The sequence below is a fragment of the Perognathus longimembris genome, chromosome 12 (assembly GCF_023159225.1).
Source record: "Perognathus longimembris pacificus isolate PPM17 chromosome 12, ASM2315922v1, whole genome shotgun sequence".
NCBI classification, from domain to species: Eukaryota; Metazoa; Chordata; class Mammalia; order Rodentia; family Heteromyidae; genus Perognathus; species Perognathus longimembris.
Genome location: NC_063172.1, coordinates 54,324,099 through 54,468,277, shown reverse-complemented (window position 1 = coordinate 54,468,277; position 144,179 = coordinate 54,324,099). Strand labels below are relative to the sequence as shown.

Sequence of the window (144,179 nt, the reverse complement as noted above, 5' to 3'; positions counted from 1 at the left end):
AGTTACTATTATAATACTCACATAGTTTCCTTAAATTATCATAGAAGATTAACCTGAGGGCAGTTTGTAATCTTTTGCAAATACCATGTTGAAAGTAGAATAGGTAAAATGAGTCAATTTAATGAGATTTGACAAAAATCCTTTACAAGAGAAAGACTGTTTAAAATCTTTTCTTTCAGTACATTGCCGAGAAATTTTGAACATAATTGAGAAACATTTGTGTTTCTTAAGAAATGAAAGAATTTAATAATTAAGAGTGTCAAACACACTATTATACCTCCTCCTTGGTGGGTCCACATTGAGTTCACAAGAGGCTAAAATATTTCATTTTAGATGAATATTATTTAAAACATTCCTGCTTTATGTACTACAATTTCTAAGGGGAGTGAAGTAAAAAATATAAACATTGCAACTAGAATGTTTCAAACAGATCACTTAGATTCCATAGAATCAGTTGAATTAAGCAATATTTTTGTGCCTGGGAGGTTTCCAAAGGGTAAAGAATACACCTAAGCCACAGCAACGTCCCTCAAGGACCTTATGAGTCAGTGTAGGCAGAGATAACGCTTTTGTTTAAGTCACTGTTGTTACTGCAGATGGTTCATACAAAAGTGTCCCGGTGAAGTTTAAACAGGCTGTGGCCACTTGCAGTTTGACTTTGCTTCTCAGCCTGGATGGATGAGCCCAGAGCGTCTCACTAGACATAGCCAATTCAATTTTTCCTCAAAAAATGTGGCCTAAAGAGTAGAATGGTTTTGAGCAGAGTTAGTATCAAGGAGGATATTACTGATTTCTAGGCACTTGAATCTTTCATTCAACAAAGTCCCTGACAATTTACAGTGACCTGTCAGTTGTATAAGTGTAAATATAAGACATCAGTACTTAAATAGCACACACTATATAGCAAGTGGCACAAACAGATGTAGCCATGATATAGGGGGACCTATGCTATTCAAGAGGCAAGCCTAGGACATAGACCAGCACAGGGTCACAAATGAGGCCTTGGAATGTAGTTCAGTGGTGGAAAGCATACCCAGCTTGTGTAAGAGTTCAGTCCTCAAAACTCTAAATGATAGACATTTGGTTTTGATAACCATGTGACCAAGGTTGACCAATAGGACATTCAGAATTAAGAGTTTGTTAGGAGAAAAAGATGTTAAGCCCTTTTGTATATGTTAAATATTAGACAACTTGGTGATGATGTTGATCCGGAATGGAGAGATGAATATTGAATGTGATTCCCAAGGAAAGTATATGCAGTGACCATAGTTGGATACAGTGGCATGTGCCTGTTATCACAAGCTACATGGGAAGATCACAGTCCCAGGTCTTCCGTGGCAAAAACGTTCTTAGATTCTCCCTCCACGGGAGGGAAGCTAAATGTGGTGGCATGTGCCTGTGATTCTAGCAATGATGGAAAGCCTATGTAGTAGATGGTGGCTCAGGTGTGATCATTCTGGAACTGTGACTTTATCCTGAAAGGTACCCATGAAAAACAGGGGTGGAGATATAGTGATGTCTACTGTGTGCAGTCTTGAGTTAAAACCCCCAAGTACTACCAAAAACAAATTCAGAGTCAAGAACTGGAAATCAGATGTCTACTAGTTGTTTAGGGAAAGAAAAATCAAAATAAACATCTTTGGAAATTTTAAGAACTTTGACTCTGAGGAACAGAGAAAACATTTGTATATGCTGAGAAGAAAGAGCTAGACAAGATGAGAGTTTGAAAAATCCAATTATATGGGGGAAAAGTAGAAGAAGCAGGAAGCAAGTGTAATGAGAGCAATATGGAGAATCTACATGTAGAAATAAGGAGACCTCTTCTACACCAGAGAAACAGAGAAGTGGAAGTTTAGAAGGCTGTGTTTATAAGTGTAAGGATGAACTCTTAAGACCATTGAGTTGATGGCCTCAAAATATTATGCAAAATTAGATAGCACAGTCCCGTACTGACCTGGTGTGAAATGGTTTTAAACTGAAATTCCCTTTAACATGGTAATTTTGTTAATTATTATACTTACATTATTAAAAAGTAAAGTTTCTATATTACTCCCACATTTCATTTACAGTTGGTATTGGCAAAGAAAATCAAAAGACTGCATGAGAGACCAAGAAAATGTAGATTGTTTTTCTGGTTATGAGCTATATTGAAAGATACAAGCAGGCTAAGGGTTGTGGCTCATTCCTATAATCACAGGAACTTGGGAGCTGGAGATAAGAGGATCACAGTTGAAGATTAACCCAAGTTAAAAAAACCAACAACAAAGGAAATCAACCAGATCCTGTCTCAAAGAGTAAGCCAGATATGTGGCACATGCTTGTAACTCTACCTATACAGAAGGCATAAGTTCAAGAGCCATAGTCCCAGACCAGATCCAAGCAAAAATTGTGTGACCCTGTCTGAACAATAAAAGAAGTGAAAAGGACTTGAGTAGAGGGCATGATTCAAGTGGAAGAGGAAGGTTCTGAGTTCAAACCCTAGTACTTTTCTTCCTACCCCTCCTATCCACACCTGCCCCCAGGAAAAAAAAACCCACAAAAACACAGATTCAGGTAAAGAGAAAGGCCAAAGTGGAAATAGAGACTCTTCTTCCATCAAGAGGGAAGATTTTGTTTTATCTCCACAGAGGACTAATGTCAGAGTAGGGAGTAATTAACTGGTATCGTTTATATTTAAGATGGAACTTCATCTCCTAGCTTTGTCTTCTCCTTTGCATCGGCAGCCCAGTCTAGGCCCATCTTGTCGTGTTCTTTTTATGTTTTGTGGAGTTTGTTTGTTTGTCAGTCGTGGGCCTTGAACTCAGGGTTTGGGCGCTGAGAGCTTTTGCACTCAAGGTTAGCACTCTACTACTTTGAGCCCAAGCTCTACTGCTGGCTTTTTTTTTTTTTTTTTTTTGTAATTTCTTGGAGATAAGACCATGAACCATAAGCTTCAGGTCTCAACCTCCTAAGTAGCTAGGATTACAGGTGTGAGCCCCCAGCACCTGGCTTGTCATGCTCTTTTGACTTCTAGAGATGGGTTTCCCTGTTTCACAACTCTGTGTTCCTGTCACAATTCAAATAAAAGCTTCTTACTGTGGTCTGTGCATTTCCAGCTATTGTTTAAGCAACCTTATTGAGATGTAATTCACACGCTGTACAACTTACTTAAGTTTTAGTGATCATTGGTGCATATACAGACTTGTTTATTCACACCAACAGTACTTTATAGGGTTTCCCCCTTTCCTCCCAATCTGTCCAGACCTTTTAATCATCATTCTTCCAGCTCTGGGTGGTAACTCATCCACACATTGACTATGGGCATGCCTGTTCTGAAGTTTTGTACAATTGAAAGCACACAGGTAACAAACAGTACAAGAAATGTATCCAATGCCTAACGTATGAAACTGTAACCTCTCTGTACATCAGTTTGATAATAAAAATTTGGAAAAAAAAAAGAAAGCACACAGTATGTTGTCTTTTCATAGGCTTTCAAGGCTTTTTCTGTGTGTGTTGTGAGAAGCATCAGTACTTCATTTCTGTAGCTGAATAGTATCCCACTGAAGTTATACAGTATCTTTTTTCGATTCATTTGTGGATATTTGCATTTTTCTACTTTTTAGTTGTTGTAAATAATGCTGCTGCTATCATCTCTTTATAATTTCTTGTGCAGACTATCTTTTCATTTCTCCTAGGTCTGTACTCAGTAGCCAAATTGCTTTATTAGATTGTAACTCTGTTATCATATGAGAAATGCTGACTGCCTTCTTTTTAAAAATATTTTTTAATTTAAACTTTATTGTAAGGGTGATGAACAGAGGGGTTACAGTTACATAAGTAAGGTAATGGGTATATTTCATTTCGAACAGTTTTATTCCTTCCCTCATTTTCTCCCACTTTTTTCCCTCCCAACTCTCCTCCCCCACAATTACATTGGACATGATAAATTTAACTACTTAAAGCATTTGCACAGTGAGAACAAAGGGGGATATTCTTAGGAGAGAATCACAATGGCTTAATAGCTATTTGCATATGACCATATAAAATGATGTTTATCAAAATGAACTCCAAGAAATAGAAACAAGAGGTTTTTTATTGTACTGTTTTCAGTTATTTCTTTTTCTTTCTTTTTATCCTTTGGTTTATGCCCTTTTGTCACTGGTTTTGATTTCTGTACCCCATCTTGTACATAAGTTTATCTTATTTGTGGAGAAGAAGGGAAACCACAGAAAAGGTGAGACAAAGGGTGAACCAATTCAGCAGTGATACTCACTGAACATTATGTGGAAATGAGCTGACTGCCTTCTGATATGGCTGAACTATTTTACATTCCTACCAGCAACGTATGGAAGTCTGAATTCTTCACATCCTTGTCAACACGTATTAGGATGTGGATTTGGTTATTTCCATTCTAATGGCTATAGATGCTATCTGATTGTGGCTTTCATTTGCATTTCCCTAGTGACCCATATGATGTTGAACATAAGTTTCTATTTCTTGAATATTTGTATATCTTCTTTGGAAAAATATCTTCAATCTCTTTATCAATTTTAAGTAAATTTGTGGATGTATTTATTTTGAAATTATAAATCTGAACTCATTAATGGTGCAAACAATGGGTTCCACTGTAACTTTTCCATACATGTATGTATTGTGTTTTGATCATTACCACTCTCCACTTTACCTGCTCATACTCTCATTTTCCTATTTCTAATTGGGATGGTTTTGTTACTAGGTTACAATCACTTATTGTTTGTTTTAGATTATGGGCTTAAGTGTTATACTCTGTACATTGTTCTTGGACTCTCTTAAATCAACAAAAGTTGTTTCTTCCTCAGTCTGCTTCCCTCTTGTAGTGTACATTACTTTATTGATTCTTTAAACTGCACTGTATGTTCGTTGACTCATTGGCTTTTGGTGTGGATTCCAACAGGAACACAATTTCTTTGACATCCATTTCTATACCTCTATCACACTTCTCATGATTGTGACTGATTTCTTCAATGGAACACCTGAGCCTTGGAGTTTGAGTCCAGTACTCAGTATCTGTGGGAATCTGTGTAAGGACCTGAATAGTCTGTGTATCAAACTTCTCATTTTAGAAGTAGGAATAATGAACAATCTCTGATTCATATAGTTATGCATACTGAGTTAATATATTTATATTAGACCAGGCTTTAGCAAAAACAGAATAAATCAAACCAGTCAATAAATACTATCAGTGATTATCAGGTAATTCTCCTACTACCCTTCATGTTGTCCTCAAGAACAGCTCCAAGAACTCAAGCACTCTTCTCAACATACTCTGTGGAATACATGTTTTGGGCTTGTATAAGAACTTACATCTGTTTGATCTGTTGATTGTAGGATTTTACTGAGCATCTGCTGTGTGTGTGTGTGTGTGTGTGTGTGTGTGTGTGTGCCTTGTATTTTATGTACTACATACTCCATGCATCCTTACAGCTCCTGAGAACAGTTCTTTTATTGTCCCTTTTACCAGCTTAGGAAGCTGTGAATTAGAGATGTTAAATGCAGTTCTGAGATCACCAGGCAATAAATGCCAGAGTTAGGATTCAAACTTAGGCTTGCATTAGACACAAAAAGTGTACCTATCCTGACTTTGCCTCTTGGACCCATGGCTCAGTGGTCTCCAGTCAGCCACAAAACATTCCTCGAGTCATTTATCATTGCTTTTCCCAACATATCACTTCCTACTGGTTTCCCATGTCCTGTCCACTCTATATCTAGTCACCGCACTGCACAGAAGTTCAACTTTCCTGAGTTGTGGGTTTTTCTGTTACTGGCTCAAGATACATGCAGAGGTCTTGCTTCTCAGGGTCCTTGCAGCCAGAGCTACACAGCAGGACAAGCACTGGTACCAGACGTGTTTGGATATAAACTCTTACTAACAATGTGACTCAAGCCCCCACACCTAAAACTGGAAATAATAATGTAATCTTAGATCACTGTGAGACCTGAGTAAGTTAACATAAGATTCTTAGCCTGGTATCTGAGTCATTACAAGTGGACAGTTACGGCATGTCTGATGAGAAATTATTATTTCCCTAGTACATTCATTTATGCTTAGTAAATACTACTGTATTGCCTACTTTTAAATTAACAGTACAAATAATGTATCCAATGCCTAACGTATGAAACTGTAACCTCTCTGTACATCAGTTTGATAATAAAAATTTGAAAAATAAAATAAAATTGGTAAAAAAAAAGAAATAAAGGTGATGGCCCTTAAAAAATAAAAAAAATTTTACTTTCTATAGTTCTGCAGAAATGTCCAATTAGATTTTTTTTAGATATTCTTCATACTCCAATCCTGACTGAGACAGTCCTTGAACATGAGCATCCCTTCCTTCAGTGATCATGTACGATAAAGACACACTAGTATTATGTACACTTTTATTTATTTGCTTTTTCTGGATTTGTAAATTTAATGTCCTTTCCATAAGTAAACTTTTCATAATATTCATTCCTACTTCACTAGTATTCATTAATACAGTATCACCTGCTTTAAGCATTGAATTTATTAAGGCTTATGACCTAATCCAAACTTTATTTTAAATAGCACCCATTTGTGCTGTGTGCTGTAGATATGTACATTTTGTATCTAAATATTTGATCCATGGTTTTTCTAAAATGTGTGTCATTGAGGGCAGAGTCTTATCCTGGATCCTGATTTACTTAATAAGAAATGGGTTGCTCCTTATTCAGATGGGAGCACTTGGTTTGATGCCTGCTCAGGGAAGAAAGCCAAAAGGATATTTGTGCCCACAGGAGCTTTCTGTCCTCAGGGATGCTGAACACAGGAAGAAGATCCTTGGGATAAGATAGCAGGCAGGGTTTCTCATAAGAACACAGAGACTGGACTGAGCCAGGAGGAGTTAACAGATGAAAGCAAGCCCAGTTTACTCTGGAGCAAGGTCTTCTTTTCATGACTGTTGTCATTCATGTTGGAAAATACATAGTATAAATTAGGTCTTTGGAGGCAGGGATTCCTTCCTCATTTTCAAATACTGTATTCCTGGGTTTTCGGTAATATGTAACCTTGTTAAAAATGTGTAATCTAACAAGAAGCTTAGAACACAGAGAAACAGAGGACACAGTGGTGGTTACTGGATGGGGAAGAGAAATGGGTAAAAGCTGGTCCATGTGTCACTTAGACAAGACGGATATAAGTGATTTGTTTAGAAGTGATAGGTATATGAAGTAACATGATTCAATAAATCCATATTGTGTTTATCATGGAATTTAAATTTTAATGTAATTTAACCTTTTTAAAAAAAGAAAACCAAGATCAGATTTAAAAAATTAATCTACCAGTGCTGAGATACTGTCTGTGGTAAGGGGCCAGTTTCATTGGCTGATGAAAGCCAATAAAAATAATAAACTGCAAGGGTGGGAATGTGTCCTAGTGGTAGAGTGCTTGCCTTGCATACGTGAAGCCTTGGGTTTGATTCCTCAGCACCACATAAACAGAAGAGGCTGGAAATGGCCCTTTGTCTCAAGAGGTAGAGTGCTAGCTAGCCTTGAGCAAAAAGAAGCCAGGGACAGTGCTCAGGCCCTGAGTCTAAGCCCTAGGACTGGCAAAAATAAATAAGTAAATAAATAAATAAATTTTAAAAAAGAAACTAGTAAACTGCAATTGCATATGTAGAAACCAAATACTGAAATGAACTATACTGACATCTGATTGGTCATCTGAGAAAACAATCTAGATGTTCAACTAAATGGATCTATATAGGTGGATTTACTATAACTCTTAAAAGTCATCCAAGCTGGGTACTGGTATCTCATGCCTGTTATTTTAGCTACCCAGGAGGCTGAAATCTGAGGATCCCAGTTCAAATTCGGCTTGGGCTACCATGTCAGAAAGCCCATGAGACTCTTAACTCCAATTAACCACCAAAAGTCTGGAACAAGAGCTGTGGCTTAAATAGTAGAACACCAGCCGTGAGTGAAAAAGCTAAGGGACAGCACCCAAGCCCTGAGTTCAAGTTGCAGATCCACTCCCACCCCACCCCACACATACACGGACAAAATCATACAAAAGCAGGTATTAGGTAGGGGCCTCTCATTCACGTGTAGACTTGGCCCGTGTGGTGCCTCCAATCTGAATTTGCAAGGTCACCCATTCATCATCATTGTACTCACAGGACCACCACCAAATTATTCTAAATCACCAAGAAGTAAGTCCCAGTGCTCACATTTTCCTCAGGACTTTTGGTTTATCACATCTTTTTTTTTTTTTGCTAGTCCTGGGGCTTTAACTCAGTGCCTAGATTCTGGCCCTGAGCTTCTTTTTCTCAAGATTAGCCCTCTATGACTAAGCCACAACTCCACTTTTAGTTTTGTTAGGGTTTTTTTTGTTGTTTGTTTGTTTGTTTTTGTAGTTTATTGGAGTTAAGAGTCTCACAGACCTTCTTGCCTGGGCTGGCTTTGAACCACTATCCTCAGATCTTAGTCTTCTGAGTAGCTAGGATTACAGGCACAAACCCACATCTTGGTGGGGTTACATTAAATTTTAAATTCCATGACAAATACATTATGGATTTATTGAATCATGTTACTTCACGTACCTATCACTTCTAAACAAATTACTTCTTATCCCTCTTGTCTAAGTGACACAAGGACCAACTTTTCCCAACCCCTTCCCCATCCAGTAACCACCACTGTGTCCTCTGTTTCTCTGTGTTCTAAGCTTCTTGTTAGATTACACATTTTAAACCAGGTGACATATTACCCACCAGTACCTGGCTGTTATTATACCTTTTCATTAATTTTTTTCGTACAGTAGAAATATCTTTTCCTATTAAGAGTAGTATACCCCTCTATACTTACTTCATACAACTAGTTTGCAGAGTGCCCCTTATTCCCCAGGGGAATAAGTGCTAAAAGAAATTCTAGTACATAAGTTCATGAATTAACTAAATAACATTGTTATATACCAAAAATGTTGGTTACTCTGATATTAACTGAATTCCTTTTTAAAATATTATTTTCCTCTTGAATTCAAATGATACTTTAAAAATAGCCTTGCAGACCAACTAAACTAAATCATTCAGAGAGGGGATTGATTCTTTTAAAATCTGTCTTGTATACTTACTTAGATTGTGAGCATGGAGCCCTATTCTTCCAGCTTTGCTGGAGTCCAAGTAAATAAGATAGTGTTAGTGTTCCAAGACACAGAATAGTCTTTCCTGACTGAGCACCTAACTTCTGCAAAGAGCGTTAGTTGCTGTTTGAGAATCAATCTCCGTTTCTTTACTAAACCACATTCAGGGGCGGGGAATATGGCCTAGAGGGTAGAGCGCTTGCCTCGGACACATGAAGCCCTGGGTTCAATTCCACAGCATCACCTATATAGAAAAGACCAGAAGTGATGCTGTGGCTCAAGTGGTAGAGTGCTAGCCTTGAGCAAAAAGAAGCCAGGGACAGTCCAAGCCCCATGACTGGCAAAAACCAAAAAACCAAACTAAACCACATTCAGCAGATGTGCATGCTGTAATATATTCCTCTTATTACTCATCTCTTTCTAAAATGTTTTCCAGCTGAGGAACAATGTTGTAAAATTCCTAGGGGAACACTGAGATATTTATATTTCTAGTATTAGATTGAAAAGTTTTTCATCCTCCAGCAACTTTAGAATAATGTGCCCTACAAAATAACTACAATCAATACAGAAAACTTTTTGTATGAGTGTGTACAAGAAACATGCTGCACCATTTGAAAAATAAGTCAGAAGACTGGGTTTGGTAAACATTGAATATCTCAAGAAAATTTGTATCATCGTTTGACATTTAAATTTGTTTTATGATATAATTTGTAATTAATTTATCCTCATATTTTATTTGCGTTTGGCAAGTTTAAATGTAGAAGCTCTAGGCTTATAATTTGTGAGCTTATGTGTGATAGCGACACCTGTAATGAAGTACATAATTGCTGTTTCTTTCTTGACACAAATAGCTTCATCTGAAGGGAAGATCAAGTTCAATAAGCTGTAAAGTGCTTCTCAGAATCTACTTCAGTGATGAGCCAGAACGTTCACTTTTTATCTCTTCCTTTCTATCGTCAAGTGTTAAAGCCAGAGCAAATAAATGACTCTAGAATAAAGTGGGAGTACTTCTCTTCTGTGTGCTTCTACATAGTCACCTCTGGGATTTGGGGGTTCTCCAGTGTATTTAATACTAAATTGTTAAGACAGTGGTTCTCAATGGTCCCCAAACCATCAGCTCCAGCATCTTCTGCACTTGTTAGAAATACAGATTCTCAGACTTACTCTGGAACTATGGAATCGGGCTCTTATGCTGGGACAAGCCCACCAAATAATTAGTTCTAAGGCAGCTAATACCTGAGAGCCACAATCTGTCATTCAGTGTCACTCAAGGACCAATCTTCTGGACCCTATGAGAAATGCATGATATTGAGCCATATCTGCCCATTAATACAACATTCATGTGATTCCCATGGGCATTAAAATCTGTCTACATCATGCGATGGAATGGCACCATCATCTGAGTAAAAATAGTTATTCTTTAAGAAATAATCTATAAGCATATGAGTACTTACCACACAAATGTAAAGTTATATATGTATGTGTGTGTGTTGCTGAGAGCAAATATAGATAATATATATAATCCAGAAATGGATTGGATTAAGTAAAGGCATAACTTTAAGTCAATTTTCATTTTTGAGCTTGAACTTAAGGAACCTGGCATTCTTGCTGGGCTTTTCTTGCTCATGGCTGGAGCTCTACCAGTTGAACCACACCTTCACCTCCAATCTGGCAATTTGCTGGTGAACTGGAGATGGAGTCTCAGAGACTTTTTTGCCCAGACTGGCTTTAAGCCAAGATATCCCAGGTCTTTGCCTCCTGAGTAGCTAGGATTCCAGGTATGAGCCATTGGCACCCAGCAAGTGAAATTTTTTTCCAACTCTCCATTTTCAAATTTACTTTTCATGTACCAACAGGGTTGAGATACTTTGGCGGTCCTTTTGTCTTTGGTTGTTTTCTGCCTTTGGCTTTAGTCTTCTGTCCTATGCATACTTTGAGAAAGTCTTTTTATCATTGAAGGAATCTGCACAGTTCTCAGTTTATCTGTCTTTCATCTCCATGGGGTGGCTGTCACTCACACAGTGAGGATCAGTGAGACAAAGCCTCCTGTGGGGGTGATGGAGATCACCTCTTTCCAAAGCTTCAGCGTTGTTTCACATCTCCTAGGGGTGAATGCTGTGATCCTGCAGAAAAACAGTAGTTGACTAAGTAAAAGCTTATTTATCAAAAATATTTTAGCATATGCATTATAGGATTTAAAAAAGATCTGCTTGAAATCACTGCCTCCTCCCTGTATGTAAATAGGACTGTCACTCTTGTGTTTGTCCACAGCTAGAGCTCCAGATGAACCAGTGTAGTGTGTGGTGACAGGAACAGCTGACTCATTAGTAGAGAGCAGTGAAAGGTAATTAACCCTGGGAAAAGTACAGCTGCCGTGCGGGCTGTTCCTTTCTGTAGGATCTGATTAGAAATTAGTGTTAAACCACTGATTCTTTTTTTTTTAAAGACCATCATTGATAATTCACTTTCAGGTGTGTCCCTAGAAAAGGTTCTCAAATGTACTTCTACACAAAAAGGCTCATATCTAAAAAGCATTTTTAATACTAGTAGACACCTGTTTTTCTTGTTGAACAAGAGTTCTTTCAAAGAATAATTTGTCTGACTACTGAAGATGCTAGTACTCCAACCCATATTCTGATAGTTGGCAAATTATTTGAAAGAACTGTGTTATATAATTAATAGGTTGTAGATAATTGTCATTTAATGAAGTTTTCTGTTTTTTTTTTTCTATGTTTTCTCTGATGATACCTCCTTTCTGCAGCAATGGAAACTCTCCAGTTCAAATTCAATTGCTGTTAGGGAAGGTAAGTGAAGCCTATTTAAATTCAGATCTCCCTGAAAGAAATATCATGCTCAGCTTTCTTTCCTCTCTTTCTCTCTTTCCCCAACTTTTCACTTCCCCTCAAAACTCCAAAATATTGAGGAACGTGATTTTAGAGAACTAGCAAAGATGTTTTAATTCGAGACTGATGGTTTCATGGTTCTTTGGGCCATATTCATATATTGGTTTATTCATTACCCTCTTCATTTTGGTTCATGACTTCACATGTCTGATATGAGTAGCAGTGATACTTAAATACCATTCAGAATTCACTTAGGCAACTAAAGAATGCGGTAGATAGACTAATGCCCCTTCCCTGATATGTAGAACGTAGTCTTTGGCATCTGTGAATATGTTATCTTGAATGGACAATAGTATGCAGCTAAGTTAAGAACTTTGAGGTAGAAAAAATATCCTAAATTATTCAGATGAAGACTTGACTAATCTAGTGTTTCTTAAAAAAAAAAAAAAAAAGGAAGAATGAGTCAGGAAGATGTCATATATTAAGGATTCAACTCAGGCCAACATTGCCAGCCTTGAAGATGGAGGAACAGGCCATACCCAAGGAGTACATCTAAAGTTTGGAATGGCTGTCAGTTTTCAGCCAGCAAGAGGATGGGGAGTTCAGTTCTAAGTCATCAATAACTGGATTCTATTAACTTAGTGAGGAAGGAAGCAAATTCTCCCTTGGAGCATCCAGGAAGAAATGCAGCCTCTCCTGCTTTTCCACTAGGGAAGTCCTACCAGATCGTGGGTCTTCAGAGTTGGAAGACAACATGTTTGGCCATTTTAAGTGACTACATTTGTGAAGAATTGCTTCAGTAGCAATAGAAAACAATTAAAAAGAACGAGTCAATAGATGAGGTACATACAAATGACAGTATAAATTCTTTTTATTTTTTAAGTATTTGTACAAAGGGCTTTCAATTCAGCATATTAATTTATGAGTACAATGCCTCTTCCATCATTCTCCCACATCTCCCTTAACCTCTGTCATCCCCTCCAGTTACGCTCCATTTTTACATATGTACATTGAGTATTATGACTATATTTCCCCATATTTTCTCTCTCTAGTTGTGTACCTTCTCTCCTTTCCTTGACCTCCCCTCTTCCTCACACACATGCTTCAGCTTCCTGGTATTCATTTCTTGAAAGGCCAAAGTTGATAGTCTATAGGACCTGAAGCATTTATTTTGTGAATTGGAATGGTAATAATCACTCTTCAGAGATTTCTGTCTCCTACCTTGATACCTATTACCACTAGAAATTCTTCATAGATCTGTGTAATCCCAGTGCCAATCTCACCAGAGCTAAAAATGTGTTTTGCTGAACGCTGCAGAGTCTGTGTGTCAATGAGCAGTGCAATCCAGTTCTCTGCTGCAGAGATGGAGCTTAGTACTTGAAAGTGGACAGCTGCCCCATGAACTATAGTACCCCTTCTTCCCACCTCTGTAACACATGATAAGGCAGTGCTCTCAGCTGCTGTTGCTTCTGCTACTTCTCCTCCTCCTCCTCCTCCTCCTCCTCCTCCTCCTCCTCCTCCTCCTCCTCCTCCTCCTCCTCCTCCTCCCCCTCCTCCTTTTTCTTCTTCTTCCCCCTCTTCCTCTTCCTCCTCCTCTTCCTCTACTTCTCCCTCTTCTTCCTCCTCCTCCTCTTCTTCTTCCTCCTCTTCTTCTTTCTCTTCTTTCTTCTTCTCTTCCTCCTTTACCTTCTTCTCCTTATCCTCCTCTTCTGCCACTTCCTGCTCCTCCTCTGCCTCCTCCTCGTCTCCTTATCCTCATCCTGCTCCTCTTCCTCTTCTACTTTTTCTTCTCTTCCTCCTCTTTTTTGCTTCTTCCTCCTTCTCTTCTTCTTCCCATCCTTCTCCTCTTCTTGCTCTTTTTCTTCTCTACTTCCTCTCCTCCCCCTTTTCTTCTCCTCCTTCTCCTCTTGCTCCCCCTCCTCTTCTTCTTCTACTTCCTCTCCTCCTCTTCTTCTCCTCCTTCTCCTCTTCTTTTTCTTCTTCTCCTCTTTTCTTCCTCCTCCTCTCTTCCTCTTTTTTCTTTCTTACTCTCCTCCTCTTTTCTCTCTCCTCTTCTTCCTCCTCCTCCTTTTCAGTTTAGTTAGTCCTGGTGATTGCGTTAGGCCCTACTCCTTTACTTGAAGTGTTTTCTTATAGCGTCTTAAGCTTTTACCCAGGCTGATGTCAGGCCTTGGTTGCCTAGACTCTGTAGTAAAGAAAAGCAGTACTTATTTTAAAATAGTCCATTGCTTTATGGTTAATAAAAAATAAAATAATGGGTTAGCACCACTTTTCAAACTAAAGTCGTCAGTTTAGAGTACATAGCTATAGGTTGTAGGAGGTATAAGAATGATGGATAGCATGGAGTTCAAATGAACCAGAGATCTTCCTAGGTAGTCTCCTTTCCAAATCTGGAAATAAAAGGTTAACTGTATTTCTATTAACATTTGACTTTTGATCCCACAAAAGAACCAATATGAATTGCTGTATTTTTTCATATAAATGATGTTTTAAGAAAAACGTGCAGCAAGGAAAATCTGACCTATGCTATATTACAACATCTACTTGCTTCCCTTGTCATTTTGGAAACTAATAGGTAAAGAAAAACTTGCTATGTGTGGGGGTGCATGCCTAGAATCCGAGTCTCTTCGGATGCCAACACATGTGAGCTTTTAAGTCTGCCTACTCTCAAAAATGAATAAAGGAAAACCAATAGGTAAAAAAAGGGAGAAAAAAAATGTAACTTCCTCATAGCTGGCATTGTAACCAAACTGACAAAACCTATAGGTCTTGTCTGAGATGTTTTATATTAAAATCCAATTAGTTGTTATTGGAGGTGTGGCTACAGTGGTAGAGTGCTGACTTGAACAAAAAAGACAAGCAAGATCACAAGGTCCTGAGTTCAAATCTCAGTCCTAGAGAAAAAGTCCAACTAGCACATGTAATTTCTAGCATCTAGAAATGATTGTTTTTAGTTTCTTTTGATTCAATTTAACAGTAATATAGTAATCACTTAACCATAATTATAAAATTATGTTGCATCTAAATGTCTACATTACAGAGCCTCACTTCCATGGGCCTATATCAATCTAGTAAAATAAAGCTTAACTGACTGAATAGACTTTCATACAGAACCCAGTGATCAAGAAAGACATACTATCTACATGCTTCTGGAATGGATTCTAGAAGAGCCACAGCAGGAGTAACAAATCATATTTCAACCAGTAGATTATGCCTTCTAACCCATGAGAAGTTAGATATGAACTTTAAAACAATTCAAAGAAGTTAATTTTAGCTCTCTAATTTGGTCATTTAGTGTCTTTGACCCTCATGTAACATAAAAAACATGGCTTTAATGCATTGTTTAACAAAGCTAATTTGACTACTAGTATCCTTTCAATTGGTCTTTGCAGACATGTTTTTAAATCAAAGTTCTCAGAATATCTCTAGGGCTTAATTTTTCAGGAGTCATCTTCTAGAAGCTTTTCTAGGCTGATCTTAAGTCTGTTCCTATTTTTCTTCTGCCTCTTTTTAATACCTACTACTTCACACCACAGTCTTTTATCTTGCTGATTTGTATTTTGAGGGCAAGCGTTGTGAAAGATACACACACACACACACACACAAACACATACATACATATGTATATATATACATTCATAGATATTTTTATACCCTTTGACTAAACATGAGGCAATATAGATTGCTTCTCAATAATTGAATATTGAACACTAGTATTAAACATTCTGGTCTATTAAGGATAAAACTCCAAAATTATTCTGCCCAAACCCAATATCCCACTGGCCTAAACAATTGAGAAGCATGTCATTTTCTTTGTAATCTTCAGTAAATTCTCTCATTCTGTATTCTATAGTCACATAATGAAAGTAAATGACTATATTCTTTCACTTTAATTCATTTTTATATAATATGATGATGTTAATAAAAAACTAAACAGGTTTTGTTAAGAAAAGCAGTTGACTTGAAAAAATACTGAAGAACCTCTTAAAAAATAGATAAGTAAAATGGAAAATGTCCAAGGATACCAATGATATTGTGTGACAATCTGTATAATAAAGTAGTTTAAATAGAGAAAATTCCCTTTACATAATGAAAAGCGTTGTTTTTGAATCAACAAGTGCTCTTTGAACTCTGTTAAAAGTGTTTTGACATTTTAGGGTTGTTTAGTATAGATTTACTCAAAATAGCACATTTAGTTGCAACACAAGCCTTGAAGTTAAGTGGTTAGTTTAATAAAACAGAGTTTCCATAGTTACAGCAGGAGAAAAGAGAATAACTTCCCCCTTCTTTGGAAGCTAGGAAGAGGCTTTAAAGAAAAGATTAAGTAAACAGACCTAGGCAGATTCATTAAAGGTAGGTTCACACCTGATTGTCTTTTAAAAGCGAAAACTCTGAGTTTTACAGGAAATTAAAGTGTTTCAAACAAAATCTACAGTAGCACATTAAGCAGTCTAAACATTCCCATTTGAATCAGATGAAAAACTAGTTTAACAAGACATCTCTGTAAGGGATGTGTGTGTGTGTGTGTGTGTGTGTGTGTGTGTGTGTGTGTTGACCACCAAGGTGTTGTGTTAATAAACCATACTGTAAACAAGTGGTTATAGATACCATATTAAAGAAGGCAATGCAGAGCTCTACAAGGGAGCTTGGGTCTAACTTCATTTTGACATGCTTGGTAGAAGGGAAACCAAGATCCATCCTAGTGGAGATGTCTTCCTGAGCCAGCTCCATTGTTTTTTTGGTTTAGCATTGAGATGTGCTCCCTCTCAGAGTTAATGGAGGTCACAATTTCACTGTCCTCTCTTGCATCAAACCCAAGGAGTTCTTTACAGTTGCCTGTTGGGAAACAAAATGATATGGTTTCTACAATCTCACCTTCAGCTCACTGGCCTTTAAAGCAGCAGTGATTAACAGGACTTTTGCAAAGTTTCTGTGTAGTTACAAGGACAGTTTCAATCTTCTGTCATTTTTTTGCATTAGCTATGATTATGCTTTTACCACAAAAATGCATTTGTTTTAAAGGTAACAATACAGACTGGGAGAATAGCTTATGTTTCATCTATATTTATCAGCACTCACTGTACATTTGTGTCTTCATTACCAGGAAATATTAAGGGACATTGTGCCATCTATTCCTGTTTACAGTTTATTATGCAGAGATAGGAAACACTTAGCATGTAAAATGAATGTAGAAATTATTCCTGGATAGAAACACGGACATTTCCCACTCGTTGGCTCTTTCTCCTCCATCACCGGATCAGAGTGTAATTGTCAGTAATCAGGCCTGCTTGCTGCTGATAAAACCACTCTGAATGCTAGCAGCCTTCTTTGTGTGATGACTCAATTATTCCAGAAGTGCCTCATCAAATCTGCCCCATCAGCTGGGCTAATAAATAAGGAGAAGAAACTGGCCCCCCAAAGCAAATTATAAATCCATTTGCATTAACCATTTCGCTGGTCCATGATCTAGGCAGAAATAAGCATGGCAGATTGTGTTAAGCTTATTTGAATATGTTTATAATGTTTACAGCATGCAACTTTTTTCCCACAAGGTGTTGGAATTATCAGTCATGAATGGCATCTAAATGCAGATATGTTAATTACAGCAAGGATTTAACTATCTTTGAAGGCTATTTTGTGACTTAAATCAGGTGAAAGTTAAATCATCTTGCAAGGAGAAATATAGGTCTTGCATAAGTTATTGGAATTGCTTCAGAGTTTAAGGAGAAGAGATCTGTATTTTATTTCCACAGCAGCTGGAAGGATAAATACAAATATGTTAATGTATACTTGTGAAAATTATTTTTTTCAATTATTTTATGCCTGTCACAGTAGAAACCAGTTATTTTGATGTTCTGTTTTACTTCAGCATTTTGCAAACCAAAGATTTCTTATTCTGGAAAAAGGTCAGAGATTCTTTATCACTCGTTTTACTTAAAATTCTTTGAAAGATTCTATAGGGCAGAGATTAGAAAGAGCTGGGCAAGCCAATAAAATCAAATTCATTGATTGAAATTTGATACATTGCTTAACAAATCCTATTCTTCTTTAAAAGTGACCAATTGTTCAGAATCACAAGTTTTGTTTATATTATGACTTCAGCAATCACTGAGGGAATCAGAAAAATGTTGAAAGTGGGTGATGAAAAGCAATTTGAATGCTAATATAAGAGAATTCGCCTTATTGAATATGTAATGATTTAAAGACTGCAGCAACCTTCTTGGGATGAAGTAATCTCAACTGACCCACTTTGCAATGATAGCTAGTTTTCCTGCATAGTATCGCCAGCTCTGCAGAAGTGCGCTCTCTCTCTGTCTGTCTGTCTCTCTCTCTCTCTCTGTCTCTCTCCTTCCCCCCCACTAGGCTTGTAGTAAAATCAAAGCTTTTGATCAACGAACAGTCTTTTTCTTTCCCTAAAACATCTTAAATGGAACTGAGTACTTCTCTCCATTTGTTCCAGCCAACAAAGCATATTCTCTAATATCAACTAGGAGAGCTAAGCAGAAGAAAGCCATTTCCCCAAACATAAGTATTATATGGAAATTGGGTCACAAAAACTTGATGCATCAAACTTCTAAAAATAGAATCTCCTGTTATCATGGAAAACTCAACCTATAACTTGATTAGAAACTTCATACTAAGACATTTAAATTGTTGGTATAAATTTTGAAGAGCATGATGGCAAATGGAAAACTGAAGAATTCCATTGTGTTCCATTAAGATTCAATCATTATGATAAAGTGCTGAGTGTGGGTGATTTATTTTTGTAATCAAGATGCTGAGATCTGAACTGAAATCCTCAGATTTCAGTTGAAAGCCAGCCCAGGCAGGAAAGTCTGTGAGACTTTTATCTCCAATTAACTAAAAAAAAAAAAACTGGAAGTAGAGGTGTAGCTCAAGTGGTAGAGAGCCAGCCTTGACTGGAAAAACCTAAGGAACAGTGCTCAGGCCCTGAGTTAAAGCCCCAGTCCTGGCACACACTCACATAAAAGATGATAAGTGAACATATCAGGATGTATGTAAAATATAGATAATAGTCTCTTAGATAGTATACTATGTATGTAGCAATATGTGTTGATAATAGTAGAGTATGATATATGTAATAGTGTATTATTACATGAAAATTTGGTTACAACTTAAAGGATCATACTGATGAATATAAAAATAAATCTGGGAATGAAAACTATTAGAAACTTGCTTTACCATTAAAAAAAGCAGACAGGAATAATCTTTTTAGCCTTCTAGCCAATGAACTATTGGTGAAGATACTAAAGTTAGAACCATGATTACAAGAATTCAACTCTTGAAAGTTGTAGAGACAGACACAAGGGACAAGTATACTGACAGTCTTCTTATGTGTTAAGGATCCAAATCTAAGAGTAGTCTTTGGAGATGATATTAACATTCCTAGCTTCAAAGAGGCTCTTCCTGACTGAGATGTGATGGGCTAGTTTCATTAACAGGCAAATCCGCAAAGTACAGTGGTAGTAGAAGTACCTCAGGGATTAAACTACAGGTTATAAGTGTTCTGTATATTTCATATTAAATTTATTTACCCTTTCACTAAAATTTTCACTTTGAGTTTAATTTGGAAACTGTAAGTAAATCCACATTTCTCTATTTTAGGGATTCAGCTAACATATTGATCATATCAATTTAGGCCATTAATCTCACAACAGTATATTTCAGGCTTTCATTAAAATAGGACACTGGTGGCTCATACCTATAATCTTAGCTACTCAGAAGGCTGAGATATGAGATCTGGTTTGGAATCATCTTTGGCAGACAGATCCTATACTTTTATCTCCAGTTAATTAGCAAAAAGCCAGAAGTGAAGGTGTGGCTCAAGTGGTAGAGTGCCAACTGTGAGAGAAAAAGCTAAGCGAGAGCATGAGATGGGCGAAAATAATTAATTAAATAAAATGGCACAGCAGATTTATTAGATTGTTACATGGGTTTGGGAAACTGGCTTTTTCAGAGGCAGGTACTCATCCTTGAGCATCTATAAATTATAATCCCTACTATCCCTAATTACTTCCAGACAAGAAGGCAGGCAAATGGAGTCCGTGGTAATGACATCATAGAGCCAGCGAGGCCAAGTCATAACTAAGAACTGTGTAACCTGTTAGCTTACTGACATCTTGGTTGCCATATGGTTTCATGTTTTAAGAGGACTTCCCAAAAAGTGAAGGTTCCAGTGCAAGCATGCACATCCCAGCAGGTGGAAATAAAACTAGCACTATTGCAAGTTTTGGGAGCTTGGTCAATTTCCCAACACGTATTTCCCATAAATATCTTTTTGAGCCCTTAAGTTTTACAAAATGGCACTAGATTATTAGCAAAAATTGCCTGACCAATGGCAATTAATAAAAGTGGGGTTTAAAGTTGTCTCCTTGCTCTAATAACGGGAATGGATTTTAGCGGAAGATTCCTTTTGGTATCTGCCAAGGTTGGGCTTCTGAAGAGCAAGTGGGTGGGGTCATTAACAACAGGCACGTGGAATGAGCATGCCTGAAGGGCTCCCAGTGCCTACTTGTATTTTGGTGAGCTTCCACACCGTGAACCCTGTTGTGTCAAATTCTGTTCCTAAACTTATATTTTCTCAGTGTTTTCTACGCATTTCTCCAAGCCGATCTCAGCTGTGCTGCCTCCACTCCGTCCCCAGGGAGGGGGGCCACAGCAGATGGGGTTAGGGCAGAGGGCTGGTGCATCTGACAGCAAACGGCCTGCTGTTGAGTGGAAGCCGTGAGCATCAGGAAGCTTCTTTTCCCAGGAGACCCAACTCACCACTGAAGAAAGTTGAAAATGAGCCCTTTGAGAAACACTATTAAAAGTAGTAAAAAATTGCAATTGTGCAGATGATGTGCTGCTGTGTGTTATTCGGATGCTAATGAGTCTGACATTAGGGAACTCGGAGGCTTTACAGCTACTCCCTTATGTGATTCAGTTCTTTATTGGCAATCTTTGAGAAAATAAATGGAAAATGTATTGCTAATAAATACATAACACGATAGGGTATTAGACAAAAAGCCATTACTTTCAGGATTTAGAAAGAGCTTTGTTCACCAGTGTGACTGCTTTCCAGGATCTTTTGTTTTAGGTTTGTACGTGGCTAACAAAGAGGAATAGGCAGGTGGAAAGCTCCACAACTCTTTTCTAAACCAAGGGTGCAGCAGAATGGGCCAAAAACATTTGTAGAAAAAGCCTTTTCCTTTCTTTCTAAGTTGCAATCAAACACAAACTCAGAATTCCTCAGCCTCTTTGCTGCCTTTCACTTCTTCCACCCTTGGTAGCAATCTGCTGTGAGTGGGAGTTTCCCCCTGTCTCTCCCCAGGAACTACAGTTACTGACTGGAGTTGAGGAAGCATCTGCTTCATGTTTGCTCAAAGCCCCCAAGTAACACAGACATCTGTGGTCCAGAGACCCATGTTTCAATACACTGCAGAGGGTGAATGGCAGGCAACAGAAATCTGCAAGGAAGGTTAGGGCTTGTGGTCTGAAATGCCACAACTGCCAGCTATTAACGTTTTATGTGCGCAATATCTGTATGTCTGGCATTGAAATAAATTGGCCCTCTCTGGTTTGTTGGGTGCACTACACTGATTTTCCAAGTTTCCTCATGAAAACAGATTCTGGTTCCATTCATTGGGCCAAAGAGAGGAACTATTGGTTTTGTAATGTAACATAGCAAAAGAAACCAAGGGTAGAAGGAAATTTGTTTCTTTGAAAACAAGTTAAAACACTGGCTGAAGGATTAGTAATCTTTTTTTAACTCAAGCCAAGGCCTTGGTTCCATTCCCAGCACTATAAAAACTAGTAACAGTATTCATAGGTATGGGGGTAAAGTTCAGTGGTAGAGCCTTGCTTAGCATGCGTAGAACAGAATTCTGGGTCCAGCAGCAGCAACACACACACACACACACACACACACACACACACACACACACACACTCACTCACTGGCATATATACATTAATAATAGTAATAATAAATGAGTCCTTCATTCACATTTTCCAAAAAATGGAAGATATGTACTTCCAGTAAAATGAAGACTGTGTATTTTTATATTATATTCAATATATACTATGGTATATAATATATATACACATAGTATATTATGTATACTATTTAGAGTATATACGGTCTATATAGTATATATAGCATATATACAGTATGTAGTATATATGTGCATTGTATATAGTATAAGGTATATACAGAGTACATAGTATATACTATATATGGTATATAGCATATAGTATGTGCATGCTATAAATATATATACACTATGTAGTATATATACAATATACTATACATGTATACTAACTATATGCTATATGTATACTATATATTATATACATATAGTTTGTTAAGGACAAAATTAAATTGGCTTACTATTACAATGTAAAACTATTTTGTCAATGATACACAACATCAGAGTTTTAAAAATAAATTTTGTATATAGTATACACTGTGTACAGCATATTTTTTGTTCTTGCCAGCAGTATTTATTGCTACTCCTCTGTTTATTGTCCAGCCTAATATGCTATCCATCTTTTCTTTTTCTCTCAACAGAATGACTTTCAGGCTTTCTCACTAAATTGCACAAAGACGTTTAGTCGCTCTAACGGAGCAGGCAATCTGAGTTGGCATACAAGTCACCTGGAGAAAGCAAGTGGTATGGCTACTTTTTTATTTATTTATATATTTAATAAAGTTGATTATACTGACAGGAAATGGAGCCTTTTATAAAGGCTCTCCTCAGCAACAGTGCTCCATCTCTGGGAATTTCCTTTGAAATTTATTATTAATGACAAATTTAGAATTATAATTTTTCTCAGAAGTACAGTCAGCTTAATATTTTCAACTACTAAGACAGGTGAACCACTCGGAAGCTACAAACTTTTGCATATTAATTGTTATGGGGTATTTGGTCACATATGTTTGCCCTTAAAGAAAAGTTAATTGTTAAGTAGTTTCAAAAATCTAATTTGAATTAATTTGTGTTGGAAATTCTTTTGCTTGAGGATGAAGAGAAGATAAGTAAAATATTTTTAAATAATGATTTTAAAGCATTCAAGATGATTCTAGAGTTAAGTAAGGAATTGACTTGGCTTTGAGAAAAAAGTCTGTTTTAAAAAACATATGTCTATATGAAAGAGCTTGTTGGAAAACAACAGGTATATCTCAAAATAACAGAAAGGAAACAATTGAAGGCTTTAATACCTTAAGTTATATTTAAATATGGAATATTAAAAAATACACATACAAAGATCCCCTAAAACATAAAGCCTGCAATTGCCCCTAATGTCACAAAGCTGTGACTCTGAGGCCATGATACAGCAACTAATAGAAATCCTTGGCACACAGTCACTACCTCAGGGAATAATAGAACTATTTGCTGTAGTCGTTTGGCAAAAGGACACAAACATATGGCTCAGCATTGCCAGTTGTACAAAGTTACGGAATAAAGTCTACAACAGTAGTGACAACTCAGAATTCAAAAGGGAGAATCATAAGAAATCATCCTCATTAAGACACTACGCAAGCTTGTCTCAAGGCTGATATTTCTTCTGTGCTATGCACTTACCAGTAACTCTGGCTAATCCTATAACCTGAGAATATTGTACATGAAAGTGGCCCTGGAGTAGAGCTATTGCCCGGCAAAATGTGTTTAATCATGTAGCAGACTAAATCTGTGTCTTCCTACAAGTTTGGTGTTTATGAGAAGTAAGAGAGATTAAGGAGATGTGGAAAACACATAAATCACATCCTTACCTTTCCATAAACAGCCAAAGACAGTAAAATAAGAGATATACAGGAACAAAGAGTAAAAATCAAGAATTGTGTCCCCTAAATGAAGAGTGAAAAAAGTCTGTTAAACTTATATTTTTTAAAGCTTACTTTCTAAAATGTTCTTATGCTTTCTGAGTAATCAATAAAGGTCTGAAAAGAAAAGTATAAGGAGGGTAAGAACAGAAAATACATACTTAACTTTTCTCATTTCTCCCCATAAATCAACATTCTCTTTTATTCATTATTGCAGCTCATATCCCTAGAATGCTGCCTTGTATAGCAGGTGAATATCTTGGCTGTCATTTGCACTACTCCAAAGCTATATTTAGAAGAATTTGAGGTCAGCATCATCAGAAGAAAGAGAACTCAATATGAGGTTCTTAGTTCCTCAGCCTATACACATTTCATTCCAGTGGTCTGGCATCAGTCATCTAGTTGGTTCATTTTCTTAGCTTAGCCTTATCCAACTTCCTAGATTTCTGCTTGTTACCTTCAAAATTCATTTCTAAAAAGAAAGTATTCACCGAGGATAAAGGACTCCCAGTGAAGAGGGTCCTAGATCTTTCCTTGCCAGCCACTGAATATCCTCCCACCATCTCTGAGAGTTCCTAAGTACTAAAAGGACAATCACAACAGAGTGAGGTCCAATATCAGGAGAGTTAAGGAGGGAAATTATTACAAGCTGGTATGTGAAGGAGTTCTCAAATTAGAACTCCCTGAATGAAATATTTAAGTAGGCAATACTAAGATTCATTGCATAAGGATTTTTCAGAGAATGCACTCAAAACATGGTGATCAGAACTTTACTGATATTAAGAGACCCTACCTGAGGCTATTGTATAAAGCAAAGGAGAAGCAAAATTTAAATTTCACCAAGAGATATGTTTTATCTAATTTTTAAGAAGTGATTGCATATTCGAAAGTTAGCTTGATTTATCTGTCTATTTATTTATTGCTGTTTGGTTAAAATAGGATTTTAAGTTAAAAAATTCAAAAGGAGGGCTGGGAATGTGGCTTAGTGGTAGTGTGCTTGCCTAGCATGCATGAAGCACTGGGTTTGATTCCTCAGCAGCACATAAACAGTAAAAAAAAAAAAAAAAAAGCCGGAAGTGGCACTGTGGCTCAAGTGGTAGAGTGCTAGCCTTGAGCAAAGAGGCGAGGGACAGTGCTCAGGCCCTGAGTAGAAGCCCCAGGACTGGCCAAAGGGGGGAAAAAATCAAAAGAAGCTAAATTTCCCTATGTACCAGTAAGTGACTTGAGTAAGTTCAAACAAAGTTGAATTTATGGGTTTTCTGCATTACTCCTCCTATTACAGAGAAGCAGTGTCAGGATTCCCTCTTCAGCTCCAAACAGGTACCAGAGCTGACCTCTTAGGAGACATTTAGGAGGTTTACTTTCTGCCACTTATATAAGCTCCAGGAAGATGGTCAAACACAATTAGCTAGAAAGTCACTTTATACACTGTATAGATTCGTTAGTGTATAACCTATGTTGAATAGGAGGTGGTCATTTTTTTTCTGCATTGTATATTAGCTTAGTTCCATTTTTGATTCTTGTGTGTTCTTCCTCCAAATGTTGCTTTTTTTCATGTCTAGTAGTCTAGACTTTATTTTAAAAATTACTTTATCAGATATAACAATAATATATGTATGTGAACAATAATGAAAAGTAACTTATAAAGGACAGAAGAGTTAATAGTAAAAAGCACTAGTTCTTAAATTGTTCAATATGAACATTTTATGAATAGTTTACATCCTGCCCCATTAATTATTTCTATTTCAGGTGCTGCTAAAATTTTGTTAAATGATGTTAACAGAGAGGTTGAGAATTAACAATTACTTAGGATTTATTAAAATAAGTACCAAATGTTGCTTTTACATCTTTATTTCACAGATATCTTTCCTACTTCCTGTTTCTCTTTGTGGTTTCCTCCTTTCCCACAGAGAGGTAGATATTCACCCTCTTAAAGGTTTCTTTCACAGCTACATTATGACTTACCTACTGAGAAAAACTTTCTTTTGTCTCCTGCTAATATAAATGTTATACATAATATTTCTATACTTATAGGTTAAACCAGTCTCTTCTTGAAGTGGTTTCAGATACCTTTCATAGTTTCAGTACCTTTCATACTCTTATCCCTGTGAGAGGTAGATTGTGAAAGCCAGGAAGAATCCAATATCAGAATTTCAGAAAATGTTTTCTGTCATTCTTATCCATGAACTACAGAATTAGTAACCCTGTGAAATCTGAAAGACAGGCTTGGAAATAATAAATAAAATTGAAAAATTTGCAAAGGTAGCTTCAAACTCAGTGGTATTTAGAGCCTACCCAGTAGAGATAATCAAATGGCCTTTGAATTTATTATATAAAAATATAAATATGAATTATATTAAAAGTTTCAAGATTTCATTACATGTTATTTGGTCATTTCCTCAATTAGAGGATAATCCTGTGCCTCTTCTATCATTCTGGAGGAGTTAGGAAGGATGATTCCATTGACTCCCTACCCCAGGTCTCAGGATAGACACTAAGGATGAAATCTCTTTCCCTTTGATGATCCATGACCTCAACAAGGTACCTATTTCTATGTGTAGTTTGATTTTATGAAAGTTGAGTGTATCCACTGGAAAATTATTAAGATCCATGGGAATAATCTAATTGAAGAATGCTTAGAAATTTCTATTCCCATGTACAATGCTCTAGAGAACAAAGACTTGTTATTTGTTTGTTTTGCTGGATGGAACTCATGCTGGGAAAATGCTCTACTCCTGAATTACATCACCAATCCGTAAAGGAAGGCCTACATTTGAATTGAAGTGGATGAAGAGAGAAAACTATCTTATGAATGTTAAAATTCTCTGCTCTTAAAAAGAAAAATGTGTGCTTTAGGCTTCCAGTGATTTTTGTTCCTCAAGAAACCATGGCCATAACCAGATACTGAACTTAGTAACTATTGTTCTTCCAGGTAAAAAAGAGAGGAAGGTGAAATACACTGCTTATAAATTATAGCCTATGCCCATTTCACTCCTACAACTTGGTCCACAAATTAAATTTGAAAAGTTAATAATACAAAGATGTTACCAGTTTTTAAAATGCTTGTATAGGAGGTATAGGCTACACCAACAAGAGAACAAAAGCTCAATAAAATGCAATTATGAGACTAGCATTCCAGGCACAGTCTAGGGGAAGTCTATGAATATTTATGCATTCCTTCCAATGACTTAATGGTGAGATGGCTGCATGGGGGTGGCCACAAGACCAACACCACTGGATAGCTGAATTGCAAAATAGAATTCAGCTGCAAGCTGAATTTAAGTCTGTATTTAAGTATGTTCCTGAAACTTTTATGTGTGCCTGCTGTCACTCTTGGCAATGTGCATTTCAGTTTTGGTAAAGAAACTCATGGTGTTCGATCTTTCCTTGCCTTTTAGGGTGGAGAGAGTGGCTGGAAGAGTTAATAGCACCCGAGTGGCAGGATAATAGACTTGTGTTGTGTGGATGCCCTCTCATGGGAATAGCTTCCTTAGAAATATCTGATGGGTTTCATCATTTTAACTCTCACATGCTACTGATCTCTCTTAATCTAGTTATTTGTGTAGCACATGGAGGGCGTTTGTATGAGTTGAGCCACTTTATATGCAACAGGGATACTCCCCGAGGAGGGGGATTTCACAAGGCAGTGCGCACCATCCTGAGTCAACCAAGCCATTTTAATCTTAGGCAGTGTCACATCTGTCATAAACTCATGTGCTTTTTAAGGAAGGAAAATTGACAGGAAAAAAAATCACCTCTGTTTTATTGTTGTTTTCTCTTATTGTGTAGTTTTTAAATATTCATAACAATGAACCATTTTGTTTAGACTAAAGCAACTGCTGTTCAGGCAAAGTAGTGAACACTTTTTGTTTGCTAATTTAAAAAGCTGCTCAACGATTGGTATGGTGTTTATTATGAAGCCATGACAAAAGAGTTCTGGTGGTTTTAATAGTTTGAGCTTACAAGGGCTGTCGTTAATTTCATCTGTAGTGTTGCAGGTGAAAAAATGCACAATGGATAAATAGTCTATATTGGTTTAACTGAACATAATATATAGTGTGTTCTGGAGTTGTTTGTCTCAATAGACTATAGTAATCAAAAGTAATGAACCTATTATGTGCAGGACCTTGGAGAGCGTCAAATGGCAGTAAAAGTGTGGCACATAAAAGGTTTATTAAAGGAAATTAAAGTCCATCATTGCCACACCTGCTCCCCTATTATAAGTCTATGGCAGGTCAGTGCCTTCAATCACATCCTAGCCTCTGAGAGCAGAAACGTGGTTCCCATTACCATGGCAGTCACACTGCCTCTGCTCTTGTCAGAATTTAAGGATGGGAGTCATGGAAAGCACTTTTTGCCTGCTCTGATTTTTAGCAAGCGAAAGAACTTATTTATATTTAAGAATTCTTCCTGACTATGTGCAGAAGTGAATTAAACAAAGAGATGATTAGTGGATTTTAGAAAAATGAATGGATGTGTATGACAACAGAGACTTGAAAGTCCTTCCATTTCTTTGATAATTATTTGATTGCACTTAAAATATTCAGTAGTAATGGAAATTTGATATTGACATGCACTGCATTCAGATTTCACCTTCTTTATGCATTTAGATTATTATAACTAGTAGTTTTTCTGGAATTCTGAAAAAATAAATATAAGTCATTGTTGACACTCCAAATTTCCAATGTTATTCTCTGGGTCCATTGCAGGGGTTTGCCTGAATATTGCTTTTTCACATGGGTAATTGTCTTTCCTAACTTAGAAAGGATGTACAAGTAAGAAGAAATTAAATTTTAATTAATCATCCAAAAATGTTTTGGTTCAGCATTTGAGATTTTATCCTTTCCCCCACTACTATTGACAGAAGTTTCAGAGTCACCAGTAATAGTTGTGGACAAAGGCATCTGCTCTCTTGCCATCTCTCTGAAGTATCTCTAAAACTAGTGTATGCGAGATCCCTGTCCTGTTAGAATGTGATTCGAGTATGAAAGGCCTTGGGTGCCAGTGGTTCATGCCTATAATTCTAGCTATGCAGAAGGCTGAGATCTGAAAAGCCAGAAGTAGAGTTGTGGCAGAAGTGGTAGAATGCCAGGTTTGAGCACAAAAGCTCAAGGATCGTACCCATGCCCTGTACTGGCGCATGCACTCACACACTTACATATACACACGAAAATGTGGAAGACTAATACTGTTTTTCATAATGACCTTCATAACTTCATAACTTTTTACATTTTGATCAAGATCAAAGAATGACTGTAGGACTTTGTGTTCACATTGCAGATGGATGCAGAGCCCGAAGATAAAACACTGCATACTCACTGTAAAGGAACCCAAGGTGAGTTAGCAAGAAGGCTCCTACACATAGTGTCCACTGCCCAGGGAAAGCTGCCAGTGCCAGTGCACATGCCTCGTGGAGCTCAGAATAAGTACAACTTCCTCAGAGTTACTTTGATGCGGATGAAGCCAGGACACTGGTTCTTGGCATTGAGGAACACAATAGCAAAAATCGGGAATTAAATGACTCAAAAAACTACAAATGATGTGTGTTACTTTTACAAAAGCAATCATGAGTAGATTTGAACATAATTTGAGATATTGTAAGGTTCAGCAAGGGAGGAATGCTTCATAGAGATCTTCCAATTATGGCTGTGACCTGTAGTGACCAAGGGAAAAGACTGGATTGTCAGTTTATTGCCAAAGCTAGTTTTGATTTTTATGTTACCCAGTTTAGTGGCTCCCAATCTATACTTAGTTGGACTAAAATGATGATGTTGTTTTTTTGACTCTTCCTGCTGGGAGTTTCCAGCAGCTCTGCAAAGTAATGTTTGGAAGGTTTAACTTGCCTGTTATTCCTCTCCTTTTGTAACCAACAGATGGTAATGTAATATTGAAATATAAACAGACCCTTGATGATCTAAACAGCTGGAAAACAGGATTGGCTGGCAATAACTCCCCTTAAGGAAAATAATTTTTATTATAATTAGCTATATTTTTGTGACCCTTAATTCAGTAGAAAAACCATAGGTTTTCTATTGAAAAGGCACTGGGTAGCTATTTCCTCCCACCACCCTTCTCAGTGTCTTCCTTAATCAGGAAGCGCCAGACTGGCTGCCTCCTGCACTTATCTGGAAGATTTTGAGATTTACAGTTAAAAGCAGCTAACCAAGTGAAACCTTGTTGTTAGTTGTATGCCTGTGTGTGTGTTCAAGGTAGTTCATTACTCCTTAAGTAAAATCCAGAATCCTCAAATTTTAGCATAGTCAAGGATGCTTTCTCCCCGCCCCCTTGAGATCTCATATAAAGCCCAGACTCATTGAAACTGCAATCCTGCATTTAACTCCTTCTTTAGTGCTGGGATTAGTTAAGTGCCACCTTGCCAGGCTAAGGATAATTTTTTTTTTAGTTACAATTCAATCAAGTGTTATCATTAGCCACAGAATCTGAAATACAGAACAATGCTTCACCAGATATGGGACCTCTCTCTACCAGAGCAAAAACAACAACAACAAAATGCCCTGTATTATTTTCCGGTTTTAGTTTAAATTACCTACCAAGTAACTATATTCTATATCTTCATATTTGCAATGTAGTATTTTTAGACTTTAAAATTTTGTACAGCAACCTTTTCAATAAGATACAATTTTTTTAAGAAGAGTTTGTTTCATGATTTAGGATTGACTCACACCTGCTATAAATATCAAGTTTTTAGAGATGTTTGGATTGCTTGAGTCTCTTATTTTGATGTCTCAAAGCATACTACTTCAATTATACTTTTGAAAAGTAAAAGTGTGCCTTTTAATTTGCAATTCTTTCTGGATTTCAAATTCCCTTGGCACATTCATACATATCTTTAAATAGAGCCAAAATATTCTTTGAGAAATAAAATGATGCTTTCTTGTGACGCGTGAGTAATTTTAAAAACCACCTGTTGTCTTCACCCATATGCTATGTATCCATCACGTGGGCAGGTATTTATAAACATGAACTCCTTCAGTTCTCAGCACTCTACTCAGAAAAATTGAAGCTGCTTTTGGGTTGTTGTTTTTTTTAAACTACAATGTTCTCATTTTTGAGAGAGGTTATTGATAGTAACACATCTGAAGCTCTCTTTCTCTACCTAAACATAGGAATTGTCCAGGATAAAATTGAGACACATTCATTTAGTAAAGCTTTAACAATTTCAGTTGCATACTTTTTTGTATATATATATATATATATATATATAAACTTAGTACCTGGTAACTATCCCTGAGGTTTTTGCTCAAAGCTGGCTCAACACCACTTGAACTACCATCACCACTTTTGGCTTTTTGCTGCTTAATTGAAGCTAAGAGTCCTATGGACTTTCTGCACTGGATAGCTTTGAATGGTGATCCTCAGATATCAGCTTCCTGAGTAGCTAGGATTACAGGTATAAATATTTGTTTTAATGTTTCAGTGTCCTTAAATATGTCTCCATGATGATGAGAAGATAGCCCAGTCCTGCAGCACTCACCTAGAATGAAGAAGGCTTTGTGTTCAATCTGTAGTGTCACAAAAAAAGAAAGGAAAACAAAGCCTTGAAATGATTTTAAGTACCTCTTATTAAAATAAATCTTATCATAAAGATAATTCTAGTCCATCTTGTTCCTGTAATTTTTCAATGAGTCTCTTAAGTCAAGTACTTGGGATGTCTGCTACATGACTACAAGGCCCAGGACTACCCAAGGCCTTCAGTCCCAGGTGAGAATGTTGTGGGACATGTTCATGTCTTTTTAGCTGAAGAAACAGACAACAACAACAACAATAATAATAATCATAATTCCAAGTAGTTAGAAGCAAAATTGGGGTCTGTACTAGCAGCGTATTGGTTATTATCTCTAGGTGAGTGAAAAATTCAGCTGATTTAGTTTTTTTTCTTTCTCTTCTTTTGTGAAAAGTGCCAATGGAGTCTCTAATCCAGGAGCTCAGGTAAGATGTGCCCCACATTACTCTTTTTCATATTGACTGGCATTGAATTTTAGAATGGTTTGTCTTTCTCAAGTCTCATAATCCATACACTAGGGAAACAACAAGAGGAACACTGTACTGATAATGTAATCAACACATACTTGATGTAACATTCTGATAACAAAGCACAATACTATTTTTCTGTAATGTGAGTAAATTCCCACTTTCTTTCCTGGACGGTGTCTGTCTCTTTCCATACACCGGGCATGGTTAAATTTTACACTGAAGGTCAGTGAGCTGATTAATAGATCGCCCAGATCTTAGATTATCCATGTTTTGTTTTAAGTAATTAGATAAGTCCATCAGGTAGTTACATTGTATGTTATAGACTCCACATTAGAAGATAATGTATCCAAAAAAGTTTGTGAGTAGGTTTGTGCATTTCCACCTTAGGTACTCTAACATCTCAGACAATACTTTGAAAATTCCACCTAATTAGATTTTGTACAGTAAATTTCATTTGGCTTTTCATTTCATGGAGTTTTTTGCAAGGAATAATTTGGTGTTTTTTTAAAGAAAGAATATTCTTATTTTAAAAAAGAGCAATATGCCAATGACACATTTTCTGTAGGACCATGATGTTCCCCTGGCCATTTTCTACCCAGAGTCCCAAATCTACTACATGTGTTCTTAGAGAAATGCTTACAAAATGGAGGGTGTATAACAGTGTCTGCATATCATTCTTTTCCTAAGCACCTGAACTTGTTTATTTCTCAAGCATGAGCTATCTTGTTTGGTTATTTCTGTTGCATATGGTTAACTGTAGTCTACCTACCTATTTAAATTCATGCTGATGCTCTTCTCTGTGGGAGTTTGCTGCTGGGGAATCTACCTGGATTAGCAGTACCTTTGTTAAGAATTGTAATTTTTTTTTAATTTTTATTTTTTGCCAGTCCTGGGCCTTGGACTCAGGGCCTGAGCACTGTCCCTGGCTTCTTCTTGCTCAAGGTTAGCACTCTGCCACTTGAGCCACAGCGCCACTTCTGGCCATTTTCTGTATATGTGGTGCTGGGGAATTGAACCCAGGGCCTCATGTATACGAGGCAAGTACTCTTGCCACTAGGCCATATCCCCAGCCCGTAATTTTTAAACTACTTTGCTGAAAGCAGGGCATATCCTCCACCTATGCATTTGAACAGCACTAAAGTATTGAACTGCTGGTCTCATTTAAATCTGTTCTCATTTAAAATTCCTGTTTTTCTGGGATCTTTTTCTTCCTTACAGAAAGATTGAGAGAAGTTTGAAATTATTGAATATCTGAATTTTATAAGTGATTTGCAGTACCATGGTTGGCTTCTGGTAGTTTACTCCAAAAACTGTGCTCATGACCATATATAGCTAGCCCATCTGAGGCAGTAAATATCAGTCTTTACAAGAGGCAGAAAACTCAGAAGGAAAAAAGAAACCTTTTTAATGATGGGTCTTGAGGAATAATTTGGGGGAAAAAGAGAGAATTTTTAATGAATTTTTGTGTTTTCATTAACCTGAGAAGAAAAATATAGCTCAAAGCAAAGAAGGAAGTACTTAACAGAAATAAGCAAATTTATAAGGGAAATGTTTTGTATTGCCTTGGTGGAGAAATATAAATTACTGTTTAGCATATTATTAATAGCAGTCATAATAAAACTAATATTTGTTGAAGTTTTCTGGATTAGATACTATTATGCTTATATCCTTATATCATCCAATTACTTCATTTAATCCTTCTATCTTTATAAAATAGAAACTATAACGACTTCAATATTCAGAGAAATGCAGTTAAAACAGTTTATATAAGTTGCCCAGGGCTATTCAAATGGCAAGTAATTAAAACTTGTGACTCCCAGGCCAGCTTCTCTCAACCACAGTTAGTACTGTGAAATGTAAACCAGAAAGAAACCAGGCATTGTCTGGGCCCTCAATCAGCTGCATTTTCAAAGCTTCACATTTTATCTTCTCTATTTTATCCTTTTTATTTTGTTTTTCAACAGCCTAGTTTCTTAAAATTTGGGCAAAGGATATATTTTACTTAGTAATGGAGTTTCTTATTTTTCTAGTTCTCTAAAACTCAATTTTGTATCAAATACTAGATTTTGCCTAATTTGTTAAAGTATTTCAGAAAAGTGGTGATAATTACTAGGGTAAGTTTCCTGTTTTCCTTGAAGACTAGTTTATAAGGATTACCCACTGGTTATCATAAATTTTATAATTACTGATGCTGGACGGAAGGCTCAGGCTCAGGGTGGTAGGTGCCAAGTTGTTTCCTAAATTAACCTAGACATGGGTCCTAGTTATGATTCTCATACACCTTGGGAGAAAAGTAATGATTTCTATGAAAACTTATATTTTTAATGTTTTTTTTATTTTTGTGCCAATTTTATACAGCTTGAGGTCTTTTAATTTAATCCACAGGTTTGTGATCCTGAATCATGACATATGTCTGAATTCTGAATATCCCTAGGAAATGTAGCCTGCTTTCCTAGCATAAAACTTAGGGCTATTTTGTTGAGAACCTTGGCAACTTTATTGAGTCTTCCTTTTTAGAATGCATTAGACAATGTTATTGCTTCCAGAGGTGCCCTACAAAAATACTAATACAAATGAAGCTAATTTAAATATATTGTATATTGTTCATGGCAATAATAAAAATTGATACTGACATTCTCATCTTCTTATTATACTCTATGTCAGCTACTATCATCACCATTAAAAAACCAATTTATAACCACAGGCCCACCTTTAATCATATCCCTTATTAGCATATCCAGTTTTTCTTCTCACACATTCAGGTTACAGGTGGTGTGGAGAAAGCTTTCTTACATCTCTCTAAATCATGACCATTGCATTATCTCTGCCTCTTTATTTTATTACTATTATCCTTAATCTGCACCTCATGCTATTGCATCTACTAATATTGGTAATTGTCTCATGCATTGTTAAAGTGTTTTACACTTTTACACCCCTTCCTCTAATTAGGAAAATATATTCTTGCCTCTGAAATGTCTTTGCTATGTGAAAGCTTAGAAAGACAAATGAGTTCGAAGCTTTAAAGAATATTAGAGTCAAATCCCAGTGTGTTTTTAGTGGTTTGTTGTTACTTACCAATTTACTCAGTTAAGTTTTGTCTTGAACATTTTAATGGTGATATATCTTCTCATTTTATTTTATTTTTTACTTCATTTGAAAGCTCATTTGGCTGTTCTTATAAGTTTTAAACTGATGAATATTTATTATCTCTAATCAATAAGAGATTTGACAATAATGTTTCATTAGTATGTGAAAATTGTGTGATTGACAGATTTTGATGGCTTCCTTTTTTCTTACATCTTATGTCATTCTCCAGTTTTTAAATCAGTTAAATACTTAATTTAAGCTATTTTGGCAATACTAAGGTTTAATCCAGTGCTTGATGCTTGCTATACTATACAGGTGCTTTACTACCTCTGAGCCATACTTCTAGCCCTTAATTCTTAATGGTTTACTTCCCAAGTCTGTCTAACTTTCCTTTATTTCCTTCCTTCCTTCCTTCCTTCCTTCCTTCCTTCCTTCCTTCCTTCCTTCTTTCCTTCCTTCCTTCCTTCTTTCCTTCCTCTTTCTTTCTCTTCACTCTCTCTCTCTCCTTTTCTCCTTTCTTTCCTTCATTCCCTTCTCTTTTGTGGAAAATACAATTTCCTTTAGAAGTCGTGCTTTTATTGGAACTTACTGCATAACTATTTTGGGAGATGACAACTAAAAAAAGATAAACAGAAATTTATTTCCAATAATGAGTAAAATGTGTCATCCAGATTTATTCAGTCAGTAGCTTTAATCACACTTAGGATAAAAAGATAGAGAGAGCTTTTCCTTTCCTCACTCTCATTCCAGATGCAGGGGGTCAGAGCATGTTTTGGATATTTACTCCCACATCTACTGGGCTAATGTTAGTAATATATCTTTCTAACTATTATGGTTAAGCCTATAAATTAGAATCCAAGAAATCCATTTTTTCTATAAGGCCCTGGTGGTAAGCAAAACTGACACAGAAAGGAGCTTCTGATAGAGCTGTAGTTTAGACCAGTGGCAGACCAACCCACCCTCTCACCTGTCCTCCATGCGCTAAGATTAGGCTCAGTGCTAAAATGGGACTTGGGGTCTTGATCCCAACTGAAGCATTCCAGGGACATGACTTTGCTTACTGTTCTGTACTTACTATGGTAGAAAAGCATTGTAAAGTACATCAGTGAAGTTTTCTGCAGGAATGTAAACAAAAAGGAGCTGGTTACTTAACAAGAAAAGCTCAATGAACTATAATACTTGTATATATTTGTGTATCCTTATAGCCTCATGTGGCATGTAGCATGGAACATGCTATTGAGTAGACGTTCAATAGGTGCATATTGAAGGAGTTGTTGAAACAAGATGCACAGTATTTAGTAGGATTTACACAACACACCTGTGCAGAGTCAGGAGAAATGATACTATCCCCATTTGACTCATGAGCTGAGTCTAGGTTTAGAATCAAGGGAGACTGAGAAGGGACTAAGACTATGGATCCTGTGTGTTCCACTTCTGCCTCACCTCCTATAGCCATACCGTGCTACCCACCACTGCTGCATATATTGAGTGGCATATTCATTTAAGTGTTGCCAATAAATTATTAAGCCAAATTGAAACATACCCTAATCAACAAGAAAACCCCTGGAAAGAGGCAGGAAGAGGTACTCGAAAGGGTTCTTTTGGATGGCACACAAGTGTACAACTTGAGCCACAAGCCCAGCCCTTTTCTTTGTATTTTGTACTTTTAATCTGGGCTACCCCTAGATTTGCAGTCCTCGGCCTTTGGATTAGCTAGAGTTGCAGGCATGTGTCAGCGCAGCTGGCTCGCTTTGTTCCCAGCACTGCCAGATGCAGAGAGGCCACCACTCTTTCCTTCTAACTTACTTTCCACAAACTATATGACCTTAAGTTCCCATGAAAAGATCTAGAAGTGAAACAAATGTTTTTTTCCCTTTTATTTCTTAATTTCCCCACAAGGTACTCCTCCTTGCTGACAGTCTATCAAGGACTTTCTACTTCTGATTTAGCAACATTAGTAGATAACTCCTTTAACTCCACGGAGGTCATTTGGAAATGGGCTGTCTATCTAATCCTGAGCCTTCTAGCACTTTGAACTCATAAGACTAAGTGGGCTTTTGTTTACTCGTTTACACAGTATATATATACACAGTCAGCCCTCAGTATCCACGGTTCTACATTCTCTATTTAACCAACTATGCACAGGAAGTATCTTTTTTAGAAGTTCGTGTCTCTACACATATCCAGACTTTATTTGCTTGTCATGCTTACTATTTAAATCAAGTGTTTTATAGTACTAACATTGAATTACATTGTAGTAGGTATTTGAAGTAATCTACAAAAAATTTAAACTATACAAGAGGATATGCATAGGGTACTCACAAGTACTATGCCATTTTATATAAGGACTTGTACATCAGCAGATTTGAGGGGTCCTAGAAACAATCTCTCAAGTATTCTCTCTCTGAATATATGTGTTTATGTTCTATTTTAAATTATAACATCCTTGTTCAAAGAAATACTGTCAGGCTAATAAAATGCCCATATGGTAAAGAGATTCTCAAATAAAATAAGAACAAGGAAATATGTTTTTCTTCATACATTGTGATAACTGTGATTAAATAATTATGTTAATCTATAATTATATGTTAATATAATTGTGTTCATACATAATTATAACTATATAGCTATAAATCTATAAATATGAATATATGATTATATATTATGTAATACATAGTTATAAATTTTAAGATAAATGGCATAATTTTTCTATAATAATTAAATATAAGGATATATAATTATAATCCCATTTTGAGCTGGTTCACTTTCTTTCTCTTGTACCAGGAACATGGCTTGAACACAGGGCCTTGCATTCTCACTTGACGTGCTTATTCGTGGCTGGCTCTCCACTATTTGATCCATGCCTCAAATATCACAATTTGCTGGTTAATCTGCCAATAGTCTCACAGACTTCTGTATTCCAACATGGTTTGAGCATAGATCCTCTGATCTTAGCTTCCTGAGTAGCTAGGATTTACAGGCATGAGCCACTAGCACAGCAGGCTCTTTTCAGATAAGATTTGCCCAAGTATGCACCTTGATTGAGGTTTTTTTATTTTAGGCTTCCCATTCTAGCTTGTATGACAGGCATGGGACACCATGCAAGGCATCTCTCTGTTGAGATGGGATCTGGCAGAGCTAAGCGTTTCTGCCTGAGCTGGCCTGAAACTGTGATCCTCCCAATCTCAGCCTCTCATATAGCTTAGGATAGCAATCATGTAACAGTGTACCTAGCTATTAGTTTAAAAAGGGTCTCAAAAACTTTCTTGCATGAACTGGCCTCCAAGCAATCATGGTCTTCCCTTCTTAGCCTCCTAAGTAGGCACTGTTTTAGGCATGAGCCACTGATGCCTAGCCTTTGCTGCCTTTGTACTTGAGTTTTTTCCTTGTATCATTTCCTCCTCATTAATTTTCTCCTTGCTCTAGGAGGAAATACTTTTTTTTATATTCCCTTCTTCCAGTCTCATTCTTCCATATTATTTTCTAAGAAAATCTTGTGCCTAAGCCTACTTTTATTGTGGGGGCCTTGAACTAAGCCTACTTCTTATTTTTCACATTTTAGAATGCCCTTTCCATTTCAACTCTGGTACAGGCTACGCCTAACAAAATCCTCTTGTCACTCCACTACTTCAAGCAGCTACTTTATGGAGTTTTCCTTCTTGATCACTTTTTCATGGACCAACCCAGTCCCCTAGAATCTTCTTGCCATTAGTCTCAAAGAGACCAACTTAGTGCTCCAGCAAAACAGTCTCCACCAACTTGACGTACATAGGCTCATCATAGTTGTGTGTAAGCACACACAGATGGGCCTGGTGCTTGCAAATTCCACGGGCTAGAGAGAGATCTACCATCTCTAATCTGCCCTTTTAAAGCAAGACTATTTAGTCAGAAAAGTTTTCACTGGCCCTTTAAGTACAAGTCAGTCTGCTCTACTTTGTTTGTAATACATTTTTGGGTCACCAGTGAGAGTCTTGTTCTATGAAGACATTTTCTTATCAGTTGTAAAAATGAGATGCTCTTAATTTTGTTAACTTATCCCTGGTCTCCTTTGGTCATTTTCAGTCAAGAAGAGAAAACAAAACTAGATCAAAAACACACATTGCCTAGTCCTATTTGCTGTGTAAAGGGATCACTGGGTAAATCTGTGGGCAGCAGTGGTCTCAGTCCACAAGGGCACAAAGGGAAATATGCTAGTAGCACTTATGAACACAGAAAAGAGATGGAAGACTGGGTTGGCTAGGGGAAATCAGTGTAGGTAACAAGAATACCATTGCAAGTATGGTGTTGGGGTTGTTACAGTGTTTATCAGCAGAAAACACAGGAGCATACCATCATTAGGGGGAATCACATGGGGATGATTCTCAAAAATGAGGTGGAGTTGGTATCTCCAGGGGCTCATTGGAAAGTCAAGGGCAGGAGCTACCCCTGGGAACCTGTTCCCTGTTTTCCCTATGTGGAAAATACTGGGTATACTGTTCTTCAGGTAATGCTTCTCCAGGTAACTCCTATGAGAACAGAATGAACGTGGACTCCAGATTCCTCAAGTGCTCATGGTAATAACTGCTGAGCCCTGGAGGTTCCTAGTTCTTGTGTGTGGAGGTGAAGTTGAGGTCTGTCCTTAAGGATCACTAAGCTTAGAGGAAGGGCTAGAAGGCTCTTTCCATGGCTATTCTCAAGGAAATAATCTCCCTACACTACAGCATCCCTGATTTTCTCCTCTCAGCTTGTATCTTCTTCTCCTCTCAGTTTGTGGTATCTTCTTAGTTCTATTCTCCTCAGTTCCCCAGTCTCTGAAATATGCCACTTCCAAGGTACCTCTTCAGTCCTCTTTGCCGATGATACCCTGGTGATCTCATTCAAACTTTCAGTATATTTACATGGAAGTACATCTACATCTCCAGTTCTCTCTTCCCTGAACTGTAGGCCCTGTAATCATTCCAAATTAGTCCCCCAGGAATGTCTCACACTTTGTACATTTGAACTTGAAAGAAAAATTTTCTACTATCAATTGGATATCCCACACATCCTTCTTCATGTCAGTTAATGGGAAGTACAAAGGACCTGGAACCTTCCTGACTCCTCTCTTCATACACATCCAATATGCATACAATAATGCCTCAAATTTCTAGATAAATCCTCAATGTGACCACTTCTCACTGGTTCCACAAGCCGTGGTTGCTCACTTGAATTATTGGCTCTTCACAGTCATTCTGTACAGTGGAGTTCCCCTCTTTCCAAAGGAAGTTATGAATTCTCTGTGAGGTCCTGTTGCCTGTGCTTGCTAATTTCCCTGGCCTTCCTGGGTCCCTCAATCCATAGACTGGCCACTGTCTTGGTTCTTTGTGTGTTGCTCCATATCCCTAGAATGCCATTTCCACATAACTGCATGACTTACTTTCTCTCTTACTTCAAGTCCTACTTTGAATGTCTCCTTGTCAGCATGTCCTTTAATATAGCAAACTTCATTCTTAACCTTCCCCAGTTTTGTTGCCTCATTTTATGGACAAACAAATCTGTCACATCCTGAAATACGTTCGCCTTGACCATGTACAATGTTACCTGTTTCTTGTCTGCTTTCACAATATATGTTTTGTGGAATTATTGACTTTTATCTGATTGATAATATGCATGGTACCTGGCACATACTAGATGACAATGAAAAAATGGAAAAGTGTGTTCAGAATACTCTAGAAGGTACTTCAAGAGATACAGGGACTGACAGGTAACAGCCTTACAGTTGTGAGAACACGCTGTGCATTTTTTCCTATAAAACTTACTCCATAAGAAACCATGGGATGAGCACTATAGATTGGACCTGAGTTTTATGGGTGAGACTATGTCCTGTGCTCACAGTTGCAGACAAGTACTCTTGAGAGCTGGGTTAGATTGAACTGAGTAGCAACACCAAGCATCCTACTTCTCCAGTTGCCATGGGTTTGGGATGAAGGAGGGAGGTCCAAAGAGGTGGGACACTCTGTTTAGTCTTTTGAGGGACCTCCATACTGCTTTCTAGAGTGGTTGCACAAGTTTACACTCCCACCAACAGTGTAATAGTAGCATTCCCTTTGACCATGTACCTGCCAGCATCTGCTGTTACTAGATTTCTTGATAATGCCCATTCTAACTGGGGTAAAGTGGAATCTCAGTGTTGTTTTGATTTCAGTTTCTTTCATGATCTGAGATGTTGAGCATTTCTTCATGTGTCTGTTGGTCACTCTTATTTCCTCTTCAGAGATGTCTTTAAGTCATTAGCATATTTGTTAATGGGATAGTTGTTTCTTTGAGGATTTGTTTTGTGGAGATTTAATTTTTAGAGTTCTACATATATTTTTTAAAATTTTTATTGTTAACCTGATGTACAGAGAGGTTACAGTTTCATACATTAGGCATTGGATACATTTCTTATACTGTTTGTTACCTCCTCCCTCATTCCCCTCTCCCCCCTTTCCCTTCCCCCCCATGAGTTGTTCAGTCCATTTACACCAAACAGTTTTGCAAGTATTGCTTTTGTAGTCATTTGTCTTTTTTACCCTGTCTCTCTCGATTTTGGTATTCCCTTTCAGTTTCCTAGTTCTGATACCAGTATACACGGTTTCCAATGTACTCAGATAAGATACAGAGATAGTGCAGGTACACCACAGGAAGGGGATACAAGAAGATCATCAATAATAGTAACTACAGTTACACATAGCATGTTGAAAGTAGTTACAACAGTGATATAACAATCGTTTCCATAACATGAAGTTCATTTCACTTAGCATCATCTTATGTGTTCATAAGGGTATAGCTATTGGGCTCTTCTGATCCTCTACTGTGACTTGCCTAAACCTGTGTTAATTATTCCCTATGAGGGAGACCATAGAGTCCATGTTTCTTTGGGTCTGGCTAACTTCACTTAGTATAATTTTTTCCAAGTCCTTCCATTTACTTACAAATGTGGCAATGTCATTCTTTCTGATAGAGGCATAAAATTCCATTGTGTATATGTACCACATTTTCCTGATCCATTCGTCTACTGAGGGACATCTGGGTTGGTTCCATATTCTAGCTATGACAAATTGTGCTGCGATGAACATTGTTGTGCTGGTGGTTTTAGTGTGTTCTTGCGTGTGGTCTTTTGGGTAGATACCCAAAAGTGGGGCTGCTGGGTCATAGGGAAGCTCTATGTTTAGCCTTCTGAGGAATCTCCATACTGCGTGCCAGAGTGGCTGAACCAGTTTACATTCCCACCAACAATGAAGTAGGGTTCCCTTTTGGCCACATTTCTTTTATGGCCAGTGATGTAGAGCACTTTTTAATATGTCTCTTGGCCATTCTCATTTCCTCATCAGAGAAGTCTCTTTGTAAGTCTTTAGCCCACTTGATGAGGGGGCTATTGGTTCTTTGCAGTTTTGTTTTGGAGGAATGTAATTTTTTTAGTTCTGCATATATTTTAGATATGAGGCTTTTGTCTGTTGTATGGCCAGTAAAGAAGTTTTCCCAGTCTGTGGGCTTTCTGTTTATCTTGCGAGCTATGTCCTTTGCCCTACAGAAGCTCTGCAGTTTGATGCAGTCCCATTTGTTCATCCTTTCTTTGATTTGTAGCATTTCTGGTTCTTTGTTAAGGATGTTCCGTCCTCTGCCAAGCTACATATATTTTAGATATGATGCCCTTGTCTGTTGTATGTCTAGTGAAGATCTTCTCCCAATCTGTGGGCTTTCTATTTATCTTGCTAGTTATGTCCTTTACCATTCAGAAGCTCTGTGGTTTAATGCAGTCCCATTTATCTAACATTTCTTTGATTTGTTGTGTTTCTGGATCTTTATTAAGAAAGTTTCAACCTGTGCCAAGGGGCCCTAACTGACTCAGAAATCCCAATCCTGGGCCTTCACCCAAAAGATTAAAAACAAGGCCATACTAAACCTATCAGCACAACTATGTTCAATGCAGCTTTATTTACCATAGCTAAGATATAGAACCAACCCAGATGTCCCTCAGTAGATGCATGGATCAAGAAAATGTGGTATATATGCACAATGGAATTCTATGCTTCCATCAGAAAGTATGGCATTGCCCCTTTTTTAAGGAAATGGAAAGAACTGGAAAAAATTATATTAAATGAAGCAAGCCAGGCCCAAGGAAGCATAGACTGCATAGTCTCCCTCATTTGTACTAACTAGAATATGTCTATGATATTTGTAGCAGGGCATCACAGTATCCCAATCGCTAAGTGCATAGGACCATATATAATGAAGCATATCAAAATGAACTGCAAGAATTGGGAACAAGTTTCTTATTATGCCCTGCATGCAGTTATTATTTTTATTTCTATTTTAGTTTTCTATACATTTTCTCTTGTATATAAGCTTATCTGATCCATGGAAAGGAAAAGGAATCAGAGAAACAGTAAGACAAAAGATGAACTACTGCAACAACGATACTCACTAGACACTATGTTGGAAATGGACTATACAACTTGGTGAGTGAGGGGAGTGGAGAGTGATAAGCAGGAGAAAATGAGGGAGAGGATAATGATGTTTAAAAAGAAATGTACTCCTTACCTTACTTATGTAATTGTAACCCTCCTGTTCATCACCTTTACAATAAATTAAATTAAATAAGAGGAAGGACAGATAAAAGAAAGTGTACCTTTCATCTTCAAAACAGAATTCTTTCTGTCACTTTGACCATAGTTCTACTTACCTATCTTTAACATGGTATTCATTTTTAGAGCAACAACAGCACTAAGAGCCAAATATCTTCAGTTTGTCTCATTTCCTGCATTCATGACTTCAGTTTGATGGCCATCTTACTTCTATATCTAAGACATATGTAGAGCATTTTGATTTTTCTTATTTGTTTTAGTAGTTGTTTAACCTTAGGCCTTGTGCATGATTGACAGATACTGCACAATTTGAGTCACGCCTCTAGCCCTGGGCAGTTTCTTGATACCATAGTTGATCAAGCCTACAAACAAGTTCTAATCTTATAATCCCTATTCACCATGAGAACATCCTTTTATTGAATGATTTTCTGAACAAATTTCACAATTCTATCCAGCCAGCATGTAAGTCACTCGGTATGGGTGCCTTTATTCCTTCCCTGTCTCCCAGTGCTGCTGGTCCCAGGAAATGTGCAAACACCTGTGTCCCTCTCACTGGGTCATGAGCACCATGAAGCAAGAGCTGCTGCCCACACCGCCTAGACAAGGGCTCATCAGTTGCTATTGTAGCACCTATTCCATGTTCTGCAATTGTAACTGAATATCACAGACAGTGTAAATTATTTTTTAAAAATAGAAGAATCAAAAACAAGAAGCAAAATAACATAAAACCTCTGCTTATATTTCTTACTTTCGTTGTTTTCTTTCCTTTGTCACTATTTTGGATTTCTGTACCTTTTGCCTTATATCTGTTTATCTGTTTAGGGAAAGATAACAGGGAGCACAGAAATGGTGAAACAAAGTAAACTAATATAGCAGTGATAATCACTAGACACTATTTTGAAAATGAATTATAGGGCTGGGATTATGGCCTAGCAGTAGAGTACTTGCCTCGCAACACATGAAGCTCTGGGTTCAATTCCTTAGCACCACATATATAGAAAAAGCCGGAAGGGGCACTGTGGCTCAAGTGGTAGAGTGCTAGCCTTGAGCAGAAAGAAGTCAGGGACAGTGTTCAGTCCCTAAGCCCTGCCCCAGGACTGGCAAGAAGGAAGGAAGGAAGGAAGGAAGGAAGGAAGGAAGGAAGGAAGGAAGGAAGGAAGGAAGGAAGGAAGGAAGGAAGGAAGGAAGGAAGGAAGGAAGGAAGGAAGGAAGGAAGGAAGGAAGGAAGGAAGGAAGGAAGGAAGGAAGGAGAGAGAGAGAAAGAAAGAAAGAAAGAAAGAAAGAAAGAAAGAAAGAAAGAAAGAAAGAAAGAAAGAAAGAATTATAAAACGGGATAAAACTGGAAGAAAACAAGGGAAGTGATGACAGTATTCAAAAGGAAATGTACCCATTACCTGGTTTATGTAACTGTAGCCTCTCTGTACATCATCTTTACAATAAAAACATAAAAAGAATAGAAGAATATCTGTCTCACATTTCCTGAGGCTGAAAAGTCCATGAGATGGGGGTGGGGCGCGAGGGGGGCGGGGAGTCTTCTCAGGCTGTGTCATACCACACAGAAGGATTACATGGCAAAAATGGAAAGAGGATAAGAAGCCAAACTTCAGCCTTTTATAACTCACCCATTCCTGGGGTCATAGGGCAGATCTCCTGTGGCCTAATGACTCTCTCTCTCTCTCTCTCTCTCTCTCTCTCTCTCTCTCTCTTTGTTTTTAGTTCTTTTTTTATTGTAAAAATGATGAAGGGGAGTGGGTGGGAGGGTGGGGGGATTACAGTTACAAAGGTAAGGTAATGAGTTCATTTCTTTTTAAACACTGAAGGCTCTACTTCCCAACACTTCACAATGTCAATTTAAATATTAGCATGAGTCAAAATACAGCAGGGAAGAATAGTTATATAATAATATTGATAAGGAGAAGATCTGTTTAAACTTATGTAATGCAATATTAAATGAGCTTGTAGACATGTGAAAAATGAATCTACCCACATTGGTGAATGCAAATATAGGGTACCCTGTGAGTACCAGTGATACGTGGAAGGTGGCCAGCCTGCCTGGGTGGAAAAGTGGCAGACAGTGTTGGGTCACCTACATGTCCCCAGAGGAGAAAGGAGGCGACCAGGGAGGGGCCACCCAAGGGGCTCTGGTGTGGGATGTGAAGGAAGCACAAATAACTCCAGGAGAGATAGGGTTCCAGTAAGTAATATGTGGAATGTATGGGCTTCACTTTTAGTTGCCTGTTTCTAAATCTGAGAGAGCCTTTATAAGCATGTTATTTCTGACTCAGTAGGCCACTTGGCTGCTGAACACAGATTCGCATATGTGTATATGCATGTACATACACACAAATATAGAGATATATTACACACATTTATATATGATATTACAAAAAGCATCAAAATAGATACTATATTCATTCAACACTTTTCAACACATGGTTCTCCTTTTTCAATATGACTGTAGTATGTTAGAAAGGTCTGTCAAATGACTTGTGAAATGTTTTGTTTATATTGAGGTAAATGGGAGCATTCCAGAGATCTGATGGTTCTTTCTTGTATTTAACAAAGACCTGGGACCTGGTGATAGAGCTCTATCTAATTTTGGACCAAATCAGTATACTTAAGTAAATATCAGCAGATGAAATCAGAATCGCAATAGTAGTTTCTAACAACCATATAGTCTTTAAAGAGCCTTTGTCTTAGTTATTTAAAAGCCAGAACAGAAATTGCTAAGTTACCTATACCACTGGAAGAAGCTCTGGGTTTGTATGTGTGCATTTTGTTTTAGTTTCTCACAGTAGATCTTTACTTCACATGTATATATCTGTATCCCCTAGTCTTTTTTCTTTTTGAGTGTATCTATCTTTCTGCCAGTCTTTAACCAAAATGCGCATTTGTGCATGCGTGCGCGCGCACGCACGCACACACGCACACACACACACACACACACTTTATTCTCATCCTTTCAGGCCTCCCTATCTTCATTTCTTCCATTTCTTCATTGTGTAAGCACACGTGCATGCACATGGTGTTAGTGGGACCTGAAGTCAGAATTGCTGTCCCTTAGCCTTTTCTGCTCAGGGATAGGACTCTACCACTTGAGTCATAGATCTACTTTCAGCTTGTTGGTGGTTAATTGGAGAAATGAATGTCACCACCACCTCTGACTGCACTGCCTTCGAACTGCAATCCTGAGAGCTTAGCCTCCTGACTGCTAGGATTACAGACTTGTCTGAGCCACAACACTAGCATCTCACATTTTATTTCACATTTCCTTCTTTCTATTTTCTTGTTCAATCTCCATATTTCTTGCCTATGTATTTTTTTTCTAGAGAACAGAAGACTGTCCCTAACTTATTTTAGTACTTTGTGCTTCCTCTTCTTCACTAGTCACTCTCCTACATTAACATCACTCTACTTCTGAGGCTCTGGTTTCAGGGTTTCTGGTGGTAATTGACCCATAGAAACAAAGAGGTTTCCACCTGTCATTAGTTAATGATTTTTACTTTGTGAAGAAGGGAGATAATTTTCATTAGGAACAATGATTTTCTAAGGCAGACATTTGTTAACTATGTAAATTCCATTTTTATTACTCCATGATAAAATATGATTATTTCTTTTAAAATATGTAGTCATTTTTGTGTAGTGCTAAGGATTGAATCCAAGGTCTTGCACGTCCTAAGCAAGTACTCTACTGAGCTATACTCACAGTCTTAAATAAGTTCTTTTTTCTGTGTATTTAAAAAAAATTTTAGTTTATACTACTGTTTGTCAAAATATAAGATAATATATTTCATTATTTTATATACATAAAAAAATTAAATAAACAGTAGGCTGGGCACCTGTGGCTCACACCTATAATACTAGCAACAAAGGATGCAGAGATCTGAGGATCACAGTTCAGAACCAGCCTTGGCAGAAAAGTCTGTGAGTCTCATATTTCCAATTTCCCATCAAAGAAAACCAAAACAGAACTGTGGGTCAGGTGGTAGTAGAGCACTAGCCTTGAGCAAAAAGAGCTCAGGAACAGCACACAAGCCCTAAGTTCAAGCCCCAGAACCAGGACCCATTATTATTATTATTAGATTGTACTTTTAGGAGTGTGGATGTATTACTAAAAGTACAACCCAATAATAATACTTATTATTACTATAAAATACAAGTTATAATTTGATTTTATAATTATTACAACAACAACAATAATAATAGTCTGACTTTACCAAAGCCAATTTATCAGTAAACAACACCAATCGCTACTTGTACTCAAATTCTTTATGAATTATTTATGTATCTTGATCCCCAAATCCATGTGATAGACATGCTAACTTTTATTTTTGTATTTTACTGTGAAATGTTTAGCTGCTATTTTTATTATCTTTAAGTAGTTATAAAAATGGCTTTTAATTCAACCTGTTTAATGAGGACAGTGCGTCTTGATCAATGTCACACCTTCCTGTCCTCCATGATACTGTGTTTCTGAAGAAGCCAGAGAAATACGGTGGCTGAGCATTAATGAGTGCTTCATTCAATCTATAGGTAATTAATAGGTATTTTGTAATATCCTTTTATTTAAGCATGATACATTATTCGCCTTTGGGTATCCATTGGAGAAATTATATTTCATATTAGATTGTTTTCCTAATTTAATTGTTTTCCTCATATAATTTGGTGTTTTGGTCAATGACTGGATTTCTGCTTTCTTAGCAAAGAAAACTATGTTTATATGAGGACTTAATTATCTTTAAATTTTTATGATGGATCTATATTCTCAAAAACTGGAATTGAAAAGCAATAAATTCATAATGGCATGGCCATTTGGCCAACCTTTCTGAGGATCAAATTCAATTTCTTCACTCATAGGCCACTGCTAACTTACCTTTGTCTCTTTCTTGGCTACCTTGCAAGAACGTAACTTAATAGCAAAGGAAACTGGCCTTGGAAAATCTCATGGACCAATGAACTCTTTTCCCAGGAGAAGTGGGCTAAGTTCCCCATGTGAACATTGAATGTCTTTTTCATGGGTCTCTTATATGGGTATTAGAACTGGGGAAGGGAAAGGGAATATCAAAATTGAGAGACAAAGGACAAAAAGACAAACCATTCCAAAAGCAGTACTTACAAAACCATTTGGTGTAAATCAACTGCACAACTCTTGTGGGGGAGAGGGAAAGGGGAAGAGGGGAGGTGGGGGAAAATGAGGGAGGAGGTAACAAGTTGAACAAGAAATGTACTCACTGCCTTGCATATGAATCTGTAACTCCTCTGAACCACACTTTGACAATAAAGAAAAAAGTTTAATAAAAATCAACAACAACAAAGAAAAAGTCAATAACATACTTACCCTTGTACAAAGTCTATATCTTTATGTTTTGCTCTGAATGAGGCTCAACACCAATGAACATTTACTGTGGTGACTAAGGCATAGATTTATCTATAGGAAATATACAAATAGACAAGAAACATTCTCTGCTGTACTGTAGATATTTCTAAGTTTCTGAGGAATGCAGTTTTATTTATAATATATTTAATTTAATTTACTTGGTAATGAAACCTTTTTTATCAAGGTAAATATCAAATGCTATGTTGGCATTAGTGTGATGCATTGTGACAGCATGGCTAGAATGATATTACAAAAGAAGACATTTTCCCAGACTAGGACAGCTGTGACTCCCTACCTACCTGCTTATTACCTCACCATCCAGAGGATGTTTCCCATTATTCCTATTCTTATTTTTGTTATTGTGTTGTTATTAATGGCTTGACTACTTTAAGGAAAACTCTGGCTATTATTTAATCCCAACTAAAAACACAAAATGACCTATTGGCTTTGGCCTTATGGAAAAAACAACTCCCTTCTTACAAACCTGATATTATCAAATAACCTTGCCAATGGAACTAGTGTTCCATGACAACAAACCAACCATCAATAGATAGCAACCATTTATTAGATGTTGAATTTGTGACATGAGTAATAGGGGAAGCTGAAATTACAAGTTTACTGTTGTACACACTATAGCATGACTGAGCTCTGTAAACACAAGTGTAGTCCCAGAGTTTCTAAGAAAAACCTAGAATCAGCTCAGGAATTTCAGAGATTATCCTGGCAGAATGAACAACAGTCCTATAGTCTTTGCTACATCAAAGCAAATTTGCCATTTTTGGTGGCCTATTAACTCTCTTAGGAATTGAGAGATATATTTCAAGTGGATGCACAGGACTTTTACTTTCTTCAGTGTCCAATCTCCTAATTTCCTAAAATTACAATCAACTAGATGTGCACAGGTTGTTGTGTACCTTAGCATAGTGTGCCTGGGCAGAGGGTTTTAGGATGTGACCTTATCTTCACATTAATAAAAGTAGTACCAAACATGACATCATTTCTGTAGGAAATAGCTATCTAAATACTGCCTAAATTTTTACTAGAAATGATTTAGCCATTTGGAATAATCTGTCTATCCTATGAGACAGACATATAGTGGGAAAATACTGAAAACTCAACTTCCTAAGGCATAATATTAAGATTATATTTTATTTTAATAAGTGAGGTTCATAGATTTCTATGCATGGCATCTTATATAAGTATAAGGAAGCTTGTTTGTTAGAATAGAGAGAAAATAGAGGAGCCTGTCTGGCTCCTCTCTCAGCTCTTCTGTTACTTATTGTTTGTATCAAGTTTAATTATATATTTTCTTCTCAGTGTCTGTTGTCTTGTGTTAGGCTATGAGTTCTTGACAAAGAGGGAGTATCTAATTCTTGCATGTTTTTATTATGCTGATCTATTAACAAGTTATTGAGTTCTGTCTTTCAATTTTTTTTCTTTATTGTCAAAGTGAAGTACAGAGGGGTTACAGTTTCACATGTAAGGCTGTGAGTACATTGCTTATCCAACTTCTTACCTCCTCCCTCATTTTCCCCCACCTCCTTACTCCCCCTTTCCCTTTGATTTCAATTTTTTAACTTTATTTTACTGTCAAGGTGATGTACAGAGGGGTTACAGTTACATACGTAAGGAAGTGAGTACGTTTCTTGTGGATCATTGTGCATTAAGTTCATTGTCTCCCTGCTCTTCCTCACATTTCTTCATCCTTGCCAAGGACCTCTGCTGATCTTGATGGATTACCTGGTGGCATGACTTAGACCTTTACCTATAAGGCCACCATAACCTTCTGATTCTCTCTCTTATAACTTTGGAGTTTGCTGTTGAATTGGAGCCAAACACAGCAAGGAGATTCGATTGAACTATTAGTTTCCAAATATATTCTTCTAATTTTCAATATCTAATAATGAAGTGCAACCTCCACTCATCAGCTCCTGATAGCATGGTTATTTTTTCCTTGCCTGCTCAGCATTAGGAACCAAGTGAGAAGTCATCAAGGCTTAGATTTGGAAAGGACTTTTATTGTAGAAAGAGTCCTTCCACTTGTTAGAAATCTTCTCTCTTTGGAAATCAGGAAATCAGGATCTGTAGACTCAGAGAACCTGAATTTGTGGGTGGGAAATATATAGATTCTTAAGTAAGTCATGGGATTCATAGTAAACCAAGCTGTTTCTAATTTGACTTTTGAATTCTTGGATATATGTGTTCAAATTACTTAGGCCATAGCATGATGTAGTGATTTTTTAGTACATAGTGCCATTGCCTGCCAAGAAAGCACCTAAATGAGTGTGTGTGTGTGTATGTGTGTGTGCATGTATTTGTGTGTGTGTGTATATGTGATATTGGGGGTTGAATTCAGGGCCTTCTAGTTGCTAAATAGGCACTCTACCACTGAGCCAAGCCTCCCGGTTTTTCATTCTTTTAGTTTTTGAGATAGGGCTTCTCTTCCTTTCTGGACATGTGTTCTGGCATGCAATCTGACCATTTTAGGCTTCCTGTTATAGCTTTCAGGTATATGACATTGCACCCAGCTGTGGGTTGAGAGAGCATGTAGGGAACTTTTCTTCCCTTATTGACTTTGAGTTTCCACCTTCCCAATCTCAGCCTACTGATTAACTAGGGTTATAGGTATTAACTAGTGGCACCTGCCTTAAGGTACTTGACCTTCCAAGTTACTTCCAAGTTAGCACCTTAGTCATACTTTCAAAAGACTGCTCCATCAAAAGCCAACAAAGGATTGCAATTTCTAGATTGTTGTATGTGACAGGATGAGTGAATCCTATGACTGTGTTCCTGTGGTTACATTCCTTTGTTCACTGAATTATGTGAGGACTTCTTATTACAGAAAATATTCTATATGTCCTCCCACAGTGGTACTAATTAAGATGTTGAATGAAAACAGCAGAGGTAAACTTATGCCCCAGAATCTGTCGATTCCAGTCAACTAGAATTGCCGTTCCTTCTAGAGTGATAAGAGTCCAGAGGCTAGCTGCTTTCTTCAAAACATGGTGCCATATTGTGGGGCTAAGCATTGGTTTCTTTGGCAGATTGAACACTGGGCTGTGTGAGTGGGTGTGTGAGTTTCAGTCGGAGCTTATACTTTGGGGTTTATCCACTACCTAAATCCCTGCCACTAACATTTCTCCATTAATAACTATTTACTAACCTTGGGAAGAGGGAAGACAGAGGCTACATGATTTCACCTGACTAGACCACTCTGGTAGGTGGTTTCATGCCTTTTCTATGGGATATGCTCTGTGCTGGGTGCTACTATGTAGAATTAAGGCCTTCACACTTTATGCTAATTGTCATAATTCATTCACATACATTTTCCTCAGAACTCCTTATCAGTAATTAATTTTTCAGCTACATTATTCACCTCTTTGTTCCTGGCTGACTAGCAAAGCTAGTCCCTTTGCCCATGAGTTCATGTACGTTTTTTTTAAATCTTGGCTACTCTTTGTCCATATGAAGTGAAGAACAAGATACATCCTTCCTGACCTATTATATCTCTTCCCATTGGAAAGATTTCTTCTCTGGATTCCTTTCAGAGCTACTCCCAAGCATGGGTCCTTTGCAGACTGCAATCAGATGCCAAGCCAGCCTGTTAATGAACTAAACTTTACTTCTTCCTTTATGGATGGTAGGCAGGAGCCCACATGTGTCTAACTTGGGACAGATTGGGATGCAGTACTACCACCACAGTGGTGGATATCATGGTGGACCGGAGAATTTACTAAATGCCTCTCACCAGATTATAAATTGTTTGAGATGGATTGTTTAGGCTGCCCATCCGCAGCCTTCACTCCCTTTGCAGCCATTCAAAGTTACCTCCTATTATCTTTGTTTCTCAATGCTTGGTAACATCAGTATTCCTTAATGTGGAATCTGCTATCCTCCGAATGTTAAAAAAAAAAAATCAAATAAAAATGCAGTGTGCCTGGCACTGCTGGCTCACACCTGTAATCCCAGCTACCCTGGGGACTGAGATATGATGATCACGGTTCAAGTCCATCCTAGGCAGGAAAGTCTATGAAACTTTCTCCAACTGACCACCAAAAATAAAGCTGGAGTAGAGCTGTGGCTCAAGTTGTAGAGTGCTAATCTTGAGCACAAAAGCTCAGTGACAGAGTCTAGGTCCTGAGTTCAAAGCTCAGGACCAGCACACACACACACACACACTTTCTCTCTCTCTCTCTCTCTCTCTCTCTCTCTCTCTCTCTCTCTCTCTCTCTCTCTCTCTCTAGAGTTTGGCCTTGTATTTTCTTGTCAGTAGTGGGAAATGTGAGATGCAATAATTTGTCCTTTATGGGCACATGTTAGAAGCCCCAGAACACTGAATTCCTAAGCATTTCACTGATATAATATGGCCCAAATATTTGTTAATTTCTGTTTCCTCTCAAAGAGATGTCTTGCCACCATCTCTGAAATACTTATCACTTATGGCATATGTATTCTCATTGGAATGAGTCATCAACATAAGCTACTAACATGATGATTTATGGGAGGTCTGGATTATACAGGCCCCGTGAATTATACCATAACAAAGGACAGCAGAGTTAACACAGCTCTTAGCAAGATGGTAAATTTACACATTTTCCCTTACTGTTACAATAGCTGCCATTGTAATATCCGGTAGATCCCTCAGCCCCCTTAGCATATGGACTCTTTTTGTCCTTGGCAAGGTACATGATGTGTATTGACCTTGATTTGTATTCAAATTATCGATGCCTACTCCAGGTTCTGTTTCTGACATGAATGAAAAAGAGTGCATTTGTCATGTCAAGGACTTCAAAATATGCACAAGTTTACTATCTCTTATCCAAATGTTTGAGACCAAAAGTATTTCCAATTGCAGAGTGTCTTATTTGATGAGGGGAGGTCTTTGAATATGCACATGTACCTAATGTAATATCTTGGGGATAAGACCCATGTTAAAATATAAAACTCATTTTTATATATATCTTATCCATATAGCCTGAGTTTGTACAAAATTTTCAGCACTTCTATATTTTGATTGTGATCTGTAACAGGAGATCACATGTGGAATTTTCCACTTGTAGCATTATGTTCAAACCCCAAAATGTTTCAGATTTTGAATAATTTCAGGTTTCAGGTTTTCAGATTTGTTAATCTACTAATGTAAATGTCCTGTATTTTGACATAGCAGTGCAGTGGGAATTGTTTGAGTTTGTGGTATTCCACTTTCAACCTCCTGACAGTCTTACAGGGTCCACTTTAGTGAACTAAATGGAAGTTAATAGTGCCCACTAGCCATGAATTCTCTAAGTTTTCACAGTGACACAGATCTTTTCCATTCCCTCAACTATATATTTGTGGGCCTACTACTTTGATGATGAGAAGGGAAACCCTTTAGCAGCTACCACTATGTTTCTACTTCATTACCCAGCTAGCCACGAAACTCACATATATGTTCTAATTATAGGTCAGAGACTAGGTATGTAATAAATAGAGAGGTAGGTTCATGGATCAAGGACACCTTCATGGATTGGGCTATGCTGATGACCTGTAACTCTTCTCTCACTCTGAGAAGGGAAACTGCAGTTCACTCATAAGTTATCAGATGAGACACTACCCAGAAACCCCTGAAATACTTCTGCAGTCCTTTCTCCCAAGGATTATTGTTTTCCATATCCAAGGATGTGGCCACAGATCCTTATGGGAAAGGACTAGGAGTGGAAGAGACTGTAGCCTTGATTTGTATAGACTTGACTTATATAGACCTTCCTCAAGGACAAATGGCCTCTCCTTCAGTCATGGGGTTCTGAGTCTGGGAACTGCCTCGGGCTCCCAAATCCGGTAAGAAATCATGACTTTTGATCAGAATAAGTTTCCTGACCTACCTAAGAAACTCATTACGAGGATGCCCATTTCTCTGCCCAATTCCTTCTGTATCTTCTAAATAAAACTGAGCCATTGTTTTTGAGACTTTGGAGAGCCAATCTAGCAGCATGCAAGTACTATCTCCTAGGGTCCTTGACAGGGTTTTAAATCCTGTAACATGAGAGATGGCTTCCACACAGACTTCCCCTTCTCCATTGATGTTCAATGCCTGTGTTCCAGCACCCCTGGGATCTGGCCCATATGTACTTCTCTAGCTCCTGCCATGACTATTAGCTAGATCCTGCAGCTCCTTTGGCATATGGACTCTTTCCACCATTAGCAAGCCAGATGATGTTGTGTGTTGACCTTGGTTTTTAGTCAGGAGACAGTGAAAGGAGTTGAAAGCATGTATTCTCTTGTCATTAGTAGTATAAGGAGAAAGAGACTCCTTCTGGGATTCAAAGGGCACAGGACACTTTTAAGACTCAATATACTTTAATTGTATCAACCAAAATATCCCCATCCTGATTTTGTATGTAGAAGGCATGTCAAAGTTAACATGTTTCAAAATGAACTACTGACCTCTAGCCTTCCCAAGTCTTGTTTGTTTGAGATTTTCCATCCCAACAATGGTAATGACTTAGTTTCAGTTCATAAACCAAACCTTCTGGGCATCTTAGACTCTCTTCCACATCTATTCACTCCATAACTTTGTTTACTCTTCTTTCAAATTCAGTCAGAAAATGGTTACTTCCCACCTAACTGGCTCAATACCCCATAGTACACATCACCTTCCCTCTAAGCACTGTGTGTTTCCAATCTTCTACTTCACCGCCTGATCTCAATGCAAAAACCAGGATAATCCCCCTAATATGAAAATCAGTAATCAATACAAGTCTTTATTTCAGAATACTGTGAACTCTGTATAGCTCACTGAGTCACAAGTCCCTTAAATGGTCGGTGATTCATTATTTTTGTGGCCTACCTCCCTAGTCTGCTCACCCACTCATTATGGTCTCAGGACCTTGGCACTTGCAATTCTTACTACCCAATATTCTGTGTCTCTCATTTTTCTGCATCTATTTCCCTTATCCCATTCATCTGAATACTGAAATTAAGTTTTACCAGTGAATCTTTTCTTGTCCACACAGTCTGCTGCAGTTTGAATCCAAAATGTTCACCAAAGGACCATGTAGGCCATGTGTAAAAGGTTTGGTGATTAGCTTAGCACTGTTGGGAGGTGCTGAAACTTTTAGGAAACATACCCAAATAGGAGGTCTTCAGCTATTGGAGGCATGTCTTTAAAGGAATTGTGAAACCTCACCACCACCACCCCCTCTCTCTCTTATTCTCCTCCTCCTCCACCCCCACCTCCTCCTTTTCCTTCTGTTTCTCTCTTTCTCTCTTGAATCACAGCCATGAATTAAACACTTATGCCATATGTTTTTGTTTTGCTTTTCTTGCCACCATATACTGCCATACTAACAGGCCCCAAAGCAATAAGGCCAAACAGTCAAGGACTGAAGCCTCCAAAACTACCAGCCAAAGCAAATTGATTATCTCAGGAATCTGTTGGAGTAACATGAAGCTAACTAGCACACTCTCTGAAACTCTACTCCTTGGCTACCATACATTCCCTGTCTCCTTTACTTCTTGTTGTTTATGAAGCATCTATCTCCAAACACACAATTTACAAATTTTCTGTCTATTTTTTCTTATAATAAAAACTTTCAGGCGGGCACCAGTGGCTCAGCCTGTAATCCTAGCTACTCAGGAAGGTGAGATCTGAGGATCTTGATTCAAAGTTAGCCCAGGCAGGAACATGAGACTCTTGTCTCCAATTAACTACCAGATAACCAGAAGTGGCGCTGTGCCTCAAGTAGTAGAGCACTAGCTTTGAGCTGAATTGCTCAGAGACAGCACCAGGCCCAGAGTTCAAGTCCCATGACCAGAAACAAAACAAAACAAAACAAAAAACTTTCAGTTGAGGTACTTTTTTCAGCTTTAATCAGTGCTGTGTCTTAGGACTAAACATATGTTTATTGAATTAATATTTCCACAGGGGAAAAAAAACTAAAAGTATAGTATCTGCCATATAGACTGATTATGCTGAATAATTAATTGTCAAGCTTTCTTTCACTGAGAGGTAGGCAAAAGCAATAAAAAGTCAATTGGACTAATTATTCCAAATACATTATTCCAAGTACAGATTGCTTTTGCTTTTGAATAGGAGTGTCTGATACAAATGAACTCATGACTCCTTAGGATAATTTAAATATTGGATGATTAAGCTCAATGTATGTATGAGTATCACTTGAGGACATTTGTACAAACTCAGTCAAAACAGTCACTTCTGTTTAATCATGTATTGTTCTGTACTTAGTGTATAGAAGATGATTCTTACCTGAGTTAAAGAAAATGTTCTCTACCAATGTCTCAGTTAACCTTAAAGGAAAGTTGTGGGTTAGAATTCTAAGCAAGGTACATATGTATTGGCTTCGTTCCTGGCTTTCATGAAGTAAGAGTGATTATTTGGAAAGCTTTATAGTCTTCCATAGTTGTCTATGTTCCTTCACTGGTTTATATCCTGTCTGTTTGTAAATCATTTAAAAGTAGGATACAATTAAGGTGAAGGACAGTATTAAGTGATCATTAGTAAGCTAGAATTTAGACCCAGACTGGCTGGGCCTAAATCTAGTCTCTTTCATTAATGGGTATTTCCTGAACAAAAACCATCTCTCTGGGATTTAGAGATATAATAGCACCAATCTTGGAGTGCTAGTATGAGGATTCAGTGAGTTGACACATGCAAATAACGCACAACACTACCTGTAGCATTTTAAATTTGGCCTACATTCTATAACTGCAGGTTCCATATTTAAGAATTCAACCACTTGAGGATTAAAACTGTAAGAAAATGTACCAGATCTATGTAGACTATATTTTCTTTTAATTATTCCATAACCAATATAGTGTAACAACTATTTGCATAGCTTCTATTAAACTAGAGATGATTTACAGTGTTCAAGATGGTGCATTTAGGTTACATACAAGTATTACACCACTTTGTGTAACAGATTTAAAATGCTATGAAGTGTATACTCACTAAATCTTACCTTAGTAGTAGCTCTTCTGAGTTACATACCTACATTTGAGGTCCAGACCTTTGTTTTTTTAATTTTTAATGCTACTTCCAATCAAAGAAATTTGCAGTTAACATAAGCAAAATGTTATACCATGTAACAAATTAGCCTAATATATTTTAAGTACTTTGTTGAAGTATAACCCATATACAGAAAAAATACACAGATTATATATGTATAGCCTTATGAATTATTACTAGATACATATATCCATTAAGCTACTACTCAAAACAAAGAAACAAAATGTTTACAGTATCTCCAGTGTTCTCCTTCATGATACCTCAAGTACCTCACGTTGGGGCTCGGGATATGGCCTAGTGGCAAGAGTGCTTGCCTCGTATACATGAAAGCCCTGGGTTCAATTCCTCAGCACCACACATAGGGAAAATGGCCAGAAGTGGCACTGTGGCTCAAGTGGCAGAGTGCTAGCATTGAGCAAAAAAGAAGCCAGGGACAGTGCTCAGGCCCTGAGTTCAAGGCCCAGGACTGGCAAAAAAAAATGTACCTCACGTCACAACCTTAGGAAAATAATAGTCTGTCTTATTTAGTGGGATAATTTCATTCGTTATTTTCTAGTATCTACTATCTTCTTCGATGTGTCACAAATACGTTCTCCTGCTCTGTGGCCAGTTTTCACCAAAGCAGTTGTTCAAAAGCTTTTTGAAGAGTATACAGTAGATTAGATACATATTGAAAGAGTAGAGTTCAGTTAACCTTTCAACATGAACATGCCTGTGAAATCTGATCAAGAAGCAAATAATCACAGGAAGCTCCCTTACTAGTTGATACCTTTGGATACATAAAGTTATTTTGGTGTGTTCTAATTTATTAGTCATGTTCTTTAAATTAGTGTTTTCTAAAAACTGCCAGACTAATCTTTGCCTACTCTAAAACCATGAATATATGGCTTCACAGCTTTGTTGTTGTTGTGTTTTTACAGTATAAATTGTAAATCCATAACCCTTCTGGAATTGTTTGATATGCAGCAGTCTACCCCCACTTACAAGATAGTGTTCCAAGATTCCGAGGGGTACCTGCAGCCTTCTAGAGCATTGGACCCCATACATGCCTAAAGAAACCTATACCCCAAAGAAAGCATTTCATAGCTTCTCTTTGACATATCTGTTTTGTGTTTGTGTTATTATTAACTAAAATCACAGTTACTTGAACACCAACACAGTGATAGCTCCATAGATAATCAGATAACCTCAGTGTCTGCCCCAGGTCTAGTGACTTAGATAGTATGGACACCCTAGATAAAGAGATGAGTCACAACCTGGCAGGATAAGAGACAGAGCAGAGCCAGATCTCACCCTGCTTCTGAGAATGGCACACAACTGAGAATTTATTATACTTTGTAATTTTCCATTCTATAGTTTTGGTTATAGTTGGTTATGGGAAAAGAAAACCAAGAATAAGGAAGATAATTGTGTATATATACATATATATTTACATATGCAAGATACAAGTTAAGACTTTTTTCAGATATATTTTCTCCAGATTTATTAGCACCATTCACTGATACCTTTCCCAATGATACCTTTATCACAAATTGAGCACTATTTCTGGAGTCAGTAAGTATAATATCTATGCCATCCTGTACATCTATGTATGCTTACACCAATGGCACCCTCTCTTAAGTAATGTAGTATTAGGATAAGGTTTTTCTAGCCAAACTGTAAGTTTTCCAATTTTTTTTTTTAGATCAAGATGGTCGTTAGTTGGGGCTGGGAATATAGCCTAGTGGCAAGAGTGCCTGCCTGGGATACATGAGTCCCTAGGTTCGATTCCCCAGCACCACATATACAGAAAACGGCCAGAAGCGGCGCTGTGGCTCAAGTGGCAGAGTGCTAGCCTTGAGCGGGAAGAAGCCAGGGACAGTGCTTAGGCCCTGAGTCCAAGGCGCAGGACTGGCCAAAAAAAAAAAAAAAAAGATGGTCGTTAGTGTTCTTTTTTTTTTTTTTTTTTTTTTTACCAGTCCTGGGGCTTGAACTCAGGGCCTGGGCTCTGTCCCCGAGCCTCACTGTGCTCAAGGCACTCTAACACTTGAAGCAGCAGCCTTATTTCCAGCTTTTTCTGTTTATGTGGTAGTGAGGAATCAAACCCAGGGCTTCCATGCTAGGCAAGCCCTCTACCACTAAGCCACATTACCAGCCCATACTGTTCTTGATTCGTTTTTTCTATTTCCATAGAAACTGTAGAATTAACTTGCAAATTTCTTTTTAAAATATTCTCTCAAGATTTGGTAGGATTTTCATTGAATCTATTAGATAAACTTGAAGAGAATTCAAGTCTTGATGTTGTTATTCTTCCATTTCACATTTTACATCTCTCCATTTATTTACATATTCTTTAATTTTCTCAATATGTTCTTTTGTTTGAATAAGTTTTGTGCCTTTTTTGTTAACTTATCTCTAGATAGTCTGTAAGTCCTATACTTTCGCAAATGATCTCATTTTTATTTCCTAATTGTTCATTACTGGCTATGGAAGTCCAAGTAACCTTCTGAAAAGCAACCTCACGAGATATTCTTCCTTACTATAAAATTTTACTGTAGAATATTTTGGTTTCTCCTCAAATATGGTGTTTCTGCAGATACTTTTTTTCTTTTTAATCATCCTATCTTTCATTTTTTCTCTGTTCATAAATCCAAGTTCATACTTCTTGGATCATTTTGGCAAGTCTGTTGTTGCTCAGCCTAATAGAAGAAAACAATAGGAATTCTTGCTTCAAATTTTCTTTCTTTCCTTTTTAAAATTTATTTTTATTGAAAAGGTTTTGATCAGGCATGTTATAGTTACATAAGTATCGTAATGAGTACATTTGTTTTTAATCATTGTTAGCCCCTCCCTTATTTTCTCCCCCTTACCCCTTCCTACAACCCCCCATCCCCCAAGTTGTAAGCTTCATATCCAACATGGTGTCAAATTATCTTGGTAAAAATTTTCTGTGAAAATGTTGAGCATGTAAATGGCTTGCTTGCATTCAGTGCTTTATAATATCCATTTATTTGTGCATTCTATGGTTTGGGGACTGCAGAACATATCAATTTCTGGATCTTTATATTTAAAATAGCCTTTGTATCATCTGGTAACTTACACTGAGAATTTATTATGCTGAACAGTGTACATATTAGACATATTTGGGGAATAGAGAGTTTCATAATTTGTTGTGTATTTTCTGAAAGCTCAATAAGTTTGACCTATAATTGTACTTTTAGCATGGTATCTATCATGACTGTTACCTAATTGTAGTTTGCCACAGTAATTTTTAAAAATTCAGTTATATGTTGCATCAAAGGGAGTAGCATTTCAGATTAAAATTAAAATTTCTAAATGGAAATTCAAAAGTTTCTCTTAGGTAAAAACATCCTTTGAAGATATTTTAATAAAATCAAAATCTGAAACATGATTTTGGAAGTGTTTGGTGCATTAATAAAGTTCCCTGGGGTCTCTGGATGTTTAAAGCAACAGTTTGATTGAATAGAATTATAAATGCAGAGCTGAGTGTCTTTTTTTTCCCTCTCTCTTTCTTTCTCATCTACTAGAAAAATATAGATAATAGAGCTCATTTATTTCCTTAACATTTCAGCTCCGCAGATGGGAAAACACAACCCAGTGGAAATGATTTCTGGCAACCTTGAGAAGATATGTTAGCATTTTGTGGCATTTCTCTCAGTGACATGTAAAGCATGGCTTTCCCTCATTGCAGTGTCACAGTGAAGTGTCACAATAAAGCCAAAATAGTGTGCCCTCAGGGAAAACTAGGAAAAGAGATCATTTTCCATGCACACACAAAGGGTAATATTTATTATAAAGCCTTTCATTTTAGCTCCATATGCTGCCTGGGCTGTGGCTACTTTACAATGGAGAAATACACAGAATGTGAGACTTGAAGCAAATGGTATGTGTAAATGTAATGTAATTCATGTAAACATAAATAATAAGAAAAAATGGAATGCACTGTGTTCATTAGTGCATGCCTACTCTGCACAGTACCCAAGTAGAAACCCAAGGAATACTGGGTGAGGAGTGAGCAGTTCTGTCTCCATCTCTTTTTGTCACTGTCAGCATAGATACTACTACCATTTTCATCTTCAGAACATGTGCTATAGAAATTATCATTTCTATTTGCTAAATGGGAATTTGACACTTCAAAAGACTGAAGAGCCGGTTTCAGATTATAAAGCTAGATTTATTGAAGCTGTTTTATATACTATTACTATTAAATATAACACTTTGCTTTAAGCTAGAGTTCCACTTTGGATAAAACTTTATATATTTCCTTTATCCTCCATTTGTAACAGGTATTTAGACACAAATATTTAGCCTGATTTTTATCAACATTAAAAATAATCTCATAGGGGTCATTCTTCTGCTCCAGTTGGAGGCACTGCAGATGGGTCTTAATGACGTTTTCCAAGATTTTTTTTGTCATGTTCTGTGCCAGTACTGGGGCTTAAACTCAGGGCCTAGGCTTTGTCCCTTAGCTTTTTTTTTTTGCTCAAGGCTGATGCACTACTATTTGAGCCACAACTCCATTTCCACTGATTTTCTGGTTAATTGGACATAAGAGGTTCCTGGGTTTTCCTATCTGGTCTGGCTTCAAACTGCAATCCTTGGGTCACAGCCTCCTGAGTAGCTAGGATTACTTCTGTGAGCCACCATGCGCAGTGTGTTTTTCACTTTTAGTACCATCTTCATATGTGATGATTGTCTTATATATCCACCCCTATGGGCAGGGCCTTGTGGCAAGCATTTTCTTGAAGCTAGAGAGGTTGCTCTTTTAGCCAGGTCCTACTATTTCAACAAGTTGTTGAATACAAACAGATTTTTACCTAGACCTATTACTCTAATTTGGCAACATGGAGAAGAGAACATGACTTTGGGAGTTGGTAGATTTAAGTTCAAACATCAGCATCATCTGTTTACTAGTTATTCAGTTTTAACAATATTACTTCTCTTTAAAAGTAATCTAGGATGACAGTATTAAGGAGATAAAGTTTGTAAGGATCAAGCAGCATTGTGTACTTACAGAGCAAGAAATGACATTTTCCGATTCATCAGTACTAGCTGCCCATCCTCCTACCCCTAATCTCATTTATGAATGCTTCCTGGCACACACAGACACACACACACACACACACACACACACACACACACACACACACACTTTCTCCTTTTCCTTCTCCTCCTCTTAAGGACACTTAACACAAAATCTAGCCTCCTAGCACATTTTAAGTGTGTGATATGTAATTGTTGACCTTAGCTACAATGTACTGAAATCTCTAGATTTAATTTCTTTTATTTTTACTTAAATACTTTGCCTATAGGTCTTTCACTCCCCTCTTCCTCCTCTTTATCTCCTAGCAACCACTCCGGCAATGATTTTGAATATCTTATTGTCTTCATATAAGTGGATTCACAGATATTTTTCCGTCTGTTTCTGGCTTATTTCGTTTAGTATGTCTTCAAGTTTCATCTATGCTGTTGCAGTATTTCTTTCTTTTATAAAGGGGATGTGACCAAAAGGGAACCCTACTACACTGCTGATGGGACTGTAAACTTGTTCAACCACTCTGGAAAGCAATATGGTGGTTTCTCAAAAGGCTAAACATAGAGCTGCCCTATGACCCAGCAGCCCCACTTTGGGGCATCTACCCAAAAGATTTCATACAAAACCACAGGAAAGCTACCAGCACAATTATGTTCGTCGCAGCACAATTTGTCATTGCTAAAATATGGAACCAACCCAGATGCCCCTCAGTAGGTGAGTGGATCAGGAAAATGTGGTACATATACACAACGAAATTCTATGCCTCTATCAGAAAGAATGGCATTGCCCCATTCATAAGGAAATGGAAAGAACTGGAAAAAATTATATTAGGTAAAGCAAGCCAGGCCGAAAGAAGCATAGGCTACATGGTTTCCCTCATTGGGAATAAATAGCTCAATAGCTATTGAACACACAATAGCATATGAACACACAAAATGTTGCTAAGCAAAATGAACCCCAAGTTATGGAAACAAGTGTCTATTGTTGTTGTTATTTTCAACATACCATGTGAAATTATGCCTTTCTCTTTTGTCTTTCTTCCCCATGGTTTTATCCCTGATATCACTGTAACTGATTTTGATACCCTGGATATTGTATATAAGTGTATTGAAACTAGGGAAGGGAAGGGGAGCATCAAAATGGAGAGACAGAGGATAAAAGACAAACCAATGCAGCAGCAGTACTTACAAAACGATGTGCTGTAAACCCACTGTACAACTAGTGGAGGGAGGGAAATGGGAGGAGGAAGGCAGGGGGAAATGAGGGAGGAGGTAACCAGTTGGATTAGAAATGTACTCACTGCCTCACACATGAAACTGTAACCCCTCTGTACATCACTTTGACAACAAAGAAATAAATTAATTAAAAACATAAAACATAAAATTAAAAGTTGGGTCATATTACACATGTATACATAGTGTGTCTTATACAAGTTCTCTTGTTCCATTCATTTTTTCATGCATACTGAGATTGTTTCCATATCTTGACTATTGTGAATAGTGCTACAACCAATGTAGAAATATCTATGGTTTTGTTTATTTGTTTTTATTTTTCTTGTCAAAGTGATGTATAGAGGGGTTATAGTTACATACATAAAGTAGTGAGTGCGTTTCTTCTCAAACTTGTAACTCCTCCCTCATTTTTCTCCCACCTTCTGTCCTCCCCAATCCCTCCTCCCTAGTTGTAAAGTTAGTTTGCAACATACTGTCTTGTAAGTATTGCTGTTACATTGGTTCACCCTTTATCCTTTGTGTGACATCACCATTGTGATGTTCCTCTTCCCTTCCCTGATTCAGACAAACATATATACAATATGCAGGGTACCAAAATCAAATTCAATGACAACAGGACTAACTTTGATTCAACAATCTTGGATGCTTTTATTTTCTACAAATCTTGTTTAATAATAATGGCTTTGTGATCTTATTTTTATATTCTGTGAGAATTTTCTTTATGGAAATTTATTTGATTTTGAAGCTTAAGCAATTCCTTGAATTCTTTACATATATAGTAACCTTATCTCTAGGTAAAAATAAGCCCTTTTACCCCACTTATGCTCAGAAGTGAGTCTCTGTCCTGGAGGCGAGTGGGAAGTTCCATGGCTTTGCTCACTCACATTGTATCAGAACTACATGGTTGGGCACTGTGCTTCTTTTCTCAAACCAGCAGCTTTCCTCCACACAGGGCTCCACAGCTCTGTACAGTTTCTCATAAAGGCAGAGTGTTTTTTGCTTTCATTTTCATCTGGTTATAATACTCCATCTTCTTTAGATCAGTTTGAACTTGGGTTCATCACAGAAATGTGAATGCCTATCATATTTTCTTTCTTTCGTTTCCTCCTTTCCCTACATTTTTATTAGCATCAGATCATTGTACAAGGGGTTTTATTTTAACATGTTCATATATGCATACAGAATACCTTGCTTACCCCCTTCATCAACCTCTCAGTGTTTTTTAGTAGCTTCACTTAACACAATTTCCCACCAATATAATTTTTAATTCCCCATTTTTAAACTTCTTTCAGGGATTTCTTATGCATGAATTTCTCCTTCTTTCAAAAATCATTTTTTTCTGGCCTGGGAATGTGGCATGGCAGTAGAGTGCTCGCCTAGCATGCACAAAGCCCTGTGTTCAATTCCTGAGCACCACATAAACAGAAAAAGCCAGAAGGGGCGCTGTGGCTCAAGGTGTAGAGTACTAGCTTTGAGCAAAAAGAAGCCAGGGACAGTGCTCAGGCCCTGAGTCCAAACCCTGGGACTGGCAGTAAGTAAGTAAGTAAGTAAGTAAGTAAGTAAGTAAGTAAGTAAGTAAGTAAATAAATAAATAAATAAATGGAAAAACAATCTTTTTTTCCTAGAAGAAATGAGAATTTTTCTTCCTTTGGGAGGTTTTGCATCTATTCTATATTCAAGAATTTGTTTATGGGTATAAAACAAAATTGTTTTTATACACAGGCCACTATCTTTGCATTGATGTTTGTTTGAGAACAGTTTAAGGACTTTGTCTGGTCAATAATATTGACTTACTGTGAATATTCAATCATCTCTTAAAAACAGAGCAAGTCATACCTTGTTACTTTGAGTCCAGGATCTTTTCTTCTGGAGTTTTTCATCTAAATATCCCTCATTTTTCTTCAAAGAGCATTTAGTAAATATCTCTCACAGACTCACTGACAGTGAAATCCCCTGGCCTTCATGGATCTTGCCAGGAGAATTTTTGTGTTAACTTCACACACAAAGTGAGCTGTGTTAATTCTGAGTAAGGTGCGTTTGGAAAAGCCATGTTGAAAGAGTCTCCCCAGGAGCATTTCCAAATAAAGCCATGTGATAACAGGAATAAGCATAAATGGTTGTCTATTTTTGTGAAATTCAATCTTATTTTTTTCTCCTTTTATTTGTTTGTTCTGGGTGCCAAATGAATGAGAATCAAAAGGCAGAATGCCATGTAGCATCTTCACAGTAATTTTTTTATGTGTGACTAGAGATAGGTTGATTGACTGTCCCTTCACAAATGGCCCTTTCATTCAAGTCAAAGCCCAAGACGTGTAGCATCTCAATTTTGATGTACAACTGTAACAGTGATAAGCCGTTTCAGGGGCAAACACCTATTTGAAAAATCTTGTGATTTACCTATACTGCTGTATGTTGTGTGTCTAGTGGTTTATTTTTCACATTAGCTGTTTCCTAGGATTAGCAAACCAGTGCAAATCTCATTTCATCCCTCCCTGGGTATTTAGTGTAGTGCCAAGCAAAGCACAGATTAACATATGCTTACTCAAGATTAAGGATGATTTTTTTAAAAATCTTCTGATATATAGTAAAATAGACTGTGTCCAGTTTGATATATTCTATGGATGGGCAATTTTTTGTTAGTGGCAGTGTGGCGAAGCATAAACCTCCAGTCAAAGGGTTCTAAAGGCTTTGGGTTCTATTTATACATGCAAGTCAATTGCCAAACAACACTGAATACTGTCTTAAAGTGTCCCTAATCTGCCCTGCTCATGCAGTGCTGCCTATAGCTGCTCCATGATGAAGAAGAGGAGAGCAGAAGAGCAGGCTCTGGGTGTCCCAGTCAATAAGAGGAAATCCCTGCTGATGAAGCCTCGGCACTACAGCCCAGACACCAACTGCAAAGGAGACAGAGAAGACAAGAGTGAGGATGACAGCCTCTTGGAAACAAGAGATCGCTCTGCTTCAGGTATAAGGAGGTGTGACCCAAACTTTATTCTGGCACCACAGACTGAGCCTTGACTTATGAAGAACCTATGGTTGGTGTGATTGTGCAAGTATAATTGGAATTTAGAAGCAAATGAAGCATTTATTTCACTTAGTATTTATTTATGGAGGGTCCATTTTTTTATTAGTAACTGCTCAAGTCCTAAAGATAGAGAACAGAAAGTCTTTGTCTTGAGTTCATTTTGAACTATTGTTCATTCTGTGTGTGTATGCTGGTCCTGGGTTTTGAACTCTGAACTTGGGCATTGTCCCTGAGCTTTTTTGCTCAAGGCTGACATTATACCACTTAAGTTACACCTCCACTTCCAGCTTTTTGCTGGCTAATTTTCTCCCCAAGCTGTCTCTGAACCATGATCTTCATATATCGGCCTCAAGAATTACAGCCATGAGCCACTGGTACCTGGCCAGAGTTCATTTTTAAAAAACACTAGGCTTGCGTCCTTTAGAAGACAGTAAAAGATACCATGCTCTAAAGTTGGAAAGCTAATCAGATGGGTGTTAATTTCTTGGAAGAATCCTTCAAGTTACAGGTCATATTTAAGCTTTACAATATCTTTACAATGATTACATTCTATATAATAATTAATGATTATGGCATGTGTGCGTATATGTGTGCAAGTACATATGTGTCTATTTCTATATATACCTAAAACATGTATATTTTTATTAGTTTGTCAACATATATAGTATCATTTAGCCCCAAGTTGTAAGATAATAACAACATAAACTAATGCAAACGATTTTGACCTTAATATTTTCCACATATTTGAATAAATATTTATAGCAATGGACTATAGAGATAGCCTAAAAGTTCTGATCTTAGAGGCTTCTTCAGTAGGAAAATGACATGGAAAATGTATCACTGTGCCTATTATTTCTAAAATAAAGGATTTAAAGTACATTTAGGTAAATGTTACAGTTTGTTAATTCAGTTCTTCACTTGCTCACCAAACTGAGCTGCCTTTATATACCAAGAGAAATGTATTTATTATTTTGAAATTTTAGGTTTTGTTCCTCTTTAGTTCATAGTTACTACAATTTATCCCTGTGAATGACTAACTTCTATGAGCTGGAATATCACTGGTTGCTTTGTTCATAAGGCTGAAGTTGAGGAATATGAAAAATATCAAAAAATAAATCAAAAATCTTATGCTTGAATCACTAGAAACTTAAATTAGGTGGAATTGTGTTCTATTAAACATAGACACACTTTTTTCTGAATATGACTTTTTAGGAATTAACATGTGATTTGATATTTGAAAAGAAGGTATGACAGACAAAAAGTACCAATATTGTTAGGTCTAAATACTTCTTACCAATAGGATTATAGGAGTACTCATGAAGTTAATTTAAAATGTGTAAAATCATATTGACTTTGCGAATGCAAGTCTTAGATTAGATTCATTGTGTCTCAAGTCATTTTGGCATAAACCTAGTTAGAGATTCTGTGGTTATAACAACATAGTATTCTGAATGATATATGTAGAAGTAACTTTTCAAGCATTTCTGTATTTAGTATGTGGCTTAATCTTCACAGCTTATCTAAATTATGATCAGCTTTGATATATTTTAGCTTCTTGAGTTGGTCAGTTTTACTTGCTGATCATCTAGTGGCAAAGAAAGTTATTGAATCATTGTGGATAGAGTGAATGTATAATTTACCTAGCTATGTTAATTAGCCAAATATTTAAGAAAATGGGCATGTATTTGCCCATATTTTTAGAAGGCCCCTTAGGTCAAAGACTATTATCTGGATTTTAGACATTAGACCTTCTTTTGTATAATCATAGATAGTATTAGCTACCTGGATATATGTTTAAAATTATTGTTACACATTCAATGTTTGTGGAGATTTATTTGAAGGTTTAGAGTGGTTATTTTATCTTTAATATTAGAACTACCACTGATGATACGGAATATACTGAAGTAACAGTGATGGTGCTTATTTTCAGCACTTCATATATTTCAGAAACATATCATTTAGCACTGGAAACATGGCTCAGTGCTAGAGCACCTGACTACAAGAATGAGGTCCTAAGTTCAAACCCCAGTACCACCACATGTGTATTTGTGTATACACACACATATAGTGTAATACAAATATAATATTATAATTACATATTGTAATATTTTATCATAATATATATGTCCAAACTACAGTGCCACAAAGTGTGTCTCATTGGTCTTAGTTTTATAGATATGATTATTGAGGACCAAAGTGATACAATGAATGTTAACAGTTTTTAGGTATTAAGAGGAAGATAATTAGGAAATGGAAAGGAAAATTATTTATTATGTCTAAGATAACTGCACTCTATAATTTATATCTCTCTTGAAAGTCTATCTTTAAAGTATACATTAGGCTAAGTTTTGATAAAGTCAAATTGTGATGTAACAATTTCCAGAATGATCAGAGTACAGATATTTCTCTCAAATGTTCCACAGAGTAAAAATTGTAAGTTACCTTTAATCCTCCTTGAGTTTTACCCCTAACTTCTAAAAGTAAAGATTGCTTAACTAGTGCCCAACCCAGCAAAAGGACTTTACATTTAGCTATTAATTTACTCTAGGGACCCCACAGGACTTTACCTTGTCTGGTTTGGACTAATTGTATCTTCAAGTGGGGAGTTCAAAGGATGGATGACACAAACTACACGCAATACCCTCCCTATTTTTCAAAGAGATGCGGATAGACACCAAGGGGGATAGAAGAGAACATGGACAAACCACACAAAGATTCCTTCACTGGGAAGATATGCTGGCAAAGCACTACCAGTACATAACATACACACACACAGGCTGTCCTTGGGCAAATGGAAAAATGTGCGAGTCCCCACAAGGCTGGCTCACCCAAGCCAGTGTGCAGAGTCCCCAACAGCACAGCCAGATTCAGAATTCAGGGAAATCTATACCATTCACAAGGCCTGCTAGGTCATAGGATGTGGCTAGCTTGTGACAGAAGCTGAGATATAGAGTTGAAGCCATGTGGCCTGGGGTGAGTCCTTTCCTGGGTATCTGTGTGATCTTGAACAAGCCCTTAACTCCTAGGACTGCAGTATTCCTTCTGTAGAGTAGAAAGGATCTTTTTGTAGTGTTGTAAAATAAAGAATATAACACCAAAGATAGCAGGTTACTGTCTTATGAAGAACAGTAGCACATCCAGTCATTGGGTCCCTAGATCTTCTTCATTTTGAAGATGAAGGTCTGGGACTCAGAACACTAAGGACCTGACCAAGGTTATGCAGGCACACAGTTCTGGGCCGCCAGCATGCCCTAGACTGTGTATCTCAAGCTGTAGAGACCTGTACACTGAGCAGTTCTCAGACAGTTGCTGACCAAGACCATAGAAGGCACAGATGTACAAGTTGGGTTACTACAACTTTTCTCTTATAGACCCAATTCTTCTAAATGAAAGTCTGGATGGCCTTATTTTTGTTAACAATCCCTTGCTATTACTGCATTTAAAATAGTGTCTGGAGAGGGGAAGAGAGAGCCATCACTCACTGACAGCCTTTGATGTCTTTCTACAACCTTCACAGCAGGCATGCTTACAGGGCAATACTGTTGTCCTGCAATACATATGAGGTCTGTTTGGTAGGTGCATATAGCAGTGCCAGCATCAGAACTCAAGTCTAGGTTCCTCTGACTCTTCAGACAGCTATTCCCAAGGTAAAGGCATAGAGCTTATCCTCATGGTACCAAGAAAAATAAAAGCAGGCAGCTCATTGGAGAGCTTGGAGAAATCAGAACTTCATCACCGATCTGTCAGGTTCAAAGGCTAGATTGTTTTTTTTTCTTTTCTCCACAGTGAGGTCGAGAGAGAGGGGTTTGGGAATACACAAAGTCGATTTGTAGTTTGCAGAACATCCCTAGAAACTGGCACGTGTGACACACGTAGGCACCTCTGTCTGCAGGGCTCCTCTTTTTCTGAAGAATAATTAATAAATATTTTCTTTTAGCATATAACAAACAGTTGAACCAAACAATTATGTAAACTGGAAATGACCCAAAATGCAAGCAGTTGGCAGCCACACAGTGAAGTGCATTGTCGTGCACGTGTGCGAGTTTGTCACTCCCGCCTCTCTGGTGATCTGCACTTAATAGGAATATTTTAAACTATGTAGCTAAGCAACAGAGGTAATTGTTGCTTTCTAGAGCTTTTGTTAGCACTCTAACACAGCCCAAATATGCATAATTAGGTATAATGTCTATAAATCATTATTGTACACATGTGGGTAGTTAAGTGGAGTGAGAGAATAGTTCAATGAATTGAGCATATTCACTGAAAATGCTTTTTATTTGTTTTCTGTAGTTCATAATACTTTAAAATTATCATAACCCTTTACACTTTCTCTTAATAGCCAACCGTGATATTGAGAAAAACTTCATTTGCATTTTAGACTATGTTTAATATATTATTTAAACCTAGAGTTCCTCTGATATGAATTCAGAAGAGGATAGGCCCATCCTATCAAATATTGTGTGCTTGTTTACCCAGCCTCTTTTCTAGGAACTGAAATGTTAAATTTTTCAGTTTACGTTGAATAGATCCCAACAAAAGACTGCACCCTATAATCAGCATTATTTACAGGGGCTGGTGTTGTGACTGAATTCTTCCCTGCGTCCAAAAATGCTTTTAGTTACTATGGCAATATTTACTTGATCCTGGCAGTCCAGTGTTGATTTAGGGAGATAATTACCAGAAAGGAAGATGATGGAGATGTATTTTTGAGTGTCCTTGTCAGAGACAATGTTTATAAAAAATTAAATGAGACAAAAAAAGGCACATTGTCTTCTTCATAGACACCCTCTCCTGCAACCTCGAACTGAAGGCTGTGCTTTTCTTCCTTATAAAGGTGTTTATTAACACAGAATGTACTTCACTTGGTGTCTTTAACCATCTTTAAGGGAGTTTATTATTTCGTGTTTCCCATCCCCCACCTGCCTTTGAGACACTGAAATGGCCCTTCTTTTTGTTTTATTTGGGTTTTGTTTGCTTGGGTTTGGTTAGGTTTGAATTGTTGGGACACCGAGTACTTTTCACAGCCTGACTTGTGGGAGACACTAATTCATATGCCTGGGCCACAGCTGATGTCAACAAGGAATCCACACCCTGAGTTGATATGCTTTCACTGCCAGACTTGTACAAGCTTACTCTACATGTGTATATGTAACCTGTCACTGGAAGTGTCACTGTGAAGTGACACAGTAAGCTGCCCTGAGATGACCACCATCCCACAATATGTCCTGCATAGACTGCTGCTTGAAACCTCCTCTCAATCTTTGGGTACCATGTTCAAGACCCAAGAGAGCCCGGTATTTAACTCACAACCGAGTCATATTCAACATCTCCCAACCATTGCCTTTTCCTGTCTTCTACCCTTTTTATATAAACTCACACAAATATCAAAACCAGAAAGTGTGTTACTACTCAAGATATTATCTGATTATGCTAACTATCCCATTTGTGTTTCTTCTTTCAATATGGAATTGTAGTGTGACAATTGCAAAAGTAAATAATAAGTCCTGAGAGCTTCGGGATTCCTTTAGTTACCTCTGTGTAGACATATTTAGTATCTTAGATAGAATTTCATAAAATCTAAGAATTTTTCTGGGAAACTCCAGAGTAGAGCACATAAACCAAATAAGCTATAAAAATACATTGCCATGCTAACAGAAATCTAATGAACGTTTTTTGTACAATAAATAATTATGTGTATTCAGCTGCCTTTTGGTTGGCTAAGACAGCAAAATGTAAGAAGTACAGTATCACATTCAGGACTCTGTCATTAAGTATGGACCTCAACCTAGCTTTTAATATAATGAAAATCATAACTCATTTCCGTTTGTTTGTTTATTTGCATTATTGGGGATTGAACTCAGGGCCTCCTAATTTCTGGGCAAGCACTCTACCACTTGAGCTATGCCTCCATTCGCTTACTTTTAAGTTTGTATTTTCAGATAGTCTCATGACAACTTTCCCTGGGCTACTCTCTTCCTGACCTCCACATTCCAAACAACTGGGATTATAGATGTGCACCACCATGTCTGGCATAAAAATAGTTTTGAGGCAACTAGGCTCTATCATTCTATTTTAAGAGTCTCTATATTTTCCACTGTGTTTATAAAATGTAATAGAGATCATATATTTTATATCTGTATAAGTCTTTGCCTATACATATGTGTGTGTATACTTAAGTGGTGCAATTTCCTTAGAATATTGAGGATTTGGGGGTTTTTTTCTTTTGGAAGGAAGGGGGTTTGTTTGGTATTGAGGCAAGCTCGTGCTATACTATGTAATGTGCCTGGAGCTTGCTATATAGTACAGGCTGACCTCATGATCCTCCTGCCTCTGCCTCCTAAATTCTGCATTACAAGCATGGGCCATCATGACTGGCTGCCTTAAAATACTTTTAATCCTTGCTATTCACTATTGGTTTTCTTCTTCTATAGAAGGAATCCTATTAAAGCCTTCAGATGAGAACCTTAATTCAACTGCACAAGAACATGCCCCCCTGAAGGAAGATCCGTATGCATGTTATCAGGAGCTCATGGTCAAGTCTTTCCTGCACTTGGGAAAAATGGAAAGGAATGTGTCTGTGCAGACTGTAAGTGAAAACGTAAATGACAGTGGCCTCCAATCTTTAAAAGCCGAGCATGATGAAGCAGATGCGTGCTTTATGATTCACTCAAATGATGGAAGAGATAAACTCAGCTGTTCCCAGCCACCATTCTGTTCCTCTGATGACAGTGAAAGTAACTCTGAAAGTGCAGAGAATGGGTGGGACAGCGGCTCTAGCCTGTCAGAAGATGCCAGACCTCACAGAAGTGCAAAATACATGCTAGTGGATGATAAAAAAGAACTACTGGATGTTCCTGAAATTAAAACTGAAAGTGACAAATATATCCCTTGTGAGAATAGGTGTGATTCTGACACAGACAAGAGAGACCTACAGAATGCTCATGTGGAGTCCTTCCCTGAGATTGAGGAAGAAGATGGTAAGAGCCTAGCCACCACAACAGAAGAACCTCGTGACATGGAAAAAGCCAAGGGGAACCTAAGCTTGCTGGAACAGGCAATTGCTCTGCAGGCCGAGCAAGGCTGTGTTTTCCATAACACCTACAAAGAGCTGGACAAGTTTCTCCTGGACCACCTGGCAGGAGAAAGGAGGCAAACCAAAGTTATTGACATGGGTGGAAGACAAATCTTTAACAACAAACGTGAGACACATTTTTAATTTCATTTCAAAAGTAAAATAGCATTAGGGCTTAGGGGGAAAAGTTAGATTTAATTATTCCTTCCAAGAAGCTTTTGGCAAATTAATGCAATTTAAGAATTAATTCATAGTCAGAACCAATGAGCACAATGGCTCATACCTCATAATCCCAGTTATTCAGGAGACTGAAATCTGAGGATTGCAGTTTGAAACCAGCCCAATCAGGTAAGTCCTTGAGACTTGTCTCTAATCACCAAAATAGCTGATTCCAATGGTAGAGCACCAATATTGAACAAAAGAAAAAAACCTAATAAACATTTTCCAAGCCCAGAATTCAAGTCCTAGTACCAGCACAAAAAAGAATAAGTTATAATTATGAAATATGTCATTTTTATTTCCCCCTACTCTGTATTATTATCAGTTCAAGCTCATTCAGTTTTGCAGGGTCTTCACACTGGACAGAAATATTCATTGCATCTATTTCCTTTAATTGAACTGCTTTGTGAAAGAACATTATACCTTTAAAAGGTACTTTACTAGACATTATTAGAAGCATAATAGTACTTATTGGGCTTCAAATCATTTTATTAACCAAGTCAATTCTAGAAATGTACATTTTCTTTCCACTCTTTTTCTAGAACGATATAGCTGCTTTTGAGCTTCAAAATGATATTAAATCACTTATGATCCAGGCAGGATTCTTTGATCCTTCTTAGGATAAGTCTGGGTGTTGATGCCTTTATAAATATGTGTGTGTGTGTGTGTGTGTGTGTGTGAGAGAGAGAGAGAGAGAGAGAGAGAGAAAGAGCACTTTTGTGCTCAAGGCTCATGCTCTACCACTTAAGCCACAGCTCTACTTGCAGCTTTTTTGGTGGTTAATTGGAGATGAGTCTCATGGAATTTTCTGGCATCCAACCGTGATCCTCAGATCTCAGCCTTGAGAGTAGCTAGGATTATGGGCCACTTTCCAGATCTCCACTGGGATTTGAAGTTTAATTTTATGCAAGCCTGAAGATTAGCCCCCAGTGTTGCAATAAGTTGATTACACTATTGATACTAAGCATGTCCAGATTTGGGGTATCAGTGTGGATGGTGTCATCTTGTAATTTGTTGCCTGGTCTATGACATTCGTCCAGTCAAAAATGTGAACAATGACAGTTTATCAGGTATGAATGAGGACAGTCCCAGGCAAGCTCAGATGTAATATCACAGTGTTTAAGGTCAGCTTTATTGTGTGTCTCTCTACAAAGAGAAGAAAAGAAGAGCCAGGCTGGAGAGTTACCTCCAGCTCTCGCTCTGGCTTCTTATCATGCCAACAGGTTCTGCCCTCCAGAGCATTTCATCTGAATCTTTGTTTTGCCCAGCTCAGGAGAGACTCACAAACAAAGGTGCATGGTGGACTGTCAGTGGGCCGCACCTGGTCAGGAGCCAGGCTGCGTTATCTCCAACGCCCTCTCTTCTTCCCAAAGACACACTGCAGCAAGGAGGGGAAATGCTCCATGCCAGGCCTTTCAGTGTGTTTTAGAAATGTGGTCTCACCTGGACAAGCTCCAGGAGAGGAAGGGCATCAAAACCCTTGCTCCTCGCCTCCCTATGAATAGCACTCTCCTGTGTCAGTCAGTTCACTTCAGATTTGTAGGATTTTGACCAATGATCTACAGATTTTTGCATGCCTAAAGCAACTTGAAATTTCTCACTATGTGTAATTAAATAAAACAGACATACACAAAGTCATCGAACATACTTAATATGCCTTTTTCTCTCGTGCAAAATAGAGAATCATCTTTACTTCCATCTTCTTACTTAAATCCTGTCTTCACTGATAAGACCTGTTCACTCTTTACTTGAGTCTCCCTATTCTGTGTCCTGGCCCTTCCTGAACTGCTACTGCTGACTGTCAATTGAACAGCCTTGGCTCCTCCCCCTTTTGCTGAAACCATGCCCCCATATAATTGCATTACACACAGCGGGCTGTGTCCCATCTGCCCTGGACTGTATGTAATCTAACACCTGAGGTGACATGGTGTCACAAAGACATGTCTACTCTCAAAGCATAGTGCCCCCAGAGATGTCCATCATGTTTCACAACGGAGGCCTGGCCTTGGGGGCCTGCTTGGAGCAGAAGAACATGTGGCTGCACATCCTGGCAGCAGGAAGGACCCTTTTCCCTGTTGCATCAGCGGCAGTTTTGTGGGCAAGATCACATAGATTATTATGTTTGCTCTCAGCCTCAGATAGGCTCAATATTCCTGTTGCTTTGCATTCTCATTCCCACAGCCTGGCTGAGTCCACCTTGCTCCCTTCTCTGAGGGCTTGTATGTTCCTGCTAAAATCCGTAAATGCTGAGGGACACAATTCTCCTCCATTAGTTTCATCCCAGCACAAGACAGTGACAGTTTGTAGTATAAGACTGCATTTCTGTTTGATTTACCATCTCAATTGCTAATATACACATTTGTAACTAAGGCCCAGTTTAGTTTGGCCCTAACCTCATTAGTGTTCTGTTTTGTACTCATTTACGTTAGATATTTATATAAATAACCTTTCATTGGCCGGGTGCCTGTGGCTCATGTCTATAATTCTAGCTACTCAGGAAGCTGAGATCTGAGGATTGTGATTCTAAGCTACCCCAGGCAGAAAAGTCCCTGTGAGACTCTTATCTCCAATAAACCACTCAAAAATGGAGACAGCTCCCAGGTCCTGAGTTCAAGCCTCACAACCGACAAAAAATAATAATAATAATAACCCTTTATCTAGCTCTCAGTATATGTCAGAAATTAAAACTCCCCAAGTTGTCTTCAGCCCTCCCTTTGGCAGGCTGCTGTGTCCTGTGAGTCTCATTTCCGCCAGGTTTCAGGCTCCCCAGAAGGCTGGGAAGACAGCAAGCGCTGCTCTACAGTTCCCTTTTCCACAACTTCTCTGAAAAGAACATTTCCTTTCCAAGACTACTTCCCACTGCCTCAATTTCTGTGCCAGTCATATCCTTACTGTAATCATTGCTCAGTGAGACTTAGTGACAGCCCATCAGGCTTTCAAGGACTTGGGATTTGGGGGGCTTTGGTTAGGCAGGCTGCAGCCATCCTGACTTCCTTCCGTCAGTTGCCCTGCTAGACCATCCCCAACCCCAGGCCACCTGCTGCCCGGGACCAGCCCACAGGGACAAAGTCAAGGAGGCCTTTTGCAGATGAATTCTTTGTTTTGTCCTCTTGAATCTGGCCTTTTCTAGACTCTTTGCATACTAGGAGGTGATTTGAGTTTACATAAATTCTTTTCCCTTTCTCATTTGCTTCATTTTTTTTTTTTTTGCCAGAGCCTGTCCATCCTCTAGCACAGGGCGATTTTTCATAAATGAGGCTTTTGCTACAATACATGACATAACAACTTAAAACCATCTCTATTTTAACAGTCCCTCGCCCCATGTCAGCCTTTGCTTAGAAAACTAAGAAAAATTGAAAATGTTTAATGCTTCCACAGGTGTTAGTTGAGAGTCTTTTTCAAAGCAATGTGGGAAGAATGTTGATGACGGCAAAAATGAATGAAGTGACACTGTCACTCGACAAGGCCACTCTACTGAATGGACAAGATGGAAAAATAACCAAATGAATCTCACAATTTCTCTGTAGATTCACCGAGGCCTGAAAAGAGAGAGACCAAGTGCCCCATCCCTGGGTGCGATGGCACAGGGCATGTGACGGGGCTCTACCCCCACCACCGCAGCCTTTCAGGGTGCCCCCATAAAGTGCGGGTTCCCCTGGAAAGTAAGTACTACTTATCTCCTGGAGACAGAGGTGACTTTTTACATGAACCACAGCATCACAACACAATCTGCATTCTTGGAATTCCAGTTTGAAATTAAGAATGGAAACAAAGCTTTCCTTCTGTACATTGAGCAATTTCCACCTAGTCATGGATTTTAAAACATAGGATGTAATCAGGTGCCAGACCTGTCCTCATAGCTACTCAGGAGACTGAGATCTGAGGATGGGATGGGAAGTCTGTGGAAGTAGAGCTATGGCTCAAGTAGTAGTAGATCACTAGCTCTGAGCAAAAATGCTTAGAGACAGTAACCAGTATCCAGGCTCTAAGTTCAAGCCTCAGAACTGGAGATTATATAAATATGAATGAAGAGAAAATTTGTACGACAGTAAGGCTGACAAGAGGCAATTGCCATTGAAAAGATAGTTTATTTCCATAGTTCCTAGAGGAAAGATCTCATCATACCCTAGTGTCTCATGAAGAATCCTCTAGGAGCAGGTTTAGGAGGAGCTGTGAGTAAAAGCCCCAAGTGCAGCTTCTGTGTGGAGTGCAGGCAAGGCAGGTTGCAGCAGGCTGGCTCAGGGAGTTCTACTGTATGAAGTTTCTAGTTCACAGGTCCCTGGCCCTGAGGTGATTAGGACAGAATTATCTAGAGTATAAGAACAAAATCAGGCAGTTGGAGTGTGGGCTTCAGAGTGATTGGCTAGCATTTTAATAGTTTATTCAGGAGGCAAATTATGTGATTTGGCAAACTCTGGGAGAAGCTGGTCCCCTTACCCCTAGGTCAGCAAAATCCCAGACACAAAAGCTTCAGAGGATAATAAGATATGGTTATACTCTGAGTATCAGTATAGTCTTTCTCCAGCCTGAGGCATGGCTGCCCTAAGCCCAGTGTTAGTTGCAGTGGATCACAGAGAAGGCACCATTGTACTCCTGGCTGCCCTCACTGTGGGAACACATGCTTCTCAGTGCCTTCTCAGTCCATCCAGTCACATCCGAGGACCCCAAGCCAAAGCAACCCACTCCCCAATCCTCCCTACAGCCCTAGTGTGAGCTGGGCCTAAGAGGTAAAGGGAGGTTCTCCCACCTTCTAAACTGCAAAAGACTGATAGGCTTCAGCCTTTTGCACCTGTTTATTGAGATACTCTGGGGCCATTCAATCTGGCAGAGATGGGAGAATTACAGAAACGCCTTTCCCAGTGTCAACCCTGCCTGCAAACTGACTTAGCAATTCCTCCCACTGCATTGCTGATTATACCCAGCTAAAATCTTGCCCATGGCCACTTGGCAGCCAAAGGTAGATAAACAAAGTAAAAATAAATTATAGGAAATAAAGACTACACGCAGAACCTCAAATTGCAGGGAAAGGATGAAATGACCTATATGACAAACAGTGTTCTCCATCTATCCCCCAAGGAAAAGCACCTAGAAATGAAAGGAAGGTGAGGAACTTTTCAGTTTAAGACTGCTAGAGTTAGGACCTCAAAAAAGCTAAGGAAGGTTCCTAAATTGACTATGAAAAGAATTGTCCCAAGTCTATGGCTATATATAACATGGCAGTCAAAGCAGTTAAAATATGAGCAAGCCCAGTGGATCTAATATCTGAAGTTCTCTGGTGAATTTATTTTTCAGTTTGACTCTGTCTAGGAGAGAGCATGGTGGGTTATTGAACTAAAGTTACTTGAATGTGGAACTGAGAAATGAATTTGTTGGTATGTGATATGTTTATAGGAAATTATTCTTCCCTTTAACATGATACTTTATGCTTAGTTCTTGCCATGCATGAAAACGTGCTCAAGTGTCCCACCCCAGGATGCACAGGAAGAGGGCATGTGAACAGTAATCGCAACACACACAGGAGGTAATTCTGACAATTTACTGATCATTTTACATTTAAAAATGTGAGTAAGACTTTTATTCATTATGAAAGTCGCTGCCTATGTTCCTACTTCAAATAGATAAGAAATATTCTAAACTAATTCACAGTTTTCACAGAAAATCACTCCATGATTTCCTTTCCAGTCTTAGAAATACTTAAATTATCTGTCAGTTACAATAATGAATTGATTATTTTTGAAGATGCTAGCAGTCATTGTTCATATAGTCAGAGAAAATAGGATATGTTCTCTTCTGTTCTGGGATCTTACCAGTGCAGTTTGACATTGGCAGGAACTGCTCATAGATAATCTTGGATCTCTTTCAGTAGATATTATAAAGGTACTGAAAATAAAAAAGGTACTGAAAGGCTTTCACTGTATAGTGGATTTGACTGCAAACCATGAACAAAAATGCCAAGCAAGAGCAGAAGACTCTGAACTCAAACCCCAATACCAGCACCACTTAAAAAAAAAAAAAAACAGCCAGATAAGAGGGGTAAACATTATTTTACTGAGAACTCAACTAGGATAAGGCATATATATGTGCATTATTCTAACTTAGGTACTGTGTATTTGCTAGTGTTTTTTGGTGAACATGAGATTTTCATGTGGTTTTATGTGTAGATTATATGAGGTGTAATTTGACTTAATAATCATTACCAAAAAACTTTATATTCCATACTTTCACATTAAACTAAGATATAAAATTCAGTCCCTAAAAATTCTCAGGTAAACCTGGGCGCTACCATGGTACCTTTGTAATTGAACACATTGTATTTACAATGAACACATTTTATTTTGACTATTAAGAATTTCGAAATCCTTTTGCTATTTCTCTCTTACATAATATTTTTATTTTTTAAATGAGTTTATTATCTTTCACCTCTGAGATGAGGCTGACAAACAAGTATTGATATTGTAGTCTGCAAAAATCTTTGGGAGCGTAACTGAACTACTAATATGACTTAATAAGTGCTAAGTTGGCTAGGAGGCCTGTACCAGAGAAAAACACATAATCACTCAAATTCACATTCTCCCATTTTTCTTTTTTGAAACAGTCTTTCTGGCTGTCCCATTGCTGCAGCTGAAAAACTGGCAATGTCACAGGATAAAAGTCAGCTTGATTCTTCCCAAACTGGGCAATGTCCTGACCAGGTGGTTCACAGGTATGACCTCTCAGAGAACTTGGAATGCTCTGTTCCTACCAAAATCCCATCCAACAGGGCCTCTGATTTCTTGAGTATCACCTTACTATGGTCCTACTATCCTACTGTTACTCTTGGCCACTAGGCCTGTGTGGGTAACTAGTAGGAAAGGGTAATCTAGAGAATGATTCTATGACACCAGTGAGCTATGAAACCCAGAAGTTTCACGTGAAGTTCATTCTTTGTAGAAGTAATACGATGCAGATGAACCTAAAAGGAATAAAATGTACAACAAGGTGTATGAATTAAACTTCAGAGACACAAATGTAACACATTCCACAGTCACATGAGCTTCACTATATGAGTGGTTTCACCTTTCCTACCTGGAGAAAATACCATTGTGAAAAAAAGAAAAGTACCATCATGAGCCCGTCACCCATTCAGTCCCATGATGGGCAGCTAGTAGCCAAATGTCTTCGTATATAAGCTCCCAAGTTGTTTAGTAGTTAAGAGGATCTTATGCCTCATTAATATGATATGCATGCTGATGTTTAATGTGGTGGTAGTTTGTACTCTACAGCAATATATTTGTAGGAAAAGTGATTTCAGGATTAAGAAAGATTAGATAACTTGTTAAAGAGTTACTGAAAAGCAAAACAGCGTTAGCATTAGGCATGTCAGTACTTCAGGATACGATTTCACTTATTCTCAAGTGAAGCTCAAAAATTACTGGATAAGTGGCTATAAGAAATCATAAAATGTGAGAGTTTTTCCCTTAGTGGATTGTGTGCAAGTACAAAAATAGCACTGTTTCATTTTGCTTACTTCTTACGAGGTAAATGTTGTTTTAGAGAACATATTTACAACTTTAGGACTCTAAAATTTTATCTACACAAAGAGACAGAGACAAAGAGACAGAGGGAGAGGAAAGATAATAATTAAGTACTCTACAAAGGTTTTACCTATTCCCAAAGAGTTCATTGCTATTTGAGCATCCTGATGGGCATCTTCTGTTATAAAACAAACGAAAGAAAAGTTTTTGATAATTGCCAAATTTTAAAAGCTATATTTGTTTATATCTTTTTATCTTTTTATCATTAGACAAAGGGGGGGATCATTTCCCCCTTTTAGCTAAAACTAGTGATTCACAAATATGATGCCCTGTTTGATCCAATGACAGTAATGCTACAGGAATATTAGTTCAGTAGTCGAGTCTTCTGGTGCCTATACTACCTCTGTTAGGCAGCAGACAGGATTATGATTCATCATGCTAATCTGATTAACTATTCCAGGAATCAGAATGTGCACATCTTGTCAGGGTCTTAATTGACATTGGTAATTATGTGGCACATTTCTCTGTGGAACTCAAAGTGCAAACAAACATCAAATATTTCTTCCTTCTGACCACTGCATGAGGTAAAGGCTAGATTGCCTCTTCCTACCTTATTTTGATGGTAGACAGAGACACAGTATACAGCAGCTCCATGACAGTATGATAACCCCAGGCAGAGCCAAAGCATCTCTTCATCTCTCCCAGCTCAGGAGCAACTACAACGTGTGCTATTTTCACACTTTTGTTTTGTTTTGTTTTTTTGCCAGTCCTGGGCCTTGCACTCGGGGCCTGAGCACTGTCCCTGGCTTCTTTTTGCTCAAGGCTAGCACTCTGCCACTTGAGCCACAGCGCCACTTCTGGCCATTTTCTATATATGTGGTGCTGGGGAATCAAACCCAGGGCTTCATGTATACGAGGCCAGCGCTCTTGACACTAGGCCATATTCCCAGCCCTATTTTCACACTTTTGATATTGTATGGTAACTGAGGGTACAGGCATGGCACTTTTTAACTATTGTAAATTCGGACACTGATACGTTTGTCAAGAGTTTCATTGCATTTCTTTTAACTCTTTTCTGTCTCTTTCCAGGACAAACTTAATGAAGCAAATTGAACTCAATTTCCGATCACAAGCCATCACCTCTCCCAGAGCTACCATGTCAAAAGAACAAGAGAAGTTTGGAAAAGTTCCATTTGATTATGCCAGCTTTGATGCCCAAGTTTTTGGCAAACGTCCCCTCATCCAAACTGGACAAGGACAAAAAACACCACCATTTCCTGAATGTAAGCTACAAATTCTAATTTTTATTTTTATTTCCTCCTAAAATGCTTCTTGTGTATGTTAGGAAGGGGGGCAGAAATGGGCTCAAATGCTTAATAACCTTCTCACAGCTCACAGGAGAGGACCTGTATTGTGCAGTGAAATCAAATAAACTGATCAAGGTTATTGATTTCTATATAAAAGCTACACTGGATATGGTGAATAGTTAAGAGACTAATTGTTCTACACATGTAATATTGTTGTTGAATCTAAGTACAGTAATTCTAAAGAATTGTTCAATTTGCATTAATCTAGCATTTGCATTTAGCTAAGATTAATATATTGAAAACTTTTATTGCTACTGCATTACATTGCTTTTTATTCATGTTAAAATGATGAATGTCAAAATACTATGTACTAATAAATGTCAAAATACTATGTAAAAAATGTTTATAGGAAAATCTTCTCCAAGCTGTAAGTGGGGAAAGAAAGGTGAAAATTTCAGAAGAAATTGAGTTGTTTAAAAAACTTCTTACCGCATTTACAAGAAATGTAAGAATTAATATGGAAGCTCTAATACTCCTTAATTCTAACACATCTATAAAAAATACTATAATTGAAAGAAGGTATAACATGTTTTTGCTGATACATTTCTTTAAGAAAACAGTTGTCAAGTATTGTAATGCAAAAGTAAGCAGGCAAACACGGAAGTGAATCCTATCCTGGAGTGACTTGTGTTCCTTAAGAAACAAGGTAAATTTATGCACTTGGAGTCCTCCATGGACCAGAAAGTATTTGCAGCCTCATAAACTAGTGACCTTCCTTACACCTTGCACTGGTTGGAAACTATGCATTTAGTTGGAGTACTATTTGCCTCTATTGTGTCAGTTGATCTGCATGTGCAGAGAGCTTGAAGATTGCATAAACTCAGCAATAAGGGTGGGCTGTAGCTCAGGTTTAGAGACTTGCTTAACTATAAGGCCTGAGTTCCACCTGGTACCTAAAAAATCAAGGCAGACTTGAAAGGTGTTTACTCATCAGTGATAAGTAAGTTATACTGCAAAAGGCAGTCTGTCCTATTTGTGCCAAAATAGGTCTCAATCAAATAACTACTGATAACTTGTTAGACTCAGAAAACACACACACACTTTTTTTTAATTTATCTAATTTTGTATAGATGCACAATTTTATTATATGTAGACATCATATACACACATGCATTCATGTATGCTTATTTCAGATAAAACTAGATAGTAAGATCATTATGTATATTAATACATTCAAAAATTTTATATTGAGATTGTGGAAATAATATCTCGACATACTTTAACTTTTCTTTTATGAAGAATATTCAAGTAATGAAAATAAGCAATACTTAACGAAAAATGAATAGCTAAACAATAAATTTTGAACGTTTCTCCCCATGAGCTCCTGTGCAGTTCACCAGCATTCCACTGAGGAGAACCATGGATCTCTGTCCCTCAGTGAGGCCTGTACCACTGCAGATGTGAAGTGCAAAGTCAGCCTTTCAGTTCACCTTGAGCACATTTCCTTCCTGTCCATTGCTTATCTCTGTCTCCTTGGTATTTAAAAAACAGCTCATTAAAGACTCCTCCATCTACTTAGTTCCATCTGTTTGGATGAAAATAACTTCTGGTTTAAGTATGGACCAACATATATATCATATAATAAAAATACAATTTTGTGTCTTCACATCAATTGCTGTTGTGAAAACAACTGTTGCATTTTTTCTGTTCTGGTATTGCAAACATACAGTTTGGCCTACACATACACACATGCCTTAAACTCTCTATAGTTCCTGGTGGGTTTTGACCATGTGTTTTTTGTTTTGTTTTGTTTTGTTTTTTGGCCAGTCCTGGGCCTTGGACTCAGGACCTGAGCACTGTCCCTGGCTTCTTTTTGCTCAAGTCTAGCACTCTGCCACTTGAGCCACAGTGCCACTTCTGGCCGTTTTCTGTATATGTGGTGCTGGGGAATCGAACCCAGCGCCTCATGTATACGAGACAAGCTCTCTTGCCACTAGGCCATATCCCCAGCCCTGACCATGTGTTTTTTAATCCACAATTTTTACACTAACATTTCCAGTACACCTGTCCCTGTAACAGTAGTTCTGGGAGTTTTGTCATAAGAAAAGTAAATGCAAAAAAAATATATGTCAAGAGAATAGGTATTTTTTTCTCAGCAATCATAGCATTTGATCTGTGAGCCTCTGTAAAAACCCATCTGAATAACCTTCATTTAACATAGCAGTGGAAATGGCTGAGGCTTTAATTTATCCTTCACATATTTTAATGCAAGAAGTTATATCTTTTAAAAAGAAATCTATTTAATGACTAAAACCATGTACATAAAATTGCTAATCAAATCTCTCTTCAACAGCAAAGCATTTTTCAAATCCAGTGAAATTTTCTAATCGACTGCCTAGCGCAGGCGCCCACACACAGAGCCCAAGCCGAGCCAGCTCTCATAGCTACGGTCAACGCAGTGAAGACTCCCCCATAGCAGCAGCTGCTGCCATCCTCAACCTTTCCACCCGCTGCAGGGAAGCCGTAGACATCCTCTCCAACAGACCACAGAGTCTGCGTGCCAAGGTAAGCCTGTCCAAGAGCCCAGAGGGTGGGCTGAACCACAGAATAAACTGCCTTTCATGTTCCTAACCACATTCACCACCACTCAGCCCCTCAACCCTGAAAGCAGCCCGTCCTGGCCTCAGGAAGAGGAGCCAGGCAGGCAAGAGCTTGGTGGGATCACAGAACACAGCCATGTACGTCTTGGTCCTTGGGTCCTTGAAGTTCTGAGCTAAAGTTTTGAGGTACAACTGAGCTATCGAAATTGGTGGAGGTACATTAATAGGCTTCTAAGGTAATTCTTATTATGAGGAAAATGGTGAACAGAAAAGGAAAATTGCCATTAAAATGAATCACCATGAAAGTTTTCAATATCTAAAAATCAAAGATAAGCTGGTTGCCCATGGCTTGCACCTATAATCATTGCTACTCAGAAGGCTGAGATCTGAGGATCAAGGTTCAAAGCCAGTCTGGGCAGGAAAGTCCATGAGATTCATGTCCAGTTAACCTTAGAAAATCAGAAGTGACACTGTGTCTCTTGAGCTCAGAGAGAGCACCCAGACCCTAAGTTCAAACTCCACAATCAACAAAAATAATAAACAAATAAATCAAGATGATAAGAAATATTGATTAGCCAGCACTGGTGGTTCATGCCTATAATCCTACTCAAGATTATGGTTCAGAGCTAGCCTTGAATGAAAAGTTAAGGAAGAGCACCCAAGAGCACCCAAGATCTGAGTTCAACCACATATAGAGTGTGCACATGCACACACACACACACACACACACACACACACACACACACACACACACAAGGGGGTAGGGGAAAGCAGGGAAGAAGAGAGGGAAAGAGGGAAGAAATGAAGGAAAGGAAGGGAAGGGAAAAGAAGGGAAGGGAAGGAAGAAAGATTAAATGGTTCTAGTAAAAATCTGCAAAATTGATGAGAGAACATTTGTTACTGCTCATGCTGTTGTCATGTGCCATGATAATCTAGTGCTCTGTGTTCTCTGAGGACATACAGTAAAACTGATACAGTAAATCAACACATGGTTCAAGGGATCTGAGAATAATGAGCATCTACAGACATACTGTCTATAAACCCCAAGAAATTTATCACATTTTTCAATATTCAAGCCTCTCCTTTCCACATATGAAAAGTGCACATGGACATGGTTGTGACTTAATGAACACACACACACACACACACACACACACACACACACACACACACACATATATATCCCAAGGTCTTGCCTTTCATCAGTGAGAGATTAAGTTTCTCCTGCTGGAGGCCCAGTGGTCCACACTGGACCTGGACTTTGAATGAGTTCAACCATTTCCTAGAGCAGGAGTCTGACACTATTCACTTAAAGGCTTCATTTGAACCATTTCCCTACTTAGATGACTGTAGCAGTGAAAATAATGTCTTCAGATATGTTTGATCCCATATTTTACCTTTGCTTTAAGTGCAACATTGCCTGAGTTAAACTGGAACCCTAAAATCTACATGATCAAAGCCCAGACATTTCCCCCTTTAAGAGCTGCCTATTCCTCTGTGGTCCGCTGCTCACCTGCTTTGTGCCAGGCCTTCCCGAGAGCAGGTAACACCATGCCATTGGGCATTAGACAGAAGAATTAGAATTAGCTCCTGGATGAAGCTGAGCCAAGTATACCCCAGGAAGAGCTGGTGGCCAAAAAACACTCAAAAAACAATTTTTCTACAAATGAGGTTCTTACACAAAGAGAAACATATCTCTAAAAATATTTACTAAAAAAATCATAAAGGTATCTGACTCCAAATTAATGACATGGTGAATGATTGGCAGAATTTTAAAATGTAACTTTATTTTTAAATTCATGTTTAAAAATCTGAGTGAATTTCTCCTTTCTTAAAGGAGTAATTCTAATAGGCATCAGGTTGTAGAAACCCTAAAATATTTATTTATTTTTGGTTTTATAGGATGTCCTGTGAGAAAAAAATATCACCAATTTTGTAATTATTAGTGTGACTTAAAGTACTGTAGTAACAGTTGAGGAATGGCTCCAACCTGCATTTGTGAACTCACCATAAAATTCTCCATCTTCCATTTAACTGATGATGCCAAGCAAAGTAACAAAGAAAGATAACTGAAATCTGAAAGATTTTTTTTCCTTATCAAAATACGTTCTTATGTTCCTGGTTAGAAATGTGGCTAATTGATCAGCATGTTTTGAAAATTCAAGCAATCAGTTCCATCTCTTCTGTGTTCATGCTCTGTGGCACACAGCCAGAGGACAGGAAGTCCTCTGCAGGCCCAGCCTCCAGCTGCCAACCAAGCCTGTGACTTGCAGAAGACAAAGCCCCAATAGCATGAGGAGAGTGAAAGAGATAAGAGAGGCACAGGAGCTGAAAACCATTTTCCTGTGAAAATCACCTCCTTAGACATGGTAGCTGTTAAGGTGGGATAAAATGGCCCCTACATGAATCTGTGCAGAGCTGTTGCCAGCACACAGGCAAGCGCACATTTACATGCCAGTCTGACAGTTTCATAGAATTCTTTCCTGCTTGGATCTTAAGAGAAGTGCTTTGTTTGGGGTTTCTGGTTTTGTTTATATGGTAGTACTGGGGGTGAAACTTGGGGCCTCCCATATGTTAGACATGCCCTCTACCATTAAGCTGTACCCCAACCCCTAGATCTCAAAATTACTAAAACATCAAAAACTATTTCTTTTAGCAAAAGGGAGAAAAGGCTAAGGTAATTAACCCTGAAAACTGGCCTCAGAGAGAGCAGTGCCCTGTGTGGTCAGTGTGGAGCTTTCTGCACCGTTCCCTCCACACCAAAGACCAGCCTGGTTCTCTGTGCACTAGATTGGATTTTTTTTTCATGGTAGGCTGTTAGTATGTGTATTTTTGATAACCCAAACCCATAGACTTCTTGAGTTTCTTATTTAGAAATATGCCGCTCTTCTTATTCCATGATACTGTGGCTGAGCATTAGGTATATTAGACATCTTCACAGATGTCTTTTGAATATACCAAGTAAGAGGTCTCTAAGTGCTAAACTGCCCTAGTCACAGCCAGTATTCAGCACCAGAGCCTGCTTCAAAGAGCTCATAAACCTGTAATCCTAGCTACTCAAGAGGCTGGGATGGGGAAGAACTAGTTCAAAGCCAGCCCAAGCAAGAAGTTCAAGAGACTCTGTCTCAACCAATAAAAAAAGCTGGGCATGGTGACATGTTCCTTTCACGCCCGCCATTTCTAAGAAGCAAAATAGGAGTCCACATACACATAAACAAAAGATAAGACTCTATTTCTATAACTAAAGCACAAGGGCTCAAATGGTAGAGCACTTGCTTGGTGAGCAGCACATCCTCAAGTTCAGTCCTCAATATCACCACCACCAACAATGGAAGATATTCAAGGATAAGCAGAATAAAGCAACAGTCAGTGTACCTTTTGGAGCTGCTCTTCTCTGCTGAATTTGGAGAGGTCAGGTTGAGGTTGGTAATAGCAGGGTGGTTTTCAAGTATCATAACTTGGGTGATGTTTCCCTTTGCTCTATTGTGTCCTTTATACAAAGCATCTCTCCTCAGTTGCCTAAAGCACCCACTGAAGAATGAAATCATATCATTACCCATCGGCAGAACCATTTTAAAACTAGCCAATGGCACTTAGTCTTGGAATTGCCTTCATAACCACTTTGGGTTCATAGGGACATTTTTACACTATATGCAAGCCCACTGCTGGCCCCAAGTTTAGTGGAACATCTAAATTACTTATTTTCTAAGTCACTGCTTTTATGAATGATCAGAGAACAGAGGTTGTTTTCAATAGGGCAATCTGATTTCCTGCATAATCTTAAAAAAAACTCTCTTCTCCATCTCTCTTCTCTCTCCTACCTCTCCTCCTTTCTCTCCCATCTCTCCTCTCTCTCCCACCTCTCCTCTCTCTCTCCTCTCTCCTCCTGTCTCTCTCTGTGTCTCTGTCTCTTTCTGTCACTCTTTCTGTCTCTCTGTCTCTCTCTTTCTCTCTCTGTCTCTCTCTGTCTCTCTCTCTGTCTCTCTCTGTCTCTCTGTCTCTCTCTCTCTCTCTCTCTCTCTCTCTCTCTCTCTTCTGTAGCTTGAACTTAGTTCTTTCCCTCAAGGTTGGTGCTCTACACTAGAGCCACAGCTCCAGTTCTGGCTTTTTGCTAGTTAGTTGGAGGTTAAGAGTCTTAGGGACTTTCATGCTGGGCTAGATTCCAACAGTCACCCTCAGATCTCTCAGCCTCCTGAGTATTTAGGATTGTGAGGTATGAGCCACCAGTGTCCTCAGTGCCTTACGTGCTTTCTTTTCAATCTAGTGGCTTCCTCCATTCTAAGATGTGTTTCATATCCTCTATTTTAACTTGAAATCCATCTGAGTTGTGAAATATGAGCAGGCCCCAGCTCCATGTACTTCAAGCCCTTCCATCTGGCCACTGTAGCTCCTGACCAGAGCACCGCCTGTGATACAAACAGGCAGGGAACAAGCACCAGTTTTCTGAGTCATTTTCTTCTATGTCCCTTGAGATCTGTGTCCATCCAACTCAAATCCTCCTGGTATTTCTTCTTTCCTCCCACCCTGATCCACAGAGGTAGGAACATGCTTCACAGTCTATCTTTATCCTCATCCCTGCCGCTTGCCAAGGACTCTGTTGTTTGTTTTGGTGTTTTCCCCACCTGTTTAGACAAAATGACATATGTACAGTGTGCCTTAAAAGAAAACAAAAAAATTGACACTTGCTTGAAATGTTTAAAGTTCAAAGTCTGTTTAGTGCTTGAACAAGGCCTAGAAACAACATGATGTCCCAGTGACATTGCTGCCTGCTATCAGGAATAGCCTGGTGGCCCTGGAACAGATAGGACTCAAAAACAGTCTTTTGCAGCTACTAGAACAGCAAGAAAGATTCTACCATCTATTGTAAGTGAGGTATCATGAGGGTGTTGGGCCAAGGTTCATGAAGATTTGAACTAAAATTAGATTAATTAATAACTCTGAGCCAGATTCAGTTGCACATACCTGTAATCTCAGACCTCAGGCAGTTGAACAGGAGAATTTCAATCTTGAGGCCACTTTAGGCTACCTAACAAGATCCTGTCAGTAGACAAACCGAAAGAAAGACAAAGAGAGGCATAACCCTAGTCACAGGGCTAATTATTATAATCATTGACTATTAGTTATGAAATGCTTCCTATGGGCCAGTCATTGCTCATCACCACTTTGTTCACATTTTAATCTTCTGGAAAGCATGGAAAGTTGGTGTTTCCCCTTTCTTATAGGTAGAAGCAATTTTACAAAGATAGCAAATGACTTTTTCTGACTGGCATGGCTCTTATTGTGGGAATTGATACTTGAATTCACACACACACCTGACTTCTTAAAGATATGTGGAACATAGCTTGTCAGTCTTTCAGTGGCTTCATACATTATGATTTAAGACTCAAAAGATCCAGGGGAAGGGGTCTGAAATTTCATTTGTATTTTATACCTTCTATTAGCCATCTCTTCTCTGTACTTATCATTCTGATTTAGTGATTATATCTGACAAACATCATCTTAATACCTAAATACTACTAAGAATAAAATATTTCAGTTTCATTTGTTTATTAATGCTTTGTATACTTTGAAAACATATTTTAGTCAGCTTTCAGCACTGAAAGATAGTTCCCAAGCACAAACCCTCAAGGCAGAATGTAGAAATAGAGCTCCGAGATGTAGCCCAGGCAAAGTGCAACTAAAACCCTGATTGCCTGCTTTGCACCGCCTGTCAGCCACATCAAGAAGAATGGCTGGCTGGGGATATGGCCTAGTGGCAAGAGTGGTTGCCTCTAATACATGAAGCCCTGGGTTTGATTCCCCAGTACCACATATACAGAAAACTGCCAGAAGTGGCGCTGTGGCTCAAGTGGCAGAGTGCTAGCCTTGAGCAAAAAGAAGCCAGGGACAGTGCTCAGGCCCTGAGTCCAAGGCCCAGGACTGGCAAAAAAAAAAAAAAAAAAGAACGGCTGACAAGTGACCATCCTGGTCTCGCAGGAAACCTTCCCACCAAGGAAAGAGGCAGGGACATCTTACTAACATTGCAAACACTAGCTACTTCATAATTATACATAATTATAATTATAAATCTGAATATAAACCTATGATTGCAATTATATATTCATAATAGTATAGCTTACAAATTATCATTTTAAATTCTGCATTTATTTTTATGTCATCTTTAAATGTATAGTTTTTAATTTGTGAAACAAGCTAAGATTGCCATTTGCCTGTAAAATGTTGGAAGGAAACAGCTTAAACCTATTCTCTAAGTACAAAATTTTATGTGCTTTCCCTTTTGCTCTTCCAAAAACAGTTCTACCTCTTTCTCTGGTTGTGAGCACAGCAAGGGTGCCAAGCTGTTTCCTGTCTTCAGTTCTGTAAGGATTTTCCATCATGCCTAATTCTCAGTCCTCATAACTACCACTTCACTGACCAGTGATATTTTATCAATTACATATGTTATCATGTTGTAAGTCATTTATCTAGTTTGGGCATCTAATTTTATAATACAGATACTACTGTCAACTTTCAATTTAATGTTCATTTCTATTAAATCATCTAAGCAAATATATATCTATATAGATTATAGAGAGAGATACATATATGCACAAAATAAACTCCTTGAAGGCAGGTGCAATCTATTTGATGTGCATGTGATTTGATGTGTGTGTGTGTGTGTGTGTGTGTGTTTGTGTCTGTGTATGTTTATCTGTGTGTGTACTGGGGCTTGACCTCAGGGCCTTGTATTCACTTCTTGCTCATGGCTGACTTTTACCATCTGACCGATGCTTCCAAACAAAGGAACAATCCATTTTTCAATTTCTCTTTTCACAAACATAGTAAGTAGTATCACAAACATAGTAAGTGTTTCTCAATAATATACAGAACATAGCATGCTATTTGCTATCAATAACTAGAAAGCTGCTCAAGTAAATGTCTGCAGGAAACACACAATGTGGGAAAGCACATGAGTATTAACCCTACCTATGCCCAAGAAAACTTGAACTTTACATGCAAATAATTAAAATAGGGATCCCAATATACTGAAGTCAGAATATGAATGGAGATTGGAGAGGGACTGGGACAAGTCAGCTGTGGGCTGAACAGGTGCTCCAATGGTTTCTCTCAGTGCTTGCATTTTTGCTGCCCTTTGTAGTTGGAGCCACAGAGTCTAGATGCCTATTGCTGCTGCTCTGAATAAACACCAACGCTGTAAATGCAAGTTCCCCATCTACAGCAGAAAGGCCCTTCTCTGTTACTGAGTGTCATTGTTGAATGCATCTGTGCGCTTACTTAAAGCCCATCTGTACCCCAGTTCTCCATATGTACCATGCGCCCTCTCCACAAAGTCAGGTGCTCTGGGCAGCCGGCTGGGCCACAGAAGAGAAAAGCATCTTTTTCAAACATTGGGGGTATTTTTTTTAAATCAAGCCTTGATTGCTCAAGATGTATAAGCATAACTTCAAGAATTTCTCATTTTTTAAATTTACTGTTTGGAATTTTTCTGTAAATACTAAAATATATATGAACATAGTCTTGGAATAGTTGGTATCTTTCATAGAGCTCAAATCTGTGCTATTTATGGGTTTTGCTATAAAACTCTGCAGCCCAGTCACATGGCTTCTTTTTCCTAAGCCATCTGTCATAGAGGTCTGGAATTTTATGTGACTATTGGTTATGCAGTCTTAACCCAAGTTTTTTTAATGGAAAAAAATGTCAGCAACTACAATATTTAGCATTTTACTTTACGTTGGCCATTAAACTTGATTACTATAGCTCTGTTTCATTGCTATAGTTACATATCAGCTATAAAGCCAAAAATTGCCTTGGAGCATGACTGGCAGAACACATTGTGAGATCATGCAGGGAGACAGCCTGTGGCACTGATAGGGTTAATATTTGGCATTTTTGTAACTAAGGTTTATTAATACTGGTATAAAAATGTATTTGATATTATACAGATGGCATAAGATGTTGTGGTTACTACATTTTTATCCCGGATAAGCTGTACTGTCAAATTCAGGGCTTAAAACTATCACAGGAGATTAAACTATTTACTAAAAAGGGACAGAAAGATATGACCAAAGCATCTTAGTACAACATATTAGAAGTGTATTTACCTCCCACAAACGTAATGCAGCATATCTAGCTGGTTGATTGGTAGGCTAAAAATAGAAACTGTGCCGGTCAAACAAGGAAATAGAAGTGATACTTTTGTTTTTCAATCAGGTACAAGCAGCAAGTCTAGTGCTGGCCAGGGCTCACAGGTGACTGCTGGGGAGAGAGGCATATGGAAGGGGAGCTAAGATACATTCCCCGGAAAGTAACTGGCTACCACAGGAGTTAGGGATCCTGCAGACATATTATAAAAAAGATTTCTGCCTTGCCAACCAAAAGGAAAGAGAAAAGAGATTGTCAAGAAGTGAATTGTGAATTGATGGATGATAGGATAGACATCAGAAAGGTGTTATTTGACCCATTTGGAAAAATGACAGGCATGTTCTTCCAGCTTTGGGGAGTTATAGCATGGAAGTGTTGAGTTCAGGACTCTGTGCAAGCACCCCACAGTGTCAGTCTTGAAGAAGAGCCAGGCCACACGAGCAGTTTATTAGGACTTGGGCCAAATACAGAATGAGACACAGTTCCTTCAAAAATAATAAATGTGAGTGTGATGATGTCTGTTATCCCAGTACCAGAACAAGGCAGGAGGATCACAGGTTTAAGGCCAATCTGGGCTACATAGCTAGATATTACCAATAGGGATGGTGACAGGATTTGGGGCGGGGAGGGGAAAGAATCATTTGAAAATATTGGCAAAAGGTATCTCAAGGAGGAACATTGTGAGTTAAGTTTAAGTCTTATACTAAACATCTGGACCTTTCTTCTGAAGTTCTTAATCTGAAAGCTCCATTCAAACATGCAACTGTCAGCCGCTACCTTAGGACCCAGGATGAAATATGGTTTGTACTGTTTGCCTCTCTCTCCTCTGCCCTCCATAATTGAACAAAGCCTTTCCAGTTCACATAACCTAGGGTGAAATGTTGGTTTTGTATTAATCTAATATTCCAATATGAATTATCTTCCAGCTGGTTGTGTTTGCATATTGCTCATGTTAGATTAATATAGCGATTTGGGGGTTGGGAAGTTATATGTGCCTTTTGAGAAGCACAAATGTTAATGCTTTAAATGATGAATTTAGAGTGATAATTCTGTAAAGTACAAAAGAAGATTTAGAGCTAAACTTTTAAAAATATATACATACATAAAACTATTTCAGTCAATACATTTAGTATTTGGAACATCTTATTTGTATTAAGCTTACTTTGTTTAAACCCAGAAACACCAAGCTCACTAATGGGGCTGTTCTTAAAAGTGTACCTAAGACATGAACGTTACTAAATACAAATCAGAAAGCTAGATTTAAAAGCAGATATGCTGCCATAAAAGCTTACATTTAAAATGATCCTTTAAAAGACCCACATGGCTAGGCTACAATTGCAAACTGCTTAAATGTTTTTCTGTCTCCTGTTGTATACCAGGGAGCCGAGATAGAAGTGGATGAAAATGGCACATTGGACTTAAGCATGAAAAAATCCCGAGTCCTGGACAAGGCTGCACCTCTAACTTCCTCTAATACTACCATCCCAACACCTTCCTCTTCCCCATTCAAAACAAGCAGCGTTCTGGTCAACGCTGCATTCTATCAGGCTCTCTGTGACCAAGAAGGCTGGGATACTCCTATCAACTATAGCAAAACACATGGGAAGACAGAGGAGGAAAAAGAGGTATTGTTTAACTGTGTCAATCAATAAGCTGAAGACAGAGCATGATTGCAGAACACTTGTAGCTTGGTCCTTCTAAACTGTGTTTCGTAGTTCTGTTTCCATAGTACATGATCATGTACCTTGTCTTAGATTTTTGGTAAAGATGGTTTTAAATTGCAGATGAAATTTATAAGTGAACCCAACTTTTCTTCTCATTCTCCTAAAAGAATTATGTAATTACAGAAAATTTTGTCCCCTGTCATAATGGCAATTGTCTGTACTATACTAGAAATTACAGCAGATTTTAATAGGTAGGGCATTGGTTAGCAGTGAAATGCCAGTTCACTCAGTCAGGAAGTTGAAGGTGAAATCTAATCAGGGGCAAGTAAGAATCTTGGAATCCTGTCAAATCTGAATTTTTGTTTTGTTTTTTTGTTTTCATTCATGAAGGAGCTGTGTTGGCATCACTAAGTAGAGAGTCATTATTTAGAGGAATGTTCATGAATGCTAGATATCTAAGATGTTCTGATGGTAAAGTCAATGGGACATGTTTGTGCATTTGGTTTCCTTAGAGGAGGTGGTGACTAGAAAAGAGCCCATCTAGCCTTCATCTCCATAGGCTACAGACACTAGTCTAAGCAGGCCTTGGCCAGCTTAGTCCTATACTACTCAGTGTCAATTAGGAGACATGATAGCCAGAACTCCCATTTTTCATATGTAATGGCAGTTGTGATGACGATGATGATTTATCCTGTTTTATTCTTTGTCAGAAAAGTTAATAGGTTTTGGGGCTGGGAATATGGCCTAGTGGCAAGAGCGCTTGCCTCCTACACATGAAGCTCTAGGTTCGATTCCCCAGCACCACATATATGGAAAATGGCCAGAAGGGGCGCTGTGGCTCAGGTGGCAGAGTGCTAGCCTTGAGCGGGAAGAAGCCAGGGAAGGTGCTCAGGCCCTGAGTCCAAGGCCCAGGACTGGCAAAAAAAAAAGAAAAGAAAAGTCAATAGGTTTGGCAATTGCTGGTTCAGGGCTTCTATCTTTTGCAGAAAAAGTCATTTTCAACTTTTTGAAGTTCAGATGCTTGAGGAAGTACTAGATTTGAGTTTTGCTTTAAAATCTCAGCATGTGTGTTGACTTACTCTGTAGTGACGGCAGAATTAATTTGTTTCCATATCCTTCCTCCCTATTCCTCCTTCCTTCCTCCCACACACACATTCCTGGCATCTCTGAATCCATGAAGTGTGATTGGAATGTCCTGGAGATGTAGTGATAAACAAACGATGCATCCACCAGGCAGGTATACCCTCAGCATCACAGGAGCTCAGAGGCTGACAGGGAGCCTGACCAAAAACTGATTTTAAAAAATGGCATGTAGCCAGGTATGGTGGTTCACACCTACAATCCCAGAATTTAGAAGGCTAAGGTGAGAGAATTGTGAGTTCAAGACCAACCTGAGCTAAATAGGAAGGAAGGAAGGGACAAAGGGAGAAAAGGAAAGAGAGGGAGAGAGAGAAGGAGGGAGAGAAGAAGGACAATCAGAGACCCAAGGTGGGGACAGTGGATTGGCAGGCTCTGTGTGGGGTGGTTACAGAAGGAATCCCAAAAGAAACCCTACCCCTTGGATCTGAGACCACCTCTGTGTCACGACTATCCATGCCCATGGCATTCAGCAGAAGTGTGAATGGAGCTACATAGCCACAGTGTTTGATTACATTGATATTAGTCACTTTATTATTCTTAAAAGTCACCTAAAGTACATTAAAAATGACAACAATGAAATATTCCCTTTTCCCATATCTTGGAGTTTCATTTGCTTGGCATCATCTTATATGATCATATATACATCACAATGTGATCCTCTTCTAGGACTACCCTAGACATATACTAATTATTACCTATGAGGGATACCATGGAATCTATGTTTCATTGGGTCTGGCTCACTTTACTTAATATGATTTTTTCCAAGTTTTTCCATTTCCTTACAAATGGGGCCGTGTCATTCTATCAGATGGACATGTAGAATTCCATTGTGTATATATACCACATTTTCGTGATCCATGCATCTACTGAGGGGCATCTGGGTTGGTTCCGTATCTTACCTATGGTAAATAATACTGCAGGGAACATGGTTGTGCTGGTAGCTTTAGTAAGTCCTTGTTTGTGATCATTGTTAATGTACTATGTGAAATTATTTCTTTTTTCTTTCATTTGTCTTTCCTATGGTTTTTCCCCTGTTGTCACTATATTTGATCTTGGTACCCTGGGTATTGTATATACATTTATCTGAATTAGGGAAGGGAAGGGGGAACATGATGAGGGAACATGGTGAGACAAAGGACAAAGGGTGAACCAATGCAGCAGTGATACTAACAAGACAATATATTGGAAATTAACCACAACTTTGGAGGCAAGTGTTGGAGGAGGGAAAATGGGAGAAAAATGAGGGAGAGTAACAAGTTTGACAAGAAATGAACTCATTACGTTATTATGTAACTGTAACCCCTCTGTACATCACCTTGACAATAAAATTACTTTTTAAAAAAGTCATCTAAAGTATCTAGAGAAGGCTGATATGACAGGATCCCCTATCTAAAGTGCTTGCCTCCAGAAGTACACCTGACTTGAAGTTACTCAGACTCTGGAATATTTACATAGACTTTATTGCGTGAGGAACCCTTAGTCAAAGATTTGAAATCCAAATGCTACAGAATCCAAAAGGTTTTGAGTGTCATATTGGAATTAAAGATTTTTAAACTTTCAGATTAGGGTTAAACAGTATTTAAGAAGAAATGTATTTGGTGGTAACAAATATGAAATTGACACCTGCCAAGCATAGGAAGCTCATTTACCTGAAGCAAAGGCAAAGCTCCTCTCTCTACCACAGTGTGTCTGGCTTATTCAAGAGAACTGGGGTTATACCTAATTTCCATCTGTGTGTATAATCTAGAAATCTATTAATGTTCACATTCTTTGTACAATTTGTCCAAGATGGGCCAAACTAGAAGAGGGCAGGTTGCTACAAACACAATCACAAGAGGTCAAAATTGTTTGTCCAGTCCCATTTGTACACAGTTGGCTTTAGAAAAGGGAAATGCTTTCTAATTCATGAGGCTGCTTAATCTCTAGCCAGTGGCTGTCCAGCCAGGCCATGACATATAGCACTTGCTACCCAAAGGTGAAATGAGATCTGTGAGTATGAGTTGGGTAATGATAATGTTTTATGGAATGATATAACCATATCCCTTCCTAGGTCAAAGTCCCAGTGTGTCCTAATATCTCAGTGTCATTTGCTGAGTGGCAACTGGACTTACTGTTCCTATCCATGTGACCATTGTAAATGGACCATAATCAATGCATTTACTAGAAATTACCTTCAGTGTTCACACACAGTATCAGAAGGAGGGATACAGTTCTGAGTAGTGAAATGAACATACTTGCTGCGGCACATTCTTCTCATTTTTTTCATGTAGGGTGTCTGGTGTTGTTTCCTATCCACTGTACTTTTGTGCCCGTGACCACAATGTCAGCTTGAACCCTTTCTATTTTAAGATTCCTTTCCATCACCTACTTGCCTAATCTGATTGCCAAAAAATGTCAGAAAATGAGTCTCCGAAGAAAATGTTATCTTTACTTTCCTATTTTGTTTTTATATAATTCAAAAAATTCTTTGTTTATCTTGGCAGTATTTTTATCTATGCCTGTAGATTGTAACTGTGTTAAATCATCTCCCCCCAATTTAACTCTCTCTCTCTCTCTCTCACACACACACACACACACACATATACACACACAAACACACACACATTCAATCACAAGAAGGTTTTTGGAGACTAGTTGTTTTCAGAAAATCTTGATTATTTCAGATCTGATAGCACAGTCTTTTACTGCTGTGATTTTTAACCTGAGTAATCAGAGATACAGAATTTAGAAGCCACGTTGGAATTCATTGCCACTAGGAGAGACAATGTGGACTTTAGGGATCCTAAGTTTGTCCTAAGATCAATGTGCTTGCTCTAGGTTTGAATTAGGAAAATACTTACTGTCACAGCAATCTGCTCAGGTGACTTAGAGCTTGAGAGAGCTGTAGTTGGTAGGGACACACACAAGACTTCTGAATCATTGCAACTCCCCAGGATAGCTTCTTAGACTTGTTATTTGTTCCTCATCTGTGCCAAGATTACCTATGATCAGAGTATTTTTTATATCCTAGATTATGATTTAAGTCTCAAAAGATCCAGGGAAAGAGGTCCGAAATTTCATTTGCTTTTTATACCTTATATTAGCTAGGATTACAGGCGTGAGCCACCAGCACTAGGCTGGCAAGGAATCTTTATATGCACTGTCTTAACTCCCTAGCCCAGCAGGACTACTATCATATTTTAGAAGAGAAAGTTGAAAAGTCAGGTAGGTTCAGTTCATCCATGTCACACAGAAATGATGCCATGGGCCTGGAATTCCCTGAAACAAAAACAAAAAGAAAGTGGGGAAAGTAGAGAAAAGGAAAAGAAAAAAATTCAGCAAAAACCAGAGATGGCATATAGAATATTAAGAAAAATTTAAAAATTAAAAAGGGAAAGAAAAAAAATAACGAGATAATATGTGGGAAGATAGTGGAAGCTGCCATTGTCTCAGGTGCTCCCAAGGATGTAGGACTAAAGTCTTCGGATACAGTCAGGTATCTGTGATGTACTTTAGAAACGAGATACAGGAGTGGCTTATTCTTGTCACTTTCTAGTGAGCTGTCCTGGAATCCATAGTCCTGTGTTCCTATACCATGGTAAATGTCTGAATAACCAGATGTGGTATGTTCCACTCCTACCACTGTCCTGCCTCCTGCCCCCACCACACACAGCACTCACACCACCAGAAATCAAGTGATTATTTCTAATTCATTGTTATCTAGCTCATATGCACAACAGTTGCTTAATTTTGGTGGTAATTTTCAGAAAATATTGTCTGTCTCTCTCAGCAAAATAGCCTGTCCAGATGCCCTCTTAAAAAAAAGTCCTGAATCTGGAAAAAACTCAAATTATCTCGAAAGGAAAGTACTTAGAAATAACTAGGGCTGTCAGCCTCATTCAACTGTCAGTTCTCCAAAGATTTTAGGGCTTAAAATGTTAAAAGTGCCAGATGCTATTATCTGTTATTCATGTTACCATTATGTTCTGGTCTTTACTGAAATCAGTATAAAGTTCCATCTGTACATTAAAGACTTGCACTCACACACAGATTCCCTACACACACTTGTGTGCCAGATCTCAGTTACACATCTTACACAGGAGAAAATTGTTATTTTCAAAATGATGGTTTAAGTTTTGAGGAAAAATTTACAAATGCTATTGAGTTATTGTACACTGCATATTGCTTAGGAAGTCATCCAGTAAGAAATGCTTTCTCCATTGCACTTATCCAGAGTCTCTTTTAGTGATGGCCACCTGTATTTTAACACATGACCTTTTCTTCACAGGATTCCAGAGGCAGAATACGGGAATTGTTTTACAAAAAAAATTGAATACATAGAAGTCTATAGTTTTGAAATTTTATGAAATGTTTAAAAGATCATCACTCATAAAAGTATGCTCTTAAAACATTACTGTGTATTATGCCAAACTAAATACAATATATCCTGCCAAAAATATTTGTATGCATTTAGCCAAATAATAATTTAAATTTTTATAGCTGACCATTTTTTGAAAATTCACTATTCTCTTGCCTTCCATAAGGTATAGATTCAGCCATCTAATAGCAGCTGGAAATTTTAATGCTCTTCTATAAGTAAATGTACATGCCTTTTGAGACTTTGTTCTTTATCATAAGGAAAATAGTGAAATGATTATTTCATGCCATTTGTGTGAAAAAATCCAGCTTCCAAATGGAAAACAATGGTCGTTTTACACTGAGACAATGCCTGGTTGACCCTTTGCACCTACTCTCAGAAAGCTAAGACATTTGTAAATGAAAGTAGAAATGTCTATCCCAATCAAATTAAGATTGCTTCAAATGGAGGGAACGGTGGAATGATGAGATTTAGGAATTATGTTGCTTTAGTCATTTGTACACTGCTACAGATCCCATGAAGTAGCATTAAAATCATTCTTTTTCCACCTGAGGATTCGAGTTTTATGAAGCATACTTCACTTTCAAATGGAACTTTTTTTTAATCAGTTGTTGTATGTGTCATTAAAATAATATTTAGAACCAAACACAATATGATTCAAAAATATTATCATTTGGGATAACTTTACCAGTGCAAGTACAATGCCATTATCATGTACAATAATTGATTGAATTGTTATCCAACTAACAAGTGAAGAAACTACATTTGCCTTGTTAACACAATGAATGCTTACTTTCCTTTCATTGGGAAACTCTTGGGAGTTTTTCCCTTGGCTTTTAAATGTAGGCTCAGAGATATAAAAATTATATTTTTGCTATAATTGCTAAGTATATAATTTTCATATTTACTTAATTTAAATTAGATTTACTTTATTTATTTATTTTGCCAGTCTTGGGGCTTGGATTTAGGGCCTGAGCACTGTCCCTGGCTTATTTTTGCTCAAGGATAACACTCTACCACTTGAGCCACAGTGCTACTTCCGGCTTTTTCTGTGTATGTGATGCTAAGGAATAGAACCCAGGACTTCATGTATGCTAGGCAAACACTTTACTACTAGATCACATTCCCAACCCTGAGATTTACTTTAGATGATTCCAGTTTACTTACCCTAAGCAGATCAGTAATTTAATATTTAGATTACAACTTTATATATTAATCAATCTGATTTTAATATTAAATACAGAAAGTATTATATTTATTGGATAAAGGCTAATGATTAAAGTAAGATAATTATGAATTTTGGAAAACCATCATTAGTTATTTGTGAAATATTACATCACTAGGCAAACAAATGATTTGCAAAAATGCATGTCTTTCTTATGAGTTCAAAATCAGTGCTAAGCTTAAAAGAAGGCCATGAAATTTACAAGTACCCAATGAGAAATTCTGTCTCAGAAATAATTACATTACATGAAAACAACTTAGCAAAACAGAAAGCAAAAACAGGAAGTGATATGAAAATGAGAACAATTATTTAGGAAGTAGAGGTGTGGCTTAAGCAGTAGACCACCAGCCTTGAGTGAAAATTTGTACTTATAAACTGATTTGTTGAATAGTAACTCCTTCATGCAGCTACTTAAAGATAATAAAAATATAATTTAAAAAAATGAGCACAAGGTTCTAAGTTGAAGTCCTAATTCTGACGTTCACACAAAAAAAGAGAGAGCACTTATCCAAAAAATGAAATTGAGTGCCTAATTACAGCAGTCTTTATCACATATTTAAACAAATAATTTAGATGTTAATTACTCATATATTGGAATGAGCCTTCTGTTAACCAACATTTACTTCATCTTCTGTTTAAAACTCTGTATGATTCATTTTTGCAATATTCCTTTTATTTTACTGCTGTAACTGCTGGCTGTTCACAGAACTATTTCTGTGTTGTCTAGAAAGTATTTATTGTATGATAGAACTTGAAACATACTAATATATTAACTTAATTACATAGTTGAAGAAATAGCTCACCTAGGTGCCAGTGGCTCACGCCTGTAATCCTTGCTACTCAGGAGACCGAGATCTGAGGATCCCGGTTCAAAGGCAGCCTGTGCAGGAAAGTCTGTGCAACTCTTATTTCCAATTAACTACTCATAAAAAACAGGAAGTAGTGCTGTGGCTCAAGCATTAGAAGTAAGGTCTTGAGGAAAAGAAGCTTAAGGACAGCATCCATGCCCAGAGGTTAAGCCCCAGGAAGAGAAAAAAAAAAAAAATCTCTAGAATTCAGTTTACTGAGATGTAAACTTTTAAAAGACATTCCCCCTCAATTTTAATTTCTCATTCTTGCCATAGGATAAAGGTGCATAACAATGAGAAAAAAGGTCAGAGCAATCTGAAAAAAAAACAAAAAACTTTTTAGTGTCTTATTCATTTCTTTTTTCAAGTCCCTAATGGTAGTGGGCTGGGAATATAATATGGCCTAGTGGTAAAGTGCTCGCCTCGTATACACGAAGCCCCGGGTTCAATTCCTCAGTACCACATATATAGAAAAAGCTGGAAATGGCAGAGTGCTAGCCTTGAGCAAAAAGAAGCCAGGGATAATACTCAGGCCCTGCGTTCAAGCCCCAGGACTGCCAAAAAAAACAAAACAAATCCTTTATGGTATTCCAGCTAAGTCTTTTAGTTAAAACCCAAACCTATCTCCAGTGGCTTAAATCCAGTGGTCTATTCAGGATTTCCCAATGGCTTCTGTTTTTCTCTCTCCCACTTTTATTTTGCCTTGTTTGTTTTTAATTTTTCATTCATATGATTCTGGTTTTCATTTTTGTGTTTTCTGTTTTGTGTGTTTTCAGAAAGACCCAGTGAACTCGCTAGAAAATTTAGAGGAAAAAAAGTTTTCTGGAGAGGCCTCTATACCAAGCCCTAAACCCAAGCTCCATGCAAGAGATCTCAAAAAAGAACTCATCACGTAAGTAGTGTCAAATGCACGCTCTGTAAGATTCTGGAAGTGAGAGCACCCTGTTCACAATTTGGGTTTATACTATCTTGGCTTATACAACTGACTTTAGGGCCATTTTTGGACAATTTTAACTAGCCGGTAGTTAAATATTCAACCTATACCTAAACCTACGCATTGATCTAAGGTCTTATTAAAAAATGTGTACTCATGATCTTATACAAAGAGACAGAAAATCTGTTGGTTAAAAAACAAAATAAAGATCAATTAGAAAAACTTATATTTTGACCCAAAGGGAACTGAGACTCACTGACCCCAGGGAACTAAAATTTCAGGAATTGTACCAAACTTGTAACACATGCACATGGTGGTATGAGTAAAGGAGTGAATGGCCATTATGTTCTCAGAGAGGTTCTGTGACCATTTCTCTGATTTGATCATTATATGCAGTGTGTACATGTATCAAAGAATCATTTTGTACCACCAGGTTAGTCAGCTTAAATTATCTAAGATATTAACTTAGAAAAAGGACAGGTTTATTTTGGCTTACATTCTTTAGTCCATGTTTGAGTCCATGGTCTCTTGGCTGTGTTGCCTTTGGGCCTACAGTTGGAATACCTCAAAGGCAGCACTTCATCAAAGGGAGCAAATGACAGAAGGAATGCTAACCTCACTGTGTCCGGGAAGCAAATGATCCAAAACAGGGATCACAATATTCACTTCCAAGGTACCTTTAGTGCTCACCTCATGGAACTTTCATCTCTGCCCAATAGCTTGTGACTAAGTCTTCAACATGTGAACTTGGAGAGCATTAAAGAACCAAACCATAACATAAAAGCCTTCTAAATCTCTAAATGTGTAAAGCTTATTATGATAATTACATGTTAAATATGTGCTAATAATAAATACCATCTTGACTATCCATTTGTGTGAGAGAGAGAGTGTGTGTATTAGGTCTTAAACTTAGAGCCCAGGTGCTATCCCTTAACTTTTGCCCTCAAGGATGGTGTTCTACCACTTGAACCACAGCTCTTCTTCAGGGTCTTTGCTAGTTAAGTGGAGATAAGAATCTCACAGACTTCCTGCCCCAACTAGCTTCCAACATGATTTCCAGATCTCAGCTTTATTAATATCTGGTTATACAGCAATGAGCCACTGGTGCCTGGCACAAACCAAGGTATCTTAAGGCAGCAAGTACTAGTTCTAAACAAGTGAGCAAGTAAATGAAATGTCTATATGTAAATGACTAAATATTAATAAAATGTAATCATATGCCAACTTTTTCACTTTGGCACTAGCACCTGAACCCTCTCTTCTGTACCTTTATGTATAAAATGCATTTTTCCACTAAAAATAAAATTTCCATGTCAATAGATCATGCTTATAATCCTAGAAATTTAGGAGTCTGAGAATGTTGGGATTATGGTCCAGAACAATCCTTACAGTAAAAAGTTATTATGACCCCTTCTCAATGATGAGCTGGATGTGGTGTTACATACCTGTTTTCATCATACCAGGCAACCTAACATAAGTGCATCACCCCCAAGCCTAGGCCTGGGCAGGAAACAAGATCCTATCTTAAAAATAACAAGCAAAAATCAGGGACAAAGGCATTTTCAGAACTGAAAGTACCTGTGTAGCCATCACAAATACCAGCATTCAAACCAGAGTACCTTTAAAACAAACATTATTTTTTAGTCAGACATATTGATGCATGCCTGTAATCTCTACTACACTAGAGGCAAGAGGAAGGATTATCACCAGTTTTAGGCCAGCCCTGGAAGAAAGCTAGTGAGACTGTATCCTAAAAACATGTGAACAGAACTGGAGTATTAGTGTAGAACACACACCTAAAATATGAGACACTGGGCTCCTTTCCAAGTACTATAAAAAATATCCAAATAAAGACCTCTCCTAAATAACTTCCCAATAGACTGTCTCCATCTTCTTTTCACAGTTAAACTCAAGAAAGTTAGTGGTAGTGTGTGACTTGGATGCTACCAAACACCAACCAGAACATAAAATTTCCCAATGTTTCTTTCCAAGAAGCCATTCTGGTGAGCCAGGCCCTTATTTCCATGTGGACATGCTGTTCAGACTTCCTATTCAGATTTGTTTATTTATCCTTTCCATGTGATATTTTTTAACATCTTAATAATGGTATATTTCTATTAGGAATTGCCCAAGGCAAGTACAACTGAATTGGTGTAACAGATGGGTAGTTAACTATACTTTGTGTGGTGTTCTGGGGCTTGAACTCAGTGCCTGGGTGCTGCCCTGGGTGTTTTGCTCAAGACGAGTGCTCTATCCGTTGAGCCATAGCTCCACGTTCAGGTTTTTGGGTAGTTACTTGGAAATAAGGGTTTCACAGACTTTCTTGCCCAGGCTGGCTTCAAACCACAATTCTCAGATCTCAGCCTCTTGAGAAGCTTGGATTGCAAGTGTAAGCCACCGCACCTGGCTTGTCAACTCTATTTAATCAGAAAAGTCAAGTATGATTACTTGGTTGTGGAGACTACACTTGAGTATGAAGGTAAACAAAAACAAGATTTCCAAAGACCTTGAACATTCTTAGTGCATTTGTTTCATAAAACATTACTGTGGTCTTTGTTATACTTAATTTCTTGTTTCTGATACATAGTTGTACTTTAATAGCTTACTAAAAGCTAGTCAGGATAGAAGAAATAGTTTTGTCCATTGTTCCCTCATGTGCATAGGACTTAAGCACCCCTTACTGAGAGAATTTGCTGCTTTCCTTCCTTTAATTTTGATATTTCCCTTTCCACATGAATGGGTCCCTTGGTGTTGACACATGTGGTTCTGTGAGGTTTTCCTTTTCCACTGTAGTTTTTAAAATAAAACAGAAGCTCTTCTCACTACAGGGTTGCCAGTAAATCTTCCTTTATTTTCTTTTGACCCTTTCATATCACTAACCGTTAAAAAAATTATCAACTATTGGGCTGGGAATATGGCTTAGAGTGCTTGTCTAGCATGCATGAAGCCCTGGATTATATTCCTTAGCACCGCATAAACAGAAAAGGCTGGAAATGGTGCTGTGGCTCAAGTGGTAGAGTGCTAGCCTTGAGCAAAAGAAGCCAGCGGCAGTGCTCAGGCCAAGTCCAAGGCCCAGGACCAGCAATAAATAAATAAATTAATTAATTATCAACTGAATTTATTTGCTATTATATTTCATAGCCAATTTATAGATAAGTGGCTTTAAAAGCATTGTAATTTCCTTTCGTCTTTGGATAAGGTTAACTGTAGTCATTAAAAATAAAAGTAAAATAAAATAAATGCAGTGCTTTAGGGAACAGCAGGTGGCGGTATGTTTCCAGAGTGGGAATTCCCAAACAGATCTGAACATCCCTGATGTATAATGTTCAGGGGAAAAATTCTCATTCCATGAGTGAATGACACTGGCAAGATAACCCAACTCAAATATAATGACTATGACTTTTTCTTTACTTATGAAAGTATGTTTTAGTGTCTATATTTCCCTCTCTAGGGTTTTACCCAGGATTTTGGAAAGGGAAGAATAGATGACCCAGTTTAGATCAAGTCCTAAAAAGCAAATATCCCATTGTGAATTCTAACTTATAGTTCCTGAAAATGAATGCAAAGTGATTTTCTAGTGAAAAAAAACTTAGAAAATGCAAATTCAGAAAATATTGGAATATTTTAGCCTAAATGTCTCTTCAAAAGTTTAAAATCTATTCTCTACAGATGACCCCCTCACTACCCGGAGGATATCAGAAACCATCAGATTCAGAAATGATGTAACTGATTCTCCCTCATTCTTGACTGCACCACAAATAGTGCCAAGTAGGCTGAGGTCAATGTGGTCACTCCAAAGAAGCAACTTGCCAATAATTTCAGAAAATTATATGACTAAAACCCTAGGGCACCTCTGACCATGAAAGGAAAATTAAGAATACCTACCTTCTTGTTTTATATGTGTGCGTGTGTGTGTGTGTGTGTATACGTGTGTGCGCGCACATACGCGCACTGGTCCTAGAGCTTAAATTCAGGTCCTGGACCATGTCCTTGAGCTTTGTTGCTCTTCCACATGAGCCACAACCCCACTTCTAGCTTTTTGGTGGTTAATTGGAGATAAAAGTCACATGGAGTTTCCTTCCCAGGCTAGCTTTGAACCATAAACCTCAGATCCCAGCCTACTAAGTAGGTAGAGTTACAAGCATTTACAGGTATTATTTTTAAATGCATGGGAAACCCAGGACATATGAGAAGTTCATAAAGTAAACTGGAATGTAGACAAAGATGTGGCTGAGGAGTCTGTTCCTAGGTGGGTTGAGTTAGGGATGGCATTTGTTAGTTTGCTGTTTGGGTGAGACTGTCCCAAAGCTTCACTAACTAAATACACTTCTGCCAATTTCTGCACTGTCAGCTGCTTTTCCAGCTAAAAATATGTTATTATTTCAGTCAAATGTATTCTCTTTTTGTCAGTGATTTCTAAAATATTCATTAAGTAACTAGGTTGCCTTGGTCTTAAGAGCTTGCAAATATTTCTTTCTAGAATATATCGCATAATCAGTAGCAATATTCCTAAGATTTACTGTCACAATAAAGTGTGAATTTATCATTTGTTATAATTTTTTGCTTCTAGGGCTGGGAATATGGCCTCGTATACATGAAGCCCTGGGTTTGATTCCTCAGTACCACATATATAGGAAACGGCCACAAGTGGTGCTGTGGCTCAAGTGGCAGAGTGCTAGCCTTGAGCAAAAAGAAACCCGGGACAGTGCTCAGGCCCTGAGTCCAAGGCCCAGGACTGGCAAAAAAAACAAAAACAAAAAAACAACAATAAATTTTTGCTTCTAAAAATAGAATATCACTAATTGCTAATCCATAACACTAGGATATACATGGACCACTTTTCTGTTTCAAGTCATTTGCACTAGAGAATTGTGGACTTTGGAAAGAAATAACTGAGGAAAGTAACTCAGCATGCTGTTTACTCTCTTGTACTAGTCTACTGGTTCTTATATAAAAGCCAGTGTAAAAGTTGAATGCACTGGCTTCTGCATGCCCTATACAGTGTTATCTGGAAAGAAGAAGCTTCTTTATATGCTATGTGGCAAAACAAATTCATCTGCAAAATGCACTTAACCCTAATGGCATGTTTCTGTTGTCCTAGTTGTCCAACACCAGGGTGTGATGGAAGCGGCCATGTCACAGGGAACTATGCATCTCACCGAAGGTACTTAACCACCTTGTTTTCTCTGCTGCATATATTCATTCTCCAGAATATTATTCTAGAACCAGGAAAAACAGCCAATTTCTTAGGCTTGGGAGTTATCCTGTATTTTGGCTATAAAATTATATTGGGCTTTCTTCCTGCCTAGGTTTAACTGAAGACAATATTGTAACTGGAGTGGACCACTTACCCAGAGACAGTAGCACCTGTGGTCCTGGGTAAATAATAGGTCAAGTTATAGAGAGATGTAACTGTGCAAAATTCTGCTGACCATCCTGTTGGTATGATTTGCTTTCTCTTTGGGCACTGGTTTAAACCTTTAAACCATCATTACTGGTAATGAACTCTAATGGTAATCATCATATCACTGAATTCTGAAACTGGAGAGTCTCCTTGAATTAAAGTTCTTCATTAGAAACAGAGCAAATATGAGTTTACAAGAAATAAATAAAGTGCACGTGAGCCTATTCTTGTTAGTAGCAAAACAACATTCAAACTCAGTCATTATTTTTCCAATCCCCAATCTCCAGTAATTTAATATATGTCACTGATTTAGGAGTCTCTGAGCTAAGTTTGTCCACCTCGGTACATCTGCTTTTCTTTCTCTCCCCTTGTTAGTGTCTCTGGATGTCCTTTAGCAGATAAGACGCTCAAGTCCCTCATGGCTGCCAATTCTCAGGAGCTAAAGTAAGTGTGGAAGGCATGCATTCCTCCCTACCATGTGTTCAACCTGATGTGGCCCTCCTCCACCAAAGAAAAGTAATTGCGAGTAACAAAGCACTCTTTTTCACAGCTGAAATTAAGCCACTATAACTTTCTTGTCTTGTGTACTTTGTATTTTGTATTTTTTAAAGAAATAATGTAACTCTGAGACAAATCTTTCTTCTGTTAATTTCAGAATTGATTTACTAAATTGGACCTATGAAGTGTGATAAAGCATTTCCATCATGAATTTTAAGAAACAAGGGTAGTATTTTACCCTATAGCATTTAAAAACTTGGTTGCTTTTCACTTTTGTGTATTAAACATAGATTGGGCTCATTCTTAGCTTGTTTACAAGATCTCAAAGTCATATGTATATTGATATCTACTTCTTGATTTTATTTTCCCTACTCTTGTCTTTAATTCTAAATTTCTCATTTGGTTATTTTCATCTTTTTGTATTACATACACAATGAAATTTTACATTACATACACAAATAAAAACTTATGATCCATCTTATATCCTTCAAAGTATACCAATATAAAAAAATTGGAATCTTAGTATCAGAAATAATAAAGAGAACTATGAAATAAACACTGTAGCTGTCATGTATAGCTTCTAGGAACATTATTCACAGTTGTCTTTTGATTGTTGCTTTTCTCCAGTGGAATTCTTGTTTGGGTAGAGATAGCAAATGCTGGGTACTGTGTGTGAAATAAGAAGTGAAGATAAGGCACTTTCACGAAGGCCATCGTGGGGATGGCCTCTCTGTGTTCTTCTGAATTGGGGATTTTTTAATGGAAATCTATATACATTTTTTTATATCCCCGTGTATTTTGAACTTTATTCCTAGACTGCATTCCAAGTAGGAATGGCTTTCTCTTCTTCTTTTGCTGCTTGTACCCCACACTTAGTGATTGGTTATCAATAATATAATTATGAGGTCAGACAGAGTACACATTATGTAAGTTCTCTGGTAATAGTATTGATGCCTTAAGTCTATGAAGTTCCCCTATCTAAAACTTAATGGATTATCATAATCTGGACAACGTAATAGGGAAAAGTATTTATTCATAAAAATAATCTGGAAAAAAATCTTCTTTTTACATGAAAGATAAGAACTTTGGTTAGCGGCTTTCAAGTTTCTTCCAATGTAAGATTAAAAATAAAGAAAAATAAACGGATAATAAATTGTCTACCAATTATCATTCAATCCTTTAAAAAGGATTCTTAGCCAAAATTAGGCATATTGAAGGGAAGAGTCGCATCTAAAGCTTCCATTCCGTTTGACTGACTTGTGTCCTGATGGTGCTGTCTCCCCCGACCTTGCCCACACTCTGTTCTCTTTTTTTCCAGGTGTCCAACCCCGGGTTGTGATGGTTCTGGACACGTGACTGGAAACTATGCTTCCCACCGAAGGTAGGATTGATCCCACTTTTGAAATGGGAGTCAATGAGGCAGCAGCAGAGCCAGTAAGATCACATGGTTTTGTGTTGTTTATTGTTGGTTACACATTTTAGCTTGTCTGGCTGCCCGAGAGCAAGGAAAGGAGGCGTCAAAATGACCCCTACCAAGGAAGAAAAAGAGGACCCTGAACTTAAGTAAGTGGAACAATTGAAGCACCAAATTTAGCTTTATGGTTTTTGACAAATGAGAGGAGCCCTGGTTGGGATGCGGTAAAGCCTCCAGGCCGGGGGAGGGCACCGCAGCGAACAAGCACTCGGGACAGTTCTGAGGTGCATGCAGGCCTGGTACCTGCGGATATGACTCCGCCCTGCCTGTCTGTCCCTGGGGACAGACAGAGACACGCAGGCAGACAGATTAGAAAAAATTCTCACTGATAGCTGTGTTTCCACATTTCTTTGAAAATGAAGAAAATAAAAGGGGGTGGTTATAATAGTTCTCCTTTTCCTAATTGTTTTAAAAGAGAGTAGCACTATAACAGTGCTACAGAATGATATATTGACATGTTTCTCTGAGGTGTTCATGTTGCACAAAGTTAAGCTATCTACACTGAATTTCCTCCTCTAAGAAAAGGCTGTCTAGTCTTGGATGCTAGGTACAGTATACATATGGAAGTATAGTTTTTTCTATACCATTTCTAAATATAGTACTCAAACATTTGAAAACTAAAATGCTTGTACTGTGCCCCATGTGCTGTTTAGTGTTGATTGAGGCAGTTAACATTGTACACCCTGGGACTTTCTCCAGAAATGATAGGATTTAGTGCTTAACTAGCTGGCTTCAGAATTGAAGAGTATAGCCATGAGCTTAGTTTTCTTTGCTTCTTAGAAAATGGGTACATGAAGCTCCATTTCCCTCACCTACATAATGGGACATTAGCATTCTTCTCTATCCAATAGGTTTGCAGTCATATTTTACAAGATAATAGCCAGGCACCTGTAGCCAGGTACTGTGGTTTACATCCATAATCCTAGCTCAGGTGGCTGAGATCTGAGGATTGTGGCTCAAAGCCAGCTGGGGCAGGAAAGTCCATGCGACTCCTATCTCAAGTTAATCATCAAAAAGCCAAAAGTGGAATTTGGTTGAAGTGGAAGACCTCCAGCTTTGAGCAAATAAAGCTAAGGATGGCACTTAGGCCTTGAATTCAAGCCCCATTATTGGCATGGGCACACCATGCCAATTACCACCAAAAGGCTAAAGAGGAGCTATGTCTCAAGTGGTCGAGTGCTACCTTTGAAGGAAGAAGCTAGAATATAGTTCCAAGATACTTAGTTTAAGTCCCAGTACCAGCACACACACACACACACACACACACACACACACACACACACACACACACACACACACACACACAGAGGTAAAAAAGCATGAATACTGCTCAGCTCAGAGTCCTGTGGACCATTATTACTACTAATACAATACTGTTTTAATAGTTGTGGTAGCATCTTTTGAAACTCTATAGTTTCATGGATTGTCCCTGGGCAGTGCAGGACTGTTCCTGCCTTCTCCTCATCTGGTAATATCTCTGCTGTGTCTCTCTAGATGCCCTGTAGTAGGATGTGATGGTCAAGGTCACATATCAGGTAAATACACGTCACACCGAACAGCTTCCGGCTGTCCCCTGGCTGCCAAGAGACAGAAGGAGAATCCTCTCAATGGGACCCCTCTGTCCTGGAAACTGAACAAACAAGAATTACCCCACTGTCCCTTGCCAGGCTGCAATGGGCTAGGACATGTAAACAATGTTTTTGTCACCCACAGAAGGTAATGTTTGTTTTTTTATCTTCTTGTTCTGTTGAGGTGATTGTCACTGGAGTTGTGGGGAGGGGGGCGGTTAACACTCCTAAATGCCATTAATTATAGCACTTTGGTCTTATAACACTGAGTCTTGCTAAATAGATATTTTACTACTCTGAAGAACAGAAAATGTTATTTTCTCTAGTTCTGAAAACTCACTGCACAATTTTCAAGTGCTCTAGAAACTGTGCATTTGCTTTTTGTATTCTAAAATACTGCTTATGATGCTATTTTTAAATGGTTCAGTCTTTTAATGGTTCACTTCAGTTCCAAGTGGTGATAGTTACTCTATTATGTTATGTAATTGTAAAGTTTCACTTTACATATTTATATCATTCCCTCCCTCTCATGCTTTGGCTCAGCTTCTGGCCAAAATTGTAGCTATTTTGCTGCTGGGAAGATGTGACTCACCCACAGCAGCCAGAAAGAAAATGGCTCAGCACTGTGAGGTGCGGAGCAGGATGAAGGGAGATTTAGAAAACCCTTTTATAGTTTCACACTGACTTAATTCCTTTATCACTGAGTGTCATGGATTTCAACCAAATCCTTCATTGGGCAAGAGTGATCTCAGTCCAGCTTTCGGGCTCATATTCTACCTAAAGGGAAAAAGCTAGAAGATTCATGATGAGTCCACTTGTGCTGTCAGTGTCTGGGAATGGTGCTGATTTAAAGCCCAGTGCAGATTTAGGGAACCTCTGATGTTTTGTCTGTGAGAGGTGTACAGATTGAGCAAGGTTGGAACATCTTGATGCTTTGTTCAGTTCTAAGGATGCAGATCAACCATATCAGAAAATAAAGCGTTCCGGGAATTGCTTGTTTCCAGGTTACCAGTGAGGTCTGTTTATGGAGAAAATGTGAATGTTGCAGGTGGCTTCTATCTTGATGGCTTTCAAACACAGGCCTGTGTCCACATGGGCCCCTTTGCATGATTCTGTGTTCCGATCTTTACTTCATATTCACAAACAACAGTCACAAATCAAATTGTGTTACCTGCAATTTGGCTTTAAGAAGGCAAATAAAAATAAAATTTAAAATTGCCTCGATACATGTTCATTAGGTTGCATATCAACAACATGCTTGATTTCTGCATTATGTAATTGTGGAACACATTTAGTTAACATCTGTAAAAATAAATTTGTTTTTATTCAGTAATTGTACAAAAGGGTTTCAATTCAAAATATCAGTTTACATTGAAGTGTAGTTCTTGTTGACATTAAATATTTTTTTTGTGGTACTGGGGCTTGAGCTCAGAGTAGGTAGGTAACTCAAATTAAGCAGGTGCTTCAACATGTGAGCTACATCACCAGCCCATTTACTTTACTTTCCCTCCTTCCTTCCTTTCCTTCTTTTTCTGATGCGCTCTCTTGCTTTTGCCCAAGCCTTAGAGTGTGATCCTCCTACTTCATCTTCCATGTAGCAGGGATCACAAATGTATGCCAACACACTTAACTGGTTGGTTGAAATGAGGTCTCACTGATTTTTTTTTGTCCTGTCTACACTTGTACCACAATCTTCCTCATCCTCACTTCCTGAGTAGCTGGGATTATAGGCATGAGCTACCATACCCAGCCATCATCAACTTGAAAAATTACTACAGGTTTCTAAACTTACAAATCCTTGGAAAGGTCACAAAGGCTCTAATGAAATGTTACAAACAGACGTACTGCAGAATCATTGTAAAATCCAGTTTATCAACTAAATCGTTATCCCATTCATGACCACTCTCTGGGAGTCCATGTGAACAGATACACCTGTGCAAAATCTTTAGGAACCAATCATAGTGAGGCTTATCCTGACCATGAAGGAAAGCGAGAGGCTCCTGAACTACAGAGCTCAGGTGTGAGCTCAGTGCACAGCTTCATGTTTTCTTTTCTCTTCAAAGCTTCTGCTCATCAAATTTGAACAAACCACACAGCTTTATCTTTTCATATAGTACTACCAGCTATTATCCATTACCATTATGTGCATATTTTTTCAAATTTCATAGAATTTGAATGTTGAACAATTTGCTATTCTTTAAAAGAAATATAATTAATTCACACTTATTTAGTAAGGTCTTTCCTCCAGAAATACTTTCTTCCACTTTTCATAGCATCACAAACCTCAGGTTAAAGGATTATTTTGTAGATGAATTGAAACCAAATTTCTGTGGAGAAAAATATTTTAAGTGGCTGATTATGATCATTTTTATTATGATCTAAAAATGTTTGTACAAAGATACAACAAAACTGCATGAGAATTAATAGCTGCTTGGAAGAACAGAATTATCCGCACATAAACAATGGAAATTCAATTTTGATCAGTGTTGTCATTATCATATTGGTGCAATTTAAATAAAGCAGGTGACCTTAAGGGAAGGAAGGCTGCTGAAGAGAGCTGCTATTCAATGAGCAGAGTTCCCAGCACTGCCGGAACAATGGGGCCCTTGCCCTGGCCTCGACTCTACACTCACAGCGGCTCCTTTCATTCTGCCATTCAAGGGAGAGATGTGTAAAATGCAGAAGTAACATTTTAACATTGAAAACATAGAAACTTTTACATCGCCAGAGTGAATATCGTTTAGGAAGAGTGGGAGTTGTTCTTGATTTTTGTTAATCACTTGAGTCATTCTGTAAATCTCAGACCATACTTTGTTAAAAACAGGAAAACTCGATTCTGTTTCATTTTTCATGGAATTTTGACCAGTTAGCAATAGTCTTTACTCATAATATACACGGATAATTTCATGTTGATAGAAACTAAACTAGTTCCAAGCATGAGTGGCTCACACTTATAATTCTAGATACCCAGGAAGCTGAGAGTCAAGGATCGAGGTTAGGAGCCATTTGGAGTAGGAAAGTCTCTGAGTTTCTTATCTCCAGTCAACTACCCCAAATCCAGAAGTGGAGTACAAGTAGAGCTATAACTCAAATGATAGAGTGCCAGCTCGAGTTCTGGTACAGGGGGAAAAAGAAACAAAACAAAGGAATCTAGTGACAAATCCACAGAACACAAAATATTTTCCATTAACAGAAGAGCTTATGATCTTGATTTAATATATATTTTGGTTGTTTTCTACAAAGAGATGATGAAGTGTGAAAAATAGTGGGAGGCAAAAACCTCAATAGTAGATAGTAAATAAAATTCTTTTTAATTTTGTAAGAAACAAGCATATTTCACACATTAGTCTAAAATTGTTTTCACAGCTTGTCTGGATGTCCTCTCAATGCACAAGCTATCAAAAAGGGCAAAGTCTCTGAGGAGCTGATGACCATCAAGCTCAAAGCCACTGGGGGTGAGTGACCGTCCCCACCGGGAGCAGGGAGCCCCTAGGTTCTGTCTGTGCTGTGTGCCCAGTGGGATTGCAATATTCTGGAAGAAAGGTTTTCTCAGATTTGAGCTAAAACTATACATTACCTGAGAAACAATCTCTTGATGTCCTCATCTTTTTAATAAGGATTTTAGCACAGAAAGGCAGGAAATGGTATAAGGAATGATTGAGGCAAGCAAAGAGGTTGTATATTTCTGGCATGACAATGAATGTGTGTGTGTGTGTGTGTGTGTGTGTGTGTGTGTTCCCAGTATAAATCCCGCATCAAATTGTAGGAAGCACAATTTTTAACATCTATATTTGAATCTTTAAATGTTGTTCTATACTATACTCAGTATTTTTACAGTGACCAAAGGTCACCAACCTTTATAGCTACATTTTAATTTCCCTTCACATTTGCCTAGTGTCCAAGGGGGATACAACATTCTGAGTTCTATATTGGCACCCTCCCCTTGGTGCACTCTCTCTGTCTGTCTGTCTGTCTCTCTCTCTCTTTCTCTCTCTCTCTCTCTCTCTCTCTCTCTCTCTCTCTCTCTCCCTCTCTCTCTGGTTCTTCAGTGCTTTTCTAAATCTGTAACTGCTTTATCTCAGGCTTACATTGCGTCTTACGTGGACATCTTTCTGAGGCATCTGAGAAATGGTGGCAAAGCCACTGTCATACCTGGAAGATTTTATTGGACGGTTAGGGCTGAGCTGCAGTCTTGTCTTGTCTTGTATGTTAAGCACATGCTCTACCACTGCACTTCTGCAGTCCAGACTGAACACTTTTGCTTGCTGTCACTTTACCTCTCTAGAAGTCTTACTTACACCTTTTATTTTTTTAATTTAATTTTATTGTCAAGGTGATATACAGAGAGTTACAGTTACATAAGTATTGAGTACATTTCTTGTCAAACTTGTTATCCCCGCCTTCATTTTTCTCCTACTTTCCCTGTCCCCCATCCTGTCACTCATACCTTTAAATGTGCTCAAGTTGAGAAAGAGGTAGGAGAGCCCACGGGAGCTCCTCACTGATCCCTTCCCAGGCCCCAAGCTACCTTTCTTTCAACCACCTCCCTGGGTGTCCAAGGCTAAGACCTTCAGGAGGAAGGGGTGCCCTGGATTTTCATGAGTGACAGGCCTATGACCTCTTTCTATACCCAGAGCTCTGGGAAGGAGCTTTCCCAAGTTCTTGGCTGCTGCTCATACACACTCCTCACTCCTCAAACACCTCAGCACCTCTTAAATGACTTTGGGATAATTTCATGTGCACTTATTTGCATATCACTTTAATTCCAACAGCATTTAAAAGGTAGTGAGTGCAAAGCTTTATAAAAGAAAGGTAAATCAAAGATAAGAAATCAAAAGAGAACAAGCCTGAGAAAGGAAGACAAATCCCCTCAGACCATTTCACACCCTGAAGTAGCTCACATCTAACCATGCTTTTAGAAGCCACAGCAAAGGAGAACGCAATTTTTTTTGAGACTCACACTGTAGTGAGTACATTAGAGCACATGGCTGTGAACTGAGCTCATGATAAAAATAGTTTCTGTGTATCCCCAGTATAGAACACCAGCAACATCTATTACCAAAATATGAAGCACAGGGCTGCTCATAATAAGAATAAAAACAAAATACAAGCTAGGGTCTTAAACCAGATTATGATGGAACCATGAAAACAGAAAAATAAAAATGAACTTGTAGTCAGATATAAAGATCATATGACTTTGAACTTAGTTCACAATGTTTAATTAAGGTAGACATAAACCAGTCCCACAACTATCTGAGTTTATATTTTGAATTAATATTACTTACCAGTCCACACACGGTAAATCTATACAAAAAATGTTTACATTTATTATATATGAGAACTGATCTTCAGTTCTCCATCTTTGTCATAATTAAATTGCCATACTGATTAGTGTATGATAATAAAATTAGGCCATCTGCACAACAAAAGGTGTTTGCCCTTCTATGCCCTTTCAAGTAAAAATGAAAGTTGTGATGACTGACCTATGTGTATAGTCTCATGTGTAGCAGATCCTTCCAGCTCTTCTCAGCTGGCAAAATAACGTGTTCTAAATACCATGACTCCTTGTTCCTTTTAGGACATTAACTCACCCCTATTAACAAAAGTGGGCCAATTTTCATTAATTCATTATTCATAGTAAATTTTAGTCTGAGACCCAAATATAAATATTCACCCAAGCAATGTAGTGAGGCTTATAAACATAAGTACACAAGAGACAGATTGGGAAGATTGTGAGTAAGGACCATCCCAGACAAAAACTTCTCAAGGCTCTATCTCAGATAATGACTGGCATGGTGGCTCATGCCTGACATCCCAACTATTCGGGAAAGTGCAAATAGGATAGTAACCACTGTCGCAAAAATGACCAGTCCTAAAGAGGGCTGAGTCAGTCAGCAAAATACTTGCCTAGCAAGCACAAGGGAAAATAGATAAACAAAGGTATTTGTTTGAAATAAAATAAAATTCTTTTGGTTTTGTGCTAAGAAAAAAAACTATTTTCAAAGCACTTGTAAGTTGAATATACTTGCTATAAATCGGCATTATGACAGTTGTAGGGAATATCAGAAAAGATATTATAAATGACATAATCACTAATTATATAAAGCAGGCACAGATTTGTGGCAAGTAAAACTTGGAATTGTTAAATGAAGCACAAGTAAAGCTTTTTAAATACAGAGGTCTATTTTTTTTTAAAGCCAGGATTGAAGAGTTCATTGAATAATGGAGTGGAAACCTGTGAGACTTCCCGGATGAGCAGCAGTACACAGCCAGCTGGCAGTCTACCACAGGCGTGTCTGCAACACACTACTGCACAGTTGCATTGTCATTTCCCAAGCACATCAAGTATAGGAGGAAAAGTTACCTTACAGGGCTGGGAAGGTGGCTCAGTGGTAGAGTGGTTCGATTCCTCAGTGCCACATAAACAGAAAAGGCCAGAATTGGTGCTGTGGCTCAAGTGGTATAGTGCTAGCCTTGAGCAATGAAGCTCAGCAACAGTGCCAGGCCTTCAGTTCAAGCCCCAGGACTGGAAAAAAAAAAAGTTACCTTACAGTCACCCCTTTTAACTCTAAGACCCCAACAGTTGCTCACAGCTGTAGGTGGCACTGAGTTCTATGTGTGCCATATTCCCTATACACACCACCAGTCGTCAAGACTAATATGTCAGTTAGGCAAAGGACGAGAATAACAACAGACAAACAGTTATTACTGTAAACAAGCTGCTACAATAAATGAATGTTACTTGAACAAAGTTTCCACTTAATTGTTCAGTTGACTAACTGAAATCTACCAAAGAAAAATGATGGTTGAGTGAGGGAGCACTGTGTAATAGTTAAAGAAGTGTAATTCCGAACAACCATACACTTGAATCTCTGCCCCTTTCCTTGTACCTTGATTTCCCCATCAGTATCTCACCTCATGGATCCAGTGTTACTATTCAGAAACATAGAGTGAAATACAAGATCCAGAGCCTCCCTTTATCCCCTTCCAGTGGGAAAATGTTCCACTGTGGAAGAAAGCTATTCTAGACTGTATATGTGGAAATAGATACAGTGATGTATTAGCAGGGGGAAAAACACACACAAAAAACTGTGAAGACAGATGAAGATCCTTTAGCCAAAATATTCCTCAAACGTTCAGTAGTCATAAAACATTGGTTCCCTTTTTGATGGATTTCATGGAAATTTATGTAACCCTGTAATGCTATTCCAGGCACCTCTTGTTACTTGGCCCCTACCAAATGGCACTACTATAAGTGGCCGTTGTTAGTCAGATTTCCATTACTATACAAAATACTTAAGATAATCACCTCCTGAAGAGTTGGGGGTTTGTTTGGCTTATAGAGTTAGACTGTATGCCCTGGATAGTTCCATCCATGATGTTGCTCCCACAAAGAAAGTCCTAACTACACAACTCATGAGTGGAGATGAGAGGGAGGGTTGGGAGAAAAAGGAAGGAACAGAAGACACTGTACAAAAGGAAATGTACACATTACTGGACACTGTACATCATCCATGTAATAACAATAAAGTAAATTAGTAAAATTTTAAAGTCCTAAAATATGGGAATGGTTCCATTGCCATGTTAAAAATAAATAGTCCTAAAATACCACCTGTTCCAGCAAAAGTTTTCCTTCCTTTACTTTTCCCCTACTCCAATCCTCCACAAGTCTTGCAGATTCTTTCTACAGATTTTATTGTGAGTTCATCTTCTTCTAACCCTCAACTTCCTTGCCCATGGAAAAGGGCTATTAAGATATAGTCACAATTTCTGACTGACCTTATAGCTTCTACTCTGTCTCTCTTCAATCCATTCCCTACCAAAGTCAAACCCTACTTAGGTTTTTGAAGGTCAGCCAGATCACACCAACTCCCCTTCTTTAAATCTACACATACTACATATGGTAAAGTTCCATTCATAAGTTAAGTTCCCCATAATAAATAAATTAAAGCCCACTGGGGGCTTCCCTGTGGCCTGCCTGACCCCATTCCACTTCCTTCCTATCTGCGATGCCTTTCCTATTTCCCTCACCTGAGATGTTCATCTTGCCCTCCTCCTTCTCCCACCTCCTTTTCAGCTTTCGTGTCTCAGAGTATATACATCTTCTGAGAGAGGGTCCTCATGGCACTCAGCCTGTTTCCTCCAGAGCTCTTCACAGTTATAAGAATTTTCTTTTATTTACCTCACCAGATACTATATAGGAAAATGCCATTCCTGAGGGGGAATTGTATCACAGAAGAGTAAAAGCAGTGTCAAAAGAAATACAATAGAAATCCTCATTTGCTCAGATCAGAAAAAAATGCAAACTCAGTAGCACTCCAAATACCTATTTCATTGAGATCCAAATATTTCCAACCTTTGTTCCCTTGTCTGAGATAAGATTGCTCTTGCAGAACATCAGCCAGTAGTATTCGGTGCTCAGGAATCCTCTAGAGTTCTCTAGCTACATCTGGCCAGTGTAGAAGAGAAGAAGCACCAGGTCTGCTACACTGCAGCTCGCTTAGCCACTGGTAAGGTTCTCTATACCTATTTGCTCATTTCTTAGTAGCTGGTCAAGCCATTGTCTCATATTCAGATTGGCCTGTGTTTTAGCTGTTGGCCTGAATTCCTTTTATATTTGACTCCCAGAACCCAAAGTAAGATTATCTTGTGATACTTTCTCTTATTGGTTCATGCATGGCCCACCATCATTTAGGCAGTTACCGTGAGTGTGTGTGTGTGTGTGTGTGTGTGTGTGTGTGTGTGTGTGTGTGTGTGTGTGTGTGTGTGTGCTGGTTCTGGGCTTGAACTCAGGGCCTGGCATGGTCCCAAGCTCCTTTTGCTTAAGGCTAGCACTCTACCAGTTGAGCCACAGCTCCACTTCTGGCTTTTCTTTTCAGCAATTTAATAGAGATAAGAGTCTCAGACTTTCCTGCCCAGACTGTATTAGAACTGTAATCCTGAAATCTCAGCTTCTTGAGTAGCTAGGATTACAGGCATGAGTAGTGCCCTGCCTAGGCAGTTATTAAAAAAAAAAGCAGTAAGTACCTACAAAATAGCCACCCATTTTATCACATTGTAAGTGAACCTTGAGGACATAAACTTTTCCTTCTCTATTTTATATGACTAAGAGTCACTCAGGTTGCTTGCAGGGGCAGATGAATATTGTTTCTAGTTTGGGCCTTTGTGAATCATGCTTCTGTGTACATCTTGTGCACAGATCCTATTGTATGTATGTGTTCATCTATCTTCCTTGTGTGTGTACTTAGGAGTGAGTTGCTGGGTCATAAAAAATGAGAATTCATTTACCTTCAATAGTTATCTTGCCCCATTTTCTGTAACTATTACAAAATACTTGAAACTGGGTAATTTATAAGGAATAGAAGCTGATTTATCTCATAGTCCTAGGATTTGGAAGTCTAAGAGTTTGTCACTGGTAACCTGCTCAGTGCTTTGACAAGGTAACACGGCACCTGCTCAGTAACATGGTGGAATGCATCTCATGGTTAGACAGAACAGAAGTGCAAGCGCAAGTCTCTCTTTGTCTTATGAAGCTGCACATGCAATCCTGGGCCTCTGCCTTCATCATCCCATCTGATGCAATGTCATCAGGGAAGCTCTATCTTGAGGGTCTTATTTATAGTCTAAATTATGTTCCTAAAGTCTCAGCTCCAAATACCATTAAATATAACTTTGAAACTTAAGAACCCCACACATTTGAACTGTAATGCTAGGATATGGATTCTTCTCCAAGGTAGACATCCCTGGAAAGTGTAAAGAATAGTTTTTGTTCATACTAATTATAAAGCCAAATCTCCCTCAATCTCAGTCTCCTGAAATCAATTGTATTATAACCCACATACTGAAATGTACATTTGTTCTTCTTTGGCTAGCTTAGACTTCTCCTGTTCTGTTCTGTTTGTGCCATTGTAAGTGCCTTTTCCAGCTTCTTCAAGTGTTGAAAATGCCTTCATATGCTCTCTACAATTTCTTTGAGAGCCTGCCATGCTGTCCACCCTCTGCCCTTCATGCATGCATTGTCACAACACAGGTATAGTTTCTTGTTCCAGGAGAGAAACCCGAAGCCCCAAAAAATCTTGGTTAAGGTGCCCAAATTCAAGAGCGGTGTCCAGGCTATGTTCTGCCTCATAATTTCCATGTGCTCCTCACCCATGTCCACGCAGGGAGCCATACTGTGTGTCTGTGCCCTCCAGGTGCCTGTCAGCCCCATCTCTCAGCACAGTGATAGATACCCATTGCTGCGTGTCCCTCACGTCCTCGCTGTCTCTGTAGGGAGGTGTATAAGAAGACACGTGTGCTTTGCACTTTACACCCAGCTTGCTCTTGGACTTGGAGCTTAAGCAGGTTATTTAACTTGTGTCACCCTTCCTGAGGTCTCGTTTACCTGCCTGAGGCCCAGGGTCCTTACAAATGAAGAAGTGTACTGAGACTTGCCCTAAGGGCACAGGGCTGCAAGTGTGCCTAGCAGATTCACGCTAATGTAGCTGAGCCACTTTAAATACTGGTACTTTTCTATTCCCTCTTTTCTTACAAAGAATTAAATCTGATAACTCTTTTCATTTACTTTTTCTGAATTCTGCATATGTGTGGTTTGGGTAAAAAATATTTCAAACTGAAGTCTCACAAGTTAAATATAAAATGAGTCACAGTTGTCCCTGTCTCATGTTGTCAGTATCACTAAGACTGTCTGACTCTCCACAGGTATAGAAGGTGATGAAGAAATCAGGCATTTGGATGAAGAAATAAAGGAATTAAATGAATCCAACCTTAAAATAGAAGCAGATATGATGAAACTTCAGACTCAGGTAAATGCACAAAAAGTTATTTTTGAAATAATCAGTCATTAGTAGAAACAAAAGCACCTGAAAATATCCTAACGTCTTAAAGGGAACGCACCAACATGTCTCAGTTTTACCACGTGTGTAAACCCAGAGCTGGAGCGCCATTATCCAGGTCATCCTTCGCTGCTCTCATTTCCACCTTGCCTGCAGGAGGAGCTTTAGAAAGAATTCCATTGACAAAATTAACAGTGCTTAGTCTTATTCAAAATTCAAGCCAATCGCTTTTTAATTCCTCAACAATACTTCTTCCAGTGTCAGTGTGTAACAGAAACAAATCTTAGGGGACAATTTCTTATATAATATTTTTTGGCATGTACGAATCAAGCTCAGTCCAGGCCAGAGACATGCTGAGGAGTTGCATACCTGCAAGTGTGAGACCCGAGTTCAAACCCCAGTATTACCAGAAATTAAAACCAACACCAAATTACTCCAAGCTTTTGAAAACATTCATAAAAACTATTACAAGTCAGAAGGTAAAGAAAGAGACAAAGAAAAACATGGATGGCCTTTCTTTCCCTTTCCTCCCAACCCTCCCTCCCTCTCCTGTCTTCCCCAATCCTAAAATAGAGGGCTTTGGCCCATTGCTGTCTTCGCAGCCTGGGCAGTGGCAGAGAGGCAAGCTCCTGTAGAGGAGGAGCCAAGCATGGGCATGCCGCAGGGGAAGGGAACCGAGGCGCACAGGGTCCTTCACCTGGGACCTCCTGCCCCATGATGATGACCATGACCTTGGATTCTATTGTGAAAAATACAGAGCCGTGGTGTAGATTTGAGCTCAGGAGTTGCACCAGATTTCCTCACATTTGAAGAGATTCTTTCAGGCAGCCATGCTGAGGGAAGAGAGCCAAGACCTAGAAGACAAAGGCGGCGGCAGCCCCCTGTGGAAGGCAGTACAGCAGGTGGTTCTAGCATGTACAATTTAAAGGAGGTTTCTAGTGGATTTGGAGTGTGAGAGCAAGAGAGACAGGGGCGACCTTGAGGTCTAGGCAGTGTTCTGCTTCTGTAGCCGTGAAGGAGCTGCTGGGGTGGAGAAGGTTGCAGGAATCTCAAATTCCCTGTGCGGCGCCCTGAGCCTGGCTAGCCAGGCTCAGATGGCCTTGTAGACCTGCAGTTCACAGAGAAGTCTGGGCAAAGACACAAACCCAATGGGACTCAGAGACATAGTGCAACACTTCGGGCTGCAAATTGGGGCAGATAAATGCCGGTGGACGTTGGTATTCATGCATTTCCGTCAGAGACCATTTGTGTGCCTTCAAACTCTACTTACAATCCCAAGTTATTTCCACTTCAGATCACTTCCATGGAGAGCAACTTGAAGACGATTGAGGAGGAGAACAAACTCATCGAGCAGAACAACGAGAGTCTGCTAAAGGAGCTGGCAGGCCTGAGCCAGGCTCTCATTTCAAGCCTCGCCGACATCCAGCTCCCACAGATGGTAAGTTGGGGCCCCAAACATTGCTGTCAACATCCAAAGTGCATCTTCACCATGCCATTACCCAGCGCGCTGCCAGGACGCAGGACTGCCTGTGGGCCCTGCCAACAGCCACCATCAGCACAGGCTCGGCACACTCTCACCCAGCGTGAGTCCCCAGCTGGGAACATGGTAGAAATATACCTTTAAATTATATGAAGACCAAGAATAGATGATAGACAGATATGTACGTACATACATACATACATACATACATACGTACGTACATACGTACATACAGATAGATAATTAGCAGCACTGGGTTTTGACCTTACGACACTCTTCCACTTGGGACTCAAGACACCTGCTCAGCTGTTCGGTTATTTTGCAGCTAGGGCCTCAAGTTTTTGCCTCAGGCCAGCCTCAAACAGAAAGACTCAGTCCTCCTATCCATGCTTCCCACATAGCTGAGATTACAAGCGCGCTACCACCATGCCTAGTTTACTTGTTGAGATTGGGGTCTTGTTGATGCCTTTTTCCCCAGATGTCCTGCAAATCATCATCTTCTAGATCTCTGCCTTCTAAGTAGCTGGGACTACAGGCATGAGAAAGCACACTGCCCCTAACCAGCTGTAATCTTAAAAACGGAAATCATTAAAAATCGAAGCTTTATTTAAAGCTGGTTTTATATGAAGGTTCACTGGAAATGTATTTCTTTTTTTTTTTTTTTTTTTTTTTTGGCCAGTCCTGGGCCTGGGACTCAGGGCCTGAGCACTGTCCCTGGCTTCTTCCCGCTCAAGGCTAGCACTCTGCCACTTGAGCCACAGCGCCGCTTCTGGCCGTTTTCTGTATATGTGGTGCTGGGGAATCGAACCTAGGGCCTCGTGTATCCGAGGCAGGCATTCTTGCCACTAGGCTATATCCCCAGCCCTGCAAATGTATTTCTAAGTACACGATTTCATGACTTCTAAACATGAGAGTCAGCTTTTAATATCATCTGCCCACCTCAAGAACTTTTTTTTTAAGTTTAATTCCCAGTAAATTCTCTATAATATTCAGCTTATCTCATATAGAATAAAAAGCATAAAAGTGTGCAAGGCATCTTTATTTCCATAAACTTTAACATGTAATTTAGGTTTGCAGCCTTTTAGAAGGTTTTAACTTCAGTATCTTTTATATTTTCAAGAGTGTAGATTACTCTGTGGAGAAGGGTTATGTCACCAAATGCTTCTCCTCAGGGCTTCTCTGTTCTTACAGCTGGGCTGCCTTCAAGTAGCAGAATTATGAAAATAAATAAATACAAATTAAAATAAACAAAATCTGGGAGTGTCTCTGTCATCCAGGCTGTGTGGACAGAGTAAATGGGAAGGCCGCAGTCCACGATGGCCTGGGCAGAAGTGTTAGTCTATTTTGCAAGCTGCTGGTGGCTCACACGGAAATCCTAGCTGCCCAGAAGGCTGAGGTCTGAGAATTACAGCTTGAAGGCAAAACACTCCGTAACATTCTTACCTCTAATTAACCAACAAAAAGCTAGAATAGAGCTATGGCTCAAGTGGTTGAGCACCAGCATGAGGCAGCAGGCCCCAATACTGGTACAAAGAAAAAAAGAAAAGAAAAGCAGAAGCAGCAGCATAAACAAATGCTGCTAACTTTGCTTTGCACAATAAATCTCTCAATTTACCCAACTTCCTAGCATGATGCTTTCATTTTACTTCTTCTAAGTTATTTTTTTTTACAAAAAGTCAATAATATAAAAGTGAATACAAAGGAAAATTGTTCTAAGCTTGAATTAAGGTAATTTTTGGATAAGTTTGTAATAATCCTTATCAGCATTTGTCTAAGTCTACTTTAAATGTGCATTCCTTACTGTGTTTTTCTCACCGGGGGTACAAAGCAATTGACACATGGATAGTCAGGGTTCAAGGCACTCTCGTGGTAACTTTCAAGGCACATGGCATAAATTGTTCTCTGAATACCAAAGATGAGCAGCCAAATCCTATTCAACAGTCGGGGAAACAGGGCTTCGGCCCATCACTGTCTCTCCATTCCAGAGCCAGTGCAATCAGATACACTCCAACTGTGGTCTTTATCCACTCTGCCACCCAGAACACACAGTTACGTGAGCTCTCAAGAGCCATACCACACAGCAAAGGCAGAGACTAAAAACCAAGGAAATCACAAATGAACAATGCTATTCAACTTAAGAGTTAGAAACCTTGCTTTTTAAGTGGCAACAATGACAATCATATCCTACGTATCTATTGTAGTTATATTGCTTTCAAAGCCCTGTCATCCCAACACCTTGTAACATATGCAAGGAATATGTATTGGGTTTTCCAAGAGGTGGGAAGGAGCAACAGCAGCAGTGGCTGGGGACATGTACTTTGTGTCGTGCGTTGCCTGTCATACATGTTCAAATGTATTTGTATATACCTAGTGCTACTCTCCTTAAAGTATCACTTTAGGCAGAGGAAACCCCTAAATGCCAATAGGATAAGGGTGAGCAAAGCTTGACCTTGTAAAGCTCATATTCTCTCTAAAGAGATGGAAACTTAAAAAACAAAACATACTGCAAGCCCTGTGCTGGTAGCTCACACGTGATTCTACTCAGGAGGCTGAGATCTAAGGATCCAAGTTTGAAGCCAGCCTGGCTAGGAAAGTCTGTGAGACTCTTATCTCTAACTATAAAAAAAAAAAAAAAAAAGCTAGAAGTAAAGACGAGGCTCAAGTGCTAGAGTGCCCTCCTTGAGTGGAAAAAGCTAATGGACAGCACTCTGCCCTGAGTTCAAGCCCTGCCAGTCCCATCATAAATAAATTAACTAATTAATTAAATATGTACATGCATATATACACTGCAGTGATGTTACAGAAGAAAAATGGAGAGAAGACGTCTGAGGAGATAGCAGAATAACCCTGCACTACAATGGTTTAGTGAGCAATTTGCCCACATCTTACACTCCTGCAGTTCCAACCACAATGCTGTTAAAGGAACCTCTTAGGGCAAAACTTCCTCCCAGGGTCAACAACACCGACCATCTCCAAGCAGACCTTCTTTTGTGCCCAGCATGTGTAGCAGAGGCCCAGGACTCCCCATAGGAGAGGACATACAGTTGGGAAAGGTCTACTCAGCTTGGTATGTCTCCAGATTGGCCCCGGGACTACACAAGCAAGCGCCATTCATCCCATGAATTCACGGTGACCAGATGAATTCCAGCACACTCAAATTTCTTTCTTCATCTCTCCAAACTCCAGCAGCAATGTGAACCCATGCCTTCCCTCCCACACTCCTGACACAGTCCTGTCTTTCCTTGTCACCTGATTCTTGAACAGTTGTGATTGCTTTTAATGTATTTTGTCTCCACTTAGGGACCTATCAGTGAGCAGAATTTCGAAGCATATGTAAATACACTCACAGACATGTACAGCAATCTGGAACGGGACTATTCCCCGGAATGCAAAGCTCTTCTGGAAAGTATCAAGCAGGCAGTGAAGGGCATCCATGTGTAGGACACCACACTGCGGGCAAGCGAGATTCTAACTGCAGTGAGCGAGGGGCTCACCATTGCCAAGCATGGAGTTGTCCTCCTGCATTTCCAGCTGCAACATTGCACTAATTTTCCCCCCAGCTGACATAAAATGGAAAGAAAAACTATGATAAACTCTTCGGATTAAAAGCAATGCAGTCGATTATTAGATCTTATTTATTTTCATATGTTTTTCTTTTCTTCATTGCACTCTTTCTTTTGTAAAGTATATGTAAAAATAAATGTGACATTTTTATATTTTATTTATTACTAATCAAAGAGTTTTTTATCTTTTAACTGCATTTTGAGGTCTGCCATATTTTTACAAGTGTGTTAATTTATTTTCTAATAGGATCTAAATAGAAATGCTATTGTCAAATCACCTATATTGCTGGGCTTAAATGAGAAAACTAGTGTGTGAAGGAAATCCTGTGTAAGGACTGCACTATGGTCGTTTCATTTTGATTGCACACTTCTTTTTCCCCTTCCCCTGGTTTTGTATTTACAAATGAATTTGTGGTCAGGTGTGCTGCGGAAGGACCAGAAGGCAATTAGCGCCCTCTAGTGGCCACACCGTATTCACAAAAGCACAGGACCTGGAAAACAGCCTGCTCAGAATGTGTTAGCAATAATTAAACACGGCAACCAGCGAAGTATTCAACTTGGCTGTACGGTTTTAGTTAATATGAATTATTTATGTGAAGTGTTTTAAAAAACATAAGCTTTTTTCATGTTGCAGATTTGTTGGTTTGTTTTTCAAGTCTTATCAGATAGTTGGCAATTCTCATTTCAAGACAAGAAAGAAGTTGATGTGACCAGCCAGGCTTTCCTGCCATATGTTGGTGCAATACACAAGTGACAATATTGGTGTAGATTTGTACTTAGCAAATACAAACATCCAAATGGAAATTTTTGTAGATACCATATCCCCTGAAATAGCATTTATCTTACTGGGTTAACTGGAAAGAAATGGAAAATAGAGTAACAAATGAAAAAACATAAAACACAAAAAAAACGCTACTCCTATCTAAGTGATTGCGTTCAACACGGGTAACACTAGTGGTTTCCTCCTTAGGAATACAACACCACTCAATTTGATTTTGAAAAAAAAAAGCTTGCCATTGAACTGCAAGAGGTACAGAGTCTACATATATGAATGAATACACACCCAGTTGAACCTTCCATTTTGAATTTCTGAGTGGATCTGAGTTTAGTTGTTGCTGTAGTCAAGGCAATGTCTATTTCAGGGACTGTAAAGTAGTTAAGCATTGTTTGAAAAGTTTTTTTATATTTATTTTTATTAAGGAAAAGGTATAGACAACCAGCTAAACTGCCTTTGTGGTGAGCACACACATTTCCATGTGCAGACGTGCCTCGGTGTAAATGTACACATGAACCTGGTATGGGCTTAGTGTTCTGTGCTATAACAAAGTGTTTATTTTTTATTAACCTCATGGATATTTGACTGAATGTGATGGCACTCCCAGCTTGAAGTATTCCTCTGTCTCACTGCTGACTGTGCAAGTACCCACAGAGTGCTCCCACAGTGACTCCCTCCCGTGAACCCACACCACTCGTAGGCATTAGGTGAGGCTTATCTTTGGTCTGGGTTCATTTGAACTCCTGACTCTTAGTTTAGTGCAAATGAGATGTCTGTTCTTAGGTAGGAACGGTGTTTATTTAAAAATCAATTTAAAAGAGAAAAAGCTACCATATGTGCTATCTACTATTAGTGGGACACCAAACAAAATTTTCTATTAAAGTTATGTACTTGCAAACCTTTTTGCTATACAGTACTTCATAGATGCATACAAATGAGTTCACTTATTACAAAGACGAAAGTTTAATTTGCTAAATATTTTAACAAGTTTGTTATATATTTTATTTAATTTTAAAAGAAATCTCTTACCCACCTATGTATTTATTGCATTATTTACGATGACTTCAGGTTAATTTATTTGTGTTGGCATAGTTTGAGTGAAATGTGTGAACTATGTTTGTATTTATTTGCTTTGTACTTGATGTGTTTTGTAATGTGCACTGAAGGGTTTTTTTTCTTCTCAACTATGTTAATGATCGATACTGTAAATTGGGTCTTTTGTAAACAAAAAAATGATGTATGCATTTTTTAATTTGAAGTAGTTTGTTTGTATACTGTTTCTCCAAACAATTAATATTTCTTACATCAAAGCAACAAAATTGTGTTCAGTGCTGTACATTTGGTGTATGGTAGGAAATAAACATTGATAATGAGTTTTGCTGTGATCTTTCTGAGACTGGGCTCATCATCCCATAGAACCCAGTTCAGGATGCAGCCCTGATGAGGTGGGAGCTCCCTGAAGCCTCATGTAGTTCTGGTGCATTTTTGTTTCCTTAGTTAGATCATTTCCTCATCCAAAGTGGAGAGGGTAGAGAGGGCTTTGGGCCAATTAATGACTTGTCCTACTTTGTTATGGTGTGTACCTTCCACACCAAGAATGTCACCCTGCAATACTGAGCACCTCTATTCCCAGTTAGGCCCTGAGTAGGCCTCAGGAAGGACAGCTGGCTGTCCAGCTACTTGAACTCTTAAAGAGTAACCAGGAAGACTTCTGGAAGTGTAAACCTGTCCAACCACTCTGGAAAGCAATATGGAGGTTCATCAAAAGACTAAACATAGAGCTCCCGTATGACCCAGCATTCCACTCCTGGGCATTTATCCAATGCACCACAAATTAGGCCACACTAATGCGACCAGCACACCATGATTACGGCAGCATTGTTTAATCATAGCCAAGATATGGAATCACTTCAGCTGTCCTTCAGTGAATGAATGGATCAAGAAAATGTTAGATATCTATATTTATATATCTATCTACATAATGGGAATTCTACTCAATCCAGCAGGAAGAATGATATTGTACCATTTGTAAGGAATTGGAAAGACTTGGAAAAAATTATATTAAGCAAAGCAAGCCAGAGCCAAATAAACATAGGCTAAACGGTTTCCCTCATTTGTGATAAGTAGACTGGGCCTATTAATCTATAAGTAAACACACTGAATGACTAAAATAAATGGGTATCACTGGGACATGGTAAATTACATAGTACTCTAGTCATTGATGATTATAGAAAATAATACTCTATGAAAAGAATTCCAAGAAAAGGAAAGGAGATATCCTTTAGTTGCCATTGTTGCTGTTTTTCCTTTCTTTTCATTTTTTATTGTTTGTTACTTTGTATTTGGAAGGGCAATGGAGGGCACATAAAAGGTGGAACAAGGATGAACAAATACAACAGTGATGCTCACTGAACACTGTGAAAAATGACCTGGATATCTTATGGTGGGGATGGGAGGGAAAGACTGGGAGAGAGCAAGAGAAAAAGACATGGTTCAAAAAGAATTGTACTCAGTACTCATTTCCTGATTCATGTAACTGTAACCTTCTGAATATCAATTCTACAGTAACTATTAAAAAATTACAAAAGAGGGCTGGGAATATGGCCTAGTGTTAGAGTGTTTGCCTCACATACATGTAGCCCTGGGTTTGATTCCTCAGCACCATATATATAGAAAAAACCCAGAAGTTGCACTATGGCTCAAGTGGCAGAGTGCTAGCCTTGAGCAAAAAGAAGCCAGGGACAGTGCTCAGGCACTTGAGTTCAAGCCCAGGACTGGCAAAAAAAAAAAAAAATTACAAAAGAAAAAAGTAATTAGGGCCAGCTGATTCTTCCCAACGATTATTATGCTTGAGTTTTTCTTTGCTAATGTCAACTTGCTTTTTTCCAGTCTCTATCCAAATTTACCCATCTCATATGTAATAGGGTAAAATTCACGTAAAATACGTAGGGAAGTCAATTTGTCTGGGTCCCCAAGGGAAGCCAGGGTTGAACAGGTTGTCTAACTGGAGTTAGTGTGTAACAGTTAATGCACAACATGCTTCCTGAGACTCTCCGAGTTATTTGCACACGTGGGGAATACATCCTGTGAAGATGAGGACGAGATGCCCCGTGGCGCAGCCAGGTTCCTAGTTTTTCCTTCGCTGTGTGTTTTGCATGTTACATGCACTGGAATTGTGGGTCAGTGACAGTGCAATTGTGTCACCAACTTGGCCTGAGAGACCAGTCCTACTGGAAATAAAGGAAAGGGAGTCCTCTTGCAGCCCCTCTCTCCTGAGAGTCTCACTACATTCTTTCAAAGCTTTCTTTTCACTGTTAAACTTGATTTTTTTTTTAAAGGAAAGATGAGCAAGAAACATCCAGTCACACCAGCAACATGATGAAATGAGAGCATGGTGAGGCTCCGCTCCCTGCGTGACTCCATGCAAGTTCAGGGGACAGGTGGTGTGTGACAGTGGTAGGCTCCTATACAAGTGCTCCCTGAGGAACCTCAATGTCCTGGGGAAAATATAGGATCCAGATTCATTGGGACAATTTAAGAAGAGGCACTGCAGGAAGCAGGAACTATGTGTGCAGAGGCACTGGGTGAGACAGATCATCACACCTGCAGCTGAGTGTGCTTTAGACAGCAAAAGATTGGTGAGAAGTGAGCGAACAGGAGTCAGAAACCTAGAAGAGGCCACAAACTGCCAGGCCTCACAGTTCTCACTGATACAAGCCCCCTCAGTTTCCAGTGAAAGACCAGGCCCGGGCTGGGGCCCTACCTGGCTCCATGGTAGAGCACTTACCCCACACGCATACGGCTTGGGCTCAGTCCCCAGACTGCACTCTCCAAAGACTTAAGACGATGACAGGATGTGATTTCCACTGGAAATTTGCTCCAGTAATGCAAACACTCAATATTTCTTACATCAAGGTAACAAAATTGTGTTCATTGTTGTGCATCTGAGACAGGATAAAAATCAGTGACAGCGTTCATCGCATGAAAAGTCCTGGAGACTGTAGACAGCGGTCTAAAGTTATTCTATGTCAGTGGAAATCTTAAATAAAAAGGAAGAGGTGGGTGTTTCTCTGACTTTCCCCATTAGAAAAAGTTTTATTTGATCTTTTTTCTTTTTGTTAGTCCTGGGGCCTGAATTCAGAGCCTGAGCACTGTCCTTCCTTTTGTTCAAGGCTAGCACTCTACCACTTGAGCTTTTTCTGTGGTGCGGAGGAATCGAACCCAGCGCTTCATGCATACTAGGCAAACACTCTACCACGAAGCCACATTCCCATCCCAGAAGAAGTTTTAATATTCATTAAAAAGTAATGTTTTCTATGTCCCTTTCCACACATTATATCCATTTTATTGTGATCTGGATGCCGCACCCTGCTATTTCTTCTCATTATTCAGCAGATAATTATCAAGTATTCAGATTTAATTGGCTAATAAGTATCCACATTATCAGATTCAATAAATGAGGTTTTATGTACTTCATTCATCTCACAAAATCCTCACATTTATGGAGTCAGTAACATTGTGCCTGGTGAAACTGATGAGGAAACCAACTCAGATAAAAGGTGACTTCCAAGTTCAAAAAACTCTGGAGAAGTGTAGCCCAGGTTTGGCCTCCAATGCAGTGGACGCAAAGCTCACGAAACCTCCTCCCCGTGCTTCTGAGAAGATAGCACTATACATGTGTACTGTGAAATATATGTAGTAACTTCAACTCCATTAAAAAAGAGAGAAAACAATACTATTTTCCAGGCACCAGTGGCCCAGGCCTATAGTCCTAAGAATTCAGTAGGCTGAAAGCCAAGAATTGTGCTTCAAAGCCAGGCTGGGCAGGAACGTCTGTGAGGCTCTTTTCTCGACTACCAAAAAACCAAAAGTGGAGCTGTTGCTCAAATGATAGAGCACTAGCCTTGAGCAAAAGAAGCTCAGGGACAGCACCCAGGCCCTGGGTTCAAGCTGCAGGACTGGCACAACAAAAGGAAAGACAAGAAGGAAAGGAGGGAGGGAGAGAGGAAGGGAGGGGAGGAGAGGGGGGGAAGAAGGAGGGAAAAGAAAGAAAACTATACCGTTGCTAGTCACTGACAGCTTCCATCTGCAACCCTAGGTCCTCAGGAGGCTGAGATCCAGAGGCGCACAGCTCAGAGTCAACCAGGACAAAAAGCCCACAATTTACCATCTTTAAAATATCTAGCTAAAAGCCCAGCTGTAAGCATGGATCAATTGATAGACTTTCAATGGATCAAGCAAGCCAAGCCAAGCAAGCATGAAGTCCTGAGTTCAAACCCAGTACCATAAGTCGAATAAATAACATTCTGTATTACTACAGAACAGATTGACCTGCACTTGTAGAAATAAGCCCAGAGTAGGCTTCTAGTCAGTGTTCTGTGTTGGTCTCAGACATCTCAAGGGGAGCAGACAAGAATTAGGTAAGACAACCCTTCACAAAGGTAATTAGGTAAGACATCATCTTCACAATAAAATTCAATTTAAAGAAAAAGAAGAAGAATTAGGTAAGGATTCTGCTAGAGCCAAGGTGGTAAAGGCGAACCAGCTGTTACTCTGTGCTTCCTTGATTCTCTCAAAAAGCCCCGAACCAGATCACAGTAGGGCTATTGTGATCGGCTTTGTACTGGTTCTTATTACAAAGAATAAAAATGTGTTGATGCTGAAGAGATGAGTCCTTGTCAGGATTCAGCTCAGCTCTGACCCAGAGCCCCTGTCCCTGTCCTTCACACTATTGATCGTGCCTTCCACTGGCTATCTCCAGCTGGCCAGCATCCTAATCCACTGGGTTCACTCGGTCACTGGGCCAAGGTGCTGTCAGAACCGCCAATTCAGGAAATATTGTCGAAAGAAACATCATTTTCACATTTAGACCAACTATTAATGGGCATTTTTCTCATGGTGGCATTGCCATAAAAATGTTATCCTTTAATAGTTTCCTTTCTGAATTGAGATTGAAAATCTGAATATGGATTGAGGGAACAGCCACTAAATAAGGAAAACGTAAATAACTATTTTTTCTGCTCATGTCTAGAGCAAAATAGCATAATTATTTTGTTCTGTCATTCGCTGCTTTGTGTGTATTTGACAGTTTGAGATTGCCCCTTGAAGAATTAAAGGACGTTTTCCACTGACCTTTATCAGCTTGTAAATGTTTGAAAACATGAAGAGAATATAAAGTTCCCTGCTCTTAAGAAATAACTGCTATTTTACTAGAATTTTCCATTCAGCTATCTATTCTCCTGTAGACAGCAGTCTTTTTCCTGCTCTGACGGAACACTGGCTCTGCACTCAGTGAAATGCTCTGGATTTATGGACTATGTTAAACCAGAAGTTGCATTTGGGGATGTGCCACTCTAATAATGCCTGTAAAGAATCAAACTTTTAACTCTTGAAAATGTTTGTAAATATTGATCCCTAAAATTGATGTACTTGAATTTCAAAAGTATGAGATGTAACTTTTCATTTATGTGTCTCATTCAAGACCCAAGGGCCAGAAGTTCACATCTTGGCAGCTGCTGTAGGCATAGCCCATCCCCATGGGTCCCCTCCATTGACGTGAGCTCCCTGAGCCAGGGAATTCTTGCCCAAGAGGGAAAATGGAAAATATCTTTGTTATTTTTTTTCCAGGAGCTTTCTTTAAAATCTATTTATTTGAACTAGGTAAAACTAGAACTAGCACAGTCTCCAACAACAGAGCATCGATTAATTGTTTTACTAGATTTACTGTTGTCTCTTTTCAAATCATTAAGTAATGAACGTTCTCAATTCTAATCATGTCCTCTTGTTTAAAGGCCTCCCTGCAGCAAACATCTTCAAACCACATAAATACCCTGGTTGCTCTTTACCTGAGATGCTTCTAAGACTCTGTCAAGGTAAATTCTATTTTATCAATCCACTATTTTCTTTGTATTCTATGGGAGGTACCAAGTAACAGACTCTAAGAACGTATAGACTCATCAGAAAATCTATCCCCAATCTACGTACACTAGTTTCTCTGCATTTCAACATGGTTTGTGTCACCTTGATATTTTTGAAGCACTGAAGTTAGTTAGAGCAAGAAATGCCCTCATTATTTCCCAGTCCAGATTCAAATATCCAGGGCTTTCTGCCAGAGCCATGGAAGAATTGCTATCATCTTAATGACATATAATTATAGTAGTATCTTCTGTTTTTTTTTAAACTTTTATTGTCAAGGTGATGTACAGAAGGGTTACAGTTACATACATAAGGTCATGAGTACATTTCTTATCAAACTTGTTATCTCCTTCCTCATTTTTCTCCCACCCTCCCTTGTCCCCAATGTCTGCCCCTTCCCAGTTGTACAGTTGGTTTACAACATATTGTCTTGTTAAGTATTGCTGTTGTGTTGGTTCACCTTTTACCCTTTGTCTCACCACTTTGATGCTTCCCTTCCCTTCCCTGATTCAGACAAACATATATATATATGTGTGTGTGTGTGTGTGTGTGTGTGTATATATACATATATATATATATATATATATATTACCCAGGGTAACAAAATCAAATACAGGAACAACAGGGGCTTAACCACAGGGAAGATAAACAAAAGAAAAAAGAAATAATTTCACATAGTATGTTAAAAATAACAACAATGATAAACCACTATTTCCATAACTTGGAGCTCATTTTGCTTTTTGTTAATAACTACTTATTTATTGTCAAATTGATGTAAAGAGAGGTTACAGTTTCATACATAAGGCAGTAGGTACATTTCTTGTACAATTTGTTACCTCCTCCCTCATTTTTCCCCCTCCCCTCTCCCTCTTTCCCTCTCCCCCCATGAGTTGTTCAGTTGGTTTACACCAAATGGTTTTGTAAGTATTGCTTTTGGAGTCGTTTGTCTTTTTATCCTTTGTCTCGTCGCTCAATTTTCATATTCCCTTTCCCTTCCCTAATTCTAATACCAGTATATACAGTATCCAGGGTACTCAGATGAGATACAGTGATAGCACAGGAACAACTATAGAAAGGGGATACAAGAAGATCATAAAAAAAAAAAGAGCTACAGTTTCACATGGCATGTTGAAAGTAATTACAATGGTGATATAACACTTGTTTCTATAACATGGAGTTGATTTCACTTAGCATCATCTTATGTCTTCATAAGGGCATAGCTATTGGACTCTTGTGATCCTCTGCTGTGACTTGCCTAAACCTGTGCTAATTATTCCCTATGAGGGAAACCACAGCAGAGTCCATGTTTCTTTGGGTCTGGCTCACTTCACTTAGTATAATTTTTTCCAAGTCCTTCCATTTCCTTATGAATGGGGGCAATGTCATTCTTTTTCATAGAGGCATAAAATTCTATTGTGTATATGTACCACATTTTCCTGATCCATTCATCTACTGAGGGGCATCTGGGTTGGTTCCATATTTTAGCTATGACAAATTGTACTGCGATGACCACTGTTGTGCTGGTAGCTTTAGTGTGTTCTTGTTTGTAATCTTTTGGGTAGATGCCCAAGAGTGGGGCTGCTGGGTCATATGGGAGCTCTATGTTTAACCTTCTGAGGAATCTTGGAGTTCATTTTGCTTAGCATCATCTTATGTGATCATATATCACCACTATTGAGCTATTGTGATCATCTGCTAGGACTATCCTAGACATATATTAATTATTACCAATGAGGGAAACCATAGAGTCTATGGTTCTTTGGGTCTGGCTCACTTCACTTAGTATAATTTTTTTTCTAAGTTTTTCCATTTCCTTACTAATGGGGCAATGTCATTCTTCCTGATAGACGCTTAGAATTCCATTGTGTATATGTCCCACAATTTCTTGATCCATTCATCTACTGAGGGACATCTGGGTTGGTTCCATATTTTAGCTATGGTAAACAATGCTGCAATGAACATGATTGTGCTGGTAGTTTTAGTATGGTCTTCTTTGTGATCCTTTGGGTCAATGCCCAAAAGTGAGGTTGCTGGGTCATAGGGGAGCTCTATGTTTAGCATTTTGAGGAACCTCTATACTGCTTTCCAGAGTGGTTGAATAAGTTTAGACTCCCACCAACAGTTAAATAGAGTTCCCTTTTGGCCACATCCACTCCAGCATCTGTTATTAGTTTTCTTGATAATGGCCATTCTTACTGGGGTGATTTGCACTTCTGTTATGGCCAGTGATGTTGAGCACTTCTTCATGTGCCTCTTGGCCATTCTCATTTCCTCTTCAGAGAAGTCTCTCTTTAAATCTTTAGCCCACTTACTAATGGGGCTGTTGTTTCTTTGAAGATTTGTTTGGGGGGAACTTAAATTTCTGAGTTCTAAATTCTTAGATATGAAGCCCTTTTCTGTTGTATGGCCAGTGAAGATTTTATCTCAGTCTGTGGGCTTTCTATTTATCTTGCAAGCTATGTCCTTTGCCATGCAGAAGCTCTTCACATTAATGCAATCCCATTTATCCAGCCATTATGATATAGTAGTAACAAATCGGGTATGTATGTAAATAAAACTGGTTCCAGGATGCGATTGCATTGACTTGCATTGACTAGGAAATGTTCATATTCTCTACATTATGTGAAAACGAAACCGAGTTCTCTGCACTTGTTCTTGTAAAGCCTGTGCAACTTGTTTTTCTCTTTCTTGAGTAAAAGCTTAGCACATTTCTCTTTTGATCTGTGCCTTGGTGTTAGTCCCTTCTCTCAGTCCTCTTTATCCTCACGTCCTCCCTCTGCCGGCCCAGGATGACTAAAACTAAGCACCCTCTACAGTTCCAGTGATGGGAGGGAGGCAGATCTGCTCGGTGCTGTTGCCTCTGATAGCTGCTGCTGACTGAGCCTGGCCCGTGAAGGGAGCTGTCCAGGCTTCTGCTTGTGTTCACTGTGACCTTCCCCCGCACACTTCATTCTGACTCGCTCTGTACTCACCTGACCACCCTCTTCTTTGGGCTGGGTGGTGGAAATAGGCTTTTCACGGTTATCTTACTGATGACCTGAGCCATCTCCCAGCAATGAAGACTCTTCTACCCCGAGGATGGCTGATGGCACAGCCTTGGCTGTTGGGGCCCCCTTGCTTGGCACCCTCTTCAGTAACGGGGAGACAGGCTTCTAACTGACCCACCGTGGTGGTGGTGGTGGCCAATGAGGGATCTGATCATATGCAGACTGAAGCGCTTTCACCGCCCAGCCCTAAGCCCAAACCGTGTCAATGGGCTCCCCCTCAGCAGTGTCCCTGCCGCCATCTCCCCAGCCTCACCCAGTGATGACCAATCCCACCTCTCCACAGCCTCCTCTCCTTGGGTCTCTAAGGATGTCCCTTTCAAATGTCCACGCTGACATTTCCCATTCAGCCAGGAGCCACTGTTTAGAGAGCCTGACTCACGGACTGAAGATCAGGCGCCTATGTACACACCAGCCCTTCTGCACCCAAACACACCAGCATAGTCCTGGAGTGACAAGAAGACTATGACAAAATCTCTCTGCGTCCAATACTGAATCTTCATTTGTGTTTGATTCCTTTTGCCCTGCGTCCTAGGCAAGTGGAGGCCAGGAGAGTGCAAAACAGAGGGGCTCCATCCCTCATTGGTGTTTCAGGGTCTTTATTAAGAAAATTTTGACCTGTGCCAAAGAGCCCTAGTGTTTTTCCTACTCCTCCCTGTAATGTTTTCAGAGTATCTGCTTTTACCTCGAGGTATTTGATCCATTTGGAAGGGTCCTCTGATGTAATAGAAATAAAAAAATAGTGCACTTAATATTAGATTTGGTTAATCTGAGCATAGCAGGAAAGCTCCACAAGATAATTACCCCTGCCCCTTCTTTTTCCTAGCACATAGTTGGATGTTAGGCAGGCAATGTCAGTCTAGTTTCATCAATCATTCTAATGCATCATCTTGTCACTCAACTGTATCCTTGAAGTTATATCTTCTAATATGGCTGCTAAATCTCCACCCTCTTCATCTGCATCCAAACTATGAGGACAAAGACTAAAGGGCAAATAGGGATCTTGGGATCTTGGCCAGGTCCCTTTGATCAGATCCACATGTAACACTTGTCGTCCTTCTTTTCCACTGGCTAGGATTTGTCACATGGCCTTATCAACCTGGCTCGGGTTTTTTCTGAAGGTAATGCTATGCACAGCTAAGAGCTCAGAGTGGAGTTCCTTTCTTCAGTAGGAGCCAGGCGCTGTCCAGTGTCTGCCACTGAGGTGAGTTGATGTAGAACAAGAACCTATAGCCTGGGGCTGGGAATATAGCTTAGTGGCAAGAGTGCTTGCCTCCTACACATGAAGCTCTCGGTTCAATTCCCCAGCACCACATATATGGAAAACAGCCAGAAGGGGCGCTGTGGCTCAGGTGGCAGAGTGCTAGCCTTGAGCGGGAAGAAGCCAGGGACAGTGCTCAGGCCCTGAGTCCAAGCCCCAGGACTGGCCAAAACAAAAAACAAAAAAAAACCAATATGCACCTAAATGCAAGCTGCTGGCTGGATGGCTGTGTCTGTCATCTGACCAGAGTTCAAGATCTTTTCTCTCCTCCAGCTAAAAAATGAAAGGGTTGAAAGGAGTTTAAAACCAACATAGATTGACTTGAAGCAAAAGAAATAGCAAAAGGTCTCCCTGCAGGGAGGGGTCTTGGAACCATTGGTCCCCGGTGTCGCTCATGAGGGGCCCCCCTGCTTCTCCCTCTAAGGGCCTGTTCCTGGTCCATTTGGTGGAAGGGTAGACATGAACTGCAGGGAGTTTCATCATTGCCTCTCCCTATCTCAAGTGAGCACCAGAAGTTTCCCTATGATTGGATTCCCCATCTCTGGGCAGGCGTAAAGAAGAAGGAACACACTTGGCCATGGCTTCTGAGGGAGCGTTCATTTGGGACCCCAAGCCCACAAGAGATTTCTTGCTGCATTATCACCTCCTCCATGTCACAATCTTCTATCCCTAACTAACTAGTGGGAGCCTAATTTCCTGTCAAGCCCCAGGAGGGAATCAGCTCATGCCTGCCACCATCCTGAATCCCAAATACCAAGTGGCCAGCACAGTTCAATCACTGTGAGAGAGTAGCATCCCAAATGTCACCAGAGAGGCTAGAGGTAGCGCTTGCAAGGAGAATGGTCCAGGCCCTGTATTCCATCCCCAGCAGGGAAAAATAAACTTCTAGCAAATGTGGAGACCAAAGCCATTTGGAAGAGAATAGCAGAAAGCATGGATTTGAGCTCCAGCTCTTCACTTACCTAATGACCCACAGCAAGCTGCACTACCGTCTCACCAGGCCAGGGCCTCTCCCAACAGACTTCACCAGCTAGGAAACCTAGAACAATATCCCGACCCCAGCCTCTCCCAGCTAAACCCCGCCTCTTCAGAAAAATGCACATCTAGACCCAAGTCTGTCTGTTTCCCAAGCCCCACCCACCTCTCAAGTGAGACTCCTTCCAGGCCTGAGGCCCAGCCCCTCTACACCCACAAATTTCCCACTTCTGCCACAGATCCCCCGCTACTCCCACAGCTCCCCCACGACTCCCACAGATCCCCCGCTACTCCCACAGATCCCCCGCTACTCCCACAGATCCCCTGCTACTCCTCCACAGATCCCCCTCTACTCCCACAGATCCCCTGCTACTCCTCCACAGATCCCCCTCTACTCCCACAGATCCCCTGCTACTCTTCCACAGATCCCCCGCTACTCCCAGATCCCCCGCTACTCCTCCCAACTCCTCCCACAGATCCCCCGCTACTCCCACAAACCCCCTCTGTTCCCACAGACCCCTGCTACTCCTCCCACACGTCCCCCGCTACTCCCACAGGTCCCTCTCTGCTCCCACAGGTCCCCCGCCCCAGCACACCGGGTCCTGTCTGCACAGCTACTGGACAACATGAGCTCAGATGGGCAACGCGACACATACTTGCCAGACACCTTGAAATTCTCATAGCCCTTCCTTTCTATCTATAGGTAGTCATTGCGGCCAGACTAGTTTTATAGTTGTTTATTTCCAGAACTTTCTAAATCTACCTGAGTGGGCAGGAAAGGAAGTCCAACAGGAGGGAGACTTAGATGCCAGACAGCATCAGGGATCAGAGAAGAAGTGAGGCCCAGACAGCAGCAGTGGGTTCTGGAGGGCAGCAGCCTGTGGCGCTGACTTCACAAGAAGGAAGCACAGGGAGCCTGGGCCCTGGCCATGGCACCTTTCAAGAGTTCTTTGAACACGTCTGTCCCCCCTGCTTCTCAGGGCCATTCTAGCACATAAGTCCAAGATCACACCTGAAAACTAAAACCAAAAGGACCAAGGCCAGAGCTCTAGTGGGGGGAGGGGCACCTGCAGCACAGGGCGCTGGACTTCAACCCCCAGGATGGCAATAATAATAATAATAATAATAATAATAATAATAGTAATAACAATAATAATACTATACATCCCTATGTGAAATGATTTTTCAGTTCTCAACACACCCCTGGCAAGGTAGTGCTTTTTCTGTCAGGTGATGTAGCTCTCTTGGACTGTTGTGAACTGCTCTCCCGCCTAGCCCTACCCAGGCTGCCCTCTGTGGAACTAACACAAATTGCCTTCACTGGACCCTCTGTGGCCCTTCCCTTTTTCCTCTCTTCCAACCAGCACTTCTGTATGCCTCTATCACCCTTCCCATTCCCTGGGAACACTTCTGACTACCAAATTCACAGGAATCCTCCTTGCCTGGAATTTTGGAGACACATTGAAGAATTATTGGGGACAAGGGGTGCAGCAGAGCAAGCAGACGGGGGCTGTGGCCAAACATTGCTGCGTCTACTTTCTGGCAACCTCTGAGTGGCCAGAGAGAACGGGAATGCCGGGGCCACCCAATGGCAGGCTCACTATCACTCCACAAAATCTTAAGAATCATTGGGTTTTCCCAACCAAAACTTGGGTAAAAAAAAATGATTCATGTTAGCAAAAGCTGTAACATAGTTCCATAAAGTATTTGTTGTCTTAAAACTAAGGAACATCTGTATAAATATATTTTACTTTTCAGCTAAATGATTTTGGCACCAAGTAGGCTGAGCCTAACAAATATTACAGCCTGACTCATGATAGCTAACTGTTATATAGATTTAGAAAAACAAATTGGCTAAGACACAGTTTTTCAAAAACTGCGATGCAATAATCTAATGCTAATTTCTCTACTGCAATTATATTTGGATCTGGCACCAAACAATGAGTAAATCAACTTTACAATAGCCTCTTTTAGCCTGTTCCTATGACTGAATTAAGCACATTTCCCATGATGCTCTTAATATCCACTCATTTCCTACCAGAGTAGATATCATTTTTCTGAATATCTCTTCATAGTTTTGAGGAGGTTTTTTTCCACTTGATTCCTCAAACACCTGATTTTTTAGGAGACATAGGATGGAGAAGACTTGTGTCAACACGGCCCTTGATTTACCCTCTCGTGATAAGAACTCATTTAAATGGGGAGGGGAACTACAAAGCAATTTCATTTGTCTGCACTCTATTGCTCCAA

At 38.8% G+C, this 144,179-nt stretch overlaps 1 protein-coding gene across 4 annotated transcripts; it reads left to right on the top strand.

Moving 5' to 3' along the window:
* Positions 1-66,874: 66,874 nt before the first annotated feature.
* On the top strand, positions 66,875-128,837 carry St18 (ST18 C2H2C-type zinc finger transcription factor). Of its 4 annotated transcripts, XM_048358797.1 has the most exons (19): positions 66,875-67,055; positions 73,547-73,923; positions 74,011-74,314; positions 77,934-78,068; positions 79,837-79,927; positions 81,002-81,109; positions 83,010-83,203; positions 85,581-85,792; positions 95,349-95,594; positions 103,980-104,095; positions 109,239-109,301; positions 109,917-109,985; positions 111,358-111,420; positions 111,522-111,602; positions 113,008-113,229; positions 116,448-116,536; positions 123,783-123,886; positions 125,211-125,354; positions 128,697-128,837. In XM_048358797.1, exons 1-19 carry the CDS (start codon positions 66,884-66,886, stop codon positions 128,835-128,837), a joined length of 2,931 nt encoding a protein of 976 aa, XP_048214754.1. In that variant the 5' UTR covers positions 66,875-66,883. The 4 variants fall into 4 exon arrangements, with proteins under 4 accessions (XP_048214754.1, XP_048214753.1, XP_048214755.1 ...); XM_048358796.1 differs by having other exon boundaries at positions 73,547-74,314; XM_048358798.1 differs by lacking the exon at positions 95,349-95,594 and having other exon boundaries at positions 73,547-74,314.
* The last annotated feature ends 15,342 nt before the right edge of the window (positions 128,838-144,179 follow it).

Bases quoted from the DNA above. Each gene is read 5' to 3' on its own strand.
- St18 (XM_048358796.1), top strand. From the start codon at position 66,884: ATGATGAAGAAGAGGAGAGCAGAAGAGCAGGCTCTGGGTGTCCCAGTC. The intron at 79,928-81,001 runs GTAATTCTGACA...TTTTTGAAACAG, and splicing joins AATCGCAACACACACAGGAG to TCTTTCTGGCTGTCCCATTG. The intron at 113,230-116,447 runs GTAATGTTTGTT...TTGTTTTCACAG, and splicing joins GTTTTTGTCACCCACAGAAG to CTTGTCTGGATGTCCTCTCA.